This window comes from Phaseolus vulgaris, chromosome 6 (assembly GCF_000499845.2).
Source record: "Phaseolus vulgaris cultivar G19833 chromosome 6, P. vulgaris v2.0, whole genome shotgun sequence".
In the NCBI taxonomy this organism is placed as follows: Eukaryota; Viridiplantae; Streptophyta; class Magnoliopsida; order Fabales; family Fabaceae; genus Phaseolus; species Phaseolus vulgaris.
Genome location: NC_023754.2, coordinates 12,308,173 through 12,452,351, shown reverse-complemented (window position 1 = coordinate 12,452,351; position 144,179 = coordinate 12,308,173). Strand labels below are relative to the sequence as shown.

General features: G+C 32.5%; 6 protein-coding genes across 12 annotated transcripts; 2 read left to right on the top strand and 4 right to left on the bottom strand.

The window, feature by feature from the left end:
- Positions 1 to 7,581: 7,581 nt before the first annotated feature.
- LOC137831129 (uncharacterized) lies at positions 7,582 to 17,958 on the bottom strand. Of its 6 annotated transcripts, none has more exons than XM_068638674.1 (11): positions 17,525 to 17,956; positions 16,802 to 16,845; positions 16,581 to 16,698; positions 16,364 to 16,463; positions 11,905 to 12,228; positions 11,636 to 11,835; positions 10,083 to 10,344; positions 9,733 to 9,994; positions 9,400 to 9,519; positions 8,456 to 8,854; positions 7,582 to 7,981 (listed from the first exon to the last, which is right to left on the bottom strand). In XM_068638674.1, the coding sequence occupies exons 1-11, from the start codon at positions 17,694 to 17,696 to the stop codon at positions 7,742 to 7,744; spliced, it is 2,241 nt and encodes a 746-aa protein (XP_068494775.1). In that variant the 5' UTR covers positions 17,697 to 17,956; the 3' UTR covers positions 7,582 to 7,741. The 6 variants fall into 6 exon arrangements, 5 of the variants coding, with proteins under 5 accessions (XP_068494775.1, XP_068494777.1, XP_068494774.1 ...); XM_068638676.1 differs by having other exon boundaries at positions 16,544 to 16,698; positions 17,525 to 17,954; XR_011084344.1 differs by having other exon boundaries at positions 7,611 to 7,981; positions 8,456 to 8,870.
- A 6,539-nt stretch (positions 17,959 to 24,497) lies between these two features.
- On the top strand, positions 24,498 to 27,912 carry LOC137831128 (transcription termination factor MTERF6, chloroplastic/mitochondrial-like). Of its 2 annotated transcripts, XM_068638672.1 has the most exons (2): positions 24,512 to 25,760; positions 27,101 to 27,912. In XM_068638672.1, exons 1-2 carry the CDS (start codon positions 24,728 to 24,730, stop codon positions 27,154 to 27,156), a joined length of 1,089 nt encoding a protein of 362 aa, XP_068494773.1. In that variant the 5' UTR covers positions 24,512 to 24,727; the 3' UTR covers positions 27,157 to 27,912. The 2 variants fall into 2 exon arrangements, with proteins under 2 accessions (XP_068494772.1, XP_068494773.1); XM_068638671.1 differs by lacking the exon at positions 27,101 to 27,912 and having other exon boundaries at positions 24,498 to 25,997.
- A 4,005-nt stretch (positions 27,913 to 31,917) lies between these two features.
- Positions 31,918 to 33,533, top strand: LOC137831126 (transcription termination factor MTERF2, chloroplastic-like). The gene has a single exon (XM_068638670.1). The coding sequence runs from the start codon at positions 32,211 to 32,213 to the stop codon at positions 33,390 to 33,392; it is 1,182 nt and encodes a 393-aa protein (XP_068494771.1). The 5' UTR covers positions 31,918 to 32,210; the 3' UTR covers positions 33,393 to 33,533.
- Positions 33,534 to 35,999: 2,466 nt separating this feature from the next.
- Positions 36,000 to 41,027, bottom strand: LOC137831125 (probable receptor-like protein kinase At2g42960). Its single transcript, XM_068638669.1, has 8 exons — positions 40,187 to 41,027; positions 38,953 to 39,688; positions 38,736 to 38,840; positions 38,421 to 38,543; positions 37,725 to 37,895; positions 37,512 to 37,641; positions 37,186 to 37,395; positions 36,000 to 36,596 (listed from the first exon to the last, which is right to left on the bottom strand). The coding sequence occupies exons 2-8, from the start codon at positions 39,615 to 39,617 to the stop codon at positions 36,468 to 36,470; spliced, it is 1,533 nt and encodes a 510-aa protein (XP_068494770.1). The 5' UTR covers positions 39,618 to 39,688; positions 40,187 to 41,027; the 3' UTR covers positions 36,000 to 36,467.
- Positions 41,028 to 77,009: 35,982 nt separating this feature from the next.
- Positions 77,010 to 82,050, bottom strand: LOC137831124 (uncharacterized). The gene is made up of 3 exons (XM_068638668.1): positions 81,914 to 82,050; positions 80,928 to 80,992; positions 77,010 to 77,712 (listed from the first exon to the last, which is right to left on the bottom strand). The coding sequence occupies exons 2-3, from the start codon at positions 80,951 to 80,953 to the stop codon at positions 77,202 to 77,204; spliced, it is 537 nt and encodes a 178-aa protein (XP_068494769.1). The 5' UTR covers positions 80,954 to 80,992; positions 81,914 to 82,050; the 3' UTR covers positions 77,010 to 77,201.
- A 9,293-nt stretch (positions 82,051 to 91,343) lies between these two features.
- On the bottom strand, positions 91,344 to 126,283 carry LOC137831122 (callose synthase 7-like). Its single transcript, XM_068638664.1, has 43 exons — positions 125,411 to 126,283; positions 122,899 to 122,999; positions 122,478 to 122,590; positions 122,308 to 122,395; positions 122,103 to 122,213; positions 121,835 to 121,996; positions 120,788 to 120,874; positions 120,580 to 120,671; positions 120,133 to 120,256; positions 119,016 to 119,150; positions 118,839 to 118,915; positions 118,642 to 118,732; positions 113,494 to 113,622; positions 113,249 to 113,366; positions 112,800 to 113,131; positions 112,605 to 112,657; positions 107,183 to 107,243; positions 101,662 to 101,746; positions 101,519 to 101,568; positions 101,325 to 101,411; positions 100,577 to 100,681; positions 100,373 to 100,467; positions 100,202 to 100,283; positions 99,945 to 100,108; positions 99,724 to 99,847; positions 99,527 to 99,621; positions 99,340 to 99,436; positions 99,099 to 99,250; positions 97,956 to 98,065; positions 97,761 to 97,871; positions 97,604 to 97,672; positions 97,321 to 97,507; positions 97,116 to 97,227; positions 95,599 to 95,721; positions 95,393 to 95,511; positions 95,192 to 95,275; positions 94,748 to 94,860; positions 94,397 to 94,626; positions 92,839 to 93,636; positions 92,697 to 92,747; positions 92,315 to 92,500; positions 91,690 to 91,949; positions 91,344 to 91,588 (listed from the first exon to the last, which is right to left on the bottom strand). The coding sequence occupies exons 1-42, from the start codon at positions 125,619 to 125,621 to the stop codon at positions 91,710 to 91,712; spliced, it is 5,754 nt and encodes a 1,917-aa protein (XP_068494765.1). The 5' UTR covers positions 125,622 to 126,283; the 3' UTR covers positions 91,344 to 91,588; positions 91,690 to 91,709.
- Positions 126,284 to 144,179: the final 17,896 nt, after the last annotated feature.

The window sequence follows — 144,179 nt, the reverse complement described above, 5'->3', positions numbered from 1 at the left end:
GATAATCATGGCCTCATCCTAGTTCTTAATAAAGGCACTTCTTGAACTTTCCTCCATAAATATAAAAATTGTGTTAATGTTGGTAAAGATGAGAGAAAAAGTGTAGTTATTATAGGACTATGATCATATGATCCAAAGCTATTCTTATATACTTATTTCATATAATTCTAAAATCAGTATTGATTAGATGCATATAAGTGTATCTAGATAATAGAAGTTTGATTTTATGATTATACTATGAAAATTAGTTTATTGAAAAAACTCATTTAGAAGTTAAAGATATTGAAAAATTAGCCTTATGAGTAAAATCAGCATAAGCCTGTTTATTGAGTGAGATTATTGACATTATTATATATTTATTTATGTTCTTTAATTTAAAATTTAGATAGTTAAACTCTCTCTTTTTTTCCTTAAATTGAGCTTTTCTTTAGATATAGGTCACAAATGATATGTTCGTTCACTTTTCCTCATTTAAATTTACTTCTTTCATATATGGTATGAAATGTCCCAAATATATTACAAATTAATACATAAATACCATTATTTTATTTTCACAAAATAAAAAATAAAATGTGATAGAATAATTTGAAAAATTAAATAAAAGATAAAAATGGAAACATATTGAAATAATTTATTTTTTTTGGTAAATGAATTAAAATTTAAAAACGATACACTGAAAAAGGCAAGGAACCACGTAATGATTAGTTTTCTTTTCTTGTTTATTTCTATAAAATAATAGTATAAGATCAATTTATGTTCTGTAAGGATGATTTTAAAAAGAAAAAAAAATTATAAATTAGGTTTAATATATAAATTAGAATTTTAATTATTTGCTAATTTATGTTCTATTTTTTTTCTTTTTTTAAATTATGTGACTTTTTTTTTCATAAGAGAACACAATTTATAATAACCTTAAGGATAATTTAATATGATTAATTTTTTTTTAGTAAGTTTTTTTCAACAAATTTTAAGTTTTTCGTTTTTAAGTGTCATTTGGACAAGGTTTTACACCTACTTGTGAAATCTAAGTTGATATTGATAAAAATTATTGAGTCTCAAAATTATTGGTTAAGAGAATAGAAGAAGATGAAGTCTTATGAAATACAATTTTACATTTGAAGAGTAGAATATTATGATTTTTTTTTCTTAGTCTTCTGCAAATTGTATACTTGTGCATTCTTTCCATGTAATTGTATGATTTGATAGAGGTATATGTGGACTAATTTTGGGTTTCACTTGTACCTCAATTTGGACTTAAAAATTCAGTCAAAAATCCTACGGAACATAGTCAATTTTGTCCAAGAAGAGAACATGAAGCTTGAAGTCTCACTTCACCTAGAATAGGCCGAAAATAGTGTAATTTGGGACACTTGTGCATGAAGGGAGTGGTGCTCCAAAATTTTTAGTCCCACATTCTCTAAATCATGAAGTTCACGAAGCTTATGCAAAGGGCTTATAATCACAAATCGTTTCAATTCACAATCACATTCATGTTCAATCATCAATATTTTCACTCGTACTCTTGCTTTTGAAAAACTACTATCAAACATGTTGGAATACATCTTCAACTCCTTTATTCTTGGTGGTACATTGCAACTACTACATCACACTTTGTGATCAAGTTATTAATGAAGTAGGATATTCCTTTTTCTTAATGAGTCTAATGCTTAATACATGTCTCTTTATGGTCAGGATACTTCCTACGTATCATCACTACAACATCCATAATAAGGCAACAACATTCAAAAAGGAAAATAACACCCAAAAAATCCATACAAGTAGCATACATAGTTTTTTATTAATTTCATCACATTTTTTCATACATATCACATACATAAATATTACAGCCCTAAATACATATAAATATATATATATATATATATATAAACTCATCATAAAAATCTTGTTTAAACAACTAATTTTTTCTTAAACAAAAATCAGTCATGGAAAATAGGTTTATTCTCTGCCTTGTCCTCATTTGAGTGATAACACTTTCCCTTGAGCAACAAGTTCTTGCTTGAGCGAGATAATAATATAAAAGAGGTATTGTGAAAAACTTTTGAAAAAAAAATCAAAATCAATGTTTGATAAAAATGACCAGACGAATTTTTAACTTGACAAACACATAATCAAGGGGTTTTTGTAAGAGTAACATTTGATGAAGACACTTAGACACAAATTTAAGTTGACAAATATACTTTGTAAAACTCGTTTTAGCAAAACTCTCCTTCTCATGTTAGTTGTAGATCAATAATATGTAATTCAAATATATTAAGGTAGAGAAATTTACACTAGATGTTTTTACATTGGTTTGTCTGAAAACCCATATTATGTATAGTTCTTGATCAACATGATCAAGTTTAACTAGTTGACTAGTGCTACAAAGTACAAGGTGAACATTATTTGGACCGCAACCATTCTTAACTAACAACTAAGTATTATTTGGAATGCGGCCACACCTATTTAAGACTAAGTATTCTTTAGACTATAATCATTTTTTACCAAGACAAAGTATTTTTTGGAACATGTCACTCCTTGATAAGATTGAGTATTATTTGAAATAAAACCATTCATAACAAAGATCGAGTAATGTTTGGAACACAATCATTCCTGACTAAGACCAAGTATTATTTGTAACACAACTACTTCTAGCTAAACAACTTTGTTTTACAAAGAAGTATGATATCAAAGATCATAGGGTTTGTTCACTAAAAGAGAGATAACATCTTAAAACGAATACAAATGAAGTTCACTATTCTAATTATTCTTAATTTCTATTGAAAACAAATAGTGTTCTTGCTCACAAAATAAGGTTTAAGGGTTACTTAAAGTTACTAGAGTTTTAAAAGCATTATTGTCATCGTTAACCTTTCTTTTTCAAAGATATCTTTTATACATAGAAATGGAAGGAAAGATCCATTTCAAATCTTTTGGAGTTGTTATGAGGTCTTGAAAAGTTGTTCTTATTCATCTTTTGTTTGTATACGTTCAAGCTTGGAGATGCATTAAATGATCTTCATGAAGCATTAAATGCATATATCTATTTACACAACTTTTTGATACATGACATGACTTATCTGACCTCGGTCAAATAAACTTTTCCCAAATTGGAGTAGAGCAAAGGATTATGCATGGTTCATAGTCTTTTCAGAGCTAATGTACTAGCTTTTCAAAAAAGTTGGTGTAGAGCAACTTGAGGCGCATTCTTCATGAGATCTTGAAGTAGACACATCTTTATAAGATCCTCTTATGAGAATAGAAAAGAAGAATATTATCTCCATACATAAAATAAGCATTTTTAAGTATTCAACATATACCATGAAATGCATCGAAATACGAATTTTTATTGCCTATCCAAGCAAAAGTTTATCAGAAAAATATATATATATATATATATATATATATAAACAAGATGTCATGCGTTTGTTCGTCAAACGAAGAACTCGCGTTTGTCGAAATAAGATACTTATAAAATCATGTTGCATTGTAAACCACTTAATCAAAATCAAATAGGGTTTTAGAAATTCACCCTAACAATCTCCCCTTTTTTATGGTGTTTAAAAAAATAAAGTTTAAACATGCATAATTTTCAAAAATCAAATCATCAAATCAAGCTTTCATAAATATTTTTTCATGTAGCATAGAGTAGAAGAAACTAAATAAATATTGTCTTCACCTTCGACTTCTTCTTCTTGTTAGCTTCCTCATCAATTGACATCATTTGTTAAGCTCTAACTTCTCCATCTATTCTCCCCCTTAACCCTTCCTCGTTTTATCTTTTTTTCCATATATTTTCTTTTAGGGGCTTTATCCTTCTATCCCTTAAGAATTATCTTCTCTTTCTTCTTCTTATTCATATCTCCAATGTTTTCTTTTTTAATTTTATTCTTATCTTTCTCCCCTTAAAGATCATCAAAAGATGATCTTAGTCCAATAGAGGATAACTTGTACTACTTTTCCATCAAAGCAGTTCATGGAAGATGTTTTCTTTGGTTTGATTTTTTTTATGTAACACATTAAGTGTGTCTGATGACTAAGAATGCACAGACTCAATAAAAATTGTAATACTGCACAAACAAGCATGTCGCCTTATCAGGTGTCATCAACAAAATCTACCATATTTGTATTAGCTTTAATGAAATTAAAATTGTGCTTCCATATGATTTTTCCTTTGCGTCTAATTCTTTGAGAATATATGATGACTTTGCTACCTCTGATGTCCTTGTTACGTCTGAAACTTTAATACATAAATCTACACAAGAAAAATTTTCTAATTCTAATAGTATCCTATTAGTTTGTACATCTGAACGCTACCTTACCTTTGTCATGTTACTTTAGGTCTTAGAACATAGAATTTATGCTTGTCATGTCTGACGAGCATCCACTATTTAGGAACAAACTTCGCCATTGGCCTTTTCTCGTATAACACATCTACAATAGGAATTATGAAATCTTTTCTTACTTGAATCTTTTTGGGTCCGTTAGTTCTTATTATGTCATTTACTTTTTCATCTGCCACTTCATGCTTACAACTATTGTGACAAGTACTTTTAACATATTTCTTAACATGGTTCTTAATTTTAGGTCATAGCCGAGGTCAGACTTGTCATATGTATGTATAACGTTAGAAAAGAGAAGATTTAAAGATTTAGAGCTCACATGAAATTTTGAAAAAACGTGTTTGCAACATGTTAATCCTTCAAGACATTTCTTCTTCTCTGAATCTGAAACATGAGTTTGTTCTAGGCACACCATTTTATTTTCAGTAGATAAATGATTCTCCTTTAGCTTTGCATTTTCAAATGATAAAGTTTTAAATCTTTGTTTTAATTTCAAATATTACTCGTGAGATTTAATTACAGATTTTCATAAGATCTTTGTAAGAAAGATCATTATTATCATCTTCATCAGATGATGAATGTGCTGAGTCAGATGGTGTTTCAAAAAGAAAGATTAAGGTTAGAAGTTACCTTATCCTCTATTTCTGCCATGAGACATAGATTTGCATGCTTCACGTTTGACCTGGAGTCCAAACTTGAGTCTGAGTCTTTCCGAATAGCCATCAAACTCTTCTTCTTAAATTTTGGTTTCTCTTGAACTTGGATCACTCTTTCTTCATGTTTTTTTGTCGTATCCATTCATAGCATATGACCTCTTCATAATATTGTTCCTTCCTCTTATTGCCTTGATCTTTTTGTTTCATCATTTGCTTAAACTTTCTTAACATTTGAGATATTTTTTTATCAATTGAGTTTTTCGACTTAACCTCAAACGCATCATTCTCTTCCCCTAGAGTTTTTTAAAGTTGTAGCATCCTTGCGTATGAACTGAGTTTGTTGTAAGGCAGATCTTATGCGTAATTTGTCATACGATGTTAAGGTCTCCTTCTAAGCTCAATCTTGGAGAGGCACCTTATGAGCTCTCAAGATTCCACGCAGTTCATCCCATGTGAGATTTAACTATGATTGGAATGTGAAATATGAGAAATAGATGGTTTATTTGAGAATTTTAAACTTGTTAAAATGTGTATAATGATAAACTTTTGTTCTGAACTAGTTTTAGAAGATTATGCATAATTTCAAGTTCCAAAATTCATTCATAAAATGGAATTTCACTTAGAGTGCCAAGATTACTCTTAGACTTAAATTTGCTTATTGGATTACAATGCACTCAACAAAATCTTTCCAAATTCATTTAGCATATTGAAATTTGTCTAACAAATTTAAACTCTAAAAGGAATTAGATGAAAATTATGATTTAATCCAATAAACGAATTTCCTTGTTCCTTAACCATATTGTTAATTGAAAATATTAAATAATATTTGTGAATATGCATGATAAAATGAATATGAAAACCCATTATAATATGATTTAAATGATGTATAATATAATGTTATGGAATTGAATGAATTTATTTTAATTTAAATAGAATTGTTATGGATGATGATTCTAGTTGATACTTACGATGGTATGTGAACACTGTATTATGTAGATGTGCATATATTTAACATGGATATCCTAGTTTCATTTGGTATTTAAATTGTGTAGATTAAAACTTTAAGTGGTGAAAAGCTAAAAGAGTTCATTGCATATTTGGAACACATGCATGTATCTAAACAGTGAATGTCTTAAATGTACCATCACTTAGGAAGTCCAAGATACAAACATATAGCTTAAAATAACCATGTGTTATTCTATGATAGACAGATCTTTCAAAAGTTATCAATAAATATTATTTATAAAAATATCCTTTTATGTATGTAGATCCATTGTTAACTATAAAAAAAAACTTATGTTCGTATTTGGTATATGGTAAATGGTTGTGCAAGTCCAATAGTTGAACTTGAAAGAGAACTGGATAAAAATTTGTTATTACCTTTTGGGATGAATGTATATACGTTATGTATTCCTTTTTTATTCTCTTAAATTTTGTAAACTCTTTTCTCGGATATCTTACCATATACGTATAGAGTTTCTCTTTTAAGTACAAGTTTTAATTATTTGATTTTTCTATTATTAAGGGAACATTTATGATTACAAAACAATGGTAACTACAAAAGAATTTTTCTTTTTACCTTTTAATTTTATATTTATGCACAAGATTATTTCTAACTATTTTTTTATGTTTGAGTACATAATATTTAAAGTTTTTTTTATGTAATTTCAACAAATCTTGTAAATTAGGATTTTTGTGTTATTTTGACTTATTATATTTGAAAATATTTTTTCCATATAGTTAGTTATACTATATTTTTTTTACATAGTATTCAAACATAGTAAAAAGGGAGTTTCTACATCTTATATTAAAAAATCTATATTAATTATTGTGGTTAATTGATGTAGAAAGGGTTTGCATTTGATTTTTTCAAAACATATTTAGTCAATAAATAGACAAGCCTGAAAAGTATTGAAACTTCTTTAGAAAGTTACATATTCTTTATTTTAAAAATAAACTAATTTTAGTTAACTAAAGAAATCTGTAATTTTAGAAGAAGAAAAAAAACAATGGTCCAATTATGAAGGATAAAACGTGATTTTAGTGAAGAATGTGGGTAAAATGTTGAGTGAAAAGAAGAAAGTTTTGCATAGAGTTTGGATGGCAAGAATGATGAGAAGGAAGTGGTTAAAGCACTTCCGAGACTGCGGGTTGAGGAGATACTGCAGTGGTCAGCACCAAACACCTTTCGGCCACATAGAAGCTTGAGTAGCTGCATTACGACAACAAACTTATTACAATCTAAAAATAATGATTAGCTTTTAGAATGGGGTTAGGGAATAGTGTAATAACCATCCCCACCTAAAATTATTGTTTAATTTTGTGTTAATCTCGATGCCTAACTCAACACTTTCTTAACCTCGTGTTGATTTTCTCCCACAACAGATATCTAATGTCATAATTGCTCCACTTCACGCCTTCCTTCTCATCATCATGTTTTGGGGGTCCCCATTCCCATGGAATATATGTATAAAACTGCTAATTAGCTTATGCTTGCAGCTTCAGAAAACTATTTTGCTGGGTTGAAAACGTATATTAAATAAACCTTCCCTAAGAAAAGGGTGCCCAAGTACTACACAGTAAAATTAAGGGAAAATCAGGACTACGGAAGACATGTTATGAAGGTATGTACAAATTGAATTAACGCTCAAGCATCTGAATGAAAATACCATAAAAATAATTCACCTAAACCTACAAGAATAATTTCTTGCAAAAACAGATAAGATAAAAACATGCAGAAGGGAGTTAGTTGTTGTGCTGCCAAAATTGATGCAACTGCTTGGATGACAAATCTTGAAAACCACCTGGGTGCTGAAGATCTTCGAAAACCCGTGGCTGAGAATGATTAAGGTTAGAATATCCAGGACTTGCATACTGTAACAAGGAAGCCTGATTTGGGTGCCCCTGAAGGTTAGGCTGGGTTCTCTCTGGGATCATCGAAGATCTTGACTCAGACCCATAGTCCCAGTGAGAAAAACTACCATGCTGCTTAAAAAAATGACAAAAAACCATTAACCTAAATGATGAAATTATATAACAGATTTGTAATAGTGTGGATTATGTCAAGGACAATTATCAGACTTCGGGAATAATTCTTACGTTAAAAATCAGTTTTTGAAAAAGTTAATATAAAATCAATTTTACAAATTAGTTTATACTCATGTTAATATTTGTTTATGAAAAACTTTCTTTTTCTTCAAGTGTTGTTTATCGAAAAATTGATTCAAATAAATCCTAGTCAAGGATATCACACTTTGGGAGAATAACCCATCCATCAGACGTTAAGAACAATTGAATGTCACTTTTTAATTTTCTGGGACTAGATTTGCAGATGAAGCATGCACAGATCCACAATAGCTAACTTTACATGTCATTATCCTCATAATACGAACGAACTATAGTAAAACAAAACTTTGTATGAAAAAGATTATTCTTCAACAGAAAAAAACTACAACATACCTGATGGATAGAGCTTAGGTTATGTCCACCACTATACTGAGAAGATAAAGTGTCGTTAAAGTTATTTGAAGGTATCATATGAGAAGGAGATGGATTAGCCAGAAAGCTTTCAGAACTATAAACGGAAGAGCCAAGATTTCCATAACCAAATGCATCTCTGGCAATGGCACGGGGAGGCAATCTATTTGTAAGGAATTCATTTCTATTTTGCAGAAGGTTATACTTCATGTCTGCCGGAGATGGATTATATGCAGTGTTGCCTGAAAATGCTTGCTGAGAGGGCAGGGAATGATATCCTTTCTTGTCAAACAATTGATGAAAATGTGTTGAGGACTGCACTGTAGGATCCTGGGGAAGTGCAGATCTCATAGGTAGAGAAAAGGCACCTGGCTCACTGACCTGCAAGGTTCAACAACTGTCAAGTATTATCAATGACAGTTTTTAGAGCACTGATTTGGAACCTTTAGACTTTAGGTAAATGATATTATTGCACTTTCTTTCACTGTTAACTGTAATTCTTTTGGCATTTAATATCTACCTTAAAACTACACAGTAAGTTATACACGGTTATATGTAAAAACAATTATCATAGGATTTTACTGGATAGGGTATCTAACTATCATAATGAACTTGTTACCAGGTTTTAAGCCTAAGTATCGAAACAGATTGACAGTTAACATAGTATTCGGATTAATAAGAAATATCGAAACAAACTTTGGGGATCATTAACTTCTGAGCAATCTAAACAAAAACATCTTTATAGACTTGAACCATCTCTTTTTGGTTATTCTTCAACCAACAATGTTCTCGAGATATTAACATCATTAAATCACTATTCCTACCAAAGAATATCAGTTCCATGAAGTTATTAGCATATGGCCACACGCAAAAATACATAAAATCAAATAACAGATGAGCATGATGTGTACAGATGAATACTCTACCTTGGACGTGGAGATGACAGGATTGCTTATAAAAGACACTGCATTGTTATGTCTTGCAGGTTGTGATTGTGACATGAGAAATGCCAACAAATCACCAGGTATTGAATTTGGGTCAGCATACTGCATAAAGGTAAAAAAACCAAATATCAAAATTATATACTATATATATAACACTTGAAATTTTAAAAGTAAGCATTTATAAGTATACAGCTATTAAATAATAGAATCATATAGGTCATCTGAACGGATATATTTCATGTAGAAAGCCCATCAATATCAATAAGAAAACCAAAATAAAGAACTCAAGTTGGAAAGGCTTCAGTGTCACCTCACCTGTTCTCTTGGAAAAGTAAAATGGTTTCCACTCCCCAAGCCTGGCTGCTTCAGAGGCAGTGACGTATTCACCCAATGTGATTTTAGGAAAAGAGGGTCTGATACAGATGCTGTGAAGTTGTGTTCATGCTCAAGAGTTTCCTGAGGAATAATATGGTTCACAGGCCATTGCTTAGGAGATGAAAGGAAGTCACTGTTTTTATCACCTGCTCCTCTTCTAGGAACATCAAATCTAAGCTGCTTATCACCATAGTCTACAGAACTAATAGAGGCATAATAAAAATAAAATGAGTTGTGCCATAGACAAAACAGACTATATATCAAAAAATAGAAAATGGAAAAAAAATTGCCTTTCATCCAGGAACTGAGCTGAAGAATCATTTACAGCTGCAGACTTCACTTCCATGCCATTTTTAGAAAGATGATTGGAAGTAAGAACCACAGATGCAGAATTACTGCCGCTATTGTATGTACCAAAACTCAAATGTGAACAGTCAGCACTCAAGGCTTGTAAATGAATTGGAATAACCACTGCAGGGTCATCTTCAAATGTTGGCACTTTGGATTCTCCTATACTTAATCGCTGGAAAATTGAAGCAGAAGATGACACATCTACAAAGACATCACCAGTAAATTTATTTGAATAATCTTAATACAATAGCAGCAAACCATTACTAGCCCTTGATAAAAAAAAACGGTGAAAAACTAATTAATATTTCATGAGATAACGTTTTCCCATGTATTGAGAATAATAAAGCAGCATATCCAAATATTAGTTTCATTCTCCCTTCTATAGATTCTGATTCAAGGACAACACAACTTCCTAGCAAACTTAAGAGTTTGTACAGAAGTGAAGAAAAGGAATTATAATCATCATCATTAAAACATTCACTGTTCAAATTTCAGGGGCATGATCTACTGTACAATCCAATTCATCACTAATTAACAACAAATGACAATACAAAGGTGGTTTAATTTTTAGGTTCCAACACCAACATCACAGTCATAAGGAAAGATATGTGAACACCCAGTTAAACACTGAATAGTTTGTTATAAAACTATCCCTTCCAAATTCCAATCCTCCAAAAATGAAAAAGTCGATCATCAAACGGAAACGACCAAACCCTCTCACTAATGCAGTCACCTACATGAATCAAAATGCAACTATGCCACCACTAGGTTCTATAAAAGCCAAAATATTTGTCATACTATTGAAAACAGAGTAATTGAGCTGAAACCATGTGTTTCTGAAACAGCAAGAGTGTTTTATTTATATTGAGAAAATGAAATTAATAAAATAAATAGAGGAGATTTGAACAATAATAAATAAAAACACTTCTACTAATATATTATATATTAATATACATATATAATCTAGATATTCCTTATTTTTATAATTATAACAACATCAATAAACCGATTTAGGGTAAGGCCTTTCAAGTGGTTTCTCAAAAAGTTAATTTCAGTCTCTCTACACCTGTTTTTAATCTGACTACATAGAAAGAAGCAAAAACACATCAAAATTGTAATTGTGCCTTTACACATTTCAGATACTCCTACCTGTAGTCTACAAATTTTATACTTGTAAGTTGTATTCTCAAATAGAGATTAAACCATTCACTTAGTCCCCAATGAGGAAACTACAAGTTTTATTCCCTTAACATGTATAAAAGTTAAACTTGGGCCCTTAGTGCTAACACCGGAAAGAGAAAAGGCTTTCTGCAGTGTAAAACCACTACAAGGTCTTTCTGGCTATGATAAACTCCAACAAAAAACTGTTCAGTGACTAAATTATAGATTTCTCATGTAGGAACTTAAACTTATTGTTAACAGCAATATGGACCAAATGAATAGTCTAACCTTGTTATACATTCCCACAAATATGAGAATAATGAAGAGTTACCTTCATGATGCTCATAAGAACTCCGGCGATCAGGGGAAAGAGTATTCCCAAAGTTAGAATTGGAATGAGATTGTAGTCCATTATTGCTGCTCAAAAGAGTATTTTTGCTAGATGTAGAAGCAGATTCAGTTTCTTCAGAAACAACGTGATCAGAAGCAACATCCCTCCATGAAACTGGGGCTACATCTAAGTCACTATTCCTGTGTGAACATATTGCAGTTACATGCATGATAGGATTCTCAAGTAGCCCATTAGAATTTGAAGCATACATGTTTGGTGCCTGTGAATTTCTAGCAATTGGATGCTCAATTACAGGCCATTCATCATGAAAACCTTGTTGCTCAGAATGATTTTGACAAGGAAGACCTAAGCTTGACTCCAAATTTCCACATGCAGAAACTCCTGAGGTATTACAGTTGTTAACAACATCTTGTGATGATGTTCTACCCATTCTTACAATGTCTGCCATTGAAAGACGTCCTTTTTTCACTCCTGTAGTGGAGGGTTGAGGTCCTGAAGAGGCTAGGGCAAAATCTGATACAGAATGTCTTGTCATTGAGGACTGTCTTCCATTATCAGTACTGAAACAATCACTGCATTAAATTTAAAAATAAAACATATGGAGAGTAGTTAGAAATTTTATTTAGAAAAATAATCATTTACAGCAACATTCTAATCCAAGTCTATCAATATGTCATTAAAAGGCAGGCACATAAAAACAAATATTTTCACCTTATCCAATCCTTACAAATAAAGATACTGCAATGGCAGTAAGAGCTAACACATTTGATATAAATCCTTAGGCATCAAAGCCACTGAAATTATTCACATGATTGCTATAGGTGGAGAAATAAATACTTGAGACTTAACAAGGTGAATTGAAAACAAGATAAAGGGAAGGCAAAGTCTTAGCCATAAAACATGATAACAAGAGTTTGATGGACAGGATTCCCTCCAATAGCATAGGCTAAAACGCAAGAGAAGGGCAAAAATTATACCACCTATGCATCATAGTCAATTTCATACATTGAAGCTGGCTATTGCACTATAACAACATGGCCCAGCACCACTAAAGTTGGAGCAGTCTATTCGCACCTGTTGCAGCCACTTTTGTACCAAAAATAGTGGGTGTTTTAGGTAAACAATCTTGTAATTTCCCCCACCACCTTTGTTGAATCAAAGGATTCAAATGAAACCCTTGTTTTCACACTCTAATTTGTACAGATCTCTTTAGATGAACCACCCATCATTCTTTGTTCTCTGTTCCCACTACTTCAACGTTTTGTAGTATCTGGCAACCTATTTCTTTCAATGTGACAGTGATCATTTCTCTGTTTGAGACTCTTCTGGCCAATCTTTTGCTTTGTTCTCTGTTCTCTTTTGAATTATCAAGAATTTTTTATTTCGAGCATTTACATATGGACAACGTTAATTATTTAATTTGTATATCAAAACTTCAAACCAGCAACCATCTCACAATCCATAATAACAACTTTTTGGTCAGCCGCTCTAGGTCACTCTTTGGATTCATAACTATGATTTTCTTTAGTTGATAGTCTAAGGTAAACAAAGCATTGAAAATAGTAAATAATGTCAAAGTAGATGATACACTTGTGTTATAAATAGGTTGTAGAGAAAGAAACTCAATATTAGAAAACTTTAAACATAACTCAACAAAAATGGCTTGTAAGATGAGGTTTGAACTCATTTATATAGTATAATTTGGTTAAATATCTTAGGGGTGTTCATTGGATCAAGTTACCTGGTTACCCAACTCAACCAAATCCAACCTAATTAGATCGGATTAAGTTTCATTAATAATTGAGTCTGACTAAACCCAATCCAAACTAACCCATTAAGTCAAATCAAGTTCTTGTAATCTATCATACTAGAGTCAATGCACTGACACAATCATAGACTTTGTTTCAAGTATGGGGGAAATTGTGCCCAATCCAAATTTGTCCAAATGGCTAACCATCATCACCAAAGCAGACAAACACACCTATTATTAATGACATACCCAGCAAATGATGATGACATGCTATGCCACACCCTCAACTATGTGCACTAGCTTGAACGCGCACCATCAAAGCCGAAGAAGAGTTGCCCAGCTACCCCATACCCCTAATATGAACATTTGGATCCATTCCCCAAACCCATTGAGAAGGAAGGTAGTTTGAAAAGGCCCATGTGCAATGAATTTATGAATCCCGTTTGAACTCACAAAGGGCATTATGAATGCCTCATGATGCCTTTTGGATTGGTGAACATCGTTGCCACCTTCCAACCCACCGAGAATGTAGTCTTCTAGCCTCTTCATCAATTTGTGTTTGTCTTTCATTATGACATCTTTGTCTTTAGTCATCTTTCAAGCCTCTTTAAATTTTCAAGTCTCTTCTCCATCAATTTATGTCTATCTTTCTTATGACATCTAGGTCTCCAGTCCATATTATCCCACCTATTTGTCTCACATCAAAGAAGTTCTCCCTATTTTAGCTCAACATTCCCAAGTGCTTGTTTGGTCTGACTTCTATTGATTACCTTGACCATGTTATTTCAAAAGAGGTGTACAAATGGATCCTCCAAAGGTAGAGCTTTCACAGTGTTGAAGCAATGCCTATCCACTCTTCTGGTATTGGCCATACCTGTCCACCCTTCTGGTATTGGCCTTACCTGATTTCTTCGAAGAATTTGTGATCAAATTTGATGCATCAAATTGTAGAATTAGTGTTTTTCTAATTCAAAACCATTAACCAATTCCTTATTACAGCAAGGCCTTATCACCCAAGACACATGCCAACTCGGTCTACGAATAACAAATAATGGCCTTATCTCTATCTATCCAACATTGGCACCATTATCGGTTGGGACACTACTTTAAGGACTACACTAACTATAGCAGCCTGCATCTTTTGTTGTAGCAATGCGTCAACAATAATAACCAACAATGTTGGTTGTTGAAGCTTATGGGATTTCAATTCGAAATTGTTTATAAGTTCGGGCTCAAGAACAAAAGCTGCAAATGCACTCTCAAGACAAGGGAGTTCTCAAAAGTTTTGTACTTTATCAATTAGCCCCCAGTGATAAGATTTTCCAACCATCTACTCTTAGCTCCAACAAGACAACGAGCTTAGTAAGGTGTTAGTCCCACTTCACTATAATTCAACATTAATTCCATATTATATTCAACGCGATGGGATTTTGTTTATCAAGGGATGTGTGGTACTATCTCATACGTCTTCACTTATTCCCACACTCCTTAATGAATTCCATTACTCTATCATTGGTGGGCATTCAAATTTTACCAAGACTTATAAGTGTCATGCAACCAACTTTTATCGGAAGGCTATGAATAGTCATATTTTGGCCTACATTCGTCATTGTGAGGTCTACCAATGCAGTAACTATCAAGTACTATCTCCAGTGGACTTGTTTCAGCAACTCCTTATACAATCCCTTAATTTTTAGCAACTTCAAGTGTGAGCTGTGTTCTACCTCCAATGTACTTCTCTAAAAATGAATACAACAGAGGTGATGAATAGGTTTCTAGAAATGTACTTTAAGTTGTTTTGCCTCAAACACATCCTTTTATCATTCACTTCTTACCAGGGGAAACACAAATTGCTTCCATTTTGGTTGATCAAGACAACACTCATCAACTCAAGTTCCATCTTCGTTGTGCTTGGCGATCAACGAAGAAGGTCACAAATATACACCTCTAAGTTGTCACTTACAACATTGGAGAATTGGCTTTTGCAAAGTTGTGTCCCCACCAACAACAAACCATAACTCTTTGCATTAATCCCAAACTCTCCCGACGCACTTTGGACCTTTCCAAATTATGGCGCATGTTGGCAAGGTGGCCTACAAACTCAAGCACCAAGATTTAGCACAAGTGTAGTTGGTCTTCCATGTCTAACAACTCAAGTGATCCCTTACATCTAGCACTTAAGTAGCCAATTTACCCCCTAGTTTGACTCTAAAGACCTTTGATGCTCCCTACCTGCAATTGTGTTAGCCACTCGTACAGGGCAAGGTTGCTAGCAGCTTTGATAGGGGCAAGTTTTGTGGAGGTCACAACCCATTAAAGAGGCCACTTGGGGGCTTGATTCCTCCATTCTTGACAAATTTCCACGCTTAGCCTTTAGTAGAAGGCTAATCTATTAGGGGCAAGTATTGTTAGGAAACAACAACCAAATAAAAATAAGTCCATGTTGGTTTATTCTCATAGACCCAAGTGTGGTAAGTAGTAACACTTGCTTAGTCAAATTGGGAAGGGGTATTGAGCTAATTGTTGAGGTTGTTAGGAAGATCAATGCATGTGTGCTTCTGCTATAGGGGGACCATTTGATTGTAGAATCATCATAGACGATTGTCATTGAAAAAAGGAGGCAGAGAGTGTTCTCTCTTGCTTGGGAGGGCTTGGGCTCTAGTCACATTTACCTCTCATTTCTTCTCTATTTTCTATTATTTTCCTTTCCCAGTCAGCACCTCTGATACATGTGCATATCAAATATCCTTTCCAATACACCAATTTGGAAGAAAAAAAGTATCCAAAGGAAAGAAAAAAATGGATAGAACAATCAATCATAGGCTAAAATCATCAAAGTCGCTATCAAAACAACACATGGATTCCCTGGAATAAACTGGGAATGACATCAAGCCACGCTCTATCAACAGTAACCATCTGAATTTATATAAGCTACCAAATTGCACGAGAAAACTCACCTTTTAGTACTTTTCATTACATTGTGAGTTGCAGGAGCCATAACTGAAGCACTAGCACATACTGACCCACCCTCCCCCTTGCCATTAGCTTTATAATGCTCTGACATTAAGTTACACATATTTGACAAGGTAAGGCAATGCAATAGTAAAAAACCACGTCAATATACTAGCTGCGTGTACCAGAAATTGCATGATGTTCCGCAATCAGAGAAGATACCGTTATAAGTCACATGTGTTAATCCACTTTGCACAACACTGCAATCACTGCTACTGCTAGTTTTGCCTCCGCGACTCAACCCTACATTCTTACCCCTAGCCCTTGAATTGAAGGCCCCCTTCATTTGAAGAGAAAAGAAGTTTAAAAAGAAAACAGATTATTCATCCTGTAATCGGTTCAGCCCTATCTCAATGTCATGAACAATGTCATACGAGGAATACCTCTTTTTTCCTCTCTCGTTTACTTTTCACCTCATGAAATGTATCTGCAGTTTAAGTATTAAAACTTCCAGGTGTAAATATATATAAATCATGCCAACAATTCATAGATCATAACACTCAGAGTAAGATTTTTAAGCCACCACTCTAGATATAACAATTATTACAAAAGCCAATTATTTTAATCATATGAGAATTCAGAATTAGATGGCAAGGCACTTGATAAGCATTCATAATGTCAATGCAAACATTAGATTCAAATAAACAAACAAGATGCAGGATTGTCACTCATGGAAAATACCTGTGTTCTCTATCAAAAAATAAATAAAAACTAACAATTTAATTTCCATTGAACCATCCGTGCAAATATTTTAGTTCTGTAACCATATGAACTAAAACTCCTAGGATAGTCATTATGAAAGCGCCGACACATTCTAATTAGATTCATAAACAAATAATGCAGATAAATCATAATACACAAAATGAAGTCAGAAATCACTTTTTGAAGACTTTTCTTTCTTTCAATCTTCTGAAATGGCGTATGAAAACATCAATCTCTGCAGAATCATAACATAAACTTAAAATATAAAAGGAAGCAAACACTTTCTCATCTTCATCAATTCTTCATGCAACAGAACAGCTGAGAAGGATAAAAAAACAAGACGTTCCAAACAACAACAACAACGAAAGCAGGCAAGGGAACACACAGTAGCCAAAGAGCAAAACCTTGAGAGAGAAGCTTCTCAACCGCGCGGTTAACGTCCATATCACATTCCTCTAGCACAGCGTAGATCTCATGCTCCGTGCAGTCCACAATCTCCTTCACGCTCCGCACCACCTTCTCCGCCGCCGCCGGCACGGCGCTCTCCGCTGCAACGTGTTCTCCGCCGCCGTTCATGTTTCTTCTACCTCCGCAAATTTTGTGGCAGTTTCTATCCCTTTATGCGAGGATACTCCGATCAAACAAACAAACCTTTTCGCACACACAACCTTTTTCAACTTCTCGCGCTTCGGCTTTATATATATAGCGGTTTTTTTTTTCTATGGCTTGTGGACTGTGGTTGAGTAATCCACACAGTCGTGGGGGCACACACTCTTGGCACGGGCTGTGATGTTTGGGCTCTCACAGTCCATGCTCGTTCAAGCATCTTTCGCCACGTGTTTCCACTGTGATTTGGTTGATGCTAGAAGAGTCTTCTGAGATTAGATTCTTAATTTTTAGATTATTCTTATTCTTATTCCTTCATATCTTAAATAAAGTTTTTCTACTTTTAAAATTTAAATTTTTATATTCTCTAAATAATAGTTTTGTCATTTATAAAATGAATTCATTTATAAGTTTTTTTTCTTACATGTTTTTATTAGTTTAATACAAATTTTAATAATTGTTTTTTAATTATAAATATTTATTATTATGGTAAAAAAATAAAAGCACCATCTGTTTCATTCTAATCTAAACGGGCTCATATCTGCAAGTTTGCAAACTTACAAACAATCCATATAAATTTTAAAAAAATTGAAACAAAATTTCAGTAAAATCTTTTATAATTTTTTAATTTACAATTTAATTAAAAAACTGAATGATTTATTATCTGCTATAAGTAAATGAAAAATATATTATTCAAAAATATTAAAATAAAATATTTATTTCTACTTGTAAAAATATAATATTAATAGAAAAAATAAAAAAATATATTCAATTATAGATTTATTTGGATAAGTGAACTTAAATGTTTAGTCCACCAAGACGCTAACAACTTTATAATCCATCCACATAATAATTATTCCTTGCTTTTTCATTCTTTAAATAGAATATTTTAGATAAAAACATGAGTTATATTATTATAAGTATAGACATGTAAAAAATTGTTATATAAATAATAAATAATTTGTAACATAAGATCTTTAATGGTGGCTGTTAAAAGATACTACACTTGATTTTTCAAAATTATAATAACTATATAACTTAATTCAAAAATTAAGAGAAAAAAATGTAAATTTATTTTAAATAAAATAAAATATTTTAATTTAAATAATTCACGTTTATATATCCAGGATTTTTATGAAAATAAAAATAATTAATACAATTAAAAGTTTCATATAACTATTACAATAAAATAATTATCTAAACATAAAAAAAAAGTTAAATTTGTAAAAAAGAAATAGAAAAAATCAATTATAAAATAATTTATTTTTTATAATTGATATAATTTTATAAGAAAAATACTTTCAATTTTTCATCACCATCGTTTATTAAAGATATTTTTTTTATTATTATAAAGATTAAAAAGTTAATTAATAAATATAAAGATAGATAGTGAAAGAATAGTTAGAAAAGTCACTGTGAATGGTTATAGATTTACAACATAAAATATTTTAAAAATTAATTATTTATATTAATTAACAAAATTTGATTTTATAAAATATTTATTTATTAATTAAGCTATTTTTCTCTAAAGAACTAAACTCTTCCTTTTAACATAAAATGCATCTTAGAAATTCAAAAATTAATAATTAATATTTAATAAAAACAACTATTTGTCTTGTTTATTTATTAATATAAGAAAAAATTAAGCTGTGTCAAAAATAATATTAATAACTATATGGAATATAATACTTGGTATTGGTTGATATTAATCTTTCTTTCTTTCTTGAAAATAAGGATTCCATCTTTAGTAGAAGTGAGAGGTAAGTAAAATTTCATTAAATTTTCAATTTATTTTTGTAGTAATTAACAAAATATCTTTACACATGTTTTTAATACAGTTCTATACTGTAATTGGATAAAAAAATTTGCATTAAATTACTTTAATACTTAACTGATTTAGTAATAAGTGGAATAAACATATATTATACTAAATTAAGCTATCCAATGTGTAAATCAATTGCCTAAAATTATGTCATGGTAGCCAGAGATATTTAATTTAACTGAATAAAAATATAATTTTGTTAAAGTTTTAAGAACAAAATTTATTTTTTGTTATTTAAACTAGTTTCAAGATATTTGATGCGATATTTGAATCTTATAATATTAAAACAAACAAATAGCTCTAATGTTATATTTAACACAAGTTATAGTTGCTTAATTATACAATTCAGGTTTAATTATATTTTTAATTTCTGGATTAAAAGTAATTTTTTATTTTCTTTCCTTAAATTAAAATAAGTTTTTCTAATTTTTTTTTTTTGGTTAGCCAATACTTTTTTTAGGTTTTTTACTTTAAAGCTTAGAAAATTTATTTTCAATCTTTTAAATTTAATATTTGAGGACTAAAACTATATTTAAAAATAAATTTTAAATTTGAGGATCAAAACTACCTTAAATATCAGTTAAAAACACAATTAAACCTAAATTTTACTACCAATATTCATAGCAAAATTGTGGTAATTAGATTATAGTGAATTATATATTTTTGAAATTGATCTAATGTTGATTGACTTATAACTTGGTGATTTGACTTTGAAATGGTGTTGATAAAATAATATGAAAAATATTGGTTTCAATTATTTTAGGATGTGATTCCCATGGATAGGTGATGACTTGTATGGCTGTGCATGGATGATCATATTATTTGAGGATAGAGAACTAATGGTTAAATATTCACGCATTTCTGATAAAGATATATTTAAATAATTATTAAGAATTGAGTGAAGTAATAGAATTTCACATTATTTTTTAAAACAAAAATAAAGGTAATTTTTTCCACTTTATGAATTTGAACCAAAGTAATTAGTAAATAACTGAAGTAATTAGTAAATAAGTATTTTTAAATATATACAAAGATTTGATGTAAAAAATATAAATAAATTTCATTAAAAATGTATATTATATGGATTTAATTATTTTTTTACCTTGGATATTTTCAATTGAAACCCTATTAAAAAATTGAGTATTTATATACTAATAAATTGTATTTTCGTTTAAGTATTTTAGTGTTTGATATTACAATCAATGTAAGAATGAAGTTGTTATTTTCATCTTCATGTCTTTGTCTTACCAGTTAAAGTGTCTCTTCTCTCCAATGTTTTTTTAACTTGTGGGTCAATTAAGTTTATCAACAAATTGTAGACAATTAGAAATAAAAGATATAAATTCATTAGAAGTTAAAGATGACAAGAAAAAAATAATAATAATAGTCTCGTCATTTCCTTAATAACAAAAGATCAAATACTTAAACAAAAATAAATAAATAAATTATTTAACTATTTAATAGAATGATTTTGTAATAGAAACTTAATTAAAATTATATAATTTTATAAGATACTTAAAATTTAATTAAGTTATTTATATTAATAAAAAATATAGTTTTGTAAATTTTGAACGCGATATACATTTTTTTTCTATTCAATTTACTTATATAGCAATTTTTTAATTTTTTATAAGGTATTATTTATTATTTTTACATTTTTTTCTATTTAAAATCTCCTATAATACAAGATGCATTAATTATCTCAAAAAAGTAAAAGATGTAAAATCACTAATAATAATAATATCATTAACAATATCTTATTTATTTAAATAGAATTAACATATGGAAATTTTGCATGTTTTTTTTATAAATAATTGCATGCATTTCCTAATGGTTTTGTTTGGTTATGTATTCATTTGTCTTTTTTTATGGTTTTTTATTGGAAAATATATTGTTTTGATGGGAGCTTAAGGATTTATGAGCAAAGTGAAAAATTTGAACACCATTGGGAACATGAAAATCATGTGGAGAATTATGGAATGATTAAAGGGTGGAAACTAAACTAGTGATTTTTTAAGGAAAATGGACACGAGTTGGCCACAATGGTTTGGTAGGACACCACAATAGTAACATTGAGCTATAATAGTGTATTTTCTTATCTTAGGTTATTCACAATAATGACATCGAAACACAATAGAGTGTTTTTTTTCCCTATGATTAGTATTCCCAATATGTGGTAAATTTTAGGATTTTGATTGAATGTTTTTAGTTTCAATTACATCTAGACTCAAGTAATTGGTGACTTGAAATTAGGAGTGAAAAAATAATGAATTGGATAAAAAAAATTCATATTATAATTGATTGGATAAAAAAAAACTAGTTACTTTTTTATCTATTAAAAATTTGATTCAATCTAATCTAATTCATTCATTAACAGTTTTACATTAATTATTGTACTGGTCAGATCTCGGTGGTCCGGTCACATTAGTGGGCCACGTAGGTGAGCCTCATGAATAATAATGAGTTATCATCCAGATGTAAGAAGGACCTAAGTCACGAGAGAAGTTCATACATGTGGTGTGTATAGCACGTTCAGGTCTAGCACAAGTAAATAATCCTTGGAGGCGCTAAGGTCCGTAAGGGTTAGGGTTTCCAAGGATAGACTGCATGCATGACACACGAATACTTAGGGCACCTATAGAACAGATGGCCCCGCAACGCTGGTAAATTAATTGGTACCCTGGCAGCCATACTATTAAGATTTTGCACTCCAGAAGAGGCAAGTCATGTGTTGCGGCTACACTAAGCTTGTGCAACGCGTCACATGATGTCTCACCAATAACCCTAATTCCACTAAAGGAAAGATCCTCGTGGGACAGGAAGTTGACCTAGATACAACCTATATAAAAGGGTGGTAAGAACCCTAGACAATGTACGCCGTTTCTAAAACTGAAACTGTTTTACATACTTTACTGTTTCTTAGCTCAGTACTAATTTGATCGTCGGAGTGCAATCAACAGGTAGGGCCCCCTCTGTTTCAACGGAGCCACTCTCGACCACCCAAGGAGAGAGTAGAAACCACCAAGAAATAGGAGGAGCCACCATCTGCCTTTTAAGTCAGCGACGACTGAGTCAACCAGCAAGAACAATTATTATCCTATCTCGATGCTCTTTCTTTTTCTCTTAAAAAAAATCATAGAATAGGCAATAAGTTTCTACAGTGGCAATCAACAACATGTTTCTTTTATTACATAATTAATTTAGTGATTAGCAAGATTAAAAGTTAATAACGGAAGAGTTCTTGCTCAATTAGTTAAGTGACAGAGTGAATACAACATCCTAAAAAATACATGTTAAATTCTTTAGATTAAAAAGTTATAATATGAAGTGAGTTTTAATTCTAATTTAACCTTATAAGATAAGATTTGCACCCACTTATGTATTATGAAAGGTTTTTATTTGTAGTCGATGTGAGATTTTCAATACACTCTTTAATGTTGAGGATAACCAACTCGTGTATGAGACTACATATTAATAGGTGGTCCGATAGCGGGTGAAACGATAAGCCCAATACAAACACTCGTTGGGATAGACTTTAGGTGAATTTGATATCATATTAAGAAATGAACTTTAAACATAACTCAACCTTATATAATCAACTTATAAGATAAGGTTTGCACTCACTTATATACTACAAAATTGACTTATAATATGAAATTTGCTTCCAACAATGATTATGAAGAATACTTACACCAAGAAAAAAGAGCCCTAAACATATCGATTACACCAAGAAGAAGACGCACACTAGAGAGAGGAGCTCGAGATACAAAAGAGATAAAAAGGAACTAGATGTATACACACACATACATATATATATTGATTCACTATTTAACAATCAATTTTCTCAACACTATCATGTCCATTGAGGCAAATACACACAATATTTCATTGGCTAAATCATTAAAGCACACAAATCCATTGGGGGCAATAACCTTAAAAACCTTCCCAAGATACTCATTTAACACTACCAGTTCATAATACAAAATTTATATTTTGGATTGCACAATTTGGAATACAAATTGTAGTATGTATTGCACAATTTAGAATATAAAATTTGTATCATGTATTGCAAAATCTAGAATATAAAATTTGTATTATGGATTGTGCAGTCTATATTGTAAAATTCTATTATAGATTTAAAAATATCTTCCAAAATTATACCATCTTGCATAGTGCATTCTGAATTTGTATAATCTGAAAGATAATTTTAAATCTAGAAATACCTTCTGTTCTCAAACGGAGTTGGGACCTATAAAACTATTGGGATTGCTCCTACTCCTCGGTCTTCACGTAGTCCAAATTCGGATGGTACCTGCATAAGACACTCTCACGCTCAAGTTAGATTTAGTATTCGACACTCGATATTCTGAGTACTGTATAATGATGTACCTGGTTCTTGGAATCTGTGCTATTTATATTATTTTGGTGGGCCTTTATTATTGAGCCACATTAGAGAGCTGAGTCATGTTTAGAGATGTATTACCTAACTCTTGATTGTTGATTAGGCTCACTAACTTTACTTAAGCGTAATTGGCTATGTGGTGTCGGACAATATAATGACCGGGTCCAAGACATGATATTGGTCATGCGGATCCTAGTGGTACACCTTTTGAATTGCACAATCTAGAATGTATCATGATAGACAATGCAATTTAAAATGCGTTTTTTTTAAACATAGTCTGAAATGTACAATTCAGAATATATTTTTGTACCAAAAAAAGTCTTTCATATTACAATTTAAAATATAAAATTTTATAAATTGTATAATTTAGAATATAATTTTGTATTCTAGATTTCACAATGCATAAAATTCCAATTTTTATATTCAGATTCTGAAATTTAGAAAGTCTTCAAATTTCACAATTTAGAATTGAAAAAATGAATGGATTTAGAAGGGCATTATTGGGATTTACAGAATTATATGGTTGCTGGAAGAAATTCCCAACTACACAAAGCAACTCTCATTCGTGCTTTTCAACTTTAGAACTGCTTATTCTTGAATCGAAAACCCACTTTCATGTCTCCATGATGAAGCTAGCATGCTCTCAGCCAAACCTGAGAAGACCCTTTTGTCAAAACAAAATCCCATCGGGCTTTTCATCCACCCTGCTTTGAAGTCAGCTTAAGGGTTTTCATTAAAGGTTGCAGCGTTGTGGAGCATTGAAATCTCAGTGAGTAAATGGTGCCTCGTATTCTCATTACTACACTATCTGCGTCCTTCACACACCACACAACCACCCAATTCCAATTAGGTTCTCTGCTGCTACACAAACACAATGCTTTTCTTTTTATGTTCAAAACATTCACTTCTGATCCGAACAGTCTCAAAGGTGTCACCTTTACCGTGTCTTACCTCATCAACTCATTTGGGTTGTCCCTGGAATTGGCCAGGGAACTCTCCAAGAGAGTGAAATTGAAAACCCCAGATGGTCCAAATGCTGTTATTGACACTCTCAAGAACTATGGATTCTCCAAAGCTCTGGTTGCAAAACTCGTCGAGAAGAATCCCAGGTTGCTTGTTGCAAAGGCAGAGACGACCCTTTTGCCCAAACTCAAGTTCTTCCACTCTATCGGGGTTTCCAACACTGACATGCATAAGATCATGCTCGAAAGCCCCCGTATCTTGGAGAGGAGTCTGGGAAAAATCCTTGTGCCACGATACGAGATTATCAGGAGTATAGTTGGTGATGATCGGAAAGTTGTTAAAGTTTTGACAAGAGCCCCATTTAGCTTCACCGTGTCTGACCTTAGGAAATGCTTGGTTCCAAACATTGAGGTTTTGAGGCAGTCTGGTGTGCCTCAGGGTTCAATTTCTCTGCTGGTGGTCAATTTCCCCCGTGCAACAATGTGGAAGCATTCCAGATTTGTGGAAGTTGTCGAGAGAATTAAGAAATTTGGATTTGACCCTAAGAGAACAAGTTTTGTCATGGCTATCCAAGTGCTTATAACTATGCATAAAGGGGCATGGGAATCGAGATTTGAGATTTATGAGAGGTGGGGCTGGAACAGGGTAATATTTCTTCAAGCGTTTTTGAAGTATCCCAATTTTGTGAAGTTGTCCGACGAGACAGTTACAGAGAAAATGAATTTCCTAGTTAATGATATGGGTTTGTCCTCATTAGAAATTGCCGCATTTCCTCCTATTCTAGCCTACAACTTGGAGAAGAGGATTATCCCTAGATTCTCAGTAATTAAAATCTTGAAATCAAAAGGTTTGCTTAGGAGTAGTTTGAGTTTTAGTTACTATATATGCATGACCGACAATTCCTTTTTGAAGAAATTTGTCATTAGTTTCCAGAAAGATTTGCCTCTCTTACCAGATGTCTATAAAGGATTGATTCATCATGATGATGTAATGTAGTCTTTGAAGGTTTATGCCGGCTTTCACATCTTCTAACTTTTAAATCCTCTATTTCAATGCTAAAGTGAACTTGAGTTTTGTCTGCTTCTGCTTTTTGTGTCGATATAGTAAGTTTTGTTTTACTTAAATAGATGGAGTTTTGGTCGGATTTATAGCATATGGATTTTATAATCAAATATATAAATCTACTTGCGATATTCAACTTAATTATCTTGACTGTGTATCTGTTTTTCAATTTCTGTCAAATCAAATTGCATTTAGTTATACTACTTTTACCATTCTTTAATAAATGAATTCTGTTTAGTTGTCTTCCAAGCCCAAGCTTACATCCCTTCAACGTGAAATTTGTCTCTATATGTTGTTAGTGCATACTGCATAATATTATATGAAGTCATGGATACGTGTAGTTTTGAATTTTTCTAAACTTCTGGTTATCTTTGTTATTGAGGCTTATTAGTTATTGCAAATTACAAATAATGTTAGTAGTCAGAGTAGTGATTCTTTAATGAAGATATCAAAGAACAATGTGCTCAGGGGTTCATTAGCATTGACTGTTGTTAGGAAAGATCGGGTGTTGTGCTCTCTCTCATTGAATTAAGCTTTTGGCTTATAGACAAATGTTATAGCAGATGTTAAGGGTACAACTTTGTTTCCTTAAATTTTTTCAGAGCTGCTTGTAGTTTAAAGGGTTGCACCATTTACAAGTATTATGGACTGGGATGTTTAACCTATTGAAACCTAAAGTTGAAGCGGACCTATTAATGCAAAAAACCTCTGTATGTGTGTGAAATGAATAGTATACTCGATGTTGTTCCTATATATTAAACTTCGATCCTTTGCTAAGGCTATTGTTTTCTATTGTCCTTTATACAGAACTAATTTTTTGTACTTATAATTTTCGTGATTGTCTTTTGGCGTTGGTCTTTCCAACAAGAATTGAAAAGATTGAAATGGAAAAAGATAATGAGGTATTGCTTGCTAATCAGATTTTACTGGAGGAACTTTCATGTTTACTCAAATATGCTTTTATAAGTCATATTCTCACTCTAATGCTTTTTATACAATTCTTGCAGTTTATATATTTGTCACTTGATTTTATAAATACTAGATTGTATAATTTGAAATACATTTTCAGATTACACAATTTGTAAATGATTTGTAAATGCGTTCTGAATCTGAAAATATTCTCAGATTGTGCAATCTTCATTATCACATTAAAGTGGTTGCACATCATATTGAAGTGGTGAATGAAGAATTCCTGATGAAGTTAAGGAATCAAAAGCATTTGAAGTATCTTAGGCTTTCAGGGATATCAAGAATATCTGAGCTGCCTCCCTCTATTTTTTAGTTTCTGTTCAAGGCCTGTCACAATCTAGAAACACTGCTGGATGATATTGCGTCATTGAGAAAGTTCAGACATTTTGATTTGTCACTGCTATTGTTCAAGAGAATGACAAAGGGGTTTAAGAAGTTGACTGATCATCGGGTACTCAAGGGATTTGTAATAGGTAGTTCTGAGAAGACTCATTGTAGAATATCAAATCTTGCAAAATTTGCAATTGGGGCTCTGGTCCAAGATGGACTGTTTGAAAGCTTGAGAGAGTTGTCAAAACTTGATCACCTCAAAATATCATGGGGTGTGTCTGACATAAGGTACAATGATATTCAGATCATTTTGCTTTCAAGTTTGTAAAAGTTGCAAATTTCAGAATGATTGAAGCCTACCCAGATGCTCCAAGGATTGAAGGAGCTGAACATAACAGGAGGAAAACTCAAAAGTACGAATCATGGAGTAACTAAGGTGTGTGGGAATCCACATGTTTCGCATTGGTTAGTTTTTGGGAGTTTCTTGTTTTTTCAGCATAGGTTTTAGCCTAGTCCTCTTCCTATGTTTGTTTGTATCTTTTTTGTTTTGTTTTATGTTATCTTTCATGTGATGAGATATGATTGTAGAGAAAGTTAAAAAGTATGTCTGTCATAAAATGCTCCGATTGTCTTTGCTATCTAAAGAGCACTGCTATTTACATGATTGTAGTTACAAATGTTTTTGTATGTCTAAATTTAGAATGTCCACAAGGGAGAATGAAGACAAACTTAAAAGAAAATGGTCGTTCATCTATGGAACTAGACTTGTGTTTAAAACACGTGTTAGTGCATATTTCTATCTCCCAATTAAAATGGTAATGAAATACTATGATTATTTTGGTTAACAGAATGCTGGATATTACAAAGGCAAATGCACAAATTGATATGAAAACTGAAGATTACTGTGCAAAGTAGCAATCAATTAGAATCTTGTGATTTTTTGTTGTGTGCAGCTAGAACTAAGATATATTATTATTTCTTTTAAAACTGAATTTTGATGCATCAGTGAGACATGAAGGTACAGGGTTTGGCTTGATTGTTTGTGATAATTATTTATGGACTACCATTGCCTGCTGCCTGCTGCTACATGCTTAATGGCCTGCTGCTACATGCTTAATTTCTGCAGACACGTTTAACTCCAAAGGTAGCTGAAAATAATGGATAGAATACATAACATATACTATCTAAAAATGTATAAAAGATCTTAAAACATAGTAAATATATAATTGTAATTGTACAAATCCAAATTAAATTAATAGTTCTTTGACATTGTCAAAATAAAAAATTATAAATTATTATCAGGAAAGTATCATAGAGTAACACAAATTGAAACATCGGTGCATCATAGATGACTATTTAGCTTTAAGTTCTGATTTTCAATTCCTTACTTTTACTTTTCATTTTAAGAATCATAGGCTCTAATATTATTTATGATGTTATCTTAAAACCAATTGACATTAATCAAAGTTATCCAATAGATATATAAGTCACTCTTAGAACTGAAGCTGGCCAGGTAAGATTTCCTAACATTTGAGTACTTTATGAATATAAGTTTATGATGTGTTTTGTTGGTTTATAATATGTTGTTGGTTTTCAATGCTTGGTGGGTCTTGAGGGGGTGCCTCTATGTAGCTTCCTAGTAGTGGTAGTGATGATATTGTATTGAGAATAGACTTTGAAATGCTTGCTTTTGCAAATCTTGTGCTTAAACTAGTTATTTTAATATATGTGATGGATCATTTTGCTTTACAACGGAGACGAATAATATATAGTGTTGTTGTTACGACTAGGAAATTGTTGAGGGGAAAATTGCTTGTTCTGTGACTAAGGTCAAAATGGGTGAAGCTATAATTGAATATTGATATTTGGATTGCTACACTATAATGTAAAACTATAATTTTTGGCTTAGTAGTAAGTTAGTAGCATATACCCAAACATGATAATGTTACTTTCAACCACATAAACATTATGCAAAACATTTAATGTTTAAAACAAAACTCTACCACATTTAAATAAAAACCTGACAGGTTTCATAAAAGCATTAGTTTTTCTTCATGTATGAGACTGTGTTTATAAGCTTTCGGAAAGAGATTATGATCCCGTTAATAATACCGTTAAATTTAGTGATATAAATATTACCCAAAATAAGTATGATTGAAATACATTAACTTTCTTAGAATTAAAAAAGAGAGTAAAAAGTTACCTATTTTTTTTAAAAAAATTTCAGACACTCTTTACAAGTTTTGCAAATTATGAACCCTTTAATAGTAGTATAGATCAAGTAAGATAAATACTAATTAAATCCTTAAACTGATAGTAATAATTTTAATTTTTATTATATTAATTAAATTACAAGTCAATAATAAGGTGGATTGGTTCGTATATTCTATAAAAAAATTCACCATATTTTAATAAGACAACAATAATAATATTTTTGTAGCTAAGATAAGGTGGTACAAAAAGAAAAAAGGTCCTATACAGAAAATAAGTAACATTAACACAACACAAAGATGCAATAATATGGTGGTATTGTGGTCAGTTCATTATGTCTCTACTCCTATTAAACAAAATATAATATGAATGAACATCGCTCTAATGAATTGAAAATTAGGTTTTCACAAGGAGATTTATCTAGAATTTTTTACCTTCCATTGGAAGTTGCTTCTTTAAAAGAAGGAGATTTATCTGTTACTGAATTTTTTACTAAACGAAGAATTATTTGGGATGAATTGGAAAATTTTAGACCAAATCCTATATGCATCTGTGCAACCAAGTGTTTGTGTTTTGTTGCCTCTGTTATTAGCCAAAGAAAATGTGAGGATTAGACCATTTGTTTGTTACAGAGGTTGAATGATCAATACCATAACATAAGGTCACATGGTTCTCCTTATGAAACCTATACCACCCATAACCAAGATTTTTTCTCTCATGACACAACAAGAGCGCCAAATGGCTAGCAATTTTCTGATCACCAGTGTTAGTAGAGTAAATTCTAATTGTAATCTTGTTCCTGATGTTTGTACCTTTTATGGAAAAAAAATGGTCATACTGAAAATACTTGCATTCACAAAATTGGTTTTCCTAATCAAGAAAACAAAACTTATAAATTTGGCAATGGCAACAATAGGAAATTGTATATTCACTGTAATAAAACTGGTCATACGGTTGATACTTGTTACAAAATGCATGGTTACCCCCCTTGGTACAAGTTTTACAATTGTAAAACTAGTGTAAATAATATTAGGGTATCTAATGATGTTTTTTCTAAGCAATGCAAGAAGGAATATGAAAATGGGGATTTTCGCCTCACTGCACAACAATATCAGGCTTTTCCTTATATTCTCAAGCAAAACACCAATGGAAACTTTGCCAATCAAGTGCAAGTGAACTAGGTGGGCTTCTTCATTGTGGATTCCACACATAAAGTGGCTAAGCAATCTTCAACCAATAATGTTTACACCTTAAATAAATTATAAAATACTAAAAATTATTGGATTTTAGATTCGGGGGCCACGGATCATGTATGCATTTCCTCATCTGAATTTGCTTCTTATAAGAGTATTAAACCTATTCAAATTAGTATGCCCAATGGTAACCATGTGTTCTCAAATTTTAATGGAACCATTGTTTTTAATAACAAATTGTATCTAACTGTTGTTTTGTATATACCTCACTTTGCCTTTAACTTCATATCTACTTCAAAACTTAGTCTTAATCTAAACTACAATTTGATATTTTCTTCTACTCAGTGTATGATACATGACAATCAAACCAAAGAGAGGTTTGGTTTAGTTGATGCTAAAGCTGATTTATATATTTTTGAATCTCATAGTTTTAGAAATAATACCACATCTTATGTTGTTCCTTCTTTCAATTGTACTGTTGAGGTTGAGTAAACTCAAGTTGAAGATGATGGTGTGAATGTTGACTTAGTTGAAGGAACAAATTTAAATGATTCAATTCTAGATGCAACTGATTTTGATAATATAGTTTTTGATGATGATGTTAGTGGCGATGAAGATGGTGATGAAGATAATGATGGAGATGATCATGAAGATCTTGGAGATGATTTCTTTAGAGGATTAGATGAATGAAACTTTTAAACTTGATAACATTTGTGTTGTTTTAGTTATTTTGTTGGTGTATGAGTTTGTTTATTTCAATATTATGGAATTGGTATCATGAATTATTATTTTTATATGAAATAGACTCTTACGATTCTACGAGTTGGGTTTACGAGTCGAGTTTACATCCCTCCCACAACGAGTCTGAGTAGACTCTAGAGTTTGATAATCTTGCCAAAGAGTGTTCTAGTAAGATCGACATTAAATTTGGAATTAATCATTAGATGTGTGAGAAGTGCTCCAACAAGATTAACATCTATGTATGAAATTGGCAAAAAAATATGCAAAGTTTTTCTCGATGTTTTGAACTATGTTTCTTTAGCAACACTCTTTATTGATTTTACAACATTTATTTTTTAAGGATATAAGGCGGATGCTAATTTTATGTATATTTAATTTATTTAAATTTTACTATGAATGATAAATCTATAAATATAATAAAAATATTATTATAACATTATATTATATTGTTAAGATTTTGTTTATACGAAAATCAATCTTACATAAAAACGAGCCAACAAAGTGAGTCCCACTTCAATGTTTTTTCAGGTCAAATGTGAGACGGAGTAAAACTGGTCGGGTTAGCCCATTTCTACCGCTAGATAAAACTCCACCGAGAAAACTGGCCTCTACGTAGCACCAAACTACACAAAGCAACTCCCATTCCTTCTTCTCAATTTTAGAACTGCGATTCTTCAGTGCCCCCATTGCCGTTTCAACCAACCTGCTTTGAAGTCAGCTTAAGGGTTTGCATTGAAGGTTGCAACGTTCAAAAGCATACATTTGTGGAACATTGAAATCTGAGTAAGTAAATGGTGCCTCGTGTTCTCATTACAACACTATTTGCGTCCTTCACACACTACAGAAGCACCCAATTCCCACTGGGTTCCCTGCTGCAATACAAACACAATGCTTTTCTTTTTATGTTCAACACGTTCACTTCTAGTGGGAACAGCCTCAAAGGTGACACCTTTACCGTGTCTTACCTCGTTAACTCATGTGGGTTGTCACTTGAATTGGCCAGGGAACTCGCCAAGAGGGTGAATCTGAAAACCCCAGATGGTCCAAATGCTGTTCTTGATACTCTCAAGGACTATGGATTCTCCAAAACTCAGGTTGCAAAACTCGTCGAGAAAAATCCCAGGTTGCTTGCTGCAAAGCTAGAGACGACCCTCTTGCCCAAACTCAAGTTCTTCCACTCTATTGGGGCTTCCAACACTGTCATCCATAAGATCGCGCTTGAAAACCCCTTAATCTTGCTCAGGAGTCTGGAAAACTGCATTGTGCCACGGTACCAGATTATAAGGCGTATAGTTCGTGATGATGGGGAAGTTGTTAGAGTTTTGAGAAATGCCCCACTTGGTTTCACATATTGTGACCTATGGAATGACTTGGTTCCCAACATCGAAATTCTGAGGCAGTCTGGTGTGCCTCAGGGTTCCATCTCTCTGCTGATGGTCAACTTCCCCTCTGCAGCAATGGGGAAGCATTCCAGATTTGTGGAAGTTTTCGAGAGAATTAAGAAAATTGGGTTTGATCATAAGAAAACAAATTTTGTCATGGCTATCCAAGTGCTTTTAACGATGCGCGAAGGAGCATGGGAATCGAAATTTAAGATTTATGAGAGGTGGGGCTGGAACTGGGAAATGGCTCTTCAAGCGTTTGTGAAGTTTCCCAATTTTATGAAGTTATCAGAGGAAACAGTTACGAAAAAAATGACTTTCCTAGTGAAGGATATGGGTTTGCCATCATTAGATATTGCTGCATATCCTCCTATTCTAGCCTACAACTTGGAGAACAGGATTATCCCTAGACTCACAGTAATTAAAATCTTGAAATCAAAAGGTTTACTTAAGAGTAGTTTGAGTTTTGGTTCCTATATGGGCATGACCGAGGAAATATTTTTGAAGAAATTTGTCATTGGTTTCCAGGAAGATTTGCCTTTATTGCCAGATGTCTACAAAGGATTGATTCATCATGATGATGTATTGTAGTCTTTGAAGGTTTATGCTGGCTATTTTTCTAACTTTTAACTTCTGTATTTCAATGCTAAAGGGCACTTGAAAGCTTTTGCTTTTTATGTCGATATTGTGAGTTTTGTTTTACTTAAATATAGTTTTGGTCAGATTTACTTACTCTTTGATATTCAATTGAATTATCTTGATTGTGCATCTATTTTTCAATTTCAGGCATATATCAAATTATATTTAGTTGTTGTGCTACTTTTACAATTCTTTAATGAATGAATTCTGTTTAGTTGAGTTACAAACCCAAGCTTATGACTCCCTTCAACTTGAAATTTGTCACTATATCTTGTTAGTGCATAGTGCATACCGTTGTATGAAGTCATGTATACATATAGTTTTGAACTTTTCTCAACTTCTGTTTATCTTTGCTAGTCAGGCTTATTAGTTATTACAAATTACAAATTACAAATGATGTTTGTAGTCAAAGTATTGTTTCTTTAATGATAAGAACAATGTGCTCATGGGTTCAGTAGCATCGAATATTGCTAGGAAAGATCAGGTTTCGTGCTTTCTCTCGTTGAACATTTGCCTTAAAGCCAAAAGTTATAGCAGATTTAAGGGTACAACATTGTTTCCTTAGTACTGTGTTTGGATAAAGAACTTTAAGAGAGTAACTCATTTTTATAGAAAATTTGAAATGTTTTGTCACAAAATATGTTGTTTGGGTCAGAAATTGAAATTTGGGTCCTAAAAAATAAGAATTTAAAATTTTTCATATTCTTTCCTCAACTCGATTTTGGTCCTGATGTTGTCGACTTGACTAAGACTAAGGTATTATTGGCTAGGTCAAGGTCTCACTATCATAATCTCAGCAAATGTTTTTGTAAACATTGGTGAAAGTTTCTTTCAGACTTGACTAAGATCGAATTTATTTCTCAGACTAATGACATATGCAAGGGGAATACTACTTGAGATTTTGAGCTCAATTTGGCTAATTTCATGTTTTGATGTCATGATTTATGATTTCTATACAATATGTTGATTATGGCATGTTTTATGATTTATATATGAAGAAATGTTGGTTACGTAATGTTATAACTAGTTGAGTATGATAGGCATGATGTTGTTGTGGGACTAGGGTACTCATGAAGACCATTTTGCTTCATTATTTTAAATTATGAAGACCATTTTGCCTCATTATTTGCCTCATGAAGACCATTTCAGATTAAACAAGTCATAAAGAAAAACTAAGAGTATCATAGTCAAAAACTTCTATATTTACAATTATGCTTACCATTCTTAATTGAGCATGTTACAGAATCACCGATCTTGGAGTGAAGAGGTATTTTTGGGAATGAAAATGCATTACCCAAAGAAGGAATCTTTCTCTCAGAAAAACACAAAATGACTTGTTGAAAAAAGTTCACATTGGAGAATTGTAATCTTGTTTAAACTCCTTTTACAGTAAATGAAAAGTTGTCCGAGAATGATGGTAATGGGAAAACTGATGTAACTCTATGAAAGTTGGTTGGCTGTTTTTTTTTACTTGACTGCAACTATACCAAAGTTAGTCTAATCATCAAGTTTGGCACACTTTGGTATTGATAAAAGAGAGTTGAGACATATATAAAGTACTATAAATTTGAGTATTTGGTACTGTAGTGATTAGAATGGTTCTATTAATTTTAAAGAACACTACCGGGTATTCTTTTAACTTGACAGTGGAGTGTGACATGGATACAAGACCAAGATTTAGTAACTGATCTTTCGTACTTTGAAATTTTGAATTCGTTTCCGACCATACAGACGGTACTAGTTGAACCGAGAAGAACATGTCACTTCAATATCACTAGCATACCAAAAAGTTAGTTCGACTTTGAGGACAAAACGTAGTTTCGTGTTATGTATTTATCATCTGAACTTTGAATCATTTGTTTGAATAAAGCATGCCCCTTAATGCTTGTTCGAGATAACTTAAAACATACATTTGAGTGAATGAGGGAATAAAGGTCGCAAAATAAACTTGAATGAATAAAAGTTGAGCTAGCATATCAATTAACTGGATCAAATGATTGAAACACTTTCTTCCGTTCAGGTTATTTTACAAGGAGTTCATACAAATTACGCAAGTTTTAGAAGAACAACAATACTCAGTATGAAAGCTTACTATAATCTGTTTAATGACACCCTTCATTTCAACAAAATTCGATTGTTCAACAATGAAACCTCCCTCAAACTGCTCATAATTGGCCTTTATCTAGTATCTACCTAAAGTAACGAAAGTTAGATACAATTTTTTAAGTACTACCAATCATTTGCGTATTGAAAATTGGTATAAATTATGAGTGAAACTTTAATTATGGTAGAAGATCATATTGCTAAAAACGCCCAAGACACTAAATGTAAGTTTGGTGGAAATCAAAATATTAAAAAAACAAAGTGTTCTAACAGGCCAATAATATAAGCATACATATGCTGGTGTGTCATTTAGTGTAGTTAATCCATTTCCTGGTTGATCAATAATAATCTGGGTAGGTTGCAAATTGAATCACAGGACTTAGTTTCCTCTATATGTACAACAGTTTAAAATGTGATAAGAACAGAGATAGTAAAGATATGTACTCAATTCATGGCTACTTCAAAAGAAAGAGATATAATCACTTCACATAATGCTTCTTCGAGTTTATACATAATGATTAACTTAAAGCAAAATGGCAACTACAGCGAAGCCAAATATCAGTTTTCATCATCTCAACTCTCAGGCAGACAAAAATGGCTGCAAATTAGCAGTATGGAAGAGAGATTGGCTCAGATGACATCTGTACATGTACAACACGAACTAGTACACTCACCCTGACTTCATCCTCCTAGAATTTTTGTATATCATATATCTTTGAATACCCCATCTTGAATAAGAAAATGCTTCATTGTCCAGATGAGCTATCTCCAACTTGATTCTGCTCTCAGATTTGATTATCTTCTTGGATTTGCGGCAAAAAAAATCTCAAGACAAGCTTTGAACATATATGGTATTTGATTGGTTACAGAAATCGAAACAAGGCCGATTGTAGAAGCTGGTTAAGTCAAGTTTGGTTGTCAATCCTACCCTTGAGTTGTTTCTGGTGCATGACCTTCAGAACCCTTCATATTTTCAGCATCAGATGGTCCAGAAATATCCTTCAGGGACTCAATTTCCATGCTGGCAGTGCGGCTCTTTCTATTTCTTCGATCCTGGAAGTGATATATAATAGATGTTTAGCTTAAATTAACAAATCCAATAGAAGTGACTGGTGAAGAGTTCATGTAATATCCAGGAAATCATAAATTCAAACATGCACATACAAAAACTAGAGAGGATACATGACATTCAACATTTAGTAAACAGTAACCAATCATGAGGGTTTGCATACGTAAAGATGAATTCTGAGAATGAATTTGGGAACATGTTATTCATTATTAGTCATTCAAAAATATTAAGTTCAACAATAATTCCACACAAAGAGACACACTAGAATGACAAAAAGGCTATTGGAAAGTCGTGTATTCCCATTGACGTGTCAATCATTCTAGTTGATGTGTAATTCATTATTAGTCAATCAAGAGTTTCAAGTTCAACAGTAAATCTACACAACCAGAAGCTTAGCACACTACTATAACTAAAAGGCTATAGAGAAAGCATGAACTTCCAATGATGTCTGAGTCATTTTAATAGATGTGTCAGGTAGCAAAGAGCAATACAAACATCCTAAAGTTCCAAATTGTGATAAAAGATTCAGACAGTAGCAAAAGTTAAATATGAGGATAGGACAATGAAGGGAACCTCTCGGAATGAATATTCATCAGCTTCAAGCATTCTCACAACCTGACTCATTTTAGGCCTCTTTTCTGCTTCAGGATCAACACACCTAAGTGCAACCAGAAGAGAACGCTTTAAAGCCCGTGTTGATGGTTTCACTTCAAGCCTTGAATCCACAACTTCATCAGCCCTTCTAGTCCCCACCATCATCTTGAGCCATTCAACAAGATTCACCTGTAATGAGGATAATAAAAAATATTATCTGCTATACAAAAAGCAAAACAAAGATCACTTCTCATGCAAAACAAAGTTAGAAGAAGTAAATTAGGCACCGCTTAAGTAATTCATACCTCATTAGCAGGACGTGAGTAGTCCACAGGATCCCTTCCAGTAACTACTTCTAGCAGGAGAACACCAAAACTGTAAATGTCACTCCTCTCATTTAACAAACCTGTATTCGCATATTCTGGTGCCACGTAACTGAAATTGGAAACAGGAGTAAGTTTCCATCCATGCAATCATTCAAAAATATCTGTAAAGTAGATAACAAAACATTTACATACCCAAACGTTCCCATTACTCTAGTAGTAATGTGACTTTCTCCTGAGTCCAGAAGTTTGGCCAAACCAAAGTCAGAAACCTTTGCATTGAACTCAGTATCAATCAATATGTTGCTAGACTTGATATCCCGGTGAACAACTTTCGGTTCTATAGCTTCATGTAAATAAGCCAGCCTGCCACCAGTAATAGGAAATAGGGAGCTTAATCAGTGGAACTGGGCATAATGTTGAAACTGCCATAACAGTAACTTAGGTATCCAATGGAGCAAGCACCAACATAAAACTATGGAAAACATTATAATCTCGGCAACAGGTCCCTTGTGCCCTAAGTTTAGGGATTTAACAATGGACCAGTGCAGCAGATTAGCAGAGAACATATAGTTGTGCTGTCCCCAGAATCCTAATCGGGCAAATAAATTGCAAAAGACTTGACTATATATCCTATAAAGTAGCAATATCAACATTCGCTGAGTGTTTAAATGACAATGATGACATTCTTTTGATGATACACAATAAAAACTGAGTGTTTAAATTTGATACACTAACAGTGTAACAAGTTTAACATGGTCAACCATTTAGAAATCATCCTAAATATGAATTTTAAAATAGTTATTACAAAATAATTTCACTGCAATTTCACACAAGTCAACAGAAATAATTCATATCGTCCTCTGTTTGAAGTTTTCAAATAGAACTTACGCTTTGGCTGTGCCCGTTATAACTTTCATCCGAGCTTCCCAGGTAAGTGTCCCTTGTTGGCTCATAGCCCCATGTAGCCATTGTTCCAAATTACCATTGTTCACATATTCATACACCAATAACCTGCAAATCAGATGGAAACCACACTCATTAAAAAAGACAAAGAACTACAAGGCAAAGAAAAGAGCTTCAGTTCAAATTTTCAATAAAAAAGTAAGACTAAGGCCATCACAAAATGAAAGTTAGTAATGTGATCGAGTATAGAAGGGAATATGTGCATTAGTGATATTGATACATTAAGACCACCAAGTTTACCTGTGAACACCTTCTATGCAATAACCAAGTAAGCGCACAAGATTTTTATGTCTAACATGGCCAATAGCCTCCACTTCCACACTGAACTCTTTCTCTGCTTGTCCCCTGTGAATTCAACACATTATGCAATTATGGAGCAAGTTCAAAGATCATTGTTTAATCAAGAAATAGTGGCAACAAGATGATAGTCGTAGGATAAACCATCAAGTGTTCTTACAAGTTGTTAAGAATTTTCTTAACCGCCACCTCAGATCCATTGATCAATCTTCCCCTGTAAACAACCCCATATCCACCCTCACCAATCACATTCTCTGGAGAGAAGCGATTGGTTGCAAGTTCCAGATCTCTAAGCGTAAACCAGTGACCCCACCCAAGATGAGAAATTTCTGGCAAGCCAACTAGAGGAGAAGCAGTTACTACTCCTCCAAATGCCAATGCAGACTGCTTTTTAACAGTCCCGGAGCTTCCTTCTTCCCCTGACATTGAACTAAATCCTCTCTCATGATGATAAACTGAGCTGCACTGACTGATATTATCAGCATCGCCAGATTTGCTCTTGCGCAAATGAACTAACAACTTGTCAGAATTGTTCTCACTTGCTTTGTCATGAACAGGAATAGCTACACTTTCTGCTTGATCATAAGAAGTCTGCACCCCAACCTTGTCAACTCTGATGTCTTTTGAGACATGCGGTATTTGTGACAAAGAGAACTTGTCCAGAGATCTCCTAGACTTTCTCCGGAACATCACCCATACAGATAATGCACAAAGAATCAGAACTATAAAAGCACCAACACCAATCCCAATCAAAACCCATAATTTCAATCCCAAAAACGAAGTCTTCTTCGATAATTCCACATGCAAAGAATTGTTTTCTGACATAGTTGGATCCCACAAGTCGTCAATCAAATATGTCCACCAAACTTTTCAGAGTAGAATCAAGACATTCCCACCTGAATGCAAGAACATGGTTAAGTATTCCCTTCACACAAACTTTCAACACACATCCGAACCTTCTAATTTACAGCAAAGTTTCAAGTTCATGCAATGAATCCACATAAACAAACAACCAAAATCAGCAACTCATCTAATCAATAATTCCAGCTTTATCAAAATCCAACATAATCTGGCAGCAGCATTTAAACCAATTTGCGGGAATTCAGGTATTCTGAACCAAAAATTATTGCAACACTTGAAACAAACCAGAAACCCATTTGCGATCACATCACTCCAATCAGAAAAGCGACATTAAACTCACAATTTAAAAGGAAAGTAAGAACCCCTCAAGTATCTCAAGCAATTCTAATCACAATAAAATTCCAACAAGACTAGAAAGTAAACTTGTGAAGAATCACTTATAATCCAAGCAAACAAAAGGCAAACCCAAATGCCAATTCCCCAAAACAAAACAAAAACCAAAAAAGTGGCTCTAAAAGACACAAAGCACTCACCTTTGTGTTGATCTATATCATCCTCCTTGACCCTCTATCTCCAGCACCCACAGGAGCAACAAAGGGCCTTCTCTCTGAACCCCAACAGACCCAATGAGCATAGATAGGTGCGGGAATGGCAGAACAATACCAGAAAAAAAGAGCAACAAGCCCTACAATACAAAACCCAGATGGTGCAAAAAGATGCAGTTTCTGATATGCAGTTAGCTATAGTGGATTGTGACCTCAAGTGGGTCACAAATAAACTCAAGGCAAGACCAAGATAACAAGAAATAAATAAACAAAAATTGATTGGAATGCCAGACAAAAGTACTATTTTTATGAAGAAAAAAAATGAAAGGAGAGAGAGAAAGGGTGAAAATGGCTAGATTTTGAAGTAGGAAAAAGCAATGGTGGGGAAAACGGTTGGTGGGTACTGTGCTTAAGGATGGGCGGGACCTAACTAGCTGGAAAGGAAACCTGGTTTGTAATGGAGGAAACCAGAGAGACAGAGAGAGAAACAGTAAAGGTAAAGCAAAAATGCAATAAACAGGTGAAGCATTTATAGCTGGAACCAAAAAGTGTATTCAATAAGCTAACAAAAAGTAGAGTGAAGAAGAAAGAAAAAGAGGAGAGAGAAATAAGAAGTGGGTTGATGAGAGAGAGAAATAAGAAGTGGGTTGATGAGAGAGAGAGTCAACCTCAATCCAACAGGGTTGAACTCCAAACCAAATCTAGCTTCTTCTGAGGTATACTTACCAAACTGTCCTATTTGTATCAACACATTTTTTTATTTTTTTTTAATAAAATGCTTACATTCCAAACCTTAAAAGCCTTTTAATTTTTTGGTGATAGAAACTTTAGACTTTCATTTTCAGATTTCTCATTTTTTATAACACCCCTTCAATACTTTTTATTTTCCATCACACACACATATATATATATACTTTTTTTAACATATACTATTTTTTTAACACATGTGGAAGAATAAATGAATTCTTTCATAGCATATTGGTGTCTAAAGTAAGATTTAAAGACTACTTTTATACTCTTATATTTTATCTTATTATCTAAAAGAAATGAATAAACTTATAGCTTACACTTTATTTATTTGATGAATCTCTTGGGGTTATTTTGAATGATACTGATAAATGTTTACTTCGAAATATGAGAGATTGAGAAGACTAGAAGAAGAAATAATATTCAGTTAAAAACTATAAATAATAAATGATCTAATAAAGAAATATGAATGGTAGAAACTGAATAAATGATAAATATTTTAGTACCTTAAAAGCATTGCATGATGCCATATCTGTTCCTGCACAATAATGCTGATGCAATTGACTGTGGAATTTGGATTTTGGACACATAATGGTGAAGGGATCACAGAAAATTTTGACATGTTTTGAAGTGTAGCTGGCATTAGCATTTGTATTCTGAACTTTTGTTTTGGTTCTTGCAGATCGCAAATTCTAGTAGTGGGAACATTTTTTAGATTGTTCCCTTCTAATCAATGTCATGCCTCTGCAACTTTGCAGGCTTGGCCATTACCTAGGTTGATGATGATTCATTTGCACATGCAATTATAATTTTTTTAAAATTATGTTTTTGTTTTCAAATTTTAGAATATATTCTTATTTTTTAAATTTAATTTATTAAGAAACCAAGAATAGTTTATAAAACAATTATTTTAAATTTAAATTAGTAAATAGTTTTTTTTTTAATTTAGAAGAGTAGAGTTAGATTCATCCCAAATTCTATAAGCTAAAACTATATAGTTAAAAAAAAACAAACATTTGACTCATTAAGGATGTATAAAACAAATTTGAATAAGTGTACTTGTAATAATGAAATGATAAATCAATGGGAATAGAAAAATAAAGTTTATTTAAAGAAAAAGACAAGGTGAATTGAGGTCATTGATAGTGTATATAATTAAGTTGGTACCAACAGATTTAATTGTTCTGATGGAAATTTTATTGTTAAAACTTGTGGTTTAGTTTCAATTATTGGAATTTAGTAGTGCTATGTAATAATAATATATTAGTTGAAGTATAATTTGTTACCAATTAAAAAATTATCACTAAAAATTATTAAAACCAAGGACAGAATATGCTTTTCATTAATTAAGATAATGTATCAGTCATTTATGTCATATAAATATTTGAAAATATCATGACCCTTAATTGTAATTGAGTCCATCTATGTACTTTTATTAATTAGTTAATAAATGGAAATTAAGGTATGCATTATCTTGGGTATGTTTGTTTATCAAACTATGATCCAAAATCCAGCTTTAAAAGAAAATTTTCAATACATATTTGTAAGTTTAATAAAAAAGATATTCTAACAATTTACAATTTTAATTAACTTAAAGCAAATATTCCATACTATTTTTTATTTTAAAATTCTATTATAATAAGTAATATTTACTTTTTAACATAGATAACATTTATTAATATCTTTTGTCCCTTGTACATCAACAGCACGTCAAAGAAACAAAAATATGAGTTTTTATTGAAAAATATTAATTACTTTTTTAATGTGATTTAAAGTACAATTTATATTTAAAACATTTTTTTAACTTTTGCATTAAATATACAGGATATAAAATAAATATTTGTCTCTTTCACATATAGAATTTATGATTATAACTTACAGTTAAAGTTAATTATATTCATATTTTAATTGTTATTCTGACTTTTTTTTATATCAATGTTAGTATTATTTCAATTCGCTCTTTTTTTTCTCAGCCAAAAATTTGAAAGAGAAAAATGTTTATATAATTAATTTATATGATTTCATACACAAAAGAATATATCTACACAAACACCTCCGCAAAGATTAATTTATTTTACTTAACTTATTATGTTGACAAGATTAAATTAAGCATTCTCATTAAGTAATAAAATTATAAAATCGTATATAACTTAAAAAACTACTTAATACTTTATGAATGGTTTTATTTAGAATTAAATATTTTTTTTTCATATAAATGTAAAATTAACTTTTGTTTTTAGTCAAACTTTAGATATTCTAAGTACGTACAATAAAAGACTATTAAAATAATTTTTTTATGTAAAAATATATTTTTATATATAAAATTTAAAAATAAATTATTTTAATAATTTTTAATTACAAATGTTCAGAAGATTTAAATCTTGTATTAGGAATGAAAACTAATTTTGTGTAAAAGCATGTGTATGAAATTCTATAGTATTTTTTAAAATATGATTAAATGATAATTACAAAATAATGTGTAGGTGAGTACTTAATTTATCTAAAATGTAGATATACATTTTCTAAATAATTATATATTTAATAATTGAATTTAGTAAATTTCATAAATTAATAAAATGTACCGTGTGAATTATTATTAAAAAAATAGAAAGGGATTAGGGTGCTATTTTTTTATTATAAAACAGTACACAGTGGCAGAATGTTTGACTGTGAAGTCAGAGTTTTAAATTCCAATGGTTGAGAGGGGCAATTTTGTAAATATGGTTTGACTAAACCTAATCTTTTTCATACTCAAATAATTGCAATTTTTTATTAAACAATTGAACCTTTTCTGAGTATAATCATGGCTTTGGAGGCAGAAAAAGCCACCAATAGAGAAAGAAACACAAACTTTCATTTTAAGCATAACTTTTTATTAAAGTATGACCAAGACAAAACCATTGCAACTTTTCTTTTTCTTTCCAAAATTAATTAGCAACTCTTTTTTGGATTAATATCTTAATAATCTTTATGCTCACATCACACTAATCAAAACTTTTTTTAAACCCTAATTTTGTCCCCAAACGACCCAAACTATTGAATTGTGTTTAGTTTTTTTTATGCATGTTTAGGCAAGTTTATCTTATCAAAATTTATAAGAATAAAAATAAAAATAGAGGTGTTACAAATTAAAATTAGTTGGCCAATGTTCTAATTATACTACTTAAAAACTTAAAAAAGTGTTTATTATTAAAAAATTATTTCTCCATGTTCCATGAAAAATTAGCCTTTGATTTCTTAATTATAGTCTTATAGTTAACATTTTCCAAATCAGTTCATATATAAAATTACTTAATTTGTTTTTAAAAAATTAATTTCTGTATATAAACTATTTTTAGTTTACAAATTATTATTTACATTTTTTAAAAGTACTTAAAAAAAAGTTATCTAATATTGTTGTTAGGGCAAGAAATGTGATAATATATATATATATATATATATATATATATATTCAATCTTATTTATACGAAAAAATATCAAATTAATAGTAAATATTGTAAGTAAGATTTGCATCTGATCTAAAATTAAAAGACTAGATAAAACTCATTGTAGAGAAACTTTTTTTGAATAACATTTACCTAAAAATATACTCATGACAAATTAAATTGATAGTTTTATGAAATTGAATAATTGGTTCTGAAATTTAATGGATATTTTATGTTGTCACTTTAAGGTGATAAGAGCCTTTTACCTCGTTACCATTTCACAAAGTCTAAATAAAAGTAAAACACTTAAATCAGTATTAATGTGAAAGGTTAGGTGTAACTATTTTCCTTATTATAAAACAAAAATGGTGAAATTTGGTGAGTGGCATTGATTTTCTTTTAGATTTTTAATTAGGGTTTTGAAAAGAGGTCAAGTCTAATGAGTCAACTTGTTGAACTTGCTAACAAGTTAGTCTAAGCTTCAAAAAAATTAATCCTAATTAAATTATGGTTTAATGCAACTCATTCAAAACTTACTTGGCCACACTATTTTACAAAATGATGATTTATTTTATTATTTTAACATAAATGTACTTATTAAATCAGGTTGAATGTTAAGTTTGGGTTAAAAAATATTATTTAAAGATTTAGATATCAATTTTTTTATGAATTTTTTAATATTTATTTATCCCTTTAATCTATATCTTTCCTTTTTTAATCATTTTTAATAATACTTAAAATACATTACTAATAGTTAAAAAAATACCATTATATTACTGTATAAATTAATTATTATAATATTAAAATATAAGTTATACGTTATAAATATTTATTTATTTTAAATTTAAATTATAATATATCTTATATATTTAAAATATTCATTTATACAAACTTTAACAAACTACACTAGTTGAATATAAATAACTATAACACATATATCCACTGCTATATAATTAATATACAGATCATTGAAAGTTTAGGTGACCCCTCACCAAACTACGGGGAAATTAAAATATCATTATAGAGCTTCTAACTATTAGCTACAATTTCATTTTGTATAAATTTCGATTATAACTATTTACACACATACACTAAGGTGATTTATATTTTCTAAATCATTACACAATATAATATATTATTATTATTATTATTATTATATATATATATATATATATATAAATGTATAAACCATAAATAAATGTATCAATCACATTGCAAAAACTTGGTAACTCATTTTACTATAAGTATGTCGAATCAGAAGTAATAATTTGTTTCTAAAGATGGATATCGAACCCAAGGAACAATTATTTAAAATCCTAATAGTAACATTCACTAAGTATAAGAATATATACAATAATTTGATTTTAGTTGATATTGACAATAGTTTGTTTGAAAATTAAATAAAAACAAAGTAAAGAGTTGTTGATTCAATTGAGAAAATTTGGATTGGGGTTTATCCTTCTAATTCTTTTGTATTTTGAACAACATAGTAATATTTTATCCTTTGATTGATATTAATGTCCATATAAAAGTCATTTATATCGATTTCTCACATATAAAATTATTAAGAGAGTCTCCTGAATATCGATTTCTCACATATTTATAAAAACTCCTTAGTATTACGATTAGATGTTGATATCAATTAACATTTTAAATCTATTAACAACATTTAAATATGTTAAGCATTATCATTTGGGTCAAAAACTTAGAAGTACTTTCCAGTCAAATATAAGGATATTGATCATGGTAAACAAACATTACAAATAAAATGACAATACCAATCATCAATCAAGAACAAAATATATTTAAATATCACTTCAATACATAAGAGTTTGAACAAATTACTCCCAATCCCAAAGAGTAGAGTTAGTCACTCATGTTGGCCATTACAAGCATGGAAAGCTAAGAAAAGAAGATTCAAGATGTTTTTTCTTGACGATTTCCTCAATGGTTTCTAACATCTTCTATTCTCCCAATTAAATCTTTAGGGTTGTGCCTAACGTCTCATATTTAACCTAGCTGAGTTTGGGCTAAGTGACTTTTCACTTGGGCGTGATGGGGCTCGTCTGAGCGAGTTGGACGAAAACAGACCCAATGTCACTGGAGTGATCTCACCTGGGTGAGATTGAGCTCGTCTAGGTAAGATCCTCTAGGAGCTTCTGGCTTGAGCGAGCTTGGGTGAGTGTTGGAGCGTTCCAGCTTTCCCTTTTTATCTTTGTTTATTCTCATTTTGCCCTTTCATCTCCATTCTTCCCTAAAATTCTGAAATTAACACAAATTTGGGAATAAATCGTTCTCATTCAAATTATAATCACAAATATGTAAAAAGGTTTAAATTCATAAATTATGGATTATATTATAATTATTTTATCAATTAACATCCATAAGTGACTGTACTTTAATATGAAATATTACTAAAATATGACACTTATCAATATCACATTTATTCCTTCGATGCAGGAAATACCCACCGTCTTCACATGCTAGACAAAGTCCATATTAAATGATATGTTAGAAAAAGAGCTAAATATACTTTCTACACCAAACTTCTAACATAAAAATAATTTCAACTCTGACCCACCTATCTATTGTGTATGGTGTGCACTTTTACCATTAATTGGTGCAAAAGGTTAAGCTACATAAGGAGATGAGTATTTTCAATGAACAAGGACATTGTCAAAGAAGGAACACATTCAAAGATGCATGAAATGTAATCAAGCTAAGATGTAGAAAGGATACACATAGAAGTTGAAACTACTCAACTACTATAAATAACCTCTCAACGACTATGTTCTTCCAGTGCCTATATAAAACCCTTCATAAAAAAATACCAGAGAACATATTGTGTCAAATTGTTGATAAAATGAAAAGCACCCCCTTAAAGCTGTCAAGAAGCAGAAGAGAGAGATTCCCACACTTAGAGCAAAGAATTTGCAATATTCTTGGATCCAAAATAACTTCATGGAGAATATTGTGAGTGTTAATCCAACTACCAAGGAGGGTAAACTTATTCATTATATACGTTGAAAGGTGTAACCCCTTCTTAGAGAGCAAATAAAATGATCTGACTAGGAGTGAGGGCTTAAAACCTTGCACTCGTTGAAAGACACTATCTTCCCTAGTAGTCAGACCCAATAATTTGTTTATCATTAAAAAAATCATCCGTTTTACCTTATCCAAGAATGGTTGCTTAAAAAACAATACTTTTCAAGTCAAGAGTAGCTTGGTAAAATACTCAAGAAAGTAGCTAGGAGTGACTAGATGTCCAAAGTATACTCGGTTAAGCCAAGAATGACGTGGTAAATAATACTTGGCCAAGTCATGAGTGACTAAGGAAATAATACTCGTTAAGCCATGATTGAATTATGTCAATAATACTCAAATGGGTTAACTAAGAATGACTACGATCCTAAAGAATAAACATTTAAGCCAAGAGTGACTTGTGTCAAGAATATTTAAGGGGTTGGTCAAGAGTAACTACGAGTCCAAATAATACTTAATTAAGCAAAGATTGACTTTTGTCAAGAATACTCAAAGTAATAGTCATGAGTGATCACAAGCCCAAATAATACTCGAAATGTACTTCAAAACATTAATCTGCTTAATGAGACTCGATCTGTTGATTGAGAACTGAATATAGTCTGTTGCGATAGACGAACCAATATAAAATATCCTATGTATTTTCTCTTCTCCTTAATCTAATTTACATTGCTTGTTATTATTGCTTATAATAACCTAAGAAGGAGAACAATATTGAATATAAGACACAATGAGTTTTAAAAGTCCTTATGAAAACAATTGTTAAGACTATGCACCTTACTAAATTTGTCAAGTATGTAAATATACCTATGTCTTAATTCATTAGACACAATATCTTTTGGCTAACAATTTAAGAAAATCAAAACTATCATCTGAGAATTCATAGGTAGACAATAATTATGAAAAGATTTCAAATTAGTTTTGAAAATATAACTCAACACCCACTTATTATGTTTTTTTTTTCACAATCTTCTTTTTCAATTATTTAAAAGAAAAATTTCAGAATATTAATAGAAAAGGAGTATTTAAAAACACTAATTGATCTTTTCTCTTTCTCTTAGTAGTGTACAACCCGGTTTTGTTTACATAGTGACATCTATCATACAAACAAATTTCACAAAAATAACTTATAACGTGTTAATTACAACTTTAACTGGAACACCCATCTCTTATTATCATGATTCCCAGAGTCACTCACAATTTCCACAATGATTTCTCATCAATCATTAACAATTATATAAAAGCTATATTCATCTACATATAATATACCAACATTACCATTTTATTATTCACACATCTGAACATTAATCCAAATGATTATATGTTGCAATTAACAATTTTTACTAGTAAATATTAATGTGCTTATACTGAAAGTCTTCTCTATTCACTTCCAACATCCAACACAAAGTATATGGTACCTAAGTGTCAAACCTTATATTGATTACATCTCTTCTTAACAAAATATTAAAAAGAGAATAGAAAAAGAGATTGAGTACTCCTAGTATTATTTATCCAAATAAAAAAATACCAGTTTAATTTGATCTCACATTGCTACATTCTTAAGATTGTATTATGCTAAAATAAAAACACATTAATTATCCTTAATTTTAAAGAAAGAATTCAAAGACAATATAATTTAGAGGAATAAAGTATTTAATAAAAAAAAAGAGTAAACAAGAATGACTTATTTATAGAATTTTTATTCTTTACTTTTATTAAAATGATAGATCTTTAGACTTAATGATAAAAAAAAAACTTTAATGCATGCTCAAACTAAAGTACAAGAAGTCTATATTTTAAACCACATCAAAGTCATTTACTTTAGTGCATGATCTCGACTCAATCTATTTGATTAATTACAAATATTTCTAAAGTATCTAATGTTTGGAAATAAAAAAATAAATGATGTTTTTTACTAAAAGTGTTAATTTTATCACACTAAATTATCTAATGAAAAAGACACATTTTTTTTTATTCTAACAAAAACTCTTATTCTAATTCAGTAAGAAGATGACCTTTTTCGTGAAAATGATTTTGTGCAAACATAATAACATATTTTTTTTATAATAATATTTTTCGAAAAAAAGGAAATCAACAAAAAACAAAATATTTTTCAAATTTTAAATTTAATATTTTTAATCAGATACTACCCTAAGGTACGTCAAGTATAAATATTATTTTACTATCTAAAACGTATCTTGAAGATCAACAAATGAAGATCCAATATATACTTATTTTCTCAAACTTAGATTTTTTTTGTTAAAGGAAAGAAACATATCTAGTGAAAAAAGAAAAAAAAATGAATACAAAATGTTTATTTGAAAAGAAATAAAAAATATTATTTTATTTATTAATATTCTAATGTAATGAACAATTGATCTGCAATTAATTATAGACGTCTATAATCACTTATAATCTATAATAAAACTTTAGATAATTATGTTTCAAACATATTACGTATAATTAATTTTCTTAGAAAAAGTCTTTCAATAAAATCACCAAATGTTCTTCCAATTTTTTTTTCTTCCTTCTCCTCCTCTACCAAAGGAACAGTAAGATCTAGTAACAAGAATTTTATTTTAATCCATAAATATCTAATATTAAAATTCAAATAAAAAAAGAAAATGTGCTCTAGAAAGTTCTACAAACCAACAAAGCCCTTCCATAACAAGCAATTTGTCAATATTGTCAAATAGATATGATTCAACAATTGTTAAGGTCATATCCAATACCTTAATCACTTGATTCACAAGTTGCTTTATGAAAAAAAAAATATTTTTTTATCTTTAAATATTTTTCCAAATTTAACTACACACTCTAATTGGTTTGTGATTATGTTTGTTCTTGCAATTTTTTTAATGTGAGGTATTCATTTTGTGTGTTTAGATCTATGTGGGTTATTGATTTTTCCCACACTACAAGAAAATCATGAAATAGAAACCAATTTGTAGAAACTAAAATAATTAGTTGCAATAGTAACTAAATTAGAGACCATTTTAGAAATTAAAAAAAAAATTGGTTTCTAAATTAGTTTCTATTATTTTCTTTTATTGTTAAATAGTTTCTAAATTGGTATCTAATTAGCAACCAAAGTTTTTGCTACCAGATTTAGAAACTAAATAATTGGTAGTTAAAACCTTAGTTGCTAATTAGATACCAATTTAGAAACTATTTAACAATAATAGAAAATAATAAAAACTAATTTAGAAACCAATTTTTTTTTTTAGTTTCTAAAATGGTCTCTATTAGTTCCTATTGTAACTAATTATTTTGGTCTCTAAAAATTGATTTCTATTTCATGATTTTCTTGTAGTGTAATAAAATTTATAAATTATTTTTTAAATTAATAATATTTGATTACTAAGATTTTAATTACTAACTACTTTAGATTCTAAGTTATAGTTAGTAATTAAAACTTTGATAACTAATGTTAAATATAATTTAAAAATTATATCATAAATTTTAATAATAATATAAATTATTTTATATATCAATAATTTTTTAATTTATAAAATAATATCTAATATACTAAATATAATAATTTCTTTTTAAAATTAGTTATTATTTAATAAAAAAATTTAGTGTAATATTTTTTAAGTACCTTTTACCATCCTTTGTGTTACTAACTATGCAAACAAAATTTTATACCACAAACACATGCACATATACTTAAAAGTTCAAACCTAACCAACAATACCAAAGTTCTGAAAATTAATTCGAAACATCTTTAGAAACTTATATAAGAGTGCACTTCACATGCATCATGTGCAGATCACGTGAGTGTGCACCTTTTCCCCCACTTGGCTTCTCATTCATTAATTTATGGGCAATACACAAACATTTTGCAACTTTTGATTCCTTACCAATACATAAGACCATCCATAACATCTTTCCCAGTTACTTTTATTGGCAATTAAAAATGTTTTGTGCATTAGATAGTGTATTAATGTCTCCTTGCTTCCCACAATGTCTGAAATGACTGTGAAAAACAATGCATAAAAAATAAAGTTAGAATTATATAAAATGATGTAAAATAGGTATGAAACTACTCATATTCCCTTTTGAGTTCTCAATGAAATTCCACATGCTATGCCACCTTGAAGTTGCAAAAATCTATTACTACACTTACATCAATATCACCATTGCATCATTTTCATTGTCTATCTCTAATATGGATAACTTCTTCACAACATGCACATGGACCTCACATTCTTTCATATCTATTAACTATGTAGTATCTATTCTTTGTCTTTCATGTCTCTTCTTTTTTCTATATATCTATTTTATTAAGTAAGAAGACTAAACCCTAACTATGCAATCAAACATCAAATATTTGGCCTTTATATTGCTATTTTTAAATATAAAAATAGCATGTATAAATTTTAAAATATAAAAGGTTAAATGGATAAAGAGTTGATTTTGACAAAACTTATGAATTTTTTTTACTCATAGAATATTATGGTGGTAATTTCTTAGTAGCTTTTAAGTTTAATGTGAATCAAAATAATGATTGGAAAACACACGAAAAGGTAAAATTTATCCCTTGATTTTTTTTTTTTTTGCAAAAAAATAGTAATTTCTTTTATATAAAATTAGAAGGAACACATTAAAAAATAAAAAATGGTGACAACAGTTTTTACTCTATATATTTTTCTTGAAAATGAGAATTTAAATTTCTTATTTAGAGGTAAATGTTTAAGACATATATTTTTGTTCCCCCTTTTAATGTTTTTTTAAGTAATTTCTAAATATTTTAATTTAGAAAGAAAACTAAAGTAAAACAAAAGTTAGTGATAAAATATTCAATATTTTATAACATTATAAAAGATTTTTAACCCTAGTATTGTTCATGTAAATTATTCACATGTAGTAAGATTATGATTCAGATGTAAACAGCTCAACAACAATTGTCCATATCCCTCAGCTCTCTTTGGGAGAATAACTAGTCTGTATTTTATTTCTTGTGAATGTAGAGAGAAATATTTTAAGTGTTTTATAATATTAAATTAAGAAACTATTTTTTGCATTTTCAGATATTAAATATATTTATTTTTTATTATAAATTTAATTAGTAAAACAATTGGTAAAAGACAACACATAATTCAAGATAGAATATCACAGTGCTACAACTTTATTTGCTGATAAAGAAAAAAGTGCTACAACTTGAAAATTTCTGCAACTGTGCATTTGGTTGGCTTTTCTATACTATATTTTCTATTGACTTTTGTTTTGTTTGGGTAAGGTATTAGACTAGGGTAGATTTTCTTGAGAAAAAGATATTTCAATATTGTAGAAAAAGTACTGAGACATTTCTGGTTATTCATTATTTACTTGAAATTACACTTATCAAACCAATATAATTATTTGAGTTTATATCTTTCTCTCCATATAATATATCCTATTACAATCTTAATTATTTTTACAAAACTATTTTTCTTAAGTCATATATATATATATATATATATATATATATACACACATATATATTCATTAAACTTTTCCATTCAAGTTCTTTCTGAATATTTCACTATCATTTAACTTTTCATATTTCTTAAAAATTTCATGCATTTTACAATTACATTATTAATAAAATAATGTTATTTTAAAAGCATTTGTGAAAAAACAACGTGATTTTCTAATTACATGCTAGTATTTAGTTAGACATTTAACAGACTGTAAAATATTTAAAAAATGAAAAAACATGATAATATAAATAATATTTTGCGACATTCTTCATTTCAACCAACACTGTTGTTGTAAACCTTTATTATTTATTGCAGTTGGCCCTAGCGTGCATTAGGTTACTTGGAATCCAACTCAAGGGTGGTATATAAGATTAATACAGTATGTCTCCTTTATTCATATTATGACATAAAATTAATGAACTTTATTTTATGTATAGAGAGAGGTATTATGCTTAAAAAGGAAATTCATTTTCAAAATATTCATACAATATATTATAATTATATTACAACTCCAAAATTATGTTATTATCAATATATCGTGCTTATTAGGTCATTTGATATTCATGAGTAATTTAGACATTTTATTAAAATTTTATACAAATAGTCTTCTTGATATTCATTCAAGTGTTTGCGATAAATTATACACTACTAATAAGAGATATAAAAATCATAAAAAATCTTGTCAAAGGTTAAACTTTATTGTACCACCAAGTTTAATACTACAAAGTTTATTTTACTCAGTGATGTAGTAACGAGCACTTTCACACTAGGAAGGGACACAATTGATTTTAATCAATTTTAGTGCTAGAAGAACTAACTAATGCCTTGTTATTATTCATACAAACCTTATTAATGGGATCTTCAATCACAAATGTTGGATTACTATCAGTTATTTGTTTTCAATTGGCTTAAGTCTTATTCTCTTTGATGTTTCTAAAATGATGTTCCTCCTCAGAAGTTTCATTAAAGGATATGCTAAATTTTGTTCTAAATTAACATAATTAATGAAAATTGTTTCACCATTTAGCAATTGCTTTAACAATCTGTCTCAACATTTTTTGTGTTTATTTTTTTCATTATTATTTTTCATTGTAAGTTTTTGTTTTTATTTGTATTGTTGATTGACTATCATAATGCACTGACCTTAATGAGATTGATTTCATTTTCAATGGAATTTTTTCATGAAATTTCTCTACCACTTAATAATTTCAAAAACAACAAACTTTGATTTCATTATTGATCTTACAATAATGGTTTCTTTAGCTAATCTCCATGTAACTGCACCACCCTCAAGTGTAAACACATAATCACTTATGAATTTCATCTCATCTAAATCAGTGATTCAATTACATTATTCTACCCTTCAATATAATATGAAATCTACTATATGTATATTTAATGATATTATCCATAATACCTCTTAAATATTCATGAGTCTTGCAAGTGCATTATAATGATCTTGATTGAGATATTAAGTGTACCTACTCAGTCTACCTATTGCATAAACAATGTATGATATAGAAAAAACTCATTAAGTACAATAAGCTCCCGATGGTTTAGGCATACCAAGGTTGAAAAATTAGTTCTCCTATATTTTTCTTTAATTTATAGTTAGCATAGTAAGGAGTACTCATTAGCTTAAAGTCATAAACCTCCTAAGAAATTTATCAATATATCATTGAGATAGTAATGTAGTATCTCCTTTTCTTCTGACTCCAACTCCTATCTATGACTCTCATTTCAAACTTAAATCTCATTAATATCATTTTGAAACTATATAATATTAACATGTCATAAACATACACAACCAATGTTTTCAAATCTAGCGTATAAGCATTTATCAACATCATTAGTCCAAAAGTAATTTACTAGTAAAATAATCAAGTTTTTCATACCATTATAGGTATTTGTTTTAACCCACTTAAGGATTTCAAAAGTTTGCATACTTTATTCTTTGAACTAGGAATCACACACCCTTTAAGTTGAGTTATATAAATCTCTTATTCTAGTTCACCATTCAAAATGATCATCTTTACATTCAATAGTGAATAACTTATTAATAGACCCTAGAACTAACAAAAATCAACTAGAGGAATTAGGATAAAGGTATTAAAGTAATATGTTGTTTTTGTGTGTAAAACCTTTTAGTTACTAACCTCACCATATATTTTCTATGAATTCATTAGGATAATGATTTTATCTTAAAGATCCATTTATAACCAATGAGTTTGACTTTTTTAGGAAAATGTACTAAATTCTATGTATTTTTTTTTTAATATAATCAATTTCAATTTTAATGGCCTTATCAGGTTTTACATTAAGAGCACTAATGTCTTCTAAAATGCTTATTAGATCATTTCAACGAGATAAGTGTGAACATCCCCAAAATATCTTTTTTTGTCTTTTACTTTTCCTTAATTCCTCAAACATGGTGTCAATCCTATACGATTAACCATTAAATGGAATATATTCTCAAATACTCATATTACATTAAATTACATCACTTTTAAGAATAAGAAACTTATAAGCAACATTATGTTTTTCATATCCTAAAAATATGTTATAATAAGTTTTAAAATCTATTTTTTTTTCGTAGGATCAGGTAATATTATTTTATCTAAACACCTCCACACTCTTATAATGTGTTTGAATAAATTTTTTAAGACTGTAATTCATTTTTATAGAAAAATTGAAATGTTTTACGACAAAATATGTAGCTTGGGTGAGAAATTCTTTATATTATCAAATGCCAAAAGCAAGGAAATCACAAGAAGGGAGAGTTCCATTGTAATTTAGTTATGTTTTAAAAAAAAACCGCAAATATCGTCCGATTGATAGTACTTAGGCGATGATTTAGTTTATCAAACAATCATATCATAATTCTTTCATTTAATGTATCATGTCAAACACAACTAGTTAACTCCACTCATTTGTTGATCATATTTTCTCATTAACTTTAACAAATGATCAAAATAAAATTCTCGTGTTTGATAAATCACAACAAATAAAAGTTTGACTGGAGATGATTTGTTGAAAAGATAAACTTGATAATGTAACACCTTAGAAAATAACATCTAACTATTACAATACAAGTTCTACTGGTTTCTATACAAACTTGGAGTATTTCAAAATATTCATATTACAAGATTATGACTTATAAAAATACAAACATTTACAATATAAGCTTCAAAAAAATCCTAAAACCTTCAAGGACCTCCGACACCTGTACTTGTTGTACATAGTATAGTCTATTGAAGATAGATGACGACTCTACTAAACTTCGATAAAGAAGTGTTTGATGAAGAAAATCTGCTTGAAGGTTTAAGAAGAGTGTAGTTCATAAGTCTTGTTAGGTTAAAATTGTTTTAAATAGCCTTTTGCTCTTTGATTCTACCTTGTATCTCATTGCCATAGTAATCAACCCAAGCACAAGGGTCTCCTAAAAAGTGTTTTAAAAAATCTGTTTACAGTTTTTCAAAAACTGGTTTTCTGCACATATTTTAATATGTTATTTGATAAAACAATGGATTCTTTTGGTACTGGATCAAAACTGCTTGACCTTTTTCGAAATTCAGTTTTGACTCCAAATTCTGTTTTTTTTCACATTTCAGTTTTCAACTGATCTAAAAGTGGTTATGTTACAACCATGTGTATTTTCAAAAAACAATTTGTTCTTTTGAACTTCAATCTGTTATTTTTATAACAATTCTTAACTGTTTTTTAAAAATCTGTTTTGATATGAAACCTATAAAAGGAAGGGTTGATCTTAGGTCAAAACACACCTTGCAATCACGATTTGCATACATTTTTCAAGTGCTTTCAGTGAAAGTTTGAATATTGCTTTAGTTTTTTAAAGTTTTTCTTGAAAACTTCAAGTGCTCTTGTGCTAGTGACTTTTGGTTAAAGATTCAAGGTTCTGTCAAAGTGCTGCAGTTGTTAGGGTCCTGTTTTTGAACTCTTGTATATGCAATCCAAGTGTTTTCTTTCCTATAATTTCTCTTTGTAAAGGTGTTTGTAATTGTACTTCTTGACAGGGTTTCTAGAAGTTAGTGTGTTGCTGAAATAGAGTTTTTCTAAAAGTTGTTTTTGTAAAGATTGCTTTGAATTAGTGGAATCCACCTTGGTATAAGGTGAGACTAGATGTAGCTCTTGTTGAGTGAACCAATATAAAACTGTGTGTGCCTTTCTCTCTTCTTGATTACTACAATTAAATATGAAATCTTATAATCTACAATAAAATGAATCTGTTGTTTTAAAATTGAATCTGTTGTTTTAACTGTAGCTGGGCTAAATCATATACTGCTCTTTAAGATTATGATAAAATATTTATCTTGCTTAAAAATTCACTAAATCTGTAATCTTTGACTGAGTAATACAAGTGTTAAAATTCAATTAAACAATCTTGTTCAAGATCCTTATTCTTTTAAAACTGCTTTCAAAAGGTTTGAAATTTGCTTTCCTGAATTAAGGTCTACTCTAAATATCTCTGTTGCTGTTCATTTAAATCTGCAAGTGTGTAGAATTGTTAAGTCAAAATTAAATCTGTTGTTTCTAAAACAAATATGTTGTATTTCTGGAACTACTACTTGGACTCAAAATAAAATTGATCTTTTCTGATCAATCTGATCATTTATGTCAGGATTTCTTAAAATAGTTCTTCTTTGCGAAAATTGTATTAGTCCAATTCACCGTCCTCTTGAACTTAGACACTAATAAACCCAACGCAGTTCACATCATAACAAGAAAAGTAAGGGTAAGCTAGTAAAAATAAAATTTTATAATATACATAATTAAATCAAAAGATAAAACCAAATTACATGATTCAATTTCTCAATTATTCAATCTTATTCAAATCCCAACATAAAAATCACATAAATCTCACGTCAACAAACATAATAACAATTGACGCCTTCCAGAAGAACCATATTAAATAAGTCCTACTAGAGACTAACACCTGATCCAAAGATTATCAGCGAATCCAATAGAAAGGATCAGGGTAAGTTCAATACAACCCAACCCGTGCATCTCATATGTCACGATGTGCATGAACTCCCTCATCAAATTCTCACCACTTGATATCTTAGTTTATGTGACTTAGATCATCAATGAAGCTCAAATATCTTTGTTAACACATAGACATCAATACTTAATACACAAACAAACATCAATCCATACATTATCCCAAATGTATGAATTCAATTGCATACCATTTTCATCATACAATATCATTCAAAACACGATCCACAATTTAACATAAAAAACAACACTTAAATACTAAACCATCAAAATCTAATATTTCTACAATTTTATAAACAAACAACACAATATATAAACAAACAACATCACTGCAAGATAAATTGAATATTCGGACCACGTCCCCTCCACATCCAGATCTTATAGCCTAGGGTGCTATTAAAAATTAAACTTAGCTTCCCTTACCTGAAATTCCTTATTCGGATGAAAATTCTACCTCAAACAGGGGAACCACTCCAAAATTTAGGAACCTAGAGTAAGTTATCCAAACATTACCAAATTTTAGTATGAACTTAATCAAGTTGATAGAAACATTTTTCTCAACTGGCCCCACTAAGATTGATAACTAAATCATAGAGAAAAACAGAGAATAAAGGATCTTTACAGTAAAAAAGAACTTACTCTATTTGAAAATCTGATCGGGTAGAAATGTATCCTGATTTATCAGCTACAACATGGCGTGATCAAATTTTAAAATAGATGTATGGAATGAGAAATGAAGAGAGTGTTGAACCAAGTGGTGTTCATGCTTTGAAGAATCCAAAACCCTTTGAAGGATGTTGAAGGCTAGACTGTGCTTGCTGTTGTTGAGCTGTCTTAGATAGGATCTGGGGTAGATTGAATATGTAATCCACTCTTGATTGAATCCAAAGCATAGACATTCTCAATCTTTTTAAAAGAAAAGTGTTTTTCAAACTAAGTGAAAAACAACTTGTTGTTTTGTTGAAAAAACCGATTATTTTATACTTAGGTGTTTTTAGAAAAGGTTGAAAACTGTTTTTCAAATGGTTGAGCTGTCAAAACCAAAACAACCGATTGATTCGAGGAAACAACCGATTGTTTGTTTTGGTACCATAACATAAAAATGGTTTTTGCTTTGACTAAGCATTAAATGTTTTTCTAACTAATTACGCTCCAGTTTTTAATGCTTTGACCAATCCTTAAATGCAATGAAGAGTTTGTTAAGATTTGATAACAAACAACTTTGAATATATACAAAAAAACAGATTTGAGTTTTTCACTGATTTTGCTTAAGAGAAAAAGTTGAGATTGCTTAGAGATTGAGATTGATCAAAGAGTGTGTGAGCTAGGATTTTCTGCTTGTATTGATTTCAGATTTGTTTTTGTAACAAGTGTAATCCTTATATTTGTTGAAAGAACTTTGTGTGTTTGCTGAAAAGTGTTGTGTGTTCTTGAGGGGATCAAGATCAGCATTCTTAGTGTTGGTGTGTTGACCAAGAGAAGTGTGTTTCTTGAGGGGATCAAAGTCACTTTCTTGGTTGTGTTGTAAGTGATCTAGGTTTGATAACTTAGTGGTTTTCCTCAGTGGTTTATGAGAAGACTGGATGTAGCTCTGGGTTTAGAGTGAACCAGTATAAATCTCTGTGTGCATTTTTCTCTATCCCTTAATTCTTTAAATTCAGTTTTTATATTTGTAAACTGGTATAAACAACCGATTGTTTTTCCGGTGCTGTGCTTTTAGCTTTGTGTTTTGAAAAACTGATTTCTTAATCAAGATATTCTCGAGGTAATTTCATTCAAGGCTTAAAAGTTTTCGAAATCCCTCTTTAAACCATTCACCCCCCTCTAGTTTAAAGTCATACTTTCTAACAGAGAGAAGGAAAGAGTTGGAGAGATGGAGAGAGAAGAAAGAAAAAATGAACCGTGGATTGGGAGGGTTGTCTGTTTTTTCTTTTATATTCACGTTGTTATAAATAACGTGTGGTTTCATAAATATTTTCAAGAATTTTCGTCTACAAAAGAAATATCCTTAGCATATCATAACATGTTTGGTTAGAGGAACATATTTAAAATCTTATTTTAAATGCAATTTTTTTGTCAAAGAGATAACATTTGATTTGCAACTCAACTGAATCATATTTTATTGTTTATTCTAACAACTGATCAAATAATAATTTTTCTCACTACAAGTGGAATTTAAATACTTGTTTTTAAAAGCACTTTGCTACAAACCTATTTAATATGCAATTTGTAAATAACTTTTCTTATTAGGTTAGTACTGATCATAATAACATAATTTAAAGGAGATGAGATAGGGAAGAAAAAAAAATACTAGCATTAGTTGATTTATATTGTAGCTTTAAATGGGAATTATTTGCAATAAATAACTTTTGCAAGGATTTTTCATAATATTGAGTCGGGATTAATCCTTGTCTTAAACAATTTAAATTCTCTCATACAATTTAAATATAATGTTAAGTCTATGAAAGCTATAAACTCTTGTGAAACGAACTTCCTATTTTCACATTTTTGTTGGAGGGTTTATATTCGTAAAATCTGTCCTTCTATTTCTACTTCCTCTTGATAACTGTCATTTTAGTTATGATTTTCTCTCTCTTTTATATCTTGTAGTTCTAACTTTATTAGTTTAATTTCTTCCTTTAGATATTTTATTTCTTTGTGCAAGTCGTTAATAGTTATTTTCCTTTTTTTTTTTTTTTATCTCTGCTTGTTTAGGAACTTTTGCAAAGTCATATTCAGTAAAATTATGGGTAAAAGTAATAGGGCTTTTATGAGGTGTTTTAGTAAGAATTAAATCCTTTATTTTATTTAACCATTTAAACTTTTTCTTCTTCATTCGTGATATTTTCTATCATTTCTAGAGTCAATTTTGTTTTTGCCCTTATCATATTTATTTTATATATTCAATTACAATTCTCTCCTCTGTCAGAATATTAATCATGATATACTATTTCCACTTTTAAATACTTACTAGAAAATCATTATATAAAATTTAATTTTAAAAATAAAAAATATTTAATAATTATTTTGACTAAATTAGATATTATTTTATAAACTAAAAAATTATTAATATTTGAAATAATTTTTATTATTAATACAATTTATAAACTAATTTCTAAACTAGTATCTAATTAAGTACTCTACCTACCTGAATGGGGTCAATGGGTGATCATTGAGACCTCTAGCCTAAAACAGTGACCTGCATTGTACTTAGAAGGAGTGTTGGAATGTTGTTCAAAAGTCTGTATAAGTGACAGAGCCTACATCATAATTTATGGTAAAGGATACTGCGTTCGCACGATTCTTACAAAAAAGAAAATAAAAATTAAGTATTTTATCAATTTTGTAATATAAAGTAATTGATAATAAAACCATTAGTAACTAATTATACACTAATTTAAAAATAATTTATAAAATTTATTAATAATAGAAACAATAATTTTTTAATTTTTAAAATAATATTTAATTTAATTAATATAGTAATATTCAATAATTTTTTTGTAGTATTAGTATTTTCTCACTTATCATTTTTTTTTCAACTTCATAGTCGGAAGGTTCTAAGAGTAAATTAGTTATTTGTCCTCTTCATTCTTCACTCATATTTAACTTATTAATTTTTCTTTTATCTTACAAGTTTCGTCATTTAATGGTTGAAGAAGGATTTTTCTTTTGGTACCCATACTGAATACAGAAGTCTCTTTGGTCAGTACGTAGTGGAACATAATGCTAATGGAATTAAAAAACACCCCCTTTCAAAATATTATGAATAATATTTTAATTCCTTACTCGGAATTTGCAGTAGTATACTACTTAGATGATGTTCTAATATTTTCAGAATCTATAGAAAAACACGTAAAGCATTTAAAATCTTTTAAAAATTTAATTAAAAGGAATGGGAATGTAGTATAAGCCAAAAAGATGCAATTAGTCCAAACCAATATTAGATTCTTAGGACATGAAATTTATTAGGGGAAAATAACTCCAATAATTTGCCAAGATATTTCCGAATGAAATAAAAAATAAAAAATAAAAAATCACTTGCAAAGATTCCTAGCTCACTACAAGAAAATCATCAAATATAAACCAATTTTTAAAAATCAAAATAATTAGTTGTAATAATAACTAAATTGGAGACCATTTTAGAAACTAAAAAAATTTTTGGTTTCTAAATTAGTTTCTATTATTGTTAAATTGGTATCTAATTAGCTATCAAGGTTTTAAATACCAATTATTTAGATTTTAAATTTGGTAGCAAAAACTTTAGTTGCTAATTAGATACCAATTTCGAAACAATTTAACAATAATAGAAACTAATTTAGAAACCAAAAATTTATTTAGTCATAAAATGGTCTCTAATTTAGTCATTGCAGTAACTAATTATTTTTTGTCTCTAAAATTAGTTTCTATTTCATGATTTTTTTTGGCTGTTTGATTTATGTGTCCGATTACATTCCTAATATTAGGATTATTGCAAAAATGCTCTTCAATAGATTAAGGAAAAATCCAAAAGCTTGGGAAAATTTTAAAAATTAGTAAAAAACCTTTCCAATTTAGGAATCCATGGAGGAATTCTTGCCGAATTTGCAATTAAAGAACAATGTGACTCAATTATGGTTTTTGAACTAGAATTGGAAGAAAAGGAGTCTTATGAGGTAATTTTGCATCTTCTTTGTTCCACCTTTTGAAAAATTAATATTATTCAAGAAAATGAGGAACAATTAAATAAGATAACAAAAGGAAAAACAATATTTTGAGAACTACTTCATATCCCATATCACCACATGTGTTAAAATTGAAGAAAATCAACAAATATCTATAATAGTATAAATCCTAATAGTAGTTATAATTCATAATTTTATTGGAGTTCCTGATAGTTTTGATGAACAGAGCTCAATATTATTACATAATGTAAAATGTGCCACTTTAGGGGACTTTAGATGGTATACTTATAATTTCATAACAGTGATATTAACTAGAGAAGATTTTAGAGATGTTTGTTAACATATTTAGTTTTTCTGTTTTAAGTTATTGGGCTTTGTTTGTTTGGTCCAACTTTCCTTTTCTGTTTTAGCTAGGTCTTAGTCTTTTTCTTATATATACACCATGTATTTTACTCTCTAATACACAAGTAAATGAGAATTTCTTTTGTATTTTCTTTTCTCTATTTTTCTCTCTTTTATGCTTAAGTCATTGTCTCTTTTTCATTTGCAATTAGGGTTCATCAGAACCTCCCTTTCTCCATTGCGATTTCGTGTGATTACGTGCGCTCCATTTGATGCACCACATCAGACAAAGAATATTCATCTTCATTAACTGTAATATGGTATCAGAGCTCTTCGAATGAAGACCTCTGTTGCGTTTCTCTCTGATCTTTATTTCCCCCTTTGTTGTTCTTGGTTATCTTTTCTGTTCTCTTTCAAAATCTTGATTGGGTTTAAAAATCTCTTAGGCAATGTTTAATGAAAACCCTAGTCTTCATAGTCTTAATAGTAGTCACACTATTACATGCAATTTCTGTGGTAAATATGGTCATATTGAGGCTGTTTGTTTTCGCAAAGTGGGTTTTCCTTCTCGTAATGTTAAAACCTCAAAGTTTTCTTTTATTAGAAAAGTTTGCACTTTTTGTAATCGTCTTGGCCACACTGTCGACACCTGTTATAAAAAGCATGGGTTCCCTCCTGGCTATAAATTCAGCAATTGGACATCCCAAGCAAATAATATGATTACCACTGACACTTTTTCTGAGTTTTTTCCTAAAGAACAGGATGTAAAGGGGATTCAACTTACATCACAGTAATGCCAATTCCTTACCAACATTTTGCGTCAGCAAAACCTTGAGGATCCTGCCCCTCACACTCAAATTAATCAAGTCGGCACCTTCTCTACGGATGAAATCCCCATACTGAGCATTCTTCAACAGGTAAGTTTCTCTCTTCACTATCTTCTATAAAAGAATCTTGGATTATTGATTCTAGTGCCACAGATCATGTTTGTCACAATTTGAACAGTTTTACTACTTATACTAAAATTAAACCTGTCTTAATTAGTCTTCCAAATGACCAAACTGTTTATACCACATATTCTGGTTTAGTACGTTTTTCTGATAAGTTTTATTTGTCTGATGTGTTATATGTGCCTCATTTTCAATTAAACTTAATATCTATTTCTAAACTGACACACCAACTTAAATGCACTTTAACTTTCACTTCAACCCACTGCATTATACAGGACAATCTCACCCAAGAGAGGATTGGTACAGTTAAAGCCACCGTTGGCTTGTACCTTGTCACTACCTTGCCTGCTTCTAGCCGTTCTAAGCCACATTGTTTTTCTCCTTTTATTAATTGTAATATCACGGACAAAACACTGTGGCATTATAAACTAGGACACCCTTCACTTGAAAGATTACATGTCTTAAGCAAACAATACTCTTTTATTACTGTTGATACTCATCATGTATGTGACACTTGTAGTCATGCAAAATAGAGAAAACTTCCTTTCATTTTAAGTAATATTGTTACCTCTGCTATTTTTGATCTTGTACACTTTGATACTTGGGGACCATGTTCCATAATTTCTATGCAAGGTTTTCGTTCTTTCTTGATTATTGTTGACGATTACACGCGTTATACTTGGGTTATTCTGCTGCATAACAAATCTGAAGTGCGTCAGCACATCATTAACTTCACTGTTTTCGTTCAAAATCATTTCAAAACTAATATCAAAACGATTCGTACTGACAATGGTGTTGAGTTTGCTATGTCAAATTTTTATGCTTCAAAGGGAATTATACATCAAAAATCTTGTGTTGAAACACCACAACAAAATGGCATTGTAGAACGTAAACATCAACTCATACTAAATGTAACCCGGGCTTTACTTTTTCAAGCAAATCTTCCTCCTATTTTTTGGGAATTTACTGTAAATCATATTGTTTTCTTAATAAATGCTATTCCTACTCCATTACTTAATAACATCACTCCTCATGAAAAGTTGTTTGGAAAACCATGACATTTCCTTTCTAAAAGTGTTTGGTTGTCTTTGTTATGCTAGTACCATTACTGCACATAGGGAAAATTAGATGATAGATCTATCAAAAGTATTTTTCTTGGCTTCCCGCAAAATACAAAAGGTTATATTATCTTAAATTTAAAGTTTCATAGCATAGAGATATCAAGACATGTTGATGAGAATCAAAAAGATGTTGTTAATAGGAAGAATGGACAAGGGCCAAATCATTTCAAGTTCTTCTTATTAGTCTTTTCAAAAGATGAGGCCCAAGCCCAAAGCCCAAGCCCAAGAAGGCCCAAGCCCAAGAAACCCAAGTCCAAACCATGAGGGGCAAGGCCAAGCATTAAATAAAAGAGCATCATTTGAATTACTCTTGTATAGTTGTAGGAGGTGTGGATATTAAATAAAGGAGTGTGAATATGTAAAATAAAGTCACATTGTCCATGTGACTTAGGAGAGTAGGTGTAGGTGTAGGTTTTAGGAGGTGTCATAGTAGAAAAAGGTCACACCTCCCATGTGACTTGTTTTTTGTGGGAATTTTAAATGAGTTTCATTTTAATTTTCCCACCTATTTTTCAGCACCCTCACACTATAAATAGAGGTGTGAACTCTTGTAAAATTCAGAATTGGAAATTTGATATAGAGAAACTCTACTCATTTGGAGAGAGATTTGTGTGAGATTTGAATCTCCTTGCTTGGTCTCATCTTGTGAGCTTTTAGAGAGCTTCAAGTGGCGGCTTCCTTCACTTATCTTGGAACAATACCTCCAAGTGGCGTGATGCAGTTCCAATTCCCCATTCCAGCCGAGCTTCATTCCATAAGTTTTCATTCCTTTCATCTCCAATTTCAATTTCAATTGGTAGTTTAGTTTTCCGTTAGTGTTCTTCATCTTTCCACCGATTGATTTTGTGTTCTTATGCTGTTCTTCAATTTTCTGTTCGATTCCGTGTGTTATTGTTTCATTTGTGTTTAGTAATCTTGTTCCATGGATGTTTACAAGGAGATAACACTCTTATTGAGTTTGGATCATCATTTTGGAAGGCTATGTCTCCATTGATGACTCCTTAAGCTTCCTTGATTCCATTTATGTTTTCAGCTTGTGTTTTGTTGATGTAATTTCGTTTTCATAGTTTAAGCACTCTTTGATCCTTGAATTGTTGTTTTCATTCTCATATAATGTTGTGTTCAAGAGTTTAAAAGTGTCTATGTTCAATCCAACTCATATCACATGTAATATTTCATGAAAACCACTTTCCATATAAATTGGACAGTGGCTTGCCTAAGGACCCTAACACTTTATCTCTCCCTATTTCTAATGCATATAATTCTGCTTTTGATTTTTTTTTTAATACTACACCTCCTGTCGAGCCATGTGCCTCTACTCCCGCACCCAATACTGTCCCTCCACCAACCTCATTATCCTTTGATCTTCCAACAAATAGTGCCTCTGCTCCTGCATCTAACATTGCACCTCCACCAAAATTATCACCGCTTGCATCTCCAGGAAGCACATCACCCCAATTTCCAAGAAGATCAGCTCGTCCTCACCGACAACCTGCCTATCTTGCGGATTTCCACATTGCAACCAACACTGTAAGTAGTAGATATCCTATTCCTAATTACTTGTCTTACAATTCCTTCTCTTCCAATTTTAGAAATGTTATTTCCTCTATCAATTCTCATCCTGAACCTCAGACATATAACGAAGCCTCTAAACATGCTTCTTGGCAATCTGCCATGCAAGATGAGCTTCAAGCTCTTTCTGCTAACAATACTTGGCAACTTACCCCTCTCCCTCCAGGAAAGAAAACTATTGGTTGTAAATGGGTATATAAAATCAAATACCATTCTGATGGCACTGTTGAGCGCCACAAAGCTAGAGTTGTTGCCAAAGGGTTCACCCAACTTGAAGGACTTGATTTCTTAGACACTTTTGCACTTGTTGCTAAACTCAGTATCCTCCGCCTTCTCCTTGCTATTGCCACTACCAAAAATTGGATTTTAAAACAACTTGATGTCAATAATGCATTTCTTCATGGTGATCTCCATGAAGAGGTATACATGACCCCCCCAACTGGCCTCTCTCTTCCTTCTCCCCAGCATGTTTGCAAGCTTCAACGATCTTTGTATGACCTTCGCCAAGCTGGTCACCAATGGTACGCCAAACTCTCTACTTTTCTTTTATTAAATAATTGCTCTATTTCTGTTGTTGATCACTCTCTTTTTCTTAAATATAATAACGATAAACTCATTGTTATTCTTGTTTATGTTGATGATTTGGTCTTAACTGGCGATGACAGGGAGGAAATCAATACAATTACTGCATCCCTTCACCATCACTTCAAGATAAAAAATTTAGGTAATCTCACTTACTTTTTGGGACTGGAAATTGCTCGCAACAGTTCTGGTCTTCATTTAAGTCAACGCAAGTATACTCTTGATCTTCTTCACGAAACTGGCATGCTTGACTTTGAACCTGTGGCCACTCCTATGACTCATACCTCCCTTCTCTCTCCCGATCAAGGCTCCCCTGTTGATGCTGATGAACTTCCCAATACAGAAGACTCCTTGGACATCTAATCTACTTAACCAACACGCGACCTGACATCGCCTTTGTTGTCCACAATTTAAGCCAATTCGTAATGCACCCATAACTCATCATCAACAAGCTGTCTCACGTCTTTTGCGTTACCTCAAGGGCACCCCTGGTGGAGGACTATATTCACTTCACCTTTGTGGTTTTAGTGATTCTGACTGGGCAACATGTCCTACCACATGCAAATCTGTCACTGGATATTCCATCTACTTAGGAGACTCCCTAATATCATGGAAATCAAAGAAGCAACCAACATCTCTCGCAGCTCCTCTGAAGCCGGGTATAGAGCCCTTGCCACCACCACATGTGAGCTACAATGGTTGTCTTACCTCCTTCAGGATTTACATCTTCCTCTCTCCCAGCATACAACCCTGTACTGTGACAACAAATCTACCCTTCAAATAGCGTCCAATCAAGTCTTTCATGAATGCACCAAACACATCGAAATTGATTCTCACCTAGTTCGTGAAAAACTTAACTATGGTCTCATCAAACTGCTGCCCATTACTTCTGCCATGCAAGTTGCTGACATATTCACCAAGCCCCTTGCTTCTGCACAATTCTCCACTCTTAAATCCAAGCTAGGTCTGACAAATATCTACTCCCCAACTTGAGGGGGAGTGTTAACATATTTAGTTTTTCTGTCTTAAGTTATTGGGCTTTGTTTGTTTGACCCAACTTTCCTTTTCTGTTTCAGCTAGGTCTTAGTCTTTTTCTTATATATACACCATGTATTTTACTCTCTAATACACAAGTAAATAAGAATTTCTTTTGTATTTTCTTTTCTCTATTTTCTCTCTTTTATGCTTAAGTCATTGTCTCTTTTTCATTTGTAATTAGGGTTCATCAAAACCTCCCTTTCTCCATTGTGATTTCGTGTGATTACGTGCGCTCCATTTGATGCACCACATCAGACAAGGAATATTCATCTTCATTAACTGTAATAATGTTTTTTGAAAAAAAAGGATTTATTGCAGGAATACCATTGTTCTTTGCAGAAAAGGTTGGAAAAAATCTACAACTTGAATACTTTGATACCCCTTTAAACGATATCACATATGGGAGAATTAACTCCATTGTAAAAAAAAAATACAGAAAATAGATCTTTGTAATAATTTTAAAATAAAAAATATTATTAAGAAGAGCCAGAATTTAGGCATCTTAGAATTATGAGAGTTTTGTACTCAATATGGATACGGAAAGAAAAATCTCCCTTCAACCATTAAATTATGAAAATTGAATAGGACCATCTAATTAAGAAAAGAACTTGAAATTATCAAAATAAAAAAAATACTAAAAAAGAATACAACTATTAAGAATAATACTACTAACTCCAGAGATAAGTCGAAGATAATATGCTTTAAATGAGGAAGAGTGGGATATATGAAAGGACACCATAAGGTAAAAGGAAAAAATAATGAGTCTTTAGTCATTCTTGGCTAATTGAGTATTCTTTCCTTTTCTAACCACTCTTACCTATGTTAAGACGCTAGCTAGTCTATCAGTCTCGTGATACGAAAGCCTAAATATTTTGATGATAGCCAACACTAAAATATGTGTTATGTTATATAATAAATTTCACTCAAGTGCAATATTAGAAGATCTTAATAATAGAAGATGAACAAAGATTCATTAAACGATCTTAAAATGAAAAGATCCATTATACAATGTAGTGAAGACACATAAGATGATTAAATCCTTGTCTCAACATTGAAAAAATCTCTAAGTGCTTATTTGATATAAAAAGGACATTTAAAATGAGGAATGTTGTCCAAAAAGATAGTTCAAGTGAGAAGAGACACACCAGACAATCTCATAGGACTTGATTAAATATTCTTGCTAGAAGGTCTCGTCATATGATTCTATTGCTCATGGATACACCAGAAGATCTCTTCATACAATTTCAAAAAGAATAACTAATTGGACGAGCTCAAAGCACATGAAAGCTCAATCATACATTGCCTCATAATCACACCAGACGGTCTTTAAAACATGCACACCATAGACGATCATCACGTCTTTTACACATCCGACAGTCTGTTATATCAAGGAGTGTCTATACTTAACTTTTACATTCTTTGAATTTCTTATAACACTACTCATATGTTTTTGAATCAATCTTGACATTCTTAAATCATATAAAACAATTTTCAAATAAGATTAATGATTAAATGGTTTTGGAAAGTTAGTATTTGAGAACGTAACACAAAACATACTGGAAATCTCAAATATTATGTGCTTCAATATTTGTGAATAAAAAAGCACCTTTCAAATTGATTATAAATATTTTTTAATACATCTGTGCATTTATTATTAAGATTAAAATTGTATTGGAAAGTTTTTGAATGAATAATGATTTTATTGGAAAGCTTTCGAAAAATATAGCACACATATTCTCTATACAATTTTGTTTGAAATATATTTTATGAAAAGATATCTAGGTTAAAATGTTATTACACTTCCACAATCAAATTTTATATTAACTTGGAAAGTATTTGAAAATGGATTTATAGTGAAAATTTGAGAAAATAAAGTCTTTGATCATTCATAGAATATAAAATATATTGTTTCAGTGATACCTATGATTTATTGTGTTGATTATAATGTTTATTGATACTGATATTGTTTCAAGAAATTATCAGAGGATCATAAAGACACGTATAAAGCCGATAGTCAATGTTTCCTTATCCATCTAACGGGAAAACGATGAAGTCAGAGAGTGGGATTCACACAAATAAAGATCAAAGAGTTATCAAGCCGCTGAGAATGAAGATATACAAAGAGAAAAAAGATTCAAAGTATAAATAAGGGATACGACGCAATGAAGGCTCATATATGAACATTTCATATTGAGTGTCTTATACGAAGAAGACAATGAACAATGTAGAAAAGGAAATATTTGTGCACAAAGATAATCCAAGCTTCAACGTTCGACTTTATATATAAAAATAAAGTATTTGAAGAGCATGTAATTGTTCAAAGACGCAAAGAAAGCACCAAAACTAAAGTTTCCATTTCGAGCGTCTAACACATTGAAGATGAAGATCAACATGACATATTTGGTCAAGATATTGAAGTTAAGAGGATTAAAGCTACAATGTTCACATTTGAGAAATATAAAGGAAGAATAAAAATGCCTCACACATCTAAGACATGCAAAGATCAATCAGAGCAAAAGTTTCTATATTGAGTGTCTAATGACTATAATGAAGAACTCAAAGCTTCAACTGTCACATTCTGAAGCCTATATAAAGACCTTGAAGATAAAGAACACAATAATAAATGTAAATAGAACAAAAAAGAAATGCCATCATCAAGTGAATATTCAATTGTGTGTTAGAATAATGTTAAAATAAGTGGCTTAAACAAGAGGGGAGTGAATTATTTTTGAAAGATTTTTTGCAAAGATTGAAGGTAGAGTGAAATTTATGAAAAATCAACCAATTGATTTTCTGTTCAACTCAATAAAATTTTTATTTTAAGGTTATTTCCAGAAAATCAACCTGTTGTTTTCACGAAACAACCGATTGTTTATATCAGCAAAATTTAAAACAGTGTTAAAACAAATTATGAGTGTAGGGATAGAGAGAATCACACAAGATGTTTATACTGGTTCACTCTTAACCAAGAACTACATCCAATCCTCAATTAACCATTGAGAATTCACTATGTAATCAACCCTAGATTACAAAACACACACCAAGAGTGATGATCTTGAACCTCTCAAGAACACACACTACTCTTTGGCAACACATAGTTTCCAGAAAACACCTTTTTGAAAGTGCCTTACACTCCAATACAGAAATACAATGTTCAAAGAAGAAGAGAAAAAGAATACACCTAGGTAATACAAAGCGTAAGGTTCATAAGTACAAAACCCAATCCTATTCCACACACTTGAGATGATCCAAAGCTTTTGAAATCTTGAAAATTGTTTTTGATAATTTCTCTTTCTTAGTTAATACAAAGGAGTGTTAAACAACCTTTATATAACCTCAATCAAGTGGTCAAAGCAGTTGGAATCATTTAAAACAGTTTAAAATACATAAGAGAATTCTGTTATGAAAACAACCAGTTGTTTTCCAAAACAATCGATGGAAATAAACTTTCTATTATGGTTTTCATAAAAAAAATCAGTTGATTTATTAAAACAATCAATTGATTCTGTTTGACAGCAAAGACAAAACAAAGCTAAGCTTTTCCAAATAACAACAGGTTGATTCGACATTTCAACAAATTGAATTTTCACACCCTTTTAGAAAATCCATCTTTTGAAAAAAGGTAAAGATTCAAATGAACTTGGATCATCTTAAGGAGTGAATTAACAAGTTAAAAACTACTAGACAACACACACGCACCCAACAACAAGGTCTTCCAATTTTCCTCATGAATTTGGAGACATCAAAGCATTTTGTTCACCAAATAACACTTATACAATTTACATATGCTTTAAAGAGCGACTTGTGAGATTAGATATTGTGCCTAACCTTTATAAATCCATCACACTGTGAAGTATATCCTTAGAGCTTTCATTGTTATTTATGTAGAGAGTTTTCTCATTGTTAAGAAGTCATGATCTTAGGGGGAGATTATGATCAGTTGCTTGGAGAGGTAGAGAATATTTAGTGACCTGAAGAGTTGTAAGAATACTTGTGTGTACCTGGAGAGGTAAAGAATACTTGTGTGTACTTTGATAGGTAGATTATACTTCGTGTACCTAGAGAGGTAGAGAATAGTTGGTGACATGAAAAGGTGTAATAATACTTCTGTACCTAGAGAGGTGAAGAATAGTTTGTGAAAAACTTTTGAGCATGTTGCTTTAGGGGACTAAACATAGACCTTGTTGTTGGCAGAACCAGTATAAATCATTGTATCCATTTCTTTCTCTCTCTCTTTGTCTTTTATTTGTTAGACATTATGCTTGCTTTGTTTTTTAGGTTTGCATATTGAGTTTAAACTTCATTCAACCCCCTTCTAGAGTTAATTGTATCTTCAGCCTGACCCTGTCAAGGAGTATTTTGTTGAAGAAGAGTTTTGATGACTCCAAATCTCCATGAATTGCTTGAAGGTTGATTATAACTTAGTTGGGTGTGTTCTGGGATAGTTTGAATTTGTTAATTCACTCTTAGTTTGAATCCAAAACCTGGTTTAATTCATTTTTTTTAAAGAGTGTTTTATGAAGAAGCAGAAAAACAACCAGTTGTTTTATCGTTTTAATCGATTGTTTCATACTTAATGTTTTTGAAACTGGTTTTGGCAGATTTCAACTTGGTTGACTTTGTTGTCAAACCAATTCAATCGGTTGTTTCGACAAAACAACTGACTGTTTTTTAACTGCCTTAACAAAATTCTGTTAAGTTTGTTAAATCTGCTTTAAATGCTTTCAAACTGATTTGGCTTTTACAAGAAATGTTTTTAACTGCTAATTGGAGTATAATTGTTCTGTTATACGCTCCTAGCAGTTAAGTTACAAGATTTGTCTTTGAAATCAAGTTTTCTCCAAGATTGCTTAAAGCTTTGGATTTTTCTCTAAGAGTGAAGTAGGACTTGCTGTGTACTTTGATTTGATTTGTACCAAGTGTGATCAACCATATTTCCTCATTCAATTGTATTTTTGTAAGGACTTGTGTTCACAGAGTCAGAGGGTGTTCTGATCTGTGGTGTGATTGTGTGTGCCAAAGGAAGTGTGTGTTCTTGAGGGAATCAATATCACTTCTTTGGTGATTGTGTGTTTGTAATCTGGTTTTTGATTACTTAGTGGATACCCAGAGGTTTCAGGGAACTGGATGTAGCTCTTGGTATAAGAGTGAACCAATATAAAATTTCTTGTGTGATTCTTTCTCCCCCTTAACTCTTAAATATATGTTTTTAGTTGTTTTTATATACTACTGATAAAAACAACCGGTTGAATCGCAGAAACAACTGGTTGAATTTCTGGAATTCAACTAAAATTGTTTTCTATCTTGCATTCTTTGATTCCTTTGGTTGTGATTCTTCTTTGATTCTCTTCATACCTTCAAAACTTTCGAAAAACGTTTGAAAAGAATTCACCCTCCCTCTTGTTTAAGGCCTACAATTCTAACATATTCTTTACTCAAGCCACCCCTAGATGCGATTATTCTTTACCAAGTCACTTTTGACTCAATGAGTATTCTTGGTTCTTTAGTCACTATACAAGAATTGAAGGTTAGTATTAATCATTTTTGTCTGACTATTAGGGAGGATTGCCTTTGACGACATATACAATGTTTAAGCTTTCTCTCTTATTTTAGATATTCTTGCAATTTAGGAAGGGGTTTCGTCTTTTGATGTGAATAATGGATAATAACTCTCTCTTAGGTGGTTGAATGAACACTTTTAGTGTTCTTCTAATGACCTATTTTGATCCATAAATATAATAGTGTTCCTTCTTTAAGCTCTAGGATCGTTCTTCTGAAGCTTTGAGGAGTTCTCTACATTTTAGTAGCATTTTGGCATAGTGTCACCTCCGCTCTTGTTTTTCTTCTTCTTGATGGTAGGCTTTATATAGGCGTTGGAAGAAGATATTCATTGAGAGACCGTTTATAACTGCTGAGCAGCTTAAATGTTCTTGCATGTCCACCTTGCATCTGATGAGCTTTTACATGATTTTTCGTTTAATGTTCTTCTTATTTATGCAACATTCTTGATAGTTGACAATGCTTATCTCCCTAGTTAGCATAGCCTTTTGCACCAATTCATGTAAAAGTGCACATCGTATAGGGTAGATAGTTGGGTCAAAGTTGAAAAAATCTTTGTGTCAGGAAGTTGATGAAGAAACAATTTTAACTCGTATCCCAAGAGATCTCGATATTGATTTGTATTTTACTTGAACATATCTCTTTTGTAGACACACATTCCCTACAACATATAAAAGCATAAGGATATTTGAAGTACAAAATTAGCTTAGTCTATGCATTTATCATTTGATATTTTGTACACGTTTTTTTTTATTCTTCGGAAGAGCTTTATAATACAAAAAAAAGACAATACAATGTTGTATCGTCTGTCAGATGAAACACTTACATCTTACATTATCTGTTGTTTTCATAGAACTATTGTGTTTTAAACGAAGTATGACCATGTTTTAGACTTAGCTATTTTTAGCAGTTAATCAAAATCATAGAGTGTTGGACTTTTTCCTTAACATCAAATTCATTTCTTCATTTCATATTTTCTTCTAAAATCAATTTTGGTTGGAATATCATCTTGATTAAGACCAAGACATCAAGCTTGACTGAGGTCTAAGTGCCGTAATCTCATAAAGTTTTTGATAAATGTTGACAAATGTTTCTTTCAAACTAAAGTCGAATGTGTTTATTGACTACGATCTCTTTCAAACCAAGACATAAAGCTTGATTGAAGTCAATTATTTTTCAATCAATGTTAGGAAGATTACTTTTCAATAAATATTGACTACGATCTCTTTCTATTGATATTAGTAAGAATTATTTTTTATTTACATTGTCAGAATTATTTTGTTGTTGTTGATTACTATTATTTCATGTTTGATATTGGTCAAAATTTTCTTAACCAAAAGACTATTTTTTAATAGATGTGAAATATATTTTTTCTACTGATGTTTGTCATAGTTTTTTTTTGACAATATCTACAATAGTTATTTTTTTTATCAATGACACAAATGTTATTCTTTATCAATGTTTATTAGGATTTTCTTTTTCTGACGTTGATTAGAAAAATTGGCCAACTTTAATTATAATTTTTTTTCCAATGTCAGTTAAAAGAATTTTTCTTAGGCAATTGCTTCCTGCACCCGATCAATTGTGACTGGCACCCGACACACTTTTAAAAATTCTAAAATGCCCTTGTCTTCTTCATTTACGGATAAAAATATCCGGAACTGCTCGTTGCTTACGGATAAAAATATCCAGAAGCCACAGTTGTGCCTACGGATAAAAATATCCAGAAGCCAACCACAGTTTTGCCTACGGATAAAAATATCCGGACCCAACTATATTCCGGATAAAAATATCCGTAAGTCAAAACAAACTTACAGATAAAAATATCTGGACCCCAAACTCCCTTACGGATAAAAATATCTGCACCTCTCAAAAGTCACTTGCGGATAAAAATATCCGCAACTCTCACTCACTTATGGAAAAAAATATCCGGAAGCATGACGTACCTTCGAATCTGGTGCTCTGCCTGCGATAATGGAGGTCACGGTGGGTGCAGAAGAATGGAGAAGAACGTCGCTCACGGTGGTTGGACAACAAGCTTGCTCACGGTGGCTGCACAACACGATGGCTTACGGTGCCTCGGTGGCTGCGGTGGCTGCGGCAGGCACAATGGAATGGAAGAACAGAAGAATAGGGTTGGTGCCGGTGATTGGGTGCATATCACAATTATAGTTTTCAAAATTTCATTAAGGGTGTATTCGTCTTTTACTATTAAGTGATTGGGTGCCAATTAGAATGTGTTGGGTGCAGGGAGAATGTGCCTTTTTCTTAATTATCACCAATCAAGAAAAAAAACTTTGTGAAAGTGAGTTGAAGAAATCTTGACAAAAAAAAGATACCATAAACATAAAAAGGGACCATAAATATCGATATTTTTATTTTATTTTTTATATTTGACAATAACTAAAATACTTCATCTTAATAAAAAATTTACAATTCAATAAATCTCTTATCTAAACAAAATATTTAAGAAGTAAACCAATTTAAAATAAGATAAAATCAAATTTAATATATTTAAATATATTAAAAATGATGAAATTTCCTATTTAAAATGTTATATATTTGATATTAGGTTAGTATAATTTCCGCGGCTCATAAATTAACATGTTCCCTCTTAAATAGATTTCTGAGTTCGTTATTTTATTTATTAATATTAAGTATGCGCTAGTATCACTACATTCTTCTCAACTAATTTGATATTCAAGATAAAAAATAATAATCTCAAACATACTTAAAGATTATTAATAAGAAAAGTAAATTACACTATAATTCTCTACATTACAAAAAAAATATAATTTTATATAAATTTTGGCAACTATCAATTAATGTCATCACTAAAATCCCTAATGGACATTAGCATCAATTAAATAATCTTCTCTGTGAAAATATCAATCAAACAAACTGCAGTACCCATCAAAATATTTATGATAGTGTCAAACAACAGTCTTTCTCATAATTGTTTTCACTTCCTGCTTACAAAACAGTAGAAGTCTTCAAGGTTCAAGTTGAAGAACTTAGCAGGCACAGTATTCATTTGAATCTTCAACATAATGTTTTTTACAACATCTTCAACACAATGTTAAACAATTCATTTACATTAAAAGTCTGTCCATAGTTGTAGAAAACTAATTCTAAACGTGACTCTAGTCAAGTTTCATCTAATTGGTGGTCCTCTTGTTCTCTCATTTAGCTATATCAACATCTGATAAAAGTGTCAGATGATCATCAATCTCAATCCAGGTTTATGTATATGAAAAAATATCTCTAAAAGAGAAGTTATCTTCTAAATGGATCTCAATCTCAAAGTATTAGTACTTCATTAATGACAAAAAGGATATCTTGAGCTCCCCCATGAAATTAAGTGTCACATACCATCCCACTGAACAAAACCATAAGAACCAAAGAAAAGGAACTCTCATTAAGTTGTGAGTAAATCACAAATAGTATTGAGCTGTGCAGAATTACACTGTCTCTAAACTACTAAAATCATGTTTCCATCCATGACTTTGGTAATGAAGATCCGAATATTTGGTGGAGCAATATTTTCTCCCTTTTGCTTAGCTTGTTTACACCACCATAGCCTCGAAAAACTCCTAATTTCAATGCTTCTCTTCCTTCTTCCACAGCCCTTTTCCTCACAGCTGTCAATAAAGATGAACCATGAGGAGTTTCACTGTTTTCAGTTTTTTCTGTTTCATGTACCAGCTTGTCTTCCCCTACTTTCTCCTTAGGTTGACTATTGGCTCCACTGGCATTAGTGCCTGCACAATCATCATGGTCCCTATTTCCCCACCATTTGTTTGAAGTGGCTGATAAGTGTTCTGACGGAAATCCAGACTTGAATTCATCCATTGTTGTCATTGCTTTGGTCAAGCCAGTATTGACCACATTCTGCGTCCGAGCACTTTCGACATTCTTGTTTCCTTGCTGCTGCGAATTCTGAAGCACTGTAATACCTTGTACTTTGGCCCTCTCATCATTTGTTTGTAGCAAGACACTGCCGTCAAACATCAGATTAGCATAGATCAGTTATAAAGCATATCAAATAGGTTAGAAAGTCCAGGCCTATTATTAGTCTATACAGCATCTGCTGATCTGCCCTCATGCCATTCAAATAAAAAAGTTTCATTTTTTTTTCACAAATAATAATCGCAACACTTATTTAACAAAGATAAATGTCAAAGAATGCTTCTAATTAAAACAATGCTTCTGATGAATGAGATGTATAAGAACAGATGGTAAAATATACCAAAAACTTAAAAAAATGGTAGGCAAGAAAGGACATAAGATAAGCAAAACAGTCCAAGCTCCTACTTACGCGACATTGACAGCACTCCAAAATTACCATTATCTGAACCAAGAACCAAAAAGAATCCTACAAAATTACTTTAGCTCATTAAGTTGGCAACCACAAAAAATAACCCAACAGATTCTAAGATTATTCTCCAACCATGAGATGTAGACATTAGATAACACCATAAATTCCACATTAGCAAAAACAAGCTTGGCTTCTTTAATCCACACACAACTTCTTACACAACCTATGAAAAAGTACTCCTCATCCTGTGGACAAATACAACATTTACCAAAAGCACCAAAGAAGTCTACTATTCAAATAGATAGTATTAGTTAGTGTAAGAAAATGGCAATTGGTTCAAAGAAACAAACAAACTGTTGTGTATATGTGTGGGACAAGAGGAATCGAATGACTACGGAAGTGCAACTCTGTAATATAATATTATTATTGAAATATGAGCTTATCACAATGGATGGTGGTTGTTACCCCAGGCAGGAATCACTGAGGCAGGACCAAATTATGGATGCATGTTGCACAACCGGATGGAGCTCTTTGTAGACAAAGGCAAGAGAATGTAGGGTTGAGTATGATAACCATGACAAAAGTTTGTAAATAACAAGTAATTAAGATAGAAATATCCTCAAGATCTCTACGATGATTAGGAAAAAATATCCTTAAAATTTGACCTCATTTTTATTTATTATTTTAAAGGATTTGATTATTACAAATAGAGATGATGAAAATATAATTGATGTAACTGATATCAATAATAATTTTTTATTTCCTTAATTCAAGTTGGTATCAGAGACTATGATCTTGGGAGCCCTGTTTCCGCTGCCACATTAACAGTCACCGCCACCATTGATTACAATTAGTGGTGGACCAAAAAGGTGTGCCGCATTTTGGCAATCACAACGTCCACATTTGCATTGTCAACAAAGTTCCCCCACATTGTCTCATGCCACCAGTATCAACGCATGTAGCCCACGTGCCTTTTGTTGCAAAGCCCACTCGCCGCCACCACAAACAGGGTCATTGTTGGGACCTCCTAAGCCCATTTCAAGAGGCGGTGACTTCTCATTTGGCTCCAATTTGAGTAAATATGAATTATTTTGGCTATTTTGCCAAAAGGTTTCTCTTTGTTACATCTTTGTTTTGTGTTTTTTTTTTTCAATGTCCAGTATGAAAAGTTATAAAGAGGAACTTGATCGTTCGATAACAATGATTGAATCAATAATTATTATTGACCCTATGTCTCAAGGTGTTTGGATTCTAAATTCAGGAACAATTGATCACATGCCTCCATTTCCTAAGCTCTTCAATTCGTATGTCAAAATCGCAAGAAAACAACTCATTACAGTTGCAAATGGCGATAATATACCCATATGAGAATATAACAATAACAATACAATATTAAGGATGTTTTATATGTCCCAGAACTGACCAATAGTCTTATTTCTACACAAAAGCTTATAAAAGATTTGAAATTGATGACTTAAATTGAAATGAAAGACCTATGAAAACTCAAGTATTTCTTTTGGAATAGAGATTGCTTATTCCAAAAAGGGGATTTTTATCTCCAAAATAAAATATATGCTTGATGTCCTCAAAGAAATAGGTAAACTGGGACGTAAAACTTCAGGAGTTCCTACAACTGGTTCGAACTTTATTAACAAAATAATTTGTTTATCTTGTTACATACATAGTTCTAGTCAAAGTTTGAGCTCTGAATAATGGAAGATTGGATGAATCTTGGTTGTAGGAGGCAGTAGCAGCTTATAAGCAACCTGGCCTATTCTCTCTGGTATTGGAAAAGGGCCAAAATACCGAGGTTTAGTTCTTGGTTTCAAGGTGCCCTTTTTCAGTAGGATTGCAGCTTCACTAACAACATATCTCCAACTTGGAATTCCTTATGAAGTCTTTTTTTCATCCGTATACATTTTTAACTTGTTGAACTCTTTGAAGGTTGCCTTTGAATTTTGCCAAACTAACATCTCTTTGTAGTAAATAGTTACTGCAGTGAGGCTAGATCCTTTAATTAGGGACATACTTCAAAATCTGTGGAGGGTTACGACCATACACCACTTTGAAAGGTGTCATTCCAATACTAGTGTGATAAGAGGTATTGTAGTGCTGCCAAAATTGACAAGTACACACTTTTCTTTGTAAGAGACTATTGTCTTAGGACAACCATGTAATTTCACCACAATGTTCATGAAGGACTCAACCACCAACTTACTGGTATAGTCAGATTTCAGAGTTGTAAAGTGAGCATATTTTGACAACCTATTGATTACCACCATGATTATTGTGAAGCCATGTGGGGGAGGCAGATAAATTATAAAATCCATAACCAAAATCTTCCCATATTTGGTTAGGAATAGGTAGTGGCTGAAGCAACCCAGAAGGTAAGGTAGTAGCAGACTTTGCTTGTTGACACAATTTTATTTTTTTTAATTATGCATGCCTTGCCAATAAAACAGTGCATTTTCCTGAGCCAGGGTTCTAGTGTAACTAGCATGTCCAAACCAACTCTTATTTCATTTGCCTCTTTTGCCCTCTTATCATTTTCATTCTTTACACAAACACATGATAAAAACAATTGCAGAGCTGGATATGTGGCATACCACGACCATAAATTATTTTTTTCCATAGAGAACTTTTAACAAAATACAATTTTCAAGGAACAAAATCGTACACACACATCATTCGGTGCACACAAGAGGGTTGAAATACAAAAGAAAAATGATTGAACATAATTGTTCGGCAGCATGTATGTTGTATGAACCATGAGAAATGGATGTTAATATACTATATCAAGAACAGGTGCTGATATTGACGACAAAATTTTTGGTGTCAAAGGAATAGTCAAAACCAATGGCAATGAATATACTTTGCTAGACTTGAAAACTTACCTCTTGTTGCCACTAATCAAAACCATTGTCAAAGATCCCAGTAACACAACACTTTTAAACCCCACCTGCATAAAATTAAAATGATACTCATAAAACACTAAGATAAACTAGTCAAAACCACAGCATGGACTAGTTTCCTTTCCAGAAGCCTTGTCCAAGGACATAGCAATATATCAAAGTTCCTATGTACGAGTACATGACCAAGTATCAACACTAACATCATAATCAGGAGTGAGGAGAGAAAACAATGAACAAATAGTGTGATGTAAATCATCTGTTCAGAAGTGATAAAATAAGACAAGAACACAACCTACAACTTAAGTAGCTTCCCTGCAAAACTTGTCATAGTTGTCATTTTCTTACTTCTTTATCACCTATCCGAGTGTTTCTAAGATAAACTAACCCATGCTTATTTCAATTATCTACCACTCCCAACCATCAAAGAAATATTTTCACCCAAAATTTCATTTGATAACCTTATTTTTCTCACTTAAAGTTTTCAAATTTTACTTTCAGATTCCTAGATTCTCTTCCCAGCTTCTCTACTGCTAATGCAAAACACATTCTTGCTTCAATTCCCATCTCCCCTTTTGTAGTTCAACATGCCAAAATGTTGAAAGATTACATAACAATTACCAATAGTAAGAACAAAAGGAAAACATAAAAGAAAAAAAAAATATATAGAATAAAAGTCAGATACCAAAGAGGTAAATTTTGTGGGTTCTTCCTAACAGGTTTGGTGATTAGGGGTTCTTTCTGGCTGTTATAAAAATTACAAATTGAACTACAACAGAAAAGAAAATCAAAACTTGATGAAAGGGTGGCAGGAAGGATGGAAATGGGTAACTAAAACATTGGTCAAAGAAAAAAAAAAATCCAAAGAAACACCCAGAAACAAATCTTAAGATTTTGTGTTCCGAGTTTAAAAAAATAGCTTTTTGAAGCGATAGGAGGAAAAAGAGATTGAGGGTTTTGCGAATTATTACCTGAGAGTAGGAACAATAGATCAGAGTTCAGTGCGTCTGTTATGTTGTGAGAAGCTGAAAGTACATTAAAGTGACATATGTTGTGTGTCCATTGTATATAGGGCAATGGAGTTTCCCATAATCTTCTCATCATGAAGGTTTTTGTTATGAATTTACTTTTCAGGGATAAAAAAGTTTAGATTTTTCTATTATTAACATTATTGAAAACTAAATAATTTTAAGAATAAATTTTGATATAATTAATTCATATATGTATACAATTTAATAAGTTAGTAATTAAATTAAAACTTTTCATAATAAATTCAGTTTATAGTTTTTATTAAAATTTAAATTACTTAATTATTTATTAAAAACTTAATTTATAGTATGATAAATTTTTAAAAGATAATTGATATGACTTATAAAAATATTTATTTAGAAATATATAATTTATTTAAAATTGGATATATATGATCATTGAGTAATATTGAAACATTTACAGATTATATGGTTATAATTTAATATTTATAAAAATATTGAATACAGACTCAAAAAATTTGTTATTATTATATAAAAAAAATAGGCCTTTGGCACCTCTCCAAATAAACACAAAACAAAGGAGAAAGCAAGTTAAATCAAAATGATATTACATGACTGAGTGAAAACAAACTTTAGACTTTCTTTGAATTAGGGTGTGAAAATGAGATAGTAGATTTGAGATGATTTGAAGAGAAAGTGTAAAGAAAATAGGGTGTTTGGATGAATGTAAATATAGTAGAAAGTGTGAGAAAGTTTATAAAAGTTTGTGAGTGATGTAATGAGTGTGATTGAAATTGTATCGGTTTTAATTGATAAAAATGTAATTTTACACATTTGCCCTTACATTTAAAAATTGATAAAAAAAAATAATTTGATTGACTATTTGTGAATTATAATTGTTTTTTAATTAAAATTATTTTTTCGGCAATTGAAACATTATTTTTGATACCGTGTTCGAGCTAACTTCGGAAAAATATAAATTATATAAAAAAATTTGGATCGTATTTATGATTCATAAACTTTATTTAGAACAAAGTTGTAATTGTGAATTATTTATTTTTTAATTATAGTTGTATGTAATTAAAAGATTAATTCTGGTACTGGAACAAATTATTTCTGATAATGTGTTGGAGTTATAATTCAATAAAGGAATTTTTTTTTTTATAAAATAAATATTAATGCAGTTTTTAGTTTATTAAAGCAAAATTCATTGATAAATTTTGTGCATAATAATAATAATAATAATGTTTCAGAAAATCATATGAATGATACATTGAAATATGTATCATTCAAAGCAGTCATGGAAGTCCTTAATTTGTTTAGGGATTCGTGTCATAAATAAGATTACAGATTCAAAAAGAAAAATACATATGCATAATAAAATACAACCAAATTTTTACATAGTTTAGAGATTTGTAGTCATTATCTTGACCAACTTTCTCATTCTTTGTTCGAGAGTCAGGTCAAAGAGTTGTTTTATTGCATTAGGATGACCACACAAGAAGTCGTAACAGTTATCCAACAAATCTTCATCCTGTATGTTCATGTCCACTAACATTTCCAAGATATCAAATTCAGAGTACTGGAAAGTCGATGTACGACAGAGTGTGCGCATGTGTTCACGAAATATGGAGTTTCCTTCTTCTTCTACAACAACACATCATCTGTTATATTGCAGATTTTCTTCCGTAGCATTAGCCACTCGCTATGATGACAAAGCGACAATCTCAGATGAAACTTGTCGCTCAACAATATGACATAACCTATCTGACTTATCACTACCCCTCCCAAGGATATCACTTAATCATTCAAACCTTTTATTAAGCCTTTCCAGTTGCAGATCAATGATGTCCACCATGGGGGTTTTTCTTTTTGAGCCTCTAGAAGAAGAAGTACCACCTGATGGTTGGGATGGCTGAGGTGACACCAATGGGGGTGTCAGATTAGGGCCAGGGCTGTATGAATCAACATTAGGATCAACTGAGCGAGGAGTTTCAAATTGAATAACATCCAATTCTGGCTCCTCTGAGACGTCCTCCATATTGTGATCATTAAGATCTACATTAAAATGATGAGACTGAGTTCGACTTGATGACTGCAGTGTTGTTCTCCCACTGTGGTCGGTAGCACGATCAAGCCCCCACAAGTCTTCCATCAACTTGTAGTGCCTGATGGGATTAACACGCCACTTTGCAGTCGAGGGCTTTGCCTGTTCATTAATGAAAAGGAATACACTAATATTCATAATTACTGGTTAATGTATGCGATAAGTGAACATCAGGTTGAATATGTTACCTTTATCAACATATCCCACACTTTATCCTCGGCCTCGAAAATTTTCATGCTTGGATTCCAAGCGAAACCACTCAGTTCACTAAATAGATCATGGATCTAACGCCATTTTTCCTTAAGGCTTTTCTGACTGTTCTTCACATTATTTTTTGTAATCCCTACCAATCCACTCTGATGTAAAGATTTAACGATGTTTGTGTAACCCTGCATCATCCAACTACCATCAATGCGGTTATCCATAGATGCATCATCGATCATGGCATTCAGTAGTCGAAAATCCATGTCGGTAGTCCATTTTTTGTGTTCACGGACTCCTGCAGATGACTCTGAAGCAATACCCTTCCCGTGATCCATGATAAAACCTAATAAAAAAAGGTTAAACTTTTGCAATAACATAAATAGTTTCATATGTAAATATTAATAAAGGTGGAATGTCAACATTAAACCAAGAAATTGTTCTTACAACAATATAAATATAAGTTCACAAATGTTACATAAAATTAATTATTACAATAACCTGTCCACATTTCATTTGCTATAGTATCCCTAATTTGTGATCCGAGCCTCTAGTCCTCCTCACGAATTTGCGAGTGTGACGCATCTATATCTCCTTGCATCAACTCACGATCAACTTCTTCCAACAAAGAGTCATCATTATCCACCCCACGAAGAAAGTTATGAAGAATACAACATGTTAAAACAATATCGGTCATAATCTCCACAAAGTAATGAGGCTCTGTTCCGCTAGCGATAATTGGAAATCACTTTTGGAGGACACCAAATGTTCTTTCGATAACATTTCTTTGTGAGGAATGACGATGATTAAACAACTCACGGGCATTTTGTGGACCTCTTCGGAAATAATCTTTTAGATGGTATTGAACTCCGCGATATGGAGTTATAACTTGGGCTTTAAGCATAAAACCCGCATCTCCAAGGTAGTATTTGCCTACAACCATCCATTAATAATTATTACTTATAAATCATGTAGCCAAATGAATATTTATTGCACTTGAAAACACACTCAACTAACTTTTCGGAATGACCAATGGATCCTCTCGTACAAACACATCCTTCAATATCCTGGAATCAGAGGCGGTTCCTTCCCACCCGGCAAGAACATATGTGAATTTCATGTCAAAATCACAAGCAACAAATACGTTTTGCATTGACCAGTCTTTTCTTCCACGAAAACGAGGAGCATCAGATCGGGGGACTTTAACACGGACGTGAGTGTCGTCTATGGCACCCAAACAATCCTAATACACAACAACTTCACATTTATAAATAACTTGCATTGCATACAACATGAATTAAATATTTAACTATTGTTTCTCATATTCATACCTTAAAGTATGGAAAAAATCGATAGTTGTTTAAGATATGAAGTTCAACCTCAGTCCCAGCTGGTTGAATTATGAACTCTCCATGCAACATCAATAATGTCTTCAAAACATTATGAAAGTTAAGAGACACTGTTTCCTCGGACCGATGAAAGAAGAAGAAACACTTCAATTCTTGACGTTATGACCAATGATGTGTAAAAATTTAGCCACTTGTTCTTCAACTGTAGATGGGAATGCATCTTTAACATCCCTGTTCCTCTTATTCGTTGACATAAATTAATAAATGCTTCCGGACTCATGCGAATCATGTCACGACATCTTTCAGTATGGACCAAGTACGACATCAATTCTTGTCGACGACGCTCTTTTTGTGGAATTACCTCTAGTATAACATTATTTGTCTCGGTTAACAAACGCAACACATTCAATCCATATTCAGTCATGCAAAGAATTGTCATTGTTGCTACTTGTGTCCACAAATTGATTTGCTCTTGTATTTGTGAAATTAGTGTGAAATCAACACCAACTACATCGAGATTCATGTCATTCGTGCTAGACATCTCGACATTTTCGAAATACATAGACCAATGGTTATCGTTATCCATGGTCATAAATCCTTGACAATCATATAAGTTTAAATATTAGGTCTAAAGAACCACATTTTAGAGAAATAATAGAAATAATAGTACATTTTTTTTTACTTTTTAAAAAATAAAATATTATATATAAACTCTGTAAAGTGGTATAGTTATAGTTATATTATAAATTCACAATAATATTTATAAAGTTTTTTTTACTTATTTTAGAAAAAAAAAAATATTAAAAAATAAATATTATATGTAGACTATCGTAGTATTTTAAAATATTTAAATATTTTGTATAGTTATAATTATTTTATAAATTCAAAATAATGTTTATAAAACTCTTTTACTTGATTTTAGAAAAAATAAAATATTATATGTAGACTATGTATTTTAAAATATTTAAATATTCTGTATACTTATAATTATTTTATAAATTCAGAATAATATTCATAAAATTCTTTTACTTGATTAAAAAAAATATTATATATAAACTATCTATAAAGTAATATTTTAAAAATATTCTATATACTTGTAAATTATTTTATAAATTCAAAATAATATTTATAAAGTTCTTTTAGTTGATTTTGGAAAAAATTAAATATTATATGTAAACTATCTATAAAGTAGTATTTTAAAATATTTAAATATTTTGTATACTTATAATTATTTTAAACCCTGTTCAAAATAATATTTATAAAGTTTTTTACTTGATTTTAGAAAAATTAAATATTTAAATATTTTGTATACGTATAATTATTTTATAAATTTAAAACAATATTTATAAAGATTTTTTTTTATTTTTAAAAAAATATTATACATAAATTCTATGTATTTTCAAATACAAGAAAAAAATTTAAATATTAATAAGTTTTTTTTAACTAGCAGAAAATCCATTTAAAATTTCATTAATGCTCATTAATGTGTTTAAGCAAAGAACTTAGAAAATCAAAGGACAACTGGATAAATCTATTAACATAAATAAAAAAAATAAGTAAACATTACAAATTCCTTTTCCTCCATATTTCATTCTCCAAATTCCAAATCTATCTATGAAATTTACCTGCAGAAACGTAGAGAACAACAATGCAAAAACCACCAACGACCACCGCAAACCACAACCGTCCACCGAGCACCACTAGTGGAACCACCACCCACCACCACCAGCGAAACTGTCCACCGTCCAATGACCACAAACAACGTCACCTACGGAACACCACCACGAACGGAACCCCATCCACACCTTGCACCTCCGACAATCGCGCACCTCCAACGCTTGTGAACCTCCGACAACCGCGCACCTCCAACGTTTGCGAACTTCCAACGAACGCACACCTCCTGCCATCGTGCACCTCCGACGACTGCGCACCTCCAACCACTTCTAAGGTACTCCATCAACTCAAAACAAATAACTCACATCCACTCCTCTTCCATATTTATCATCCCTCTCATATTTATTCGTCACCCACCACACTTGAAGTAACCCATCGAACATTGTACAAATATGTGTTTATGTTGTGTTTATGTTGTGTTTATGCAAATGAAATCTCATACGTGAGAATCTCATGTAGAGGGAATATTGCAACTGCATGACACGAGCTGTTATGGCACATAGGGTAGTAGGTGATGGGTAATATGGTAAACCCAAATACTTTCTCACCAAATCTTCTCAACCTATCAGAGAACCCTTTTTTACTTTCTTCGCTTTTCCTCTCCCTCTAATACTCATAAACACCCAAATACAAATGTGATGTTTCCTTCCTTTTCAATCCGAGTGAACAATAATCACTTGGATACAAACAAAGGCTTAATGAGAGCTCAAAAGTGTAATTAGTTCTCACATACAGTAGAGAGATGAAGATGTCTAAAGAAAGTTAAAGATAAAAAAGTAAATGATTAAGATATTTAGTTTTAAATTTTAATAATTTAAGACCATGATTTTTAAAAAATTAAATTTATTGAATGTATCCCTGTGATTACTACCCTACCTCAAACAGTTCATAAATCAACCACTAGACATTTTTTTATTAATTGCAATACATTCACCAGCATAACCAATCCTCACTTTTTGCTTTCTGGTTTTTAACAACTGTCACAATTTATGCATCCTGAAAATATTTAAAACATCCTGAAAATATTTAAAACAAAGTTTGTTAGGTTCATTAGCCTTAAAATTTGTCTTTTACTAGTAAAAGTTTGTTATCTTTTTGCAATGATTCTTTAGGTCCAAGTAGTGAATGAAACACACAAGTGGCACAGGTAAAGAGAAAAGGTTGCCATGCACCATATCAATCCAGACTTGCATCCAACACACTGTCATGAAATGTCTGTTTTATTCTTAATGATTTAAAAATTTTGCCTTCTGAAAGTCAAATCAAAGTTCTGGATATACAAATTCGGAACTAATATATCACTTATGGATTTCACCATCCGAAAGCTTACATGGACAACATAAATGACCTTTTAGATGTCAAGATCCGTAAGAAAACATAAATGAGTTACGGATCTCAATTCTCAGCATCATTTATAGCACACCATTTTGGGTATGAAAATCCAGAACTCATAACTCACTCTCAGATATGACCATCCGGAAGCTTAAATGAAATACGAAAATGACCTTCTGGATTTCGAAATCCAGAGTTTATAAAAATCACTTATGGATTTATGCATCCGTAAGCAAAAATGAAATCAAGGGCAATGTTACGTTTTAAATTTTGCATTGGATGCATGTCCTAAATGATATGGTGCAGGAAGAAATTGCCAAGAGAAAATATAGCTAGCTTTATTTAAGATACACCATTCCTATCCCTTTCAAAATCCCAACTGAATGTAAACTAACTTTAAACTTAATACTTAATATATAAATATTCATAATTGAATTATATTTTAATGAATAATGATGAGTATATTTCTACCAACTCTTACATTATCTAGCATACATTTCTTTCTTAGATGTAACTGAAAGTAAAATCCACTATTTTACATGAGATTAAATGATGAAATTGAACCACAAATAGAATAATTGTTTAAGTTTGAATTTTAAATATATTTTGTTCTCATCTTAATCTTAAATCATTTGAAGAGATTCTGAATCTTATTAGTGTTAACTTGGATAAAGAATTACATTATTTTGATGTATGGAAAGTCTCACTAAAGAAGGATTAGATGATCTCACTTCCTAGAGCGTCTAATGTTGAAAAAACTACTCTGAAAAGAAAGATTTGAATTTGTTCATCTTATCTTATGTGAAGATGTTGAAGATTTTCTAATGAAAGCTTATGTCAATTTGAAGATAAAAAGACTTGGCTATGGAAGCACAAGACATGCCATTATATTATCTCAAACTTTTTAAATTTCTGTTAAACTTATTAAAAATAGAGCAAATCTCCTTTATGCTTCGTTTGCATCCGAGTTTATAAAAAAGAGACTAAAATTTTTGTTTGCATTTGTTCAATTTTAAGAAGTGAAAAGCGATCATTCGTGAGAAGAATAAAAACAATTCTTTGTGTGAAGCGATGAAAAGCAAAGAAATTTACATAATATTATTAAAAGTTCAAAATTACCCTTAATTGTTTTTTATACATATAAACTAACACTTTATATATACATATATATATATATATTACAATAATAATAAAATAAAAATAAATATAATTACATATTTAATAATTATTAAAATAATTTAATTAAATATTAATATTAATAGTAATAAAAAAATAATTTTAATTTTGATTTGATTTTATGAAAATAATTTTTATATGTATTTATAATTAAAAAATTAAAAAATAAAAACAAATACTTTTTTACTCAAATTTTTTTAACTGACTCAAATCTACACAAAATATTTCTTATTTTATTATTCAAATATTTTTAAAGATAAGGATAAATTTGTAAATTTACATTTTACATATTTTAAAAAAGTTAAAAAAACTCCTTACAACCATCACATCATTCACAAACTTTAATAAACTTTCTTCACAAATCTACTCCAGTATACTTTAATCCAAACAACCTCACTTTCTTTACACTTTCCTCTCAAATCACTTCAAATTCACTTTCTCAAATCCTCTCTTCAATCCAAACACAACCTTAGAGATATTCTTCATTCTCCAAATATGTCTTGTAGCAACACTAAGTTTAATTATAATCAATGCATAAATCTAATTGAGTTTGAAAACAAAATATTTGGAAGAAAGCGAAAACAAGATCTGGAACTGATTGAGAAAGAATATATCTACTTGGTAATTCAAAACAAACGAAACATTTGATAATTGTAAGACAACATCTTGAGACAAATTCTGAGATCGATTTTGCACAAAGAAAGTAGAATATAAAATTGAGTTATAAGGAAGAACAAGGCATTGTGTTTCAACACATCTCAGTGTGCTTTTTATCGCATTTTTATCAAGTTTCATAGTCGAATAGTGCTCTTAAACTTAGATTAATTTTTCTTTTGCTTTCATCTTTCTTGTGAAAGACTAAACCTTTTGGATTGATTCCTTTGTGATTTCTCATTAAAATTTGAGGTTATATTCAATAGTGTTTTGCTCTTCAATTTTGTGTAACAATTTGTTTCAATCCTCAAGTCTTTTTGAATTCAAGTTTCTATCAAAAAATTGTTTATGATTCCGTTCTTTTCTTTAATTAGAATTCTTAGTTCGCTTAGTTCTAATAAATCTCTTGTTTGCTTAGTTCAAGAGGTAGAAGAAAAACATCTCACAAGTAGATGCTTGAAGACGAATGAGATACTAAATACTTCAATAGACGTTTGTGTTGCAAATAAGATCCTATTGAATTTGATTGATGCAATACTTGTTTTAAAAATAAGATTCTGTTGAATTTGATTGACACTTGTTTGTTTAACATCTGACGAGAGTTAAATGACAATAATTTTGGGATAACCAATAAAAAATTTATGGTGAAATAAACTTGGAAATCAACTAGTTTTCTCCATTGTTTTCTATCGTCTACTTCACTTTTTTGAACAACAAATTAAAACTCCCCTTTTACTTTACTATTATTACTAAGTTTCATTTCTTACAGATATGTTTTGAATTCTGTTTTTTGGAATCACAATTGAATTTGTTAAGAGATAACTTTAGGTCATATGATATCATCTCTACGACGTTAGATGGTCTACGTTGAAATCTGTTAAGTTTGATTGCAGAACGACAACTATCACTAACAATGATGTTGACCTTTGAACTCCCTTTATATTGTATGTAACAAATAAATAAAGCTATCTTCTGTTAGCTCATACATATACATTGCTAATACAATTGTGCAATTTCAAAATGTCAAAGTCCTGCTTTTGTCCTTTGTCATTCCTATTCTGTCAGTAAAATATAGTATGAAAAGGAAAAGGGAATCCTATGAACTCCCAAAAATTCGAGTATTTGGAAGACCAATTTCTCTCCAATTGAAAAAACTTCAAATTCCTGCCAATATTTGGAAACACAGGAAACCAGTGAGCAAAGTAAACAAGTATCACTTTCTTTCATGCATGGTACAAAAATAAGTTTGATGTATGCAAGATTACCTCAGCAATTCAGTAATATGTCAATCAGATTTATAAGTGTCCTTCTTTCCAGCAAGAATCATTGAAATTTGAAGCCCTCTACTAAATGCTTGATTAAATAGCAACCGGGTTTGAAACTCTGACACAAATGGGAACCATGACAAAATGGCTGTTGGCAAGAATATTATTAATCCCATTACATATTCATAAGCTCTGGATAGCTCTTTCACTGAGTCCCATAGTTTAGCTCCTTTCAAGCATACCTTGCATGCTTGTGCAATCTTGAATGCGAAAAAGAAGGGAACATCAATTTTTTTTGGATGAATCAAACTCTTCCTTAGAAAATTGTCTAGGATGGTTTTCAAGTAAAATATATTGCAATATATCTTCAATCTGCCTAAGACATGTCAGATTATGGTTTTATTTGGATAATTTTTTCCACAAGTGCTTTATGGGAAAAGAAAATATGAAGGTAAAATGAATTTAGCTTCTCTCACAAGCTAAAATCAACTTATGTATTCTGGATTTTGGAAAGTTAAACAAGAGAGTTTCCATAAAATTAAGTTCAAATGGGGTCAATTTGACATAAAAGACAAAAAGTTGTTCTTAATTAATGCTTCTATAACGTGCAGAAGTTTTAACTTACCAGAATAATGGCCCATCCAGAGGGCATGAAGGCAATAATGGCAGCAAACAAATCTGATATGGTGAGTCCACACACCACAAATAATACAGTCATGACTGACAAAAAGCCAAGAAAGAGAAGGGCCTTCAGAATACGAAACATGAGCTGAAAGTCGGTGCCAAATCTTCGTCTTCCCATGGATACCATCTGAGATATACAGACAGCAGAAAACAAATGAATTAGTACTGCAGAAAAGTGAACGAATATAACTGTACACTGACTAAAATGATCTAAAAACATCCTTTATGTTTTATGTCTAAAATTTAAACTAGAAACAAAAAATCACTTGATTAGTAGTCTTGTACAAAATCACTCTTGATCCCCAGCTAGAATTTGTAGATACCTTCAATACGATAAGTATTATTATTAGAACTGCCCAAGAAAGTCCAAATACCTACAATGAAAAACCAAAGGTAGTAAGATGGTGCCAACAAAACTTGTAACCATTAATAGGATTAGAGAATACACAAAAAGTGTTACTCTACCAGCAACTCCTTGTTATGATGAGTAATATCCATGTGGTAGACAATACCATATTGGTACATGAAGAAGCGAAATGCAAGAATAATCTCAAGTATTTTTCCCCTGATATTTGAGTGTTTCATATGTTCATTTTCTTCATCCCACCAAGATTCCCAGCTTTTGTCAGCTGAAATACCAATACCGCCACGATTTCCCATCCAGCGCTTCCAATCTGACCAATCATCCACAGTTTTTTGCCAATCAAAGCCAGAAGGATTAAACAAGAAAGGAGCAAACAACCAGGAAGTGGCCAAAAACCACATTGAGATTGTGATGAACAAATAAAGATGTGAGCTGCGATATGACTCCCCATAGACTTCATAAACAATCAATAGTATAAGTATCTCAAGGCCCTTCACAAAATGACTTCGTGAGTACATCCTGTAGTTTTCAGCAAACTTTGCATGGAAGACAACAAACCCACGACCAGTTGGTCTATATTTAGAGCCCCCATGTAAGAGTGTCCTTCCATAATAATGAGCTTTTGTTCCAAGCTGGAAAGTAAAGAACACAGAGGCTAGCTGCAGCTGCATGATGATAAAATCACCCAAGGCAGTGCGAAATCCCTTCTCCAAGCCAATTTCCATAACCATGGGCAGCACAAGCAGTAAGCCCAATTGAACAACAGACTGAGTTGCCAAAGCCTCTTCAAGGGCTTTGCTCTGATGTATGTTTGGACTTTGAAGAATTTCTTTCTCAACACCACTCAAAACCATATATAAACGTCCATATAAGAACACATACACAGTCAACACAGTTATCTGAAAAATTCATAACGTCCAAATACAGGCATTAGCATAAGTCCATTTTAAACATCAAAAGGAGAGACATGTGCTTTTGTATTTAGTTGTCGGGTAATATCTGTAATTGTATTGTAAATTCTAGTTTTCCAATATTTCACTATACAGTCAGTAAAACACGCCAACTCAAAATTAAGTTGTTGTCATAGATTTCTTTAAAAATTTAGGAATGTTCCCATATCAAATATCAGATTAAGATATGTGATTTTGATAGAAGATACACTTTTTGCTATCTTCCACTTTCAAAAGGTCAACACAATCTCAAATGAGCCTGAATTAAACTAAAGAGAAAACCCTCAGTTTTTCCTTCAAATCAATCTTTCAAAGATTTAAATTGTCACCATAGTAGTCCTCTATATATTGTGTCACCAAATTATTTCAACAAGGATCTAAAATGTCACTATATAGGTCCATGTGAAAGACTAAACAAATTTTTGAAAGACTAAACATTAGAGCAAGGCTACTCTAATATTTAGTCACCAATTATTTTAGGACTATATATTGCCAATTTAAGGTTTCTCTAAACTAAAGGAACCACACACATTAAATACTTATTAAGCATTGTCTACACTCCTTGTTTTATGTAGTACACGTGTCTAGGCACAGTGCGTAAATTAAGCCTAAAGAAATCACTCATTTCATGAAAAATTGTAGATAGATTTCTATCCATATATCTTAAACTAGCCAGATAAGATCCCCAAAATGAGATTTGATTAATTACCATGCTACTGAAGTAGAAACCAACTGTTGTGAAGTAAAATGACAACATTCTGTAGAAGTCAAATCGGCGTCCAAGTCGATAAACATCCCGGCTAAGTGATTGTTCTCCATTTCCATTTGCAACCTTGGCCTCGAATAGTGATATCTGATTCATGCCCACATCACGCCCCTTACCTACTTGTATGTATTCATGATGTGTGATAAATCCTTGACGTAGAGTTGAATTGAACCCTGAGAATGTCAAGCATAATTAGTCAAAAATCCCCACAAACATAAATGACAATATGGGCTTGAATGGAAAGCACAATTAGTAGAAAATTTAGATCCATAGGATGGAATTTACTATTAGTACCTGCAAATATATCTTCACTTAAGTTTATAACTTTTGATGCTTTGCTTAAGCCACCTCTTGTTATGTGGAACATTCGGTCAAATATATCAGGATGACCATAATGAAACCGGACCCTGCAAATTCAGAAATGTGGATTACTTAACTGGAGTAAAAAAAAGGTACTTCATAGAGAATAAAGCAAGACTGTCCCTATTCTTGTATTAAATTCAGTTGCAGCACAGAGTAGTGACCTGTCTGTGCTCTGTTCATGTTTCAAGCCTAAAGGGATTTTAGGTGGGAAAGTAGATAAATAATAAATCGAACCCTTTCTTGTACATTAACTAAACGGAGGAAACAAAATAGAGAATAAGGTAAAAGGTACAAAAAGTGTGAAAACAATATGAAAATCCCAGGGGATTATTATACATACAGTCAGTATCACAGGACAAAAAAATTGAGACTAACCTTAATGGATTTGCCAAAATTCTTTGGCCAATGGTGACAAAACTTGTCTCCTGGTTTGACATAAACCAAGCAAGTGAAGAAACACTGCAGAATAAGAAACACATAAGCATATATAACTTGTGCCAATTCAAGTTTGAAGATATAGAAGTATATATTTTCTTGATCATGAAAAAGATAATTCAAACAAAACTTAATGCATACCTTCCAGTAAATATATGTTCCCTTATACCCAATATGGTGGGTTTCCGTCTCCCAGTACGTCTTTTTCGGAATTCTTCCAATACATTTCGCATTTTGAAAGCTTCTTCATAGTAGTTATCCTTAACAGAAGAAACAATGAATTAGGAGCATTGAATACAGAAAGTGCCACTTAATTTGTATTAAATTGAAGTCCATGGAAAAGTTACCTGATTCATGTCTATGGTCTGCAAGGCTTCTCCACGAGTAAATATAATGGCATGATTTTGGTTTTCAGGTTTCCCTTCCCCAATTTCTGTTGGAGGACCAGGTAGCTTGATGCGATAAATTTCCTAGTAATGCAATACAGAATAATTTGAACTAAATGTAAGGCTATTCATAACGGCAAACCAACTTAACATGAATTGAGCAAGATGTGCACGATTCAAACTATTTCATCATATAGTTAGGCACAACAGTAACACACAATAGAAAACCTCCTCAGTTTATACTTTATACCATGCAAATAATAGCACATAACATCCTTTTAGTTGAATTTCTGTCTACTTTCAATCTTTTATTTTCAACAATTCAAGAATTCCATTCTCCATACATTTGAATAAAACTTTTAAAATATGTGGTTTTATTTATAGAGGATAGAAGAGAAATAAAGAAGAATGAAAGAACTGATACTAAATTAGACGCATTACAAAGTACTGATGTGCTGCTATGTTCATAAAAACTAGAGGCTAACCTTTACTTACACTAATTATGACCTTAAGTAATTAGGAAAACGAATCATGATAAGATAGGAAAATATAGGAATCAATCCTAAGAGATAATGAGAATTCGGTAAAATTAATCTTAGAGGATAATCTTAAGATATAATACGATATTTTCATACAATTCTAAAATCAAGATTCCAAAGCTTGGAAGAGATAAACCCAGGAGATTTACGACAGCTTTTCCCATTGCCAGCAATGAGCAAACGCATTCTACCCATTGCCTCCAACCATTTCAGGATCCTCTAATCTACCAATCAAACTAAAAAATCACACCAGCACGTGGTTTGTCACATGTTAGATGCATTAATTGTCTTTCCACTATTGGATTGAGCGCTAATCATTAGGCCAAAAAGTATTAGTCAGGGTGCAACTTTTTCTACTTAAGAGCGTAACAGCCTAAGCATTACAATTCGAGTGTAACAGCCTAAGCATTACAATTCGAGTGTAACTTGGTTCGCTTAGCCTACACTATGAAACAATTGATGCCACTAGCAACAATATTTCCCTCATCAATTTCCTCAATTAATGCTACTTACAACAATCTCCTCTCAGCATTTGTCTATTTGGAATCGAACTCATGACTATGACTTGGATATCAATTGTTGGATTGAGTAATCGGTAAGCGTTTTGTAAGCGCTCAATCCAACATCCACAAGTTAATGCTAGATTATTCAATCAATAAACTTCCATAGATGGCAACCACACCAAATGCAAAAGTGAAAAAAATGAGACCCAAGATAATTTTGACTCTTCACTTATGCAAAGAAAAATTAAACAGTCATCAGATTTCACACTATTCTTTCCTTTATAGTGAGTGATAGGTATGTTTTAAAAGAACAATGTACAAAACAAAACTTTAATTTAGTAATAGTCTATGCACTGACAATAGAAATTAAATTCCATTAAATATGGAAAAAACACAGCTCGCAATAAATCATGAAACAAGGATGTTTTGTCCATACCTCATCATACTTGTCCCCTCCCTTCACAAGAACAGAGTAATAAACTTTCTGAGATTTTCCATCCTTTGTCTCTTCTGTTTCATCTATGTAAGCAACACGAAGGGCTGTATTCCTGCATGGAATGTTCCATTTTTCCATTCAAACCCATTGTTGTTTTACAAATACAAGAACTAATAAAGTTCAGCAACTGCTTGTATTGACTCACGTTAACATCAGATTGAGAATGTTATTATAGCAGCTTCTGTCTCTAGGATTTTTGGACTTCTTCTGAGAACCATACACTTGACAAGAAACAACATAGGTGAACTTTAAATCGGCCATAGCTTGTGCTTCTTCGAGAAGCTTCTTATTTGTGTCATAAGAATACATTGTCCGGTAGCCTTCAGAGAGAGCTGCATGAGAAAAGACGTGTATTTCATCTATAAATGAAAGGCTTATGCGTATCTCAGAATTTTAACTTGAACACAGTATGCAAATAGAGAAATAACCATTGTCTCCTGCAGATTCTATGAAGCACTGAAGGATCAAAGCATGCCAATAGTACATCATTCCTCTCACTAACAAAAACAAAGTTGAAAAACAACATTTAAATTGGAATGAATATTAAAATCTAGCAATGAAAATACTGTTCATTACAACCAAGACCTGTTCGATAGAGTGTCTGCCCTCTGTAAGATGCCCACTGGCGCATTAACTCCTCCTTTTCTTCTTCAGAATCTTCACTTTTTAGTCGTTCATGGAAATTGGCCCATTCATCTACAGTACATTAGTTTCAGTCAGTAAATGAGTTCACATATACAAGAGAAACAGAAATAAAAGTAAGCATATAAAAATACTCACCGGGATATATCTTGGTTAGGTAGAATAAAATTGATATCCCATCTTCATTTTCCTTATTGAGTTCTTCATCAGAATATAGAACATCTTCTTTGAAATAGGGTGTCAGAACACTGAAGCAATATTTATATAAGTTACATATCACAGTAGTATGAAGGAAAATTGTTAGGATATTAACACTAATCTAAAAGTTTAGCATTATTCGAATATGCTGTGAAGTGTATTTAGGTTTTATGTTAGAATGATCAATTGCAGATATGAGTTAGTTTGTCACCTTAGTACACTGTAATTAATGGTAAAACAACCAATAAATAACAGAGAATGTGGTTAGGTTTAAGCACAAACTTCTCCCAATAATTCTCTCAGCAAAAGTAAACAATCATCCATATTTGGGGAAGTCAACATGTAGATACTTCGATGCAACCACAATAAATGAGGTGTCAACATGTAGTGCTAACCTAGTTAGGATTATAACCTGTACAGTGATGCAATAGCTTTTTTTTATCTTGATTTGAAAAGAAACAATAAAGAGAAATGGTAATGAAAATGGACATCTGATTAGTATCTAAATCATTCTTCTCTTTCGAGCCAGTCAGAAAATTGGTTTAGTAGACATTGTGCACACAACAATTCATCCATCATTTCAACACAAAATAGAGTATACCAAAGTGTTTATTATAGAAACTGAATCAGAAACGTAAGATAGAAACTCCCAAAAGGAAAAAAAAAACTTCTCTGTATAACACTTGCAATGTACAGACAATTTACACATACAACACTGGCACTTCGAGGGTCGAAAACCTCCTACTATCAACACAATCTTTTTCTGCCTACCCTGCCCCCAGAACCTGCAAACACATATATACGCAGCTTCCTAACATAACAACCACAAAAACACTAACAAACTCTTCAGCTACTTGAATTAAATCAAATAGCTATATTTCTCTCTCCCTTATTCTCCTTTCATGGACCTTAATAGGAGGTTCTGTCCTAACAGTTTGTCCATGCTTTAAGCTCAAAGCACTCTTGTTTGAGGCGGTGGGTCATGTAAAACCATTCATGAGTTTGTCCTTAAATTTAATCAATACTCAGTTCTATTTTTTCTCTTTCCTTTCAATATATAATTAGCCTATCACAATGACTGACCTGAAGGACAACATGTCCCGAACTTTGGGAGCCTTTGGCATGTTCATAAATAAGGAATTTGCAAAGAATGTAATACGACGGCGGGCTTCTATATTTTGGGGAACATTTATGGCTGATTCCTTGACTGTTAAAAGCAAATGAAGCCTAATAACCTACAGAGAGAAAACAGAAACTTGTAAGCAACAACACATTCAAAAGGAAAAATGTAATAAGTTCACTAAATTATAATTGTCAAGACTACCTTCTCCATCACTGCTCTATTGTGTGTAAAAGAAGTGTCAACGTTGACAAACCTCTGGCCTCTCTCTAAATGATATTGCTGAGGTGTTTGCAAAAACCTGGAGAAGGAATAACCAAATCAATACTTACTATAGCGTTTAAGAAAAAAAAATCTTAAACCAAAGTTCCAGACACTGTTTCAAACATACAAATGGCCATCAACCATGACATCCTGTATGATAATTTCTACAATATCTTGCAGGACATTGACTATTTGGGATTCAAGTTTGCCGTCTTCAGATCGCTGCCAATGGGTAAAAATAATATTTATAAATCCGGAATAAGTCTTACAAGAAGGAACTGAAGTATACTGAGAAAAAAAGGTAGCATGATTGGGAAAACCTACCAGTAGAGTTAAGAATTTCTCTAATTTCTCACTGAGTGAAGGTAAGCCAGTCATATTGAATTCCTTGACAAATGTTTCCTCACGTATACACTGTTCTACTTTATCACATATACTGCTCACAACCCTGTCCCGTAGATGGAAGAAACCCAATACTCATGAGGATTCCATTAAGAAGAAAATTAAATGGGAGAACAGAGGCTATACAAGTATTTCTCTCTTACAGCTTATCTTCTTCTTCTAGCAGAAGGTGCAATATGATCTCCCTGAGAGTCTCATAGCATTCAACAACTGCTGAATACATATACCCATCACTCTTTATCTTTCTGAACAAATCATCATCAGTCTCCTTCTTATAATCTTTTGCCATGTCAACAGCAATAGGAATCTATCACATTGAAAAAAATTAGGAAAGAAGCAAAAGACACGTTCATTCATTCATAATAAACTTCTGGCCATGGGAACCACTCATATGACACACCTTACTAGCAAGCAAGAATGGAGGCCACTGAATTACAGAAACGTAACTTGCAGTGTATGGGACAAGAAGCAAATCTCTATCCCTGGACAATTAGAGTTAAAAATATAATCAGAAGCTTGAAATTCGGGACCAGGCATGCAATGCAAAATGTATCAGGCCAGTAGTTCGGACCTGTTACTGATGAGGTCTTCCTCTCTCATAGAATTTATAAACTCATTCCAAACTTGAGAGAAGTATGCAATATTATTCCGTTCATAGGTCTCATCCTGGCACCGGAAATTCATTCACAAGACATCAGATACTTATTCAGCTTTTATGTAGTTATATAGTTTCATAGTACATAAATACTAAATTTTAAAACATGAACTGCAGTACCGATTCCTCCTGCTTAGTCTTTCTGTCTCTTCCTGTCCAAAAGCGCTGGCTGAAAGCTACTGGAACAGACTGAAATCTGGACCGGAGCATTCCAAGCGTCCTTATCTAAGAGATGGAAAATATTAGGAGAAAATTACCAAGAAAAAAAAAACTATGTTGCATGGGTATGGGTACAAGCACTAGCTAAAATAAGATACAATACATACCAAAATTTAAAACTTAGGATACAAGTACACTATATATTGAAATATAATAATTATAAATTGTGTATATTTTATTGATTTATCTTGACTTCTTTATTTTTCTTAAATATATAATACGATATTTATATTGGTTTTCCATCACCATCCACTTATTGTTTGTCTTTAATATCTTGAAAAAATTATAAAAAGTATATCTGCAATCAAATTTATATAGAATCATTATAATCAAGTTAAGATAATGATCCTTTTGTTATCCAAAGAAAAAATGCAAGTCGTTTGAAGACAAGGCATTCATGCTTTGGTACAGAAGCAGCAGCATAACATATATCAGTATCTGACATGTCCACATCACCAAATTTAAAGGTATATGTATACCAAGCAAAATGTTCAATTAAAGAAAAAGAAATCATGAACAAATGTATTTTATAAGACAGCTCAGTATCAAATAACGCAATTATTTTCTTGTGGGATTAAATAAGAACTCAACTAAGAAGGGGGGATTACAAAGGTCAAATATAAAATGTTGCAATAAACATGCCACTAACCTCTCCCAAATGGCTGAAGGCTCCAATAATGCCACCAAACAGAGTGGCATAAATAGCATACCATATTTGTGTATCCATAAAATAAACCTATAAAAACATATAAAAATGGAATGAATTAATGTACAAATGTTAAGGAAGAATAATGGAATAAAATGAAGTTCGATATTCCAAAATTCCTTTCCTACTATACTTACCAGGATAATTGGAGCCCATATTGCAATGACGATACATATATTGTGAGTTTCTGTAGTGGTTACAGAATGTGAGTTGAAGCTAGTTATGCTGACAGAATAAGTAGCAAAGATAGGTAGATGTGAAAAGGACATAAAATGTTTACCATTTTCTGGAAAGAACTCATGCCACTGGTAGTTATTGATGGACATCCCCATGATTAATTTTGTGGGTCCAATAAGGGGCAATATCTGTGAAAAGATAAATTTAGTACGAAAGAGAAACAAATTTAATGAATTACAATTTAAAATATTTGATGAGTTTTGTACAATCATGACATGTACATAAAGAGGAAAAAAGAAAATACATGAAACATGATTGCAAGAATTTGGTAGTTCATTTACTGGGAATTGAGTTCATTATCTTTTTAAATTTTGCACAAATTTATAATTGAAGAGAAAATGAGAAAAAGGAGAGGCATGAGATGTTGTATCATTAATGTAATGAAAAAGTTTCCCGATTAACATAATTACATGGTTTGGAAATTATTTAAGCCAAACTCAATCTTAAAAAACTGGCTTGTAAGATGAAGATTACCTCCATTATATAGTGTATTTTGCCACTATCTCTAGTTGACCTGAGTTTTTCCCAATACACCCTCGCACATCTTGCACTATAGGATTTGGTATGTATATAACATGGTGAGTGGCCTTTTTAATGGATCTATGATAGTTTCTGAAACCATCTTGAAAGGATTGCTTGTAGTTGTGTGTTTTGTACACGCAAGAGTCATATATTTCCTTATTTAATATAATCAAATCATATTTTTAGTATCCCCCCTCAAGCTGGACAATATGTATGATGAGTTAAGCTTGTTACAAATGTTATCAACATGAGACCCCTTGAGAGACATAGTGAATTTGTCAGTCAATTGGTTGTTGGAGCTAGCAAAGTCAATAATGACAAGGTTTCACGCATAAATTTGGTGCAGGAGTAGCATAGTGGTTTCTAGAGAAGTATATTTTTTAATTACAAGGTCGTGTTAGAGGTCAAATAACACAACGAATTTTGGAGAGCAAAGAACACTCAATGAGTGCGACGATTGCTCAAGTAAAAAATACCTGGAGAACATAGCGACTATCGAGCCGCTATCAGACCACCCACGAATATCTAGACTCACACACAAGATGTACATGTCTCGACGTGATAGGGGTGTTGAAGATCCCACATCAACTGAAGGGAATGTCAATTTACAGTATATAAGTTGAAACAATCCTCACCTTACAAGCCGATTTTGTAATGATGAGTTAGGCTGAAACTCACTTCTTAATACATAACATGCAGTTTATATGGTTTATTTAAATGTTGTTGAAATGTAATGTTCTTTTTCTTATTATTATTTTTTCTTCTATATGTATTCCTCTCAGTTAAAAAAACTTAGTGTTAGGTGTGCATCAAGGAGCACGATCCAACCTTGGTGGTCGTGTGACCAATTAATCAGCCATGCACCCTTGATTGTTGATCTACATGCAATCCTTTTGTGGCACATGTCCTCCACACGCTACCTTCACGTCATCGATATCTCTCAGTGACACCTCTGTCTGACTCGTCAAAATCTTTTGTCTTTATTTTTTACTTCCTTTCCCTGTTTTGATGTGCCTATATGCTAGGGCACATGCACTCTCATGGTTTTTATGGTTTTTCTTCCCTGCCTCAAGTTTGGTCATTGTTCTTTCTATCTGAATTGGCTTCACTAGGTTATGGTCCTTTCTTCTTGGCTACTCCGACCATTACAAGTGCAAGGCTTAATTGGAAGAATTATTCGTCTTGGTATGACCACTAAGAAACAAAACTCATGTCTATTCCTGAGACAAACAAACCCTAGTGGCAAAAGATTAATTTCCAACTATGTGTTGTTTTATGGCAGTCAGTTGAGCCTGGTGTTTTAGAGATGCTCAAGTCCTTCAAAACATGTTTATCCTTTTGGAAGAATGCACAAGAATTTTTTTCTAACGAAATTCAACGTCTCTTTGATGCAACTCAAAGAGTAACTTCTCTTAAATAGACCAACCATGATATTGTCTCACATTTGACAAAGGCTAGCACTGTAGTAGAAGAAGTTAAAAGATTGCTAGGGGAAAACTTATAAGAGAAACTCAACAAGAAACTTGATAGATATTATATGGCTTTTTATTTTGAGAAGCTTATATTTAGATTGTGTTCATGTTCGTGATCCAATTCTAGTTGGTGATCAAATCCGTGCTATTAAGAAGTGGACTTAAAGCCTAACTCAACCTCATAAAACCGGCTTCTAAGGTGAGGTTAAGTTAGGCTTAAAATCCACTTCTTAATATAGTATCATAGTTATTTAGAGTCAATCCTAATGAGAGTTTGTTGGGCTTATCAGGTCACCCACTATCAGGTCGCTATCGGACCACCCATTATATAGTCCCACACTCGAGTTGACACTCTAGGTGTGAGGGGGTATGTTGGAGATCCCACATCAACTAGAGATTAGGACATTTCATAGTTTATAAGTGGGTGCAAACCTTACCTTATAAATCGGTTTTATGAAGTTTAGTTAGGCTTAAAGTCCACTTCTTAATACTCTTCAATGCCAAGTGTGTCAACGACATACATTTCTCAATTTGTGGAGGTTCATAGTCCATGGATTCTTGATTCAGGTGCCTCAAACCATATCTCTGGTAACATTTCTTCATTATCCTCCCTTTTTTACCAAAATATCCTATCTTGTTACATTTGCCAATGGATCCAAAGTGGCATCTCAAGGAGTTTGCCAAGTTTCTTTTTCTCCTTCTCTAAATTTATATTTTGTCTTGTTCATTCTTCATTGTCCTTACAATTTAATTTCTTAGAGTCAATTGACTCGTTCTTCAAACTGTTTTGTGACCTTTACTGCTAATTTCTTTGTTATACAAAAAACATGGTACGAGTCATCTTATTGGAGAAGGACATGTGTCATATGTCTTTATTATCTAAAACCAAGTCCCTCAGTGTCTTGTTTAGAAACTCCAACCCCTAAACTTTTGGATGATCGTTTGGGTCGCCCAAGTTCTACCACCTTTTCTTACATACCAGTCGGGCATAAATCACTCCTTCATCCTTACCTAAAGATACCTATTTTTGACTCATCCTCCACCACCAGATTCTCATACTATGGATCCTTTATCCTCATCACATTCTCCTAACTCTGACCATGCTTGGCCTATTACTCTTAGAAAACGTATTCAATCTACTCGTAATCCATATCATGTTTATAATTTTTTAAGTTATCATCATTTCTCCCCTTCATATTCCTTAGTTGTTTTCTTCTTGTCCACCATTATTTTTCCTAACAATGTTCATGAGGCACTTGGTCACCTTGGATGGCGACAAACCATGATTGATGAAATGCATACACTTGAATAGATTGATACTTGGGAGCTTGTACCTTTTCCTCTTGGTAAGAAGCCTGTGGGTTGTAGATGAGTTTATGTTGTTAGGGTAGGTTCTACGGGTAAAGTAGATCATTTCAAAGTTCGTCTAGTAGCTAACGGATATACTCAAATTTATGATCTCGACTATTGTGATACTTTTTCTCTTGTGGCTAAGATCAACACTATTTATGCTTTTCTTGCTATAGTTGTCATTCACCACTGACCTCTTGAATAGCTTGACATTAAGAATGCATTTCTTCATGGTGATCTAGAGAAGGAGATTTAAATGAAGCAACCTCTTCGATTTGTTTTTCAAGGAGAGTTTGCTTTAGTTTGTAAATTACATCCGTCTTTATATGGCTTAAAGCAATCACCTCGAGTTTGGTTCGGTAAATTTAGTCATATTGTGCAAACTTTTCGATTGACACGAAGCGAGGCATGTCATTTAGTGTTTTATTGTCATACTTCTTCTGGGAAATGTGTTTATTCTATATTGGTGATATTGTTATTACTAAAGATGATATCACTAGAATTGCACAATTAAAAAAGCATTTATTTAGCCACTTTTGGACCAGATCTGGGCTATCTAAAATTTTTTCTTGGTATTGAAGTAGCACAATCAAAAGAATGTGTCATCATTTCACAAAGAAAATATGTTCTTGATATTTTGAAGGAGACCGGCATGAAAAATTGCAAGTCCATTGATAGTCCTATGGATTCAAATGAAAAGTTACTGAGAGACCAAGGTGACTTTTCTCAAACCAAGAGAGATATAAGGTTGGTTGGAAAACTCATTTATCTTACTATAACAAGACTTGACTTTTCTTATCTAGTGGGAGTTATAAGTCAATTTATGCAAAACCCCCACATTGATCACTAGAACGTTGTGATTAGCATTCTCAAATATGTATAAGGGAACCCAAGATAAGAATTGTTGTATGAGAACAAGGGAAGTACTCATGTCTAGGGGTATAAAGACGTAGATTAGGCTGGTTGTCCCATTGATAGGAGATCAACCATAGGATACCGTGTATTCCTTGGAGGGAACCTTGTATCTTGGAAAATTAAGAAACAAAGTGTTGTTGCTTGATCAAATGCAGAAGTTGAATATCGATCTATGGCCCTAGCTACATGTGAACTTGTGTCGATTAAACAATTCCTTCAAGAGTTGAAATTAGTAGATGAAGTTGTATTGTGACAACCAAACAACTCTTCATATTACCTCCAATCCGGTACTTCAGGAGAGAACCAAACATATAGAGATTGATTGTCATTTTATTAGGGAGAGACTGTTGTCCAAGGATCTTATTACTGAGTTTGTCAACTCTAACGAACAACTTGCAACCATTCTAGCTAAATCTCTAAGAGGACCTAGGATTCAATTTATATGGTCCAAGCTTGGTGCATATGATCTATATATTCCAACTTGATGGGGAGTGTTGAAATGTAATGTTATTTTTTTTTTCTTGTGTACCCAACTTTAGGGTTAGTGTTTTAGGCAAATGCCTTGCCTTTTCTTTGTATATGATATATATACATAAATAAAAGTCCAACAGTGTAGGTTGAATACACTATCTTTCAGTCCTCTTGTTAGTTCAAGTGATGTGATACATAAGACAATGCACTAACAACCCTTTTTATAGTAATCTATTACTCATAATATTTGTCCTCTAAAATATTTTGTAGATATTCTAACACTCAAAATAACATGAAGGCTTAAATATGTTTTTTTGTTCTTGAAGTATAGTTGTACTTTTTTATATCTTTACAAAAACAATTCTTAACATCGGGGGTGCCTGTAACTGTTTTTTATTTTGGTCCTTGTTATTTTATTTTAGTCCTTTTAAATATCTATTTTTATGATTTAGTTCTTGTTATATGTAGATTATTTGCTTTTAGTCCCTCAAATATTTTCAAGAGACTAATTCAAAACTAACAAGATATTATAAGGACTAAAATTAAAAAATAGATATTTAATACGGACCAAAATAAAATAACAAGTACCAAAACTTCAAAAAAAAATTTACAGGGACTAAAAGTCATACAAGGTTTAGGAATCAAAACCAAAATTTACCTTATTTCAGTGCAATTTGAAAGGATATTTTGACAGAGAAAGCAAGTTAGTCATTGAAGATTTTAATCACTCTTGGAATTCAAGGCATGTTTTTTATCACTTACATGTGTTTTATTGTCAACAAGCCATGCAAATTAGAAGAAATTTAAATAAAAAATCAATTTCATAAATAATACCTCTACATAGTAGCTGAATGCTAACTTGCTAATCAGCAGCATGATCCAGAAGAGGGTGTACCTACCATAACAAAATATATTTAAAGTCATAAAATATGAAAAGATACTTAATAATACAAGCAGCAAATATTATGATTTAATTAAATACCCAATCATTAGTCTGATCAAATTTGAAGGGAAAAAAAACTATTGTCTCTATATGGGCCAAAATAGTCTTGTAAAACATATGACGAAAACCCTAAAAGGAAGTTGATAGATATATTAATCAGTATGTCTTTAACTAGGAAAGTACGTGCATGTTTGAATATTTTTGGGGTAAAAAAATCTTTGTTCTTAGCTTCTTGAAAAAGCTTTAAGGAAGAGAAAAATATTATTTTCTATTGCATAATTAAGAGATAATTATTCCGTAATTAAGTGTCGATTTCATTCTCTATTTATTAGGACAGATTTGATATCTTTGAGTGATTTGATTTGATTTGTATAACTCTAATTACCTATTATTTCTTTCCTTAATTAGGTAAACGGTCTATAAATTGAGACTGTAATCACATTTGTAAACACATCTCAGAAATACATTTCATTTATTTCTTTCAACTTGGTATCAGAGCTCTTAATCTGGGGGACTATTGCTTCTGTAATCTTTTCTTTTTCTTCGGAGCAACTTTCATTGCTGCAATGCAATTATTTTTCTGGACAACCTTCATTGCTGCAACTTTTTTGTTTTTTTTCCGTTGACCACCACTTTGTGTCGTTGACTACCACCGTCGGCCGCCAACCATCGCAGTTGACCACTGCTGTCAGAAAAATTTTCCAGCAATTTTTTTCCAAACAGGACCACCACCAGTCTTTTTCTAATCTGCAAAGCCGAACCGGTTTTGTCTTATTGTTGTCAACTCTTACCGATGTCGGCTTAAAATACAACCCCTCTTAGCTCCAATGATCTGCAGGTGTTGCAAAGCAACTATCGTCTTAATGGAAGCAACTACCTACAAAGGGAAAGAAGAAATTAAATCACCTAAAAGGGAACCCTCCATCCAATTCCGATCCTAAGTATGAAGACTGGGACGATGAAGACTCTCTTATCATGACTTGGTTATGGAATTCTATGACACCAGAGATTAGCCAAAATTGTATGTTCTTCTCCACTGCTAAGGAGATTTGGGAAAATCTTTGTTGGAGATACTCTATGAAAAAGGATATTGTAGCATGTTACGAGATAGAAAACAAGATCTTCAACACCAGCCAAGGGAGCCTTTCAATAACAAACTACTATGGTATGTTGAATAGTTTATGGATCGAATTAGAACAATATCAAAATTTGAAAATGAAGTGCACAAATGACTCACACTAGAACAATTCCTTGAAAGGGTGTGAATATTTAAATTTCTTTTTGGATTGAACTTTGAATTTTATGCAATTCGGCTTTAGATTTTGGGTAAGGAAAAACTCCCTTCTCTCTCAAAAGTTTTTCACATTGTACGAGGGAAAGAAACTCGGAGGTCAGTAATGTTGGATGGGGGCCACTTTGTTGATAGTTTAGCTCTGGCTGTTGGAAACTCTGTTGATCATTCAGCTCTGGCTACTAGCAAGGGCCCTATAAGAGGTCCATTCTCTTCATTGGGAAAGCCTCCCACAAAGGCTAATCGTGATGATCGTTGGTGCAACTATTGTAAGAAGACGGGTCGTACTAAGGAAAGGTGCTTCAAACTTCATGGAAAGGAGAAGGTCTTGGAACGCACCAGAGGATTCAAAGATACCATACAAAGGCATGCTAATCAAGCATCATCTGACTTTGAAAGTGTGGCGAGCCTACCTTTCCCTCAAATAGCAGAGAAGGTCCCAACTTTTAACAAAGAAGAGTTGCAACATTTACGAGCTCTCATGAACTCTCTTAGTAAGACTAGCTCTTGTTCTTTAATCATGAGTGGTAAGAGTTCTAGGTTCTTATCCTTTAATGCTTCTAGTACTGAGAATATCTGGATTATAGACTTTGGTGCTATTAATCATATGACATCGCATTCCTCTTATTTTTCATTCTACAATGCCTTATCTTGTAACCAACATATTACTGTTGCTAATGGTTCCAATACCCCATTACTAGTTGTGGTAACATCCACCTTCAACCTTCCTTTCCTTTGAAAAATGTTCTTCACATTCCCAAACTATTTAATAACCTCTTGTCTACTCATAAAATTACCCAATATTTAAATTGTACAGTGATATGTTTTCATTCCCATTGTGTTTTCCAGGATCTTGCCATAGGGAGGACGATAGGAATTGCTAAAGAGCAAGGCAGGTTATATACAGCAGGAATAAAATAAAAAGTGTGCTAGACTGCAGGTACACACTTCTAATATTCAGCAAGGTACTGAATCTTGGTCATCCTCTCAGATATGACTTCAACACAGACGTCTTGGTCATTCTCCTTTTAGTACCCTAAAGTCCTTATTTCATACTTTATTACAAAATTATCAGTTGAGTCTTTTCATTGTGATGTTTGTCAGTTTGTTAAACACCATAGAACAACTTTTCTTCCGAATAATAATAGAAGTTCTAAACCTTTTGATCGTATTCATTCAGATGTATGAGGATCTTCACCTATTTGTAATATCTCGGGTGAAAAATGGTTTGTTTCATTTATTGATTATTGAACTTGGGTCACCTAGATATTCCTCATGAAAGATAAGTCTGAAGTTTTTCACTTGTTTGTAAATTTTACCGAATGGTTCAAACACAATTTGAAAGTCCAATTAAGAGATTGCGTTCTGATAATGGAAGAGGAATATGTGAACCAACACCTTTCCAAGTTCCTTAAGGAAAATGGAGTTGTTCATGAATTAACTTGTGTGGACACTCCTCAACAAAATGAGGTTTGCTGAAAGGAAAAATCGTCATCTCCTTGAGGTTACTAGAGTTTTACTTTTCCAAACGTATGTTCCTAAATCTTATTAGGGGAAAACAATCATGACTACCACTTATTAGATCAATAGATTACCCTCTCGGGTTCTAGAGGGTGTTAGCCCTGTTCAGCTTATGACCATATTCTATCATTTTTATTCCCATTATGACTAGTCTTCATAGTCGTGTCTTTGGTTGTCCTGTTTTTGTCCATGTTCATAGTCCTTATCGGGGTAAGACCCTCGGGACATCAAATGTGTCTTCATTGGTTATGCCTCCAACAAAAAAGAGGAACAAATGTTATCACCCTTAAAGTCGTAAAATTTATGTTTCCAAGGATGTCACCTTTCATGAAACAGAGTCCTTCTTTCCTAGTTCTCAACTTCATGGGGGAGAGTATTCAAGAAGCTGAGATCCTTGAGTTGTCAACTTTTCCTTTGTTGGAGGATTTCATTCTTAGCAAAATGATAAAGACCCTGCACCAACATCATTACCAGAGAAGAATAATGAGGACAAATATTTTGGGAAACAATATCAGCGAAGGCAACAAGAACCCGTCCTGGTTGAATAGAAACTTCAATTGTCCAAACCGGAGGTAAGAACTTATACTCGTGAGACTCTTGAGTACACCTTAAATCCTGTTTTTGAACCTAACCTAGATGATTTACCAATTGCCTAGAGAAGAGAAAAAAGATGTGTCAAATATCCCATATCCCAATTTGTGTCTACAGAAAAACTTTCTATGCAGCACCAGAGTTTTCTTTCAGCTATTAATTTTATCAGAATCTCTATATCAGTACAAGAAGCCATAAAAGATAAGAACTGGATTCGAGCCATGAATGAAGAAATGAGTGCATTAGAAAGGACCAAAAGATAAGAAGGTAGTGGGTTGTAGGGTGATATACAGTAAGTATTAGTCAGATGGCACACTGGATCGGTATAAGGCAAGGTTGTTTGAAAAAGGGTATACTCAAACCTACGAGATCGATTATGAGGAGACTTTTGATCCAGTGATAAAAATGAATACAATCAAGATTATTCTCTCCCTGGAAGCGCACTTTGTTTGGGAGATGCATAAATTTGATGTTAAAAATGACTTCTTGCATGGAAGCTCGGAGGAAGAAATACATGGGGATTCCACCTGGTTATGGTGCTATTAATGAAGGGAATAAGGTGTGCAGACTTAAAAAAGCCCTATATGGTCTTAAACAATCACCTCGTGCTTGGTTTGGAAGGTTTACTCAAGCTATGGTATCTTTGGGCTACCGGCAAAGCCAAATTGACCATACTCTGTTTATAAAACATTCTCAGAATGGTAAACTTACACTACTTATGGTCTATATAGATGATATGATTATTACAGGTCATGATGAGATTGAAAAACAAACTTTGAGGTTGAGAGTGACTGCTCAATTGACGAAGGATCTTGGGAAACTGAAGTACTTCCTTAGGATAGAGGTTGCTTACTCTAGACAAGGCATCTTTATTTCTCAATGGAAATACATCCTTTATCTCCTCAAAGAAACTATGTTGGGTTGTAAAACCACTGAAGTTCCAATACAGCAAAATCATAAGATTAGGAATGATGAGGAAAATCCAAAGGTGGAGAAGACACAATATCAAAGACTTGTTGTGGGAAAACTCATTTATCTATCACACACTAGGCCAGACATAACTTATGCAGTTAGTGTGGTTAGCCAGTTCATGCATGATCCAAGAGAAAGAAACTTGCAAGCAGTAAATAGAATTATTCCGTACTTAAAAGCCACTCCAGGGAAAGAATTGCTATTCAGAAAAGGAAAAAACTTATTCATGAAAATATATACTGATGTTGACTATGCAGGATCAATTGCTGATAGGAGATCTACCACAGGCTATTGCATGTTCCTGGGTGGAAATCTGGTGACATGGAGGAGCAAGAAACAAAATGTAGTTGCAAGATCAAGTGCAGAAGAAGAATTTAGAGCCATGGCTCAAGGGGTTTGTGAACTATTATGGATGAAGATCATACTCGATGACCTCAAAATAAAACATGAAGTTGCTATGGGTTTGGCGTGTGATAATATGTTCGTCATCAATATTGCACACAATCCATTTCAAGATGACCGAACAAAGCACGTAGAGATAGATCGACATTTCATTAAGGAGAAGTCGGATAATAGTCTTATAGCCACCGAGTACATCCCTTCAAGACTCTAATTGGCAGATATGTTTACTAAGAGACTTCCCACAATTCAAAGATCTTACTTGCAAGCTGGGAATGATAGATATACATTCACCAACTTAAGCGGGAGTGTTGCATAATTAGGAGATAATTATTCCGTAATTAAGTGCAAATTTCATTCTCTATTTATTATGATAAATTTGATATCTTTTAGTGATTTGACTTGATTTGTATAGCTTTAATTATTTCTTGCTTTCATTACCTATTATTTCTTTCCTTAATTACCTTGAAATCCTCCCCCCTCCATCCCACAAAAATAACTGGATTCAAAAAGGAAAATGATAAGAAATTCTCACTCACTTTAGCAGTGAGAACATGTTCTCATGCATGCCTCTTCCTACATACAATTTTGGCTGCAGCATAGTCAAAGTTAGACAAAGCACACCAAAACCATATTTCAATTAGAAAATATAAAGAAATGAAAATATAAATACATGAAGCATCTGTTAGGTATTTCCACAAAAAAATAAACAAATAAATGAATATGTTGCTGACCTGAGCCCACCACATCAAAATGGTAAGGATTCGCATATTTGAGCGCTCCAATTTTCTCCGCAGAGGAGGAATGAAAAAGAGTATTGTACCCACTATGTTCGGACACATATATAATACAACAACATAGGTATAGAGGGACTGAGGCCCCCAATCCCCAGCCCAACTAGTGACAAATTTGATAAGCCCTGATGGATTCACTAGTGAACTGGAATAACAGATTGGCAAAACAACAACCCAAACAGCTGCTACCACAAATTTCAAAAAATATCGAAGCAACTGAGTAAATTTCATGTTCTTCAATGCATTCCATGTCAGAATAATATCAAGAGTTACTGCAGATAAAAGATATGAGATAAAACTTAATAAATGATACCAGTAATTCCAATTAAAACAACATTAAGAATATAGTCATTCAACATTAATAAAGTCATAACACAGGAATAAAGTACCTTGAAGAAAATTGAGAAAAGCGTATGTAATGAATATAGTCATAACATTTCTGAAGACATCTTCGTCAAAAAACACCCCAACAGGTCCCAAGGAACTCCATCCTATGATAATCATTGCCTGAAACAAATACTTCCATATTTGAAATAAATTTTGCATGGTGAAGTTTAAAAACGTAACCATATCTCTGGAAATTTAGTTAAAGTCAACATAAAGAACATTCTACAAGTCCAAGTACTACAATTACCTGTAAAGCCAATATAAAGAATATCCACATTCGATCAAAACTCCTATACAGATGCAAAAATGTACGAACTTCAACAAAATTTGTTTTGGGCTTCCTCTTACCAACTCCAGTGTTGGCTTGGCTACGACGCTGTCATTAAAATTTGTACATTAATTAAGATGTCTTTCAAAAAGAAATGCAAGTTCATCTAACCAGGTGAGTATAAAGTTGCTTATAATCAATGCAGCAATTTTATTAGTGTGGAAGTAAATACAAGTAGGCTGCAATTAATGTCTATTGAACACTCTAGGGCAAGGAAAAAGAAGTAGAACAAGTACAAAAATCAATACACAAATTGTTGCATAATCAGGAGAATTATGCTGTAATTAAGTGCAGATTCCATTCTATATTTATTAGGACAGATTTGTTAGAGATTTTATTTTATTTGATTTGTACAGCTTTAAACACCCATTATTTCTGGCTTTCATTACCTATTATTTGTTTACTTAATTAGGTTGTAAAACAGTCTATAAATAGAGACTGTAATCACATTTATCAAATACACCAGAAATACATTTCATCTATTTCTTGCAACTTGGTATCAGAGCCATTTAAAAGTCTATCCTAGCGAGTGTTCGTTGGGCCTATCGTGGCACCCGCTATCGGGCCGTTATCGGACCACCCATAATATGTTGTCCCACGCACGAGCTGTCACTCTCGGCGTGAGGGGGTTGTGTTGGAGACCCCACATCGACTAGAGATAAGAATATTTCATTGTATATAAGTGGGTGCAAACCTCACCCCATGAGTCGATTTTATGGGGTTGAGTTAGGCTTAAAGTCCACTTCGTAATATGGTATCAGAGCTCCTGATCTGGGAGAATCTGCTTCTACAATATTTTTTTATAGTAGCCTTAATTGCTGCAACTTTTTTTTCCTTATCTTTTCTCCATTGACGACCTTCCACCGCCGCCGATCGCCGGAAAAAATTTTCGGTGACTTTTTTTTTATGAACAGGACCAAATTTTAGTTGGTTTTGAGGTCTCATGGACTCCCTTAGTAAGACATCTAGCTATTGTTCCTTCATTATGAGTGGTAAGAGTTCTAGTCTCTTATCCTTTAATGCTTTTAGTACTGAAAATATCTGGATTATAGACTCTGGTGCTACTGATCATATGACACCTCATTCCTCTTCTTTTTCAACCTACACTGCTTCATCTGGTAACCAATATATTATTGTTGCTAATGGTTCAAATACCCCCGTTACTGGTCGTGGTAATATTTACCTTCAACCTTCATTTCCTTTAAAAAATGTGCTTCATGTTCCCAAACTATCCAATAACCTCTTGTCTATTCAAAAGGTTACCCAAGATTTAAATTATGCAGTAGTATTTTTTCCTTCCCATTGTGTTTTTCAGGATCTTGCCACTGGGAAGACTATTGGAATTGCTAAATAGTAGGGCAGGTTATATTATTTACAGCATGAAGAAAATAAAAAGTGTGCAAGACTATAGGCACACACTTCTTATCTTCAACAAGGTCGTGAATCTTGGTCATCCTCTCAGATATGGCTTCAACACAGACGTCTTGGTCATCCTCCCTTTAATACCCTAAAGTCCTTATTTCCTGTTTTATTTACAAAAGTGTTTGCTGAGTCTTTTCATTCCTTTTGATCTTATTCATTCAGATGTATGGGGACCTTCACCTATTCCTAATATCTCGGGTGCAAAATGGTTTGTTTCATTTATTGATGATTGTACTTGCGTTACCTGGATATTCCTCATGAAAGATAAGTCTGAAGTTTTTCACCTGTTTGTAAAGTTTTACAAAAATGATTCAAATACAATTTGAAAGTCCAATTAAGAGATTGTGTTCCGACAATGGAAGAGAATATTTGAACCAAAACCTTTCCAAGTTCCTTTAGGAAAATGGAGTTGTTCATGAATTAACTTGTGTGGACACTCCTAAACAAAATGAGGTTGCTGAAAGGAAAAATCGTCATCTTTTTGAGGTTACTAGAGCTTTACTTTTCCAAACGTCTGTTCCTAGATCTTACTGGGGGAAGCAGTCCTGACTGCCACTTATTTGATTAATAGATTACCCTTTCGGGTTTTAGAGGGTGTTACTCCTATTCAGCTTATGACCACATTTTATCCTTCTATTCCTGTGTTGACTAGTCTTCAGAATCGTGTCTTTAGTTGTCCTGCTTTTGTCCATGTTCATAGTCCTTATCGGGGTAAGTTAGATCCTCGCACCATCAAATGTGTCTTCATCGGTTATGCCCCCAACAAAAAGGGGTACAAATATTATCACCCTCAAAGTCGTAAAGTCTATATTTCCAAGGATGTCACCTTTCATGAAACAGAGTCTTTCTTTTCTAGTTCTCAGCTTCAGGGGAGAGTATTCAAGAAGTTGAAAATCTTGAATTGCCACCTTTTCCTTTGTTGTAGAATTTCATTCTTAGGGAGGATGACAAAGACCCTGCACCAACATCATTAACAGAGAAGAATAATGAGGAAAAATATTTTAGCAAGCAATATCAGCAAAGGCAACAAGAACCCGTCTTGGTCGAACATCAACTTCAATTGTCCGAACCGGAGGTAAGAACTCATACCTGTGAGACTCTTGAGGACATCTTAAATACTGCTTTTGAACCTAACCTAAATGATTTACCTATTGCCTTGAGAAAAGAAAAAAGATCTTGTGCCAAGTATCCTATATCCCAATTTGTGTCTACAGAAAAACTTTCTATGCAGCATCGGAGTTTTTTTTTCAACTATTGATTCTATCAGAATCCCTACATCAATACAAGAAGCCTTAAAAAGATGAGAACTGGATTCAAGTCATGAATGAAGAAATGAGCGCATTAGAAAGGAATGAGACTTGGGAGATTGTAGAGAGACCAAAAGATAAGAAAGCAGTGGGTTGTAGGTGGATGGATATACACAGTTAAGTATAAGTCTGATGGCACACTGGATCGGTATAAAGCAAGGTTGGTTGCAAAAGGGTATACTCAAACCTATGGGATCGATTATGAGGAGACTTTTGCTCCAGTGGCAAAAATTAATACAGTCAGGATTATTCTCTCCTTGACAGCACACTTTGGTTGGGCGATGCATCAATTTGATGTTAAAAATGCCTTCTTGCATGGAAGCTTGGAGGAAGAAGTATACATGGAGATTCCACCTGGTTATGGTGCTATTAATGAAGGAAATAAGGTGTGCATACTTAAGAAGGCCCTATATGGTCTTAAACAATCACCTCGTGCTTGGTTTGGAAGGTTTACTCAAGCTATGGTATCTTGAGGGTACCGACAAAGCCAAGGTGATCATACTCTGTTTATAAAACATTCTCAGAATGGTAAACTCACTATACTTTTGGTCTATGTAGATGATATGATTATTACAGGTGATGATGAGATTGAAAACAAAATTTGAGGGAGAGACTGACTGCTCAATTTGAGATGAAGGATCTTGGGAAGCTGAAGTACTTCCTTGGGATAGAGGTTGCTTACTCGAGACAGGGCATCTTTATTTCTCAAAGGAAATACATCCTTGATCTTCTGAAAGAGACTAGTAAGTTGGGTTGTAAGACTACTGGAGTGCCAATAGAGCAAAATCATAGGATTGGGAATGATGAGGAAAACCCAAAAGTGGAGAAGACACAATATCAAAGACTTGTGGGAAAACTCATTTATCTATCACGCACTAGGCCAGACATAGCCTATGCAGTTAGTGTGGTTAGCCTATTTATGCATGATCCAGGAGAAAGACACTTGCAGGCAGTAGATAGAATTATTCAGTACTTAAAAGCCTCTCCAGGAAAAGGATTGCTATTCAAAAAAGGGGAAAACTTATCCATGAAAGTATATACTGATGTTGACTATGCATGATCGATTGTTGATAGGAGATCCACCACAGGCTACTGCATGTTCTTGGGTGGAGCAAGAAGCAAAATGTAGTTGCAAGATCAAGTGCAGAGACAGAATTTAGAGCCATGGCTCAAGGGGTGTGTGAACTATTATGGATGAAGATCATACTTGATGACCTAAAAATAAAATATGAAGCTCCTATGGGCTTGGCATCTGATAATAAGTCCGCTATCAGTATTGCACACAATCCGGTTCAACATGATCAAACAAAGCACGTAAAGATAGACCGACACTTTATTAAGGAGAAGTTGGATGATGGTCTTATAGCCACTGAGTACATCCCTTCAAGACTCCAATTAGCAGATATGTTTACTAAGGGACTTTCCACAAAACAATTCGAAGATCTTACTTGCAAGTTGGGAATGATAGATAAACATTCACCAACTTGAGGGAGAGTGTTGCATAATCAGGAGAATTATGCTGTAATTAAGTGCAGATTCCATTTTATATTTATTAGGACAGATTTGTTAGTGATTTTGTTTTATTTGATTTGTACAGCTTTAAACACCCATTATTTCTGGCTTTCATTGCCTATTATTTTTTTACTTAATTAGGTTGTAAAACAGTCTATAAATAGAGACTGTAATCACATTTATCAAATACATCAGAAATACATTCATCTATTTCTTGCAACTCAAATAAATAGCTATACATGAAATTCAGCCTGAGCAATATGTTATATACATACATGACATATCCAATTTCATAAAGGCCTCCACCTAACTACTTAGCTATTAGGAGAGATGGACCTTCAAATATCTAAAGAAATATAATACTTACCAAAAGTGTATCCTAATCCAAATATTTGAAGCCGGAATCATTCATGAGGGTGCCATGAGAATTAGCACTTCATATTCGTAGTTATAGGATTATTCTTGCTATAGCCCTTTGTTTCAATGTAACTTCCAAAACATAATGGCATCTTTTGAACTATTTAACCAATCCTAGCTTGTGGAAAAAGGCCTGGTTGATGTGGCTGTTCTTATATCTTAGGGATTAAAATGTCTTAATAAATAAAATCGTTCTTAAATAAAGGGGTAAAATAAGATATTATTAGGCACATTGGCATAGAGTATAAAATATGGCACTTAACATGAGATGAGAAATTATTCAAACGATATACTGAAATAAATTTTCTTTTATTCTAACTACATCCCATACATATTTGAGAATTTGACAATTGGAAAATAGCACATATATACAGAAAGTAAAGGAGAGAGAAAGAGAACATAAACAGACCCGATGTCTTGTTTGTGTCTCGTCTGAATGCCTAAAGAAATCTGCTTTGGGATCCCATGGCCATTTTAGATCTTCAAAACATTTTTTAGACCTGGAAAAGGACCAGTTTGAGCTTTGTGTTATCCAAATGCATATAAAAATATCACTGTTCAAGAGTTTTAAATATTTGATAAGTAAAAGTCTAGTGAAATGTTTACCAAAAGTATTCATTAAGATCATCATAGTTTCTCCAATTGGAGTGACTTGCCTTGCCTTTGTTGTTTCTCTTTGCTTCCTTTTTCAACAAATACAGAAATAAGTTTCAGGCAACATATGAAAACACAACAAAACAAGTTCCAGACAACATTTGAAAACGTACTGCACATCATACTGACCTTCATTAAAACTTGATAAATAGGACTTATAACTTCCCTCAGAAAATATTCATCATCACGTCCTTCTACTAGCTCAGTGCTTCCAGTTACACGAGAGGGATTCTTATCTAATATTCTATAGACTTCATGGCACATCTTTTCAAGGAAAAAAAAGAGAGAATTATTAACATGGCGTCAAACCATCTAGCCCATGTTTGCTATGTTGCTTGGTTAAAACATGAAATTGAAAGTAAAATTTTGTGAAACTATAGGGTCAGGATCAGTGCTATAAGGTAAAAGAGTTCCTACTACTAGAATTAGAAAGAATGATGCTGGAACTAGGTCTGTCATTAGGTGAAACTTCAGGCATGTTCAGAACAGGTCTGATATTGATATGGCTTTTGCTTTGTAAGTTGTTTGAATGTTGAACATTAATAATAGATATTCTATTATCTATTTATGATTGAGCACTAGGATATAATTTATGCGGTAGAAGGTAAACACTCTTACAATTTTATGACTTGTTTTTCTTCCCCTCCACAAGTACACCTTTGTGTTTGAAAATGTTACATAGCTTCCCAAATCAAGTATAAAGAATTCCGGCATATGCAGTGTTTTGAAAATTAACTGGGAAAAATCTCCATTCCACAAACTTTCTTTGGGGTTTTCACATGAAGGTATTTTTCAAAAAATATTGATTAGAACTTCATGAGAGAAATGATACCCTGAAGAAATCCTTTTCCTTTCAAAAGACATTCAGCTAGAAAATTAATTTATGATTAAGAAAGTGAATCTTGTGCTGAGTATACAAAAGGTTTTGCCTATTAGAATGACTTTTGGTAAATAATTAGAATGATATTGATTCTTTAATCTAAAAATAAAAATTAATTTCAATGCTGTCATTCTGTCTAAGAAGAATAATTCAAGACATTAAACATATTGATAAGTATGGTTACAGATGGAAGCTATAACACTTATGTTATTGATGGAGATGAGAAAGATGGTAAAATGATAATTTAAAAGATGTAACAAAAAACATTTTTCTAACCTAATGAAGCACAAGCTTGTTATGAATAATTAGAGCATAAGATTAAGATGGTGGACTCACAGTGCAGGCACAGCAGAATAGAGAACTTACATGATGGAAAATATAGCAAATGCATTCAGGCATAAAGCGGATATTCGAAGCTTCTCCCCATATTAGAAGATAAAGTGCAATATATATCAGCTCTATCTGTTCCAAGTCATAATCTTCTAGAAACCTAGTGTTAAAAAATTAACCCCAAAATGAATCAATGAGCTCTTGTTAGTAAATAAACACAGTATCAAATGCAATTTAGAGTATGCTTGGATAACGGTTTGGAGAGAAAGGGAAAGGAGGGTTCATTTAAAGTTTTAAATTGATAGCTATAAAACATTTATATAAAACAAATAATACTTAAAAAAATTTCTTTTCATTTAAAGAAAATGTTAATTTAAATTGAAAACTTAACCTTTCTTTCCCTTTCCAACTCCTCATTCCAAATATACTCTTAGGGTACAAATATTTGGGTTTTATTATCCCAAAAATAAAACATTCAATTACCTAAGATTGGATTCACAACGCACATAATGACACCATGACTCATAATTTTTGAAAATTGTTCGCATCAACTTTTCTATAGTTTCTACATGAAGCTGCAGCAAGCTTTGTGTTAGCTTTTACTATGATAACTGGAAGTGTAATTACACTCTGAAATTTAGCATCACCCTGTCCATTAAATATGAAAAAAGATAGAAAAACAATAGTTCACCTGGGAAGATGATTCAACCCTGTCCCGTATATTCAAGTTAGCAAGTAATAATATAAGGTGCTCCCTTTGATTTGCCACATTTCCTTTCTTCATATCCCAAAAGAGAAGGAAACAGTATATCAGATCATTCACTAGAAATGTGCATGACAAATATACCTACCTGTATTTGTCATTGGCTGATTGCAATAAAAATTGAAAAGTATAACTTTCGTACAAAGGATAGATTCAAAATGAAATAAGAAAGGGTCAGATAAATTGAGCTCTTCAATCCCTTTATAAATTTATTAATAAAAGCTCATCAAAGAAGCCTAGCTTTCAAACAAATGACTAATACTTGTTCATTTTCCATGATTGTGGTGAAAAAACCTAATGTCATAAAAGGTTCAAGGAGAATATCTCCATTGAAAAAACACTGACATTATGCTTCAGCCAAAAACAGACAAACCTGCAAATGATTATGCTCTAAGCATGCTCAGACATATTTTTATTACCAGAGAACAGCGAAAAATCTATTCTGAGAACCCTTCTCAAATTCGAACCTAAGTTGAAACTATGGTTCATACCTATGAAACATCGCTTTTTCTAGTCATTAATCATTATCGTGTTGCTCCCAGATTAGCCATACGTTAACACAAATTCAACTGAGTGCATATTTGGTAACACTTTTTGGGGAGAAACAAACTATATTTCAAAAGCTCTCTTGATAAATTGGTAAAAAACAGAAATCATTAGTTCTCTTAAATATGCTTAGCAGAAAATATAAAATAAACCCACAATCCACCCTTTTGAAACTAACCCTCATGCGATCAAAAAATGGAATTCCTTTATCAAATAGGAAAAACTAAAAATAATTCCATGTCTCCAATAAATACAACTTCTAAAACCCAATCATCACTCTCAAAATCTCTTCATCCACCACCACCAACTTAAACCAAGAACTAATAATGAATGTAGCACCTTATTCACCTACATTTGTAACAAGGACAATTTCCAATCAAAGTGAAATTAGGAAATAAAAAGGCGAGGGACAGAGAGAAAATCCATTACCTGAAACCCAAACACTGAGGCAATCCAATCAAGTATATCATTCACTTTTTTAAGCCTATCTGTAGGTGTTGTATAATCATCATTAGATGCATCAGGTCTTGCACGAATTATGGGCATTGGAAGATTGTCCACTTTAGATAAAGCAAGAATTGCTGCTTTGATCTTTAATTTTCAAGAAAAGAAAGAAAGCAGATTAAAACTTTAAATTTTCAGCGAAATTATATCATTAACAGAAGCAAAAGAAACACTATATCCCAGACACACAAACCTCCGGAAGTTCCATGATTGCTGGCCTAACACCAACAGCATATAATGGAAGGATGTTATAGTGTTCATATTGTCCTCTCTTATGCTCAACATCCTCAGCATACCTTTTTGTCTGTCAATAAAACAACATCCTTAGTCCAGGTCCTGAGCTATGCTTCTAGAATTCTAAAATTTTAAACATGGTAGCCTAGTAAAGCAAAACAAACCTTCTCCTCAATATTTGGTGGAGCTACCATAGTCTTCAGCACTTCATACAATACGGTGGCAATCTGAACATTCTTGGCCATCTCCTCACTAGAAGAGCAACATCAGAACAATAAAACATCATATTACAATTCACAAAACTTGAAAGAACAAGATTTAGATCAAGCCTCACGGTCTTTGGCTAAATTCTCCATCCCGGATTTTCTTCTCATAGAAATGTTGGTAGTAGGTTTGCAGCTCCCTGGCATCACTTCTTTGAACAAGTTTTTCTGTAAGCTCCCCTTCCTGCAACCAAGAAATTTAACAAATGTGTAATACATAAACTACTTGATTTTTATTTCCGAGTATCAAGTAAGAAAAGACTGCTCTTCTTATTTGTAAATGATCGATCAGTATAATCATTGTATAATGTTTTTCCTGATAAAAAGAACTTTATTAAAATGAAAAAGAGAAAACCCTATCAGGCTGAGAGTAATATATAAAATATAAATCAATGGGACACCCATCATTACCAGCATATAGACACCAGAGGAAACAAAACAGAACCTTCAATAACTATAAGAAATGTAAGAAAATAAAAATAGCCAGTGTACCTTTTCGAGTTTGTGCAATAGGTAAGTCTTGAACTGACGAACACCACGCCCACTTGATGTTGGATCCATTGTGTGGGCCTTCTCAAATGCATGGAAGCGACCTAATTTAACAAGCAAACTTCAGTACCATATACTCTTCTCTGAATAGAAGGTAAAAACACCTTTTAGATACTGAAGGAACACTTCCATTCTATATATTATTGATTCATTTCTCTTTTAGGTGTTGACTTTGAATTTGTGTTCACCATCAAAGTAACAATTCTGAAAGCAGAATCTGGCTTTAATGTGACACTTTGCAATAACTAAAAATGGATTTTTGTATATATTTTTACTAAAATTTATTTTGTTATACCCTTCCTCTTCTTAGTTCTGTTTGGATTATGTTAAACAGACCAAACATTTAGGTTCGTCAAAATTTCCCCTAGAAAAAAGGATTTTAGAGAGTAGTTGAAGTGGATCTCCCTCATGAAGGCTAGACAGAAATCGCTTAGTTTCTGCCCGAAGACTTTGAAATCTATCTATGAGTAACCACATGTTGTTCTTTTGAGAATGAACTGAAACAATTTCAAATAAGTGACAACTGCAGTCACCATTCATTTTTCATAAACAAAAGCCTTTTATCATATAAGTCCAGAACATAGTTTGAAGTAAACATATATGAAATTGTTTTACAGAGTATTTATCAATTTAAGAAACAAAAAGGAAAAGAAAGGATGTCAGTTTAGCAGAAAATCTATCTGCACATTTTTACAGGAAATATTTCTCTAAATAAATGCTATCACAAATCACAAATGATGATAGTATCATAAACAATATAAAGACAACTTTAATTTTTGTCTTCGTTAAGTAGTGCATGTCAAGAGAGACAACATGCAGAAGAGTTACTAGAGGCTTTGGTGTTCACAAAAATTGCTCTAGTGGCTATGCATGCTTGGTTTATTTAATTTTGAGAAAATAATCATTTTTTTCAATAACTCTTGGAAAGCTTTAAAAACAAGTAATTTTTTCTTGTAAATAAGTTGAGCTAAACAAGCAATCATTCCAAATAATATAGCCAAATTGTAAAAGGGAGAAATATTAGTATGTGTTAACAGGTCTGCAGTCATAAGGACAACATTGGTGGTGAAATGCAATGCTAAAGATATAAGCATCCGCTGTAAGGGTTTCAATCAATCAATTAATGAAAATGAACACTATTTTAACTTGATAACTATTGCTGAATTGAAATTCAATACTGTTGTACCTCAATTTCATGAATGTTTGAAGTTCCAACAGCTTACTTTCTTTTGTACACTAAATGATTTTCATTGAGTGATTATTAGGCCATTTTAATTGTTCATTTCCTTTTCCCTAAGAGGATTCATTTCCCCGTCTCCTGTGACTTCATAAAATCCCATCACCAGTTACTACTACATTCTTATGGGGTCAGTCAGGAACAATGAATTCAGGCTACACATCCTTTCATTTTGAAAACATGTGGACTCTCTACCACTTTGCCTAACATTTATGATATATAGAGTTGAGAGAGGAATTGAGAAGTAGAGGGACAGGAAAGTTTTAAATTTTGGAAAACATTTCAAGGGACTCTTACTTTTTTATATTCAGTGCAGTGGTAATATCTCAGTTACCAGCCACTTCTATACTTGGAAGGGTGTTTACTTCCCTTATACATGATCATATTATTTTCATTTAGGCTTGTTTATCAAGCTCTTCTTTTAACATAAAACTATTTCAAAGTCCAATCCAAAGCTCATACCAAATTTTGTATTTCATTTGGATAGCAGTACTCAACAAGATAAGCACTAAAGCTCTGTTGGAAAGCCAGTGATGTGGTTTAACATGGACGCAATCTGCCACTTATTTTCTTGTTTCCTTATGATGATCATTTAATGTGTGAGATGAGTGCTGGATGTGGCCTCTCAGTGTGAGCTGGTAAATTTTCTATTCTCTTTTTTTCTCTCCCCTCATAAAGAGTTTAACTACACATGTAAACCCTTTATTTATAATCACTCAAACCATAATATAGGGAAACCTAATAATGACTAATAATGGAGAATATCCCTAATTATAAGCCGTACATATTTCCCTAATTACTAAGATCAAATCATATATTTTTTACACAACTTTTTTAACACCCCCTCCAATAAATGGTATAGTCATGCAATAACATGAGATACAAATATTATATTAAGTATTTTATTTGTTAATTTTGGCAATTTGCAACTCTTAATTAGAATACCCCAGCCTTAACTTTTGCACTGTTCTCTTCCATAATAAAAATTATTCTTTCATTCTAAGAAATGAAGAAAAGAAAAAGACATATTGCCCAAAACATCCAAAGGAAATCCACACAGCCTTATATACTTCTACTTCCATACACAAAATCCAACCATCCTGGTGAACATGCCCCGTCATTATACACCTACTAACAACACAACACCTCACCATTTGCACACATGAAGCAGAAATTAAAAAATAAATCATCAAAACAACCCAATGAAAAAATACTCACAAAGATAGGCAACTCTGGGATTCTCCTCCTCAATCTCAAGGGCTGCTCTGAGAATAGGCACAAGCACAGCAAGTGAAGAAGGCACAATCTCACTGTCCACCACACCCTCTTCATTTCCCAAGTCCACATTTCTCGTAGGAGCCCTCATGATCTTCTTTGATGGCTGCCTACCAATCTCAAAAGGAGTCTTTGTCCCACTGGTGCTGGCCATGGTCCTGCCACCAACACCAGTACAGCAAATGCAACAAGGTTCAAGATGTCTTCCACAATTTCCTTCTTTTTTTTCTCCTTCACCACCCAGAAAGCACCACAGGTATTTGGGTTTGAGTGAAGAGTGAGGGAAGGTAAAGTTGCCATCTTTTGTACTGGGGTACAAGAAGGAACCAAAAAGATTGATACTTTGATTGAGAGAGAGGTTTTGGGATTGCTCTGGGAGCAAGGGAAAAGGAGGGAAACAATAAATAAATAATTATCAAAATAAAGAAAAAGAAGGGAACAGAGGGTGATGCAGCTGCTACTCCTTTTTTGCTGAGTGCTTTTTCTTTTGGAGATAAATAAAAAAAGGAACAAACCAGAAAGGAAAGCTCACACTTCACACATCAGATTGCAATTTCATTATTTTTTGTTTGGTTTGTTCTTTTGTGAGAAAAGTGAGAGTCTTTGAAACTGTGATTTGACGAATTGTTAATCCTTACATGCCAAGGAAGCTAAGCTAAGAAGGACCTTGGAGTTTGTAGTTGCTATCAATCATTGTGTTTGTTACGGAAAACATGTAACAAAAAGAAAAGTGGTTTGTGAGAGGAAAGTCTACAGTGTCACTCTATGTATGTGCTCTCTGTTCCTCACCAATCCTAGAATTATCACAGCATCTTTGTTTGTACTAAGTTTCCCCAAGATTTATATGCTTTGATTGGATTGTCTTATTTTTGTACTTTTAAAATGAAAAAAAAAATAGATTAATAATAACTTTAGTTCAATATTTAATCTTATAAATTTGAAAAAATAAAACAAATTAAAATAATATAATATTAGTCTTTTAATTTTATTGTTTAGAGATTAAAATAATTTTGAAAATATGTTTAAATATTTCAAATTTAATGTTAGAAACTAATATATTTTCTTAAGTTTGAAAAAATGAAATGAAATTTCTAATGTAAAATAAATAAATAAAAAATGAGATCTGTTATTAATAAAATAAAACTCAGAACTTTTAATTAAAGTTTTGAGTTAAGTCACTAAGAGGCATAATGCAAATATAAGCCCTAAGCAAATAGATCAGTAGATCTTCCCGCAAAAAATGCATAAAATAGTAGAAAATACATAAAATAGTAGATGCCCTGTGTAACTTATGCATTTGTTATATATAAGTAGACGCTTAGGTTAATATAAGGACTTATGACATCCTTCTTTGCTTAAATTCCTTAAACAAATTCTAAATCTGGAAAATTATAAGATTTCATTTTGGGTAGTGATATTCTTAATATGTTCAAGAAGTCTTTCCAAAACCCAATTTAGATATAGCTTATAAAAAAAATAATATATTTTAAGTTCTAAATTAAAATAAGAAAATACATATTGAGACTGTTTATAGAATCCTCTAATGATATTGTTCATGGAGTGTTTAATAAAAAAATAAAAGGAACGTCACATCTTATATGTACTATACTAAAACTTATTTTCATACATCCAATACATCAAACCTATTATTTTATGCTTCAAATAAAATACTAAATTAAATTATACTTAAAAAATATTCAAATATATATATATGTTTGTGTATGTGTGTTTCTACTTCTATATTCATTATATAAACTAGCGGAAACACAAGCATTATTGTGTCTCTGTATCCACATTTTTTTCTTTTACTCAATTTTTATGATAATAGAAATTTAATAAACGTACAAAAATAATCTTACGTACATACAGAAATAATTTTACATGAGTCCTAATTGAAAAACAAAACATGTAAAAGAAAAATGATGAATTGATTAAACAACCTCTTTTCTTCTTTTTCGGTTTGAGTCTCTCTTCTTCTTCAAGTTTTTTCTCTTCTTCCATTGGTAGCTTTGGGATCAGAGAGTATGATGATGTTCACGTTAAGATTAGGATTGACTTGATGGTAGATATAAAAGAATAATGGTTTTACCAAATAATATAGTTGCTTGAAATGGAGTGAAGAGGGTGATTGGAAATGGAGGTTACTTTATCTAATATGTGAGATTTGGTATGGAAACGTGTGAGAGTATGTTCTCTCTCTTCTTATTGTTGTCTTAAAATAAGGAATTAAGGAAAGAGTGGGGAGTCAACATATAAAAACTGTAGATTAATATAAATTAAAAAATAATTTTATTTGTTAAGTAATTTATATGAAATGACAAAATACTCTATTGTACTAATAAAATGAGATATATTAAATAAGGATAGAATCATAAATAAATTGTGTACACCAAAAAGCGATTATAATGGGGAATCCCCTTTATATATAGGTATAGATGTAAGCATTAACTTTTCTTAGTTGGATTGAAGTGTGCTTAAACTTTCCTTAGCGTTTCCATAAAGGCAAATTCTCCTTACACGATATCATTTTGAACCTACCTAAAAAAATAATTTTACAAAATTGCCCTTAATGAATTTGAAATAGAAGTTGGGGTTGACAGCTTTTGTGGCAGGTTTGTGTGTGAGGAGAGTGTGCAGTGACGGTGACTGTGGGCGATGGTGGGTCTACAATGGCGAGGTTTGTAGGTGGTGGTTCTTTGTAGGTTCACTTGTTGGAGAAGAAATGTGAGTTTGATGCTCTTTTGCATATGAATTTCTTAATAGTTGCGGATAGTGTTGTCAGGTTTGGTAATGTATTGGTCGGACGTGCTCTGGTCCTCAACTCAAACATTTAAGTGTAATAGCTCGGTTAGACATCCCCATGTGAGAAATACCTAGCTCGGCCTGGGGCGAATATGGATCCAATGGCATGTTATGAGGTCAACCCAGATAATTGGCTTTTCATATTAAAAAGATAATTAAAAGCAAAACCACATGGTGAATATTTGAAGTAGTTAAGCGTGTGTATATATATATATATATATATATATTCAATGTAAATAAAAGTTGTTAGGAATAATGTTACATTGTACCCAAAAAATAAAGTTACACATTAACATAATATCCTTGTTGTTGAGATTATATTTTTGTTGTTGAAATTGTTGAAGAAATGTCTATAAAAGGGTTTTAGATCCTGAGTAAAGGTAAGTTTTTTTTTAGAACTCTACATTGATACAAATTTCATAGTTTGAATGCTCTCACTGACTTGATCGTCAAAGTGTGATCAACAAGTGGAGCCCCCTACAAAGCGTTTTCATCTCGGTTCAATACGCCAAGCAAAGTCGCTTCAACCCCGAGCCCACTTCCAAGTCCAACCAAGGTCAGCAGGAGAGAACATTTGGCACCCACTGTGGGGCCCGATAAAATTTGACCACACCCGCTTTACAGCTGAGTAATTTTACGTGATGAGAAGTACTAGACAAGGAACACAAGGATCCGAAGGAGGCGAGGCCCCAACCTTGCAACAAATTATGGAGACCATGAGAGCTCTCCAAGAGGTAAATGAGGAAATGTGGCTGACTAGGAGCGCCTTCATTAGGAAATGTGGTTGAACCAGACACGCCTTATGGCAAAGATTGAAGCCTCCCAAAGAACTATTGAAGAACATGCGCATGCCAACGAGGAGCTACGCAGAACCAACAGGGAACTGCGGAGGAGCATGCACCATCATGGTTGACGTCCTACCCGAGAGCGCTCCCCAGATTTTTATCAGGAGATGACCCCAAGCCACTCTCTTAGCAAATCATGGAAGAGTCTATGTTGTCCTATTATATCACACCTAAGATCACTTTTTTCTCTGATGTATAAGACCCTGAAAGTCATCTAAAGGTGTTTAGGGCTCAAATGATCATCTCTGGAGGGTCAAATGCAATCCGATGTAAGATGTTCATGGGTACATTCACAGGAACAACTATGCAATGGTTTAGTAGAGTCCTGGATGGTCACATCACCTCTTTCACTAATTTCTCTAGAATGTTTAAGGAGCAGTTCTCGGCTAATAAGGCCAACCCCCAACAATTGTATGATCTTTTCAATGTCAAACAGAACGAATGGGAGTCACTTAAATAATACTTGAATAGATTATGTGCAGTCTCAGTAAAACTTCAACTTAGGATGAAGAGATGGTGGTCGTTGCTTTTGTACAACAACAAGCTCGTTTAGTGATTCATTAATCAGGAATCTGGCGAAGACGTTATCTGAGGTGCGTGAACGAGCTACAACCCATATCGAGGTTGAAGAGGTTGTGCTCAGGAAAAATGGCAGCTCACGGTCGAAACAACCAATGCACAAGGAAAACAGTCGAGATCATTCATCCATGAGCAATGAAGTATCCACCGAGAAGAGAACGAATATGAGATATGTCCCGTATGTTGCCAAGAAGGGCGAGCCTAAGACAAAAGTCAGGGAGGAGCGATTAGGCCCGAATTTCGAGTACCCTGCAAAGAACTCATAGGCATAGCAAGGGTAGCGGATAGGCTAAAGTTCCAACAAAAGACTGATCAATTATTGGGATCGTGAAGAGATACCTAGTGTGACTTTCACAGGGCCTATGGGCACGACATCAAAGGATGCATCGCCCTAAGTTATCAACTGGATAATTTAGTCAAAGAGGGTTTCTTGGAGGAATATCTCAAGATCGACCGGGAGGAATTGAAAGTGGAAGTTACATCCCTGACACAAACACATGAAAATCCGATTCGTGGGGACTTGAACACCATTACAGGAAGATTCTATAGAGGTGGAAACTCAACTCTAAACACAAACGATATGCCCGAAAAGTGATGTCCTTAGATATGAGGAAGTTTAATCATCCCACAAAGCTCTCCCTTTGTTTCACAAGTGCCGACCTGGAAGATGTGTTTCCCTACGAGGATGATCCAATAGTAATATCTGTTATCACGGTAGGACGAAAGGTGCACAGAGTCCTGATTGATCAAGGAAGCTCGGTAGATGTGATGTTTTGGAGAACACTTACAAATTTGCAAATATCTCCAGACTAGTTAAGGCCTTATGATGGTTGCTTGGTCAGTTTCGCAAACAACCAAGTACAAGTACGAGGATATGTCGAGTTAAGGACAACCTTCTCTGATGAAGGTGCAGCCAAAACGATTACTGTCAAGTACATCGTCGTCAATGCATCTTCTACATACAACCTGCTTTTGGGGCGACCTTCCTTGAATAGGTTGGCTGCAGTGGCCTCAACCACTCACATGAAGACGAAGTTTCCCTCGTCCGAAGGAGGGATAATCATGATAAAAAGCCGACTAGAGGATGGCACGAAAGTGTTACGAGAGTAGTTTGAAAAATCGCAGGGGTACCTACACGGTTATTGTCCAACTAGGAGAGCTATGATGGATAGTCGAGGCTGACATCAGTGATGAGAGGTGACCTGGGCCTGCTGAAGAAGTTTGAGAGAGAGGTAAAAGGAAGAAAATTCAAGCTCAACGCCTCACTTTGTAAAGAACTAGAGGATAAGATAGCCGACGTCATCTTGAAAAATATGAGTGTTTTTCTGTGGTCGTCCGCGGATATGCTTGGAATAAATCTAGAGTTTTTATGTCATCGACTAACAATGGATGAAAAGGTTAAACCTGTGGTAAAGACGAAGAAAATTCAATGAAGAAAAGCGTCCCATCCTCCGAGAGGAAACTCAGAAACTCCTGATTATTGACCACATAAGGGAAATCCAATAGCCTGAGTGGTTGGCAAATGTCGTAATGGTAAAATAGGCTAATGGGAAGTGGAGGATATGTGTTGATGTCACCGATTTAAATAAGGCTTATCCCAAGGATTCTTACCCTTTACCGAGCATAGACTTCTTAGTAGACAACGCCTCAGGGTGTCGTTTGTTGAGTTTTCTAGATGCATTTTAAGGGTACAATCAAATTCGTATGCATCTGAAGGACGAGAGTAAGATGACTTTTATGGATGAGGTCACCAATTACTACTACAAGGTCATGCCTTTTGGCCTGAAAAACACCGGGGCGACCTATCAAAGACTCATGGACTGGATCCTTTCACCAATGCTCGGACGCAACGTCCAAGCATATGTATATGACATGGTCGTCACATCGGAAAGGGAAGACCAACATGTTACTGACCTAGAGGAACTATTCGACACTATAGAAGGGTACAATCTAAAGCTTAATCATAATAAATGTTTGTTCAGAGTAGAAGCAGGGAAATTTCTTAGTTTCCTACTAATCGAAGGAGGTATAGAGGCGAGCCCCGATAAATGTGAAACGATTATAGAAATGAGAAGTTTGGCTAACGTGAAGGAAGTGCAACAACTAACTAGAGGCATGACCGCCCAGTCTTGTTTCTTATCAGCCAGAGGAGAGAAAAGGTATCCTTATTTCTAATGTCTTAAGAAAAACAACCATTTCGCATGGACTGATGAATGCAAAAATGCTTTCGCCAAGTTAAAGGAATACTTGGCTAGTCCCCATGTTCTTGGTAAACCGACTCTGGGAATAGATCGAGATATCAGCTTGGTCATTTTGCAAGAGCAAAAGAAGATCCAGAAGCTAGTCTATTTTGTAAGAAAAGGGCTACAAGGACTAGAGATTCAGTATCCATCTATCGAAAAAGTTGCTCTAGTTATGGTGTTCACAGCTCGACAACTTCGTCATTACTTTCAAAGCTTCAATATGATTGTAATGACTGACCTGCCCATCTGTAAGGTTCTGCAAAAGCCTGACATTGTATGTCGGATGGTTTGTTGGGCGGTTGAGTTGTCTGAGTTCGACATACAGTACGAACCACGAGGACCAATTAAAGGCCATGTATACGCAGACTTCATGGTAGAGCTTTCATCTAAGGACTCCCAGCCTGACCTTCATGGTGAACTGTTATGAAACAACCAATTGTTATGAAAGTTGTAAATGTGCTTCAATTATCCTTGCCATACTGCAACTCAAAAAGTTAGTTCCGCACATACACTGGAACCTTGTGCCACACAACTCATAAAGGCTCCTTTGACTATCAACAAAATTATCCATTCTATTAATCATGAGTCTTTCAAATAAAGTCATGGATGTAATCCTCTCATCTCCAGTTGCAACACTTGGTTCAACTTCAAAAGATTCAGTAGCAGGTTCATCTCTAGTGGCAACAACTTCATTTTCTTCCTCAGCTTATGCTCCACTTGATGAGCCAGCTTGGTCTCCTCCTTTGCTAATCCATTTACCATAAACTTTGGTAAACCCCATCTTACTTAGGGAACCATTATTGATTTCACTTGAGGACTTCACAATTTCAAACAACTCATCTTCCAAGTCCACTTCAAAATAATTAAGAAACTTAGAAATCAAAACAGTATAAGGGTAGTGATAATCACTTAACCTTGTAGATTTCTGCATATGATCTTTGAAGATATGGATCCAATTGAGCTTTACTTTTTGCATGATACAATACATGATGTGAGTTGATTTTTAGATGTTTTCATTTTGGTGACACTTTACTTTTAGGATTGAGATTTTAGGAATTTAAAAGTGAAGACCTTAGGAAAATTGCACTGGTCATTAACTTAACCAAGTGGTCAAGTAGATGTCAAAGTTCATTTCACAAAGGCAAAGATAAAAGATAAGATATGGTGAGAATGGATGCAAAACTCAATTAATCATGACAAAACCAAGAGGAAAACCAAGGAAGAAAACAAAGACAATGAACATAAATGGAAGGCGTAATGAAGGAGAATGGAAGAAGGAAACTTATGGAAAAGGAGAGTGGTGATCACGCCACTTGATGGGTGGTGATGAGAATCAAAAAGATGTTATCAATAGAAGAAATGGACAAGGGCCAAAGCATTTAAAGTTCTTCTTATTAGTCTTTGCAAAAGATGAGGCCCAAGCCCAAGAAGGCCCAAGCCCAAGAAGCCCAAGTCCAAACCATGAGGGTCAAGGCCAAGCATTAAATAAAAGAGCATCATTTGAATGACTCTTGTAGGAGGTGTGGATATTAAATAAATAGGTGTGAATGTATTAGAGAGAGTCACTTTGTCCATGTGACTTAGTAGGGGGTGTAGGTGTAGTTTTAGGAGGTGTCATAGTAGAAAAAGATCACACCTCCCATGTGACTTGTTTTTGGTGGGAATTTCAAATGAGTTTCATTTGAATTTTCCCACCTATTTTTCAGCACCTCTTAGGCTATAAATAAGGTGCTTGCCTTTGTAAAATTCAGAATTGGAAATTGGATATAGAGAAACTCTACTCAAATTGAGACAGAATTGTGAGTTTTGGCTTCTCCTTCTTCCATAGCCTTATCTTGTGTGCCATTGGAGAGCTTCAAGTGGCGGCTTCTTTTCACTTATCTTGGAACAAGGACTCCAAGTGGCGTGATGCAGTTCCAAATTCTCATTCCAGCCGAGCTTCATTCCATAAGTGTCATTCCTTTCATCTTCTTTTGCAATTTCATTCGGTAGTTAGCTTCTCTTTATTGCTCTTCATCTTTTCAACCGATTGGTTTTGTGTTCCTTGTGCTGTTCTTCATTTTCTGTTCGGTACCTTTCTATTTTTAATTCAATTGTGTTTACTATCTTGTTCTATGGACGATCACAAGGAGATAACACTCTTATTGAGTTTGGATCATCATTTTGGAAGGCTATGTCTCCATTGATGACTCCTTAAGCTTCCTTGATTCCATTTCTGTTTTCAGCTTGTTGTTTTGTTGATGTAATTTCGTTTTCTTTGTTTAAGCACTCTTTGATCCTTGAATTGTTATTTTCATTCTCATATAATGTTGTGTTCAAGAGTTTAAAAGTGTCTATGTTCAATCCAACTCATATCATGTGGTATCTAGAGTTTAGGTTTTGTGTTGCTTAATTTTTGAGTGGTGCTGCACTTTTTTTTCAAGAGCTCTTTAATTCAAGTTGTTTACCATTCTGTTTTTAGGCTGTATTTTGAGTTTCCTTGCTGTTTTCTTTTGTTACACCAAGTGTTTGTGAAAAGGATTATGGCACTCATTATTCATATGAGTTTGGCTGCTTTTTGGAATGGCATTCTCCTTCCTTAAGCTGACCTTAAGCTTCCTTTCACTTGTTGTTATATCTTGTGATATGTTTTTTAATTTTGTAATCATGTCAAGTTTTGTCTTAGTCATGTTATTCCATAATTGTTATTAATTCTTGTAGTACTTTTCTTGCTTTGATTGTTTCTTGCTTTGGTTTACTTTCTGTTTTTGAGTTTATTGCTTGATCCTTTGTGCATTTTCATTTTAGATTTGAGTTCATGCTTGTATTTTCATTCTATACAAGTTCTTTTACACAATTTCCATTATGTCTTTGCTAGTTCATCATACTGTTTTTCATTCCTAAATAGGATACTCTGTTTTCTTACAAACGTGCTACTGTTTTCAATTTACTGCAATTAATTGGCTCACTGGAAATTTGTGAAAATTTGGATTTACATGCTTCAAAGTGTTAGAAAAGCATAGCAAAAAGAAGTAATAAAAAATTCCAAGTACACGAAAAATGATAAATAAAATACGAAAAGTGTACAAAACTGCCGAAAAGAATACGGTAATTGGGCAGCAATTTTGAAAAACTTATTTCCCTCAATTGGCTTACTGTTTTTACCTCATTACAGTGCCATTATTGAGTTAAGACATTGAAGTTTCTGTGGTTAATTTTTCACATTCCAGTTCGCTTTCAATCATTCCAGTTAAATCTGTAAACATAGCACAGTTTGCATACAACATTTTTTTTTTGTAGTTCTGTTTTTGTTTCTTAAATATGCTCTAGTACTTTTCTCTAGGATTCTTTTGGTGTGCCTTCTTTATTCATTGAGTTCCTTATTTTCTTGCTTGTCTTTCATTCATATTCTTTCCAGTTTGTCATATCTTACTTTCTGTTTTGGTTTAGCTTTCCTTGCTTATACCTTTTCTTGCTTGTCTTTTTGTTCTTCTAAAGTTTTGTGGAGACTTGTTCTTAAGTGAGTGTGGTTTGCTTTGACATTTTTCATTTGAAGCTCCTCCATTCCACAAGAAAGGCTTGGTTGAGGACATAATACTTTCTTGGAGTGGTTTGAGTACTTTCTTTTGGCATTTTCCAGCAACCTATATCTCACTTTATTTTGCTAACAAGTTTCTTTAATTGTTTGTTTCTGTTTTGTGTACTTTTGATCATGGCTCATTTTTCTAGTGGAGAATCCTCCAAACCTTGCTCACCTCAAAAGGCAGCTCTCTTTGAAGATTTAAAGAATGCTAGACAATCAAATGCTCAATATCTTGATGTGATAAGACAAATGGAGGCAAGGCTCCAAAGCTTGGAGTTAAGCCGTGAAGAAGTCCATCAAAACCGGGAGAGAAGACATCATCCTGCTCTTCGGCATTCTTCAAGGCATTCTCATTCTTCTCATGGATATTATGAAGACAATGCACGGCCAAGGCACCATCACCATGAAGAGAGGCGCCAACATGTGGCTGGCCCTTATTCACCTAATGTAAAACTTCCTAGCTTTAGTGGTGAAAGTGATCCTAATGTGTACTTAGGATGGGAGGCTAAGGTTGAGCAAATTTTTGATGTAAATGGGGTTAGAGATGAGCATAGGGTTAGATAAGCATCTTTAGAATTCTTAGACTATGCCATGCAATGGTGGCATCAATATCTCATGGACATTGACCTACACAAGAGACCGCCCGTGGTCTCTTGGAACGATTTCAAAGCTTGTTTACGCGCTAGATTCGTACCCCCACACTTTAGGAAAGACCTATTGTTGAAACTCCAACGGTTTCATCAAGGCACGCTAAGTGTGGATGATTACTTTAAACAACTAGACACGCTTTTAATTCGAGTTAATATGGATGAGAGTGAGGAAGCTAAGATAGCTAGGTTTGTGAGTGGCCTTCGAAGGGACATTCAAGACGTGGTAGAGTTGCAAGAATATTCTTCTTTGGAAAATGTGGTTCACCTTGCTAGTAAAATTGAAAATCAACTTGCAAGGAAAAATGCTTTCAAAAATTCTTCTAAAGATAACTACTACCACTCTTCTTGGAAAAATAAAAATAGTTCTTTTTCAAATATCCCTTCTAAGGACTCTACTTTCAAACCTAGAGATTCTAAGCCTTCCACTTCCACTTCTAGGCCCAAATCACCATCTAAATCGTCTAGTAAGAAGTGTTTTAAATGCTTGAGCTATGGACATATTGCTTCTAATTGCCCTTCTAAGCGAACTATGTATATGCATGATGGGGTAGATGTTAGTGAGCACGAGTCTGAATCTTCTAGACATTCCTCACCTTCTAGATCCCGAAGTGAGAGTGAGAGTGAGAGCCCACATGAGGGTGACCTATTAGTAATAAGACGCATGCTTGGACAAGTTTTAAAATCTTTTGATGAAACTCAAAGAGAAAATATTTTTCATTCAAGGTGTCTTATTAATGATAGGGTATGCTCTTTGATTGTGGATGGGGGGAGTTGTGCTAATGTGGCAAGCACAAGAGTGGTAGACAAAATTGGATTACCTACCATCTCTTATGCTGAGCCCTACAAGTTACAATGGTTAAGTGAGGTAGGTGAGCTAGTTGTTAACAAGCAAGTCCTCGTTACATTTTCCATTGGTAAATATAAAGATGAGGTCTTGTGTGATGTTGTCCCAATTGAAGCCACTCAGATTCTTTTAGGTAGGCCATGGCAATTTGATAGAAAAGTTTTTCATGATGGCTTTACCAACAAAATTTCTTTTAACTTCCATTGGCACAAAGTCATTCTTAAGTCTCTCTTTCCAAAGGAAGTTCATGAGGACCAAGTTAAAATGAGAGAAAAGAGAGAGACAGAAAATGATATAAAAAATTCCAAGAGAAGCCTTCTCATGTCCACACAACAAGTTAAAAAGGTAATAGTTACTCAAAAGCCTATTTTTTTAGCTATTCATAGGACTATTGGATGTGAGTCGGCTAAAGATAGTCCCACATGTTTGGACAATTTGGTAAAAGAATATGAAGATATGTTTCACGATCCTCCTAAAGGCTTACCACCTCTAAGAGGGATTGAACACCAAATAGACTTCATGCCCGGGGTTTCTTTACCAAATAGCCCTGCATATAGGACCAATCCCAAAGAAACTAAAAGAGAAAATGAAAAAACAAATGAAGTACATGCTAAACCGAGTCATAATACATTCTCAACTAATTCAATTTTGTTGACTCGTGTTACGCCTACAAGGTATCCTTCTTCTTTGTCTTGTTCATTACCCAAGGTTCCTACTTATACACCATATTGGATGAAGAATGTTAAGGATGATTTTTTCATACCTTCTAGTTTTTCAAATAATATCATTTCTAAACAATCTTTTCCAACATGGGATATGTATAGGACATCTTTTTCTGAACTCCCAACATTTCAACGTACTAAGTCATGTTTGCCTATTTTTTCTTGTATTCTCTTATCTAATTGCAAACTGACTTTGTTTTATGCAGGAGTACTGAATTCGTGGACGAATTCTCTCCAACTTGGGGAGTGTGATGAGAATAAAAAAGATGTTATCAATAGAAGAAATGGACAAGGGCCAAAGCATTTAAAGTTCTTCTTATTAGTCTTTGCAAAAGATGAGGCCCAAGCCCAAGAAGGCCCAAGCCCAAGAAGCCCAAGTCCAAACCATGAGGGGCAAGGCCAAGCATTAAATAAAAGAGCATCATTTGAATGACTCTTGTAGGAGGTGTGGATATTAAATAAATAGGTGTGAATGTATTAGAGAGAGTCACTTTGTCCATGTGACTTAGTAGGGGGGTGTAGTTGTAGTTTTAGGAGGTGTCATAGTAGAAAGAGGTCACACCTCCCATGTGACTTGTTTTTTGTGGGAATTTCAAATGAGTTTCATTTGAATTTTCCCACCTATTTTTCAGCACCTCTTAGGCTATAAATAAGGTGCTTGCCTTTGTAAAATTCAGAATTGGAAATTGGATATAGAGAAACTCTACTCAAATTGAGATAGAATTGTGAGTTTTGGCTTCTCCTTCTTCCATAGCCTTATCTTGTGTGTCATTGGAGAGCTTCAAGTGGCGGCTTCTTTTCACTTATCTTGGAACAAGGACTCCAAGTGGCGTGATGCAGTTCCAAATTCTCATTCCAGCCGAGCTTCATTCCATAAGTGTCATTCCTTTCATCTTCTTTTGCAATTTCATTCGGTAGTTAGCTTCTCTTTAGTGCTCTTCATCTTTTCAATCGATTGGTTTTTTGTTCCTTGTGCTGTTTTTCATTTTCTGTTCGGTACCTTTCTGTTTTTAATTCAATTGTGTTTACTATCTTGTTCTATGGACGATCACAAGGAGATAACACTCTTATTGAGTTTGGATCATCATTTTTGGAAGGCTATGTCTCCATTGATGACTCCTTAAGCTTCCTTGATTCCATTTCTGTTTTCAGCTTGTTGTTTTGTTGATGTAATTTCGTTTTCTTTGTTTGAGCACTCTTTGATCCTTGAATTGTTATTTTCATTCTCATATAATGTTGTGTTCAAGAGTTTAAAAGTGTCTATGTTCAATCCAACTCATATCAGGTGGTAGCCACCAAGATAAGTGGAAGGCCACCACTTGAGAGCTTCATTCTCATCAAGATAAGACCAAGGGAGAGGAGATAGCACTCACTCAAGCTCACACAATATTTGTGCAGAGTTTCTTTACTTCATTCAATTTCAACATGAGAAATACAAATGGGAGGTCTCCTATTTATAAGTGGAGGAGCCTTGGAGAATAAGAAAGAGGGTATGATGGGAAAATGACACATATGGTGCGACTAGGGTATTAACCTTGGTCAATGTCGCACCATCACTCATATTCTAGAAGGTAGGTTTAGCTTCCTTCCCTAAAGGACTTCTCATATGCCCAATTTGATAACTACACCTTCTATTTATGCTATATGGACCTACTCTAGCTTATTCTACTATTTGGACCCCTCAAGTGAGCCAAAATTATTTACAACATATTTTAATCATTAAGAAGACCAGCAGGAAGAACATTAGATGCTCTGATCTTTGTCCATTCCTCCCTATGGTAAGGTCTCCACTTGTATGTTGAGATGACTTCTCATAGTTTGTTAAGATTATGTAACAAACAACTGAGATTTAATCAAAGCAAAACATATTTGAGATTTTCACTGATTTTGCTTTTGAAAGAGTTAGAGATTGTTTGGATAAAAGAGAGTGTGATATAGGATTTTCATCTTGTATTGATTTCAGATCTTTTTTGTAACAAGTGTAATCCTTTGTACTTTGAAGAAACTCTGTGTGTGAAGCTGAGAAGTGCTGTGTGTTCTTGAGGTTGTCAGGATCAACATTCTTAGTGGTGTTTGTGCTGAGCCAAAGGAAGTGTGTGTCTTGAGGGGATCAAGGTCACTTCTTTGGTGGTGTTGTAAGTAATCTAGGGTTGATTGCTTAGTGGATTCCCCAGTGGTTTCTGGAAAGACTGGATGTAGCTCTTGGTTAAGAGTGAACCAGTATAAACCTGTGTGTTCAATCTCTTTATCCCTTAAACTCTTTAATTTCAGTTTGTATTTGTGAACTGATATAAACAACCGATTGTTTCTGCGAAACAACCGATTGTTTTTCTGGTGTTGCGCTAATTTGCTTTGCGCTTTGGCAAACTGATTTCTTAATCAAGTTTTTCTCGAAGTAATTTCATTCTAGACTTAAAAGTTTGCGAAAACCCTCTTTAAACCATTCACCCCCCCTCTAGTTTAAAGTCATACATTCTAACAATGATAACATTTGTACCCCTTTTTGTTGGAAGTATAACCGAAGAAGACACATTTGATGGCATGAGGATCTAACTTACCCCGATAAGAACTATGAACATGGACAAAAACAGTACAACCGAAGACACGATTTTGAAGAGTAGTCAACATGGGAATAGAAGGATAAAATGTGGTCATAAGCTGAATAGGAGTAACACCCACTAGAACCCGATAGGGTAATCTATTAATCAAATAAGTGGCAGTCAAGATTGCTTCCCCTATAAGATCTAGGAATAGACGTTTGGAAAAGTAAAACACTAGTAACCTCAAGGAAATGACGATTTTTCCTTTCAGCAACTCCCTATTCTTGAAGGAACTTTGGAAGGTTTTTGGTTCACATATTCTCTTCCATTATCATAATGAAATCTCTTAATTGGAATTTCAAATTATGTTTGAATCATTTTGTAAAACTTTACAAACAAGTGAAAAACTTCAGACTTATCTTTCATGAGGAATATCAGGTAACCTGAGTACAATCATCAATAAATGAAACAAACCATTTTGCACTCGAGATATTAGAAATAGGTGAAGGTCCCCATACATTTGAATGAATAAGATCAAAAGGTTTAGAACTTTTATTACCATTGGGAAGAAAAGTTGTTTGATGGTGTTTAGTAAACTGACAAACATCACAATGAAAAGACTCAACAAACACTTTTGTAAATAAAACAGGAAATAAGGACTTTAGGGTACTCAATAGAGGATGACCAAGATGTCTGTGTTGAAGTCATATCTGAGAGGATGACAAAGATTCACAGCCTTGCTGAAGATTAGAAGTGTGTACCTGTAGTGTAGCACACTTTTTATTTTCATCATGCTATAAATAATATAACACGCCTTGCTCTTTAGTTATTCCAATAGTCTTCCCTGTGGCAAGATCCTGAAAAACACAATGGGAATGAAAAAATACCACTGCACAATTTAAATCTTGGGGAACCTTTTGAATAGACAAAAGGTTATTAGATAGTTTCAGAACATGAAGCACATTTTTAAAGGAAAGGAAGGTTGAAGGTGAATGTTACCACAACCAGTAATGAGGGTATTGGAACCATTAGCAACAGTAACATATTGGTTACCAAATAAAGCAGTGTAGGATGAAAAATAAGAGGAATGAGGTGTCATATGATCAGTAGCACCAAAGTTTATAATCTAGATATTTTCAGTACTAGAAGCATTAAAGGATAAAAAACTAGAACTTTTACCACTCATAGTTAAGGAACATTTACTAGTTGTCTTACTAAGGGAGTCCATGAGAGCTTAAAACCAACTAAGCTTTTGCAAAATGGTAAAATTTGGTCTTGTTCACAAAAAAAAGTTCGTTGGAAAAAATTTCTAACGGCGATTTTCGGCGATCAGTGGCAGCGATCGACAACGTCAATGGCGGTGGCAGTAACGGTCAATGGTGCAAGGTGGTGGTCAATAGAACCAAAAAATAATTGCATCAATAAAGGTTGCCTACAAAAGTAATTGTATCAATAAAGACTACCCAGAAAAATAGTTGCAGCAATGAAGGCTACTAAAAAAACGATTGCAGAAGTATAGTCTCCCAGATCAGGAGCTCTGATACCAAGTTAAAAATATAGATGAAATATATTTTTGAAATGTTTTACAAATGTGATTATAATCTCAATGTAGATTGTTTACAACCGAATTAAGGAAAGAAATAATAGGTAATGAAAACAAGAAATAATAGGTGATTAAAGTTGTACAAATCAAATCACTAACAAATTTGTCCTAATAAATAGATAATGAAATTTGCACTTAATTACAGAATAATTCTCCTAATTATGCAACACCATCAAACAATGCTAGTGACCTTGAAATCCTTTGACATTTTCGATTAAGGCATGTTTCAAACATATGTATTAGTGTTTTCATAACTAAATTTCTTTTTGTTAAATATAAAAAATCTATTGTTTGTGATATTTGTCATTTAGCAAAACAACATGTTTCCAGTGAAAGTGAAGAAGAAAACATAAGTTTGTTATCAAGAAAATTTAGCAAATTCTTGAGAAAGAAACAAGCTTCTAAAAGGTATGACTCAAAGAAATCTAGTGAATTCAATTCTAATAAGTATACCTTTTATGGCTGTGGTGAACAGGGACTTATTAAGTCTGAATGTTCGAACAATGAAGTCAAAGAAAAAGGAGACTTCAAAAGGGAGAAAAAGGGGAAAGCTAAGAAAGCATATATAGCATGGGATGACAATGATGTCTCATCCTCAAGTTCTTCAGATGATGAAGAAGCTAATCTTTGCCTTCTAGCATCAGTAACAAGTAGCGTAAATTCTACTTCAACAAATAAAGGTACAACCTATGATCAATTGCTTAATGCTTTTTATGAAACTCATGATGAAGCCAACCGATTGGCCCTTTCTCTCAACCGATTGAAAGGATTAAATAACTGGTTAGAAAATAAAGTTAAGAATCTAGAAGAAGAGTTGTGCAAAACAAATGAAGATTTAGAAAATCTGGATTTAGTTTACAAGAATTCTTCTTGCAGTTGTGAAAATTGTGAACTTCTTGAAAAGAAGATTTGTTATCTTTAGAAAACCTTGGACAAGCTTACAACTGGAAAGTCCAACTTTGAAGATGTTTTAGCCTCACAGAAATGTGTATTTGGAAAAGCAGGTTTGGGATTTTACCCTCAAAGAAAAGAAAAAAAGATTGCAAAACCTTTTACAAATTATCTAGAAAAACAATTAGTTAAAAAGTCGTTTCAACTGGTTGTTACATGCTTCTATTGCATGAAGAAAGGTCATTATGTCAGGTATTGCAGGTTTCGTAAATCTCTATAAGTGGATTCCAAGATATATTGATAATACGAAATATAAATCTAACACTAAAGGTCCCAAATTCTTCAAGGGATCAAATCTTAAGACTTGACAAAGTTCTGTTTTGCAGATTTCTGATTTCTTTTGAAAGGGGCAGCAAGGATTGGATGTTCTGTACATGTCAACATATCAAAGTCTAGTGTTGGTTTCTTGAACTTCTGTAATTAGCAAATCAGTGATCTGAGAATTAAATTCTCATTCTTTGTTGAGAACTATTGGTGTACCAAAATTCAATTCAATATGCTTTTATATGTTTCTATGTGTAATTTCTATGTGTTCTATTTATTCTTCATATGTTTTATAGCTTGCAAATATGTGAAAACATAATAATTACTGCAACATGTGTTTTTGGTTTAAAACAAATTGTTTTTCTTTAGAATAGAAATTTAACCGATTGTTTCCTCGAAACAACCGATTATTTTATATCTGATAAACTCTGGACAAATTTGTTTTAGATTTTTAATTTCTGGTTTGTTTTTTTGTTAGACCTAGTGACATGTATGGTCAAAAGTGCATTAATTGGATGGTTGAATACAGGTTAACTCTGGTACTTTTGCTTTTAATAGATCAGATCTCTACTTTTCTTGAAAATCAAATATGTCTTAAATGTTTGGTCAAATATCACATGTGAATCTGTACCTTTCTGATTTGACTGACTGTGTCAGCTTTATGGTTCAGATTTGTTTTGTTTTTATGATTGAATGCAACCAGCTTTGACTAGGTGTTCTCTGCTATAAAAGCCAAAGCTTGTAACTGTTGTTTTCACTCACAAATAACCGGTTGATATAGAATTGTTATTTCTATCTATCACTAACTTTGCAGAAATTGTTTCTGATTTAAGAAATGGTTGGAACTCCTTCATCTGCAAAAAGGATGAAGTCCAGGGGTGTCAAAATCTCTGGAAAGCTTGAAGGATGGTTTGCAGGAGATACCAATCTCATCAACAAGTATCTACTAGAGACTAGTAGAAAGAATGTGAATACCCCAAAATCTGTTTCCTTCACATGGATGAAACAACAAAAGTTGGATTCGGTTAGGAGTATTCTTAAAGCACAAAAGTTGAAGAGATTCCTAGAACTTACAGGGAATATCTATCCTCATCTTGTAAAGGTATT

Excerpts from the sequence above, each read along its gene's own strand:
- LOC137831129 (XM_068638673.1), bottom strand. The coding sequence starts at position 17,696 with ATGAACGGCGGCGGAGAACACGTTGCAGCGGAGAGCGCCGTGCCGGCG. Across the intron at positions 16,699-16,801 it reads AACGAGAGAGGAAAAAAGAG|GGGGCCTTCAATTCAAGGGC; the intron begins GTATTCCTCGTA and ends CTTCAAATGAAG. Across the intron at positions 12,229-16,363 it reads GTAATGAAAAGTACTAAAAG|TGATTGTTTCAGTACTGATA; the intron begins GTGAGTTTTCTC and ends AATTTAATGCAG.
- LOC137831128 (XM_068638671.1), top strand. The coding sequence starts at position 24,728 with ATGGTGCCTCGTATTCTCATTACTACACTATCTGCGTCCTTCACACAC.
- LOC137831126 (XM_068638670.1), top strand. The coding sequence starts at position 32,211 with ATGGTGCCTCGTGTTCTCATTACAACACTATTTGCGTCCTTCACACAC.
- LOC137831125 (XM_068638669.1), bottom strand. The coding sequence starts at position 39,617 with ATGTCAGAAAACAATTCTTTGCATGTGGAATTATCGAAGAAGACTTCG. Across the intron at positions 38,544-38,735 it reads TGCATAGAAGGTGTTCACAG|GTTATTGGTGTATGAATATG; the intron begins GTAAACTTGGTG and ends TCTGATTTGCAG. Across the intron at positions 36,597-37,185 it reads ATGAATATTCATTCCGAGAG|GATCGAAGAAATAGAAAGAG; the intron begins GTTCCCTTCATT and ends TATCACTTCCAG.
- LOC137831124 (XM_068638668.1), bottom strand. The coding sequence starts at position 80,953 with ATGGTTTTGATTAGTGGCAACAAGAG. Across the intron at positions 77,713-80,927 it reads TTGATTAGTGGCAACAAGAG|TGTCTTGCTACAAACAAATG; the intron begins GTAAGTTTTCAA and ends GTTTGACGGCAG.
- LOC137831122 (XM_068638664.1), bottom strand. The coding sequence starts at position 125,621 with ATGGCCAGCACCAGTGGGACAAAGACTCCTTTTGAGATTGGTAGGCAG. Across the intron at positions 113,367-113,493 it reads TCTTTATATTGGCTTTACAG|GCAATGATTATCATAGGATG; the intron begins GTAATTGTAGTA and ends TATTTGTTTCAG. Across the intron at positions 100,109-100,201 it reads CATTCTTGCTTGCTAGTAAG|ATTCCTATTGCTGTTGACAT; the intron begins GTGTGTCATATG and ends TCAATGTGATAG.